The 125,894-nt window shown below is 44.2% G+C and overlaps 1 protein-coding gene and 2 long non-coding RNA genes across 6 annotated transcripts; 2 read left to right on the plus strand and 1 right to left on the minus strand.

Annotated features, from left to right (window-relative positions):
• The first annotated feature begins 8,856 nt into the window (after nucleotides 1-8,856).
• Nucleotides 8,857-16,252, plus strand: LOC128333978 (uncharacterized). The gene is made up of 3 exons (XR_008311144.1): nucleotides 8,857-8,979; nucleotides 13,620-13,686; nucleotides 15,974-16,252. It is a non-coding gene; the product is annotated as an uncharacterized LOC128333978 (long non-coding RNA).
• Nucleotides 16,253-27,354: 11,102 nt separating this feature from the next.
• On the minus strand, nucleotides 27,355-35,224 carry LOC128333983 (uncharacterized). Of its 2 annotated transcripts, none has more exons than XR_008311145.1 (3): nucleotides 35,082-35,224; nucleotides 32,112-32,235; nucleotides 27,355-27,989 (listed from the first exon to the last, which is right to left on the minus strand). It is a non-coding gene; the product is annotated as an uncharacterized LOC128333983 (long non-coding RNA). The 2 variants fall into 2 exon arrangements; XR_008311147.1 differs by having other exon boundaries at nucleotides 35,113-35,221.
• A 21,954-nt stretch (nucleotides 35,225-57,178) lies between these two features.
• Nucleotides 57,179-104,540, plus strand: DNAJC10 (DnaJ heat shock protein family (Hsp40) member C10). 3 transcript variants are annotated; one of them, XM_053270117.1, is made up of 23 exons: nucleotides 57,179-57,361; nucleotides 62,503-62,856; nucleotides 64,124-64,289; nucleotides 65,319-65,369; nucleotides 66,649-66,731; nucleotides 67,286-67,417; nucleotides 70,359-70,452; nucleotides 70,691-70,768; nucleotides 72,274-72,317; nucleotides 78,106-78,243; nucleotides 84,678-84,767; nucleotides 87,378-87,491; nucleotides 88,393-88,507; nucleotides 89,291-89,418; nucleotides 90,007-90,123; nucleotides 90,897-90,998; nucleotides 92,272-92,427; nucleotides 94,637-94,770; nucleotides 96,025-96,078; nucleotides 97,674-97,821; nucleotides 99,033-99,152; nucleotides 101,332-101,445; nucleotides 101,999-104,540. In XM_053270117.1, the coding sequence occupies exons 2-23, from the start codon at nucleotides 62,656-62,658 to the stop codon at nucleotides 102,008-102,010; spliced, it is 2,391 nt and encodes a 796-aa protein (XP_053126092.1). In that variant the 5' UTR covers nucleotides 57,179-57,361; nucleotides 62,503-62,655; the 3' UTR covers nucleotides 102,011-104,540. The 3 variants fall into 3 exon arrangements, with proteins under 3 accessions (XP_053126092.1, XP_053126084.1, XP_053126102.1); XM_053270109.1 differs by lacking the exon at nucleotides 57,179-57,361 and adding an exon at nucleotides 57,483-57,767; XM_053270127.1 differs by lacking the exon at nucleotides 57,179-57,361 and adding an exon at nucleotides 61,027-61,046.
• The last annotated feature ends 21,354 nt before the right edge of the window (nucleotides 104,541-125,894 follow it).

Raw genomic sequence — 125,894 nt, forward strand, 5'->3', positions numbered from 1 at the left:
ATGCAGAGTAAACTGTGTCACTGCTTGGAATATATTCTAGTCTTTCAGAAAGACAGTTAAAATGAGAGAAAGAGAGCAAGAAATTCCCAGTGGGCCTTAATATTAAAGATTTCACACTGATTCAGAGACAAACTCACCATTAATAGCCATATTATTAAGACATCACATTTAACACACTTATCACAAGAAGCAAAGTAAGAGCAAATGAATGCAATCCTAGCTCATAAGCGTCAGCTCAGTATTCACAAGCCCTGATTCTCTGTACATAGTGCCAATCTGAATATGTGTACAGTGTCTTATATTATTATTTTTATACCTGTAGCCCCTTTGGGGGGCTTCCTAAAGGCTGGGGGGGGTGAAAAGGTTCCCCCTTACCCTGCTGGCCTCTAGGGCCTCGCAGGTACCATTTGAGCATGTGCAGTGGCCATTTTTAAAAATAACTTTTTTTAAAAGGCCACTGAAAACAAAATGGCCACCGCGCATGCTCAAATGGCCTCTGCAAGGCCTGGCATGACCAAGGGCCTCACAGAGGCCATTTGAGCATGCACGGTGGCCATTTTGTTTTCGGCAGCCATTTTTAAAAAAATTTACAAAATGGCGCCCCACTTCAAGTGGCGCCCGGGGCACATGCCCTGCCTGCCCTACCCTAGATATGCCCCTGTCTGCAGGATGCTTTCTGGGGGAGGAAGAGGCCTGAAGCTACACTCCTATACCCACTTAACTGGGAGAATCCCCATTTAGTTCAATGGGACTCACTCAATCCCGGGAGGAAGCAAGTGGGCAACTTCCCCCCTTGCCCTCTTCCCCAATCACCATGAGCATGAGATCATTAGTGCTGTAGTAAAAATATGGAGTGTATATGGACATTGCTTAACAACTTCTTCATTCTTACTGGTGCTAATAATATATTCAGTCATTCAAAAACCTTCAATTTACATGAGAGTTAAGATGCTTTACGTTTTCACTCATGCTTTAGAAAGAACAAGCCGACCCCCGCACAGAGCATCTGCACATTTTTTGGGGCCGGCTACCTCTCTCTCCCCCGCCCCAGTCTCCGGCCGGGCCGCCGCCAGCCTCCGCGGCCGGACCGGGCCCCCCGCCGCCGGCCTCCATGGTCAGGCCAGGGCCCCCGCCGGCCTCCCCGGCTGGGCCAGGGCCCCCACCACCACCCTGGCCTCTATGGCCCGGCAAGGCCCGCCACTGCCTCTGTCCTCCACCACAGACGCGCCTCAGCCAATCAGGTGCGTCCCTCCGCTCCGCTGCCCAGCCAATTAGCTGGGTTGCCGGGATGCATCCCCACAGAGGCTGAGGCACATCTACGGGGATTAAATATATAGATGGAATGGTGGCAGTGTCGGGGGCTCCTCCAACCCCACTGCCAGCCTCCCAAATGACAACTCAGACCAGCTGTGGCCTGCTTTGGGCCTGTGCGCATGAATTAGAGTGACCTCCACATGTGCAGAGATGCTATTTGTGTCACCATGCAAACAGGGGCTCTCTTACCCCTGGACTTTGGGACCCTGGCCCAAGGCCTCCAAGATCTAGAAGTGCTCCAAAGGCCTGGGGGGGCCTCCTGCCACCCCCCCACACCTGCCACCACTGCCCCACCACGAGGCCGAACTGCCAATATTTTAAACAATTCTAGCCGCCAGGGGGTGAGGGTGATATGCTGAGCAGGCCTCCCTGGCACCTCGCAGTTCTCAGGGGCCACTGGGCTGGACGGTCTTACATAAGAACAGCCCTGCTGGATCAGGCCCAAGGCCCATCCAGTCCAGCATCCTGTTTCGCACATTGGCCCAACAGATGCCACTAGAAGCCTACGGGCAGGAGCTGAGGGCATGCCCATCTAGGAAGCCCATCTAGTCCAGCATCCTGTTTCACACAGTGGCCCACCAGATGCTGCTGGAAGCCTACAGGCAGGAGTTGAGGGCATGCCCTCTCTTCTGCTGTTACTCCCCTGAAACTGGTATTGAGGCATCCTGCCTTTGAGGCTGGAGGTGGCATATAGCCCTCCGACTAGTAGCCGTTGATAGACCTCTTCTCCATGAAGTTATCCAAACTCCTCTTAAAGCCATCCAGATTGTTGGCTGTCACCACATCTCATGGCAGAGAATTCCACAAGTTGATTATGCGTTGTGTGAAAAAGTACTTCCGTTCGTTGGTCCTAGATTTCCTGGCAATCAATTTCATGGGATGAGCCCTGGTTCTAGTGTTATGTGAGAGGGAGAAGAATTTCTCTCTATCCACTTTCTCCACACCATGCATGATTTTATAGACCTCTATCATGTCTCCCTGCTGTTGTCTTTTTTCTAAACTAAATAGCCCCAGGTGTTATAGCCTTGCCTCATGAGAAAGGTGCAATAGGCCCTTGATCATCTTGGTTGCCCTCTTCTGCACCCTTTCCAGTTCTACAATGTCCTTTTTTAGATGTGGTGATCAGAATTGTACACAGTACTCCAGGTGCGACCGCACCGTAGTTTTGTATAAGGGCATTATAATATTAGCAGTTTTATTTTCAGTCTGCTTCCTAATGATCCCTAGCATGAAATAGGCCTTTTTCATAGCTGTCACACATTGAGTCAACACTTTCAACGAGCTGTCCACTAAGACCCCCAAATCCCTCTCCTGGTCTGTCACCAACAGCTCAGTTCCCTTCAGTGTATACTTGAAGTTGGGATTTTTCATCCCAATGTGTTTCACCTTACACTTGCCAACACTGAAATGCATTTACCATTTTGTCACGCACTCACCCAGTTTGGAGAGATCCTTTTGGAGCTCCTCTCAATCAGTTTTGGATTTCATTACCCTAAATGGTTTGGTGTCATCTCAAAATTTGGCCACTTCGCTGCTTACCCCTACTTCTAGATCATTTATGAATAAATTTAAAAGCACCAATCCCAGTACAGATCCCTGGGGGACCCCACTTCTTACTCCCCTCCATTGTGAAAACTCTCCATTTATACCTACCCTCTGTTTCCTGTCTTTCAACCAGTTAGCAATCCACACAGGTACTTGTCCCCTTATCCAATGACTGCTAAGTTTCCACAGGAGACTTTGATGAGGAACTTTGTCGAAATTTTTTTGGTAGTCCAGGTATACTATGTCAACTGGATTACCTTTATCTACACACTTGTTGACACTCTCAAATAACTCCAAAAGGTTTGTGAGGCAAGATTTACCTTTGCAGAAGCAATGCTGGTTCTCTCCCAGCAGGGCCTGTTCTTCTATGTGCTTTACAATTTTATCCTGAAGATGCTTTCCATCAATTTGCCTGGAACAGACGTTAAGCTAACCGGCCTGTAATTCCCTGGATCACTCCTGAATCAATTTTTGAAAACTGGTGTTACACTGGCTATTTTCCAGTCCTCTGGTACAGAGCCTGATAGCAGGGATCAGTTATATATTTTAGCAAGGAGGTTGGCAATTTCACATTTAAGTTCTTTGAGGACTCTTGGATGGATGCTATCTGGCCCTGGCGAGTTGCTAATTTTCAGTTTTTTTCAGACAGTTTAAAACATCATCTCTTGTCATTTCTATCTGAATCAGTTCTTTAGCCTCCATCCCTAAAAAGCCTGGTTCAGGAAGAGGTATATGCTCAGTATCCTCTGCTGTGAAGACGGACGCAAAGAACTCATTTAGCTTCTCTGCAACCTCCATATCCTCCTTAATAATCCCTTTCACTCCCTCATTGTCTAATGGTCCAGCCACCTCCCTGGCAGATTTCCTGCTTCTGATGTATTTAAAGAAGTTTTTGTTATTCCCCTTGATGCTTTTAGCTAAATGTTCCTCAAACTCTCTTTTTGCCTCCCTTATTATCACTTTGCATTTCTTTTGCCAGAGTTTGTGTTCCTTTCTGTTCTCTTCATTTGGACAGGCCTTCCAATTTCAGAAGGAAGTCTTCTTCCCTTTTATGGCTTCCTTGACATTACCTGTTAGCCATGCTGGCATCCTCCTGGACTTAGTGGTACCTTTCCTTCTTTTGGGTATACAATCTAACTGGGCTTCTAGTATTGTGGTTTTGAGTAAACGCCATGCGTTCTGGAGCGAAGTGACTCTCCTGATTTTCCCTTTCAGCTTTCTTTTCACCATTCTCCTCATTTTGGAGAAGTTTCCTCTTCTGAAATTCAAAATGTCTGTGTTAAACTTCCTTGGTGATTCCCTCCGCGCATGTATGCTGAATTTGATCGCACTATGGTCACTGTTCCTTAAAGGGTCGATGACACTGACATCACACACCAGGTCCTGGGTGCTACTCAGGATTAAGTTCAAGGTCGCCTTCTCTCTGGTTGGTTCCAAGACCAGCTGTTCTAGGGCAGAGTCATTCAGCGTATCTAGAAATTTGACCTCTCTGTCATTACCTGACTGTGAATTTACCCAGGCTATGTGTAGGTAATTGAAGTCACCCATTATTACAGCCCTGCCTCTCCTTGACACCTCCCTGATTTCCTTCTGCAACTCCCAGTCACTGTCATTGTTTTGATCCGGAGGGCAATAGCACATCCCCAGTAGCACATTTCATTTCAGACCTTGTATTGTCACCCACAAAGTTTCTGTGGATGACTCCAATCCACTTAGGTTTTCTATCTTGTTAGATTCTATCCCTTTTTTAACATACAGTGCTACTCCACCTCCAAGGTGCCCCTCCCTGTCCTTTCTATAGAGTTTATATCCAGGAATAACAGTGTCCCACTGGCCAGCACTTTGAATTGGACCCAGAAGTGAACTGGCAGCCAATGTAATGACCACAACAAAGGTGAAACATGGTCATATTTTCTGCTGCCCAAAAGCAGCCGGGCCAGGGCATTTTGGGCCAGCTGAAGCTTCTGAGTCATCTTCAAAGGCAATCCAAGGTTTAGTGCATTGCAGTAGTCCAACTGAGAGGTGACGAGGGCATGAGTTACAGTTGCCAGGGCCTGTGGGTCGAGGTAAGGCCACAGTTGGTACACCAGATGAAGCTGGGCAAAGACTCTCCTGGCCACGGCTTCTACCTGCTGTTCCAACAAGAGCTGTGAGTCCAGGATGACCCCCAAATCGCAAGCCTGCTCTTTCAAGGGGAGCACGACCCCATCAAGGAAGACACTTGAAAACAGAACCTGGCCAGATCGAGAACTGAACAAGAGCAACTCTGTCTTGGAGGGATTAAGCCTGAGCTTGTTTTGGTCCATCCAAACCCTTACAGCCTCCAGACACTGGGTCAACACATTCATGGCATCCCCGGATCGACCCAGGGTGGCGATGTACAATTGTATATCATCAGCATACTGATGATACCTCACCCCAAATCGATGGATGACCTCACTCAGCGGCCTCATATAGATGTTAAAAAGCAAGGGAGCAAGGACTGAGCCCTGTGGCACTCCACAAGAGAGAGGCCATGGGCTAGAGCACTCACCTCCAATGCAAACTGTCTGAAACCGTCCACTAAGGTAGGAACGGAACCAGCACAAAACTGTGCCCCTGGTTCCCAGCCCCTGCAGATGATCCAGAAGGATACCATGGTCGATGGTATCAAAAGCCACTGAGAGATCTAATAGAACCAAGAGAGGCATGCTTCCCTTATCAAGGCTCCAATAGAGGTTATCCACCAGAGCAACCAATGCCGTTTCTATGCTGTGCCGTGGCCTAAACATCGATTGAAAAGGATCAAGGAAATCCACTCCATCTAGGATTCTCTGTAGTTGAACAGCAACAACTTTCTCCAAAACCTTCCCTAAAAAGGGAAGGTTGGAGATAGATCTAAAATTATCTAATATCTCTGGGTCCAGGGAAGAAGACTTCAGGAGAGGGCGGACCACTGCTTCTTTCAAAGCTAGGGGAACCTCTCCCTCCCTGAATGATAAATTCACTAGCTCCTGGACCCAGGACCTCACCCCACCCCACCACCCCGGCCGAACAAATCAACCAGGAGGGGCAAGGATCAAGAGAACAAGATGCCGAGCTCATACCACAGAGAACCCTAGTATGTATGTGTTTCTTTTTTCCTACCTGAATGATTTACCTTGAATGAACAGTACTTGAATGATGACCACTTGAGCTAATAGTAATATTATTACTGTGGTTTAATATGATTTGTCAACGAAGAATATTGTATGATCTTTTTTATTGTGCTCCTAACACAAAAAGTGGTTTGGAACAGACACGTGGGGATATAGTATGATTGATAGGAACTTCATAATCTCCGTGCATACAATGGAGTAAGAAAATACAACTATTTTATTTCAGGGGGGGGAAACAACCTGATGGACTTTATTTGCATATGTTAATATCATGGAATGCTTAAAGATTACCAGTCAGGATAGGTGCCAGACTGAACCATATACATATTTCCCCACAGTATTAATATATTAGATTTAAAATTGCTAAAAGGGTTGGAAAATGGAGGGTAAAGGGTTGAATGCTGCTGCCTCACAGGAGTCTGTTAAACTTCAACTAGCTCTGCTTAATCTATACAGTATTCTTCTTCTTATAGAAGGGATTTAGTTTCAATCTAAATCATCCTTGGATAAAAGTTTCTCTCTAACCCTCATATAAATAAAGAGTCAAGCTTCACACAATAATATTCTTCTGTGAGAAGCCAGTATCCAGGCTGGCTGAATGAATCCAGGTGGATGAAATGCAACTAGTCTAATAATGTTTAATTTTGACAGACTTGCATGAAGCTAACTCAACAGATCCAAGACTTGTTCACTCAATCATCAACATCAGGTTTGGCGGCATTGTACCCTGGTTTGCATGATTGTGTGAACTCACAAAAATTCCTCAAACCCAGGTTGCCAAAGCAGGGTATCCCAGCTTTTGTACCCTCTTAACCACTGCAGAAGAAGAGAAGAGCTCTCCTACTTTGCTTTTCTGGTTGCATGGACCCATTACATTGTATAGCAACCACTAGGGATGTGCACGGAACCGCGGTGGGGCGGTTCGACTGCAGCGGGGGTATACCTTTAAGAGCGGGTGGAGGGTGCACTTACCCCTCCCACTGCTTTCCCCCTGCCAGCATCAGGTTTTTTAACAGCACATTGGGGCAGCAGCGTACCTCCCTGCCACCCCGTTGCCCTCGTCTTCCAGATATGACTGGAAGTTGTTAATGTGCCTGCACCTGCGACAAATAGTAAGGACGCTACTCGACGAGTATGAGGGATACCCCCACCGCATTCAAACCGGCGGAACCACCAGTTCTTCTAACTGGTTTGGAAACCCATAAAGGGCCTCCGAACCGGTTCCATGCACATCCCTAGCAACCACCAGAATCCAACAGGTCCAGAAACAATAGAGAGCTGTGGCTACAGGTGCTGCCGTCTGCAAAAAGGCCCTCTGCAAAGTGGCACCTGGAAAATTGTGCCACTCTGAAAAGCACACTCTATGATCCTGTAGTGCAGCCGCTTCAGCAGGGCTGGGTCTGCCTCCTGCTCCTTCATGTCCAATCAGAGGGCAGCTGTTGATGTACTGAGGCTTTTCAGTCTACTGGCAGTGCAAAGCATGTTGGGAAGGCCCACTAAGCCTTTGGATAATTTTGCATACTTGCAGATCCCAATTTTAGCAATGGATGCCGGGCCTGGCTTAATTGTGTTTTCCTGGGTTTACTGACCCAATCAGAGGTTTTGCTTGCTTGCTGCTACTGGAGTAAGAGCTCTCTAACACGCCAAACCATCCCCAAATGGTCATGTGCAGTGTTTTCCAGTATATTTTCTATATACGAATGCACATCACAAGAAATAACACAACCAATGCAGATGTCCATCTTTGGCATCCATCAGATACCATCTTGGCAAGATCTAGGAGAGAAGCCAGCAACTTAATGGGGGATGCAGAATGACATTTTCTCTCACTCCTGGAACTGCCTTCTTCAGGCAGGAAGCTGGTATATAAGCAATAACAAATCTTTTCTAGCTTCTCATTTTGGCAATTTGAGCATTTATTAAATCAAATTACTTGTTTAAAAAGAAACAGAGGAGGCTCATCAGTGAAAGGGGGAGGAGCGGCTGTCCCCCCGTAACAAACAAGCTACCAGAGAAACTCAAACTTACCAGTACAGGCAGTCAGCAAACTTCTAGAGCATGGAGTTTCCTCCAGGTTCTCCTCTTAGGAACATAGGAAGCTGCCATATACCAAGACAGACCATTGGTCCATCTAGCTTAGTATTGCCTACAGACTGGCAGCGGCTTCTCCAGGGTTGTAGGCAGGAGTCTCTCTCAGCCCTATCTTGGAGATGCCAGGGAGGGAACTTGGAACCTTCTGCATGCAAGCATGCAGGCACTCTTCCCAGAGCTGCCATCCCCTAAAGGGAATTTCTTACAGTGTTCACATGTAGTCTCCCATTCCAATGCAACCCGGGTAGAACCTGCTTAGCAAAGGACACAATTCATGCTTGCTACCACAAGACCAGTTCTCCTCCTTGCCTATTGCATTCTGTTGGGATATGCAACAGCTGCAGCCTAAGTTACTGTGTATAGTTTGCATGTAATCTGCTATGAAGCCAGAAAGGGCACTGGAGCTTCCTCAGTACTAGGTGGGCTAGCTAGGAGTTTCTATTCTCCTTCCTGTTCCTGTTTGTTTGTTCCTGTGTGAGTCAGCAAGTTCTGTACTGAACTCTTAAGCATTTGTCTCACAAGTAAAGTTGTCCTAAACCTTGCACTGGTGTTTGTTCTGAAAACCAGACAGACAGCTCACATTCTGCAACACTTTCTTCCTTGGTCTTATTAGCTGGAACAGCCTGCTAATCAAGGGTGGGGGGGTATCAGCCAGTCTGTCTCCTAGAGGTCTGTGGCCTGGCCTGACCACTTCAGGTAGAAAATACAGCCCCTGAAGCCACCAGGAAGTGTATTTTCAACCCATTTTTTAGTTCCTGGTCCATGCCAGGCTGTGGGTTCCTAGGAGTCAGACTGGCTGGAACAACTTGATTAGCAGGCTGTTCCAGCCAATAAGACCACGGAAGGAAGCAACACACAAGTGCTTGGGAGGATTTGCTGCCTGCCTGTAGTGGTAAGTTTGAGTTTCTCTGGTAGCTTGTTTTGTTTGGTGGGGTGATGCAACTCCTGGCTTTATCCCCCTTGAGTTCTCTTTTCTGCCCCTCTTTTTCTGCTCTGTGTTTTCTGTCTTCTACCTTTTTGCCCCTACCTTCTCTTTCCTCCTTCTGGTCCCTGCCTTCTCCCCCCCACCACCACCCGGCTGCTTTTTAGGCCCTGCCTTCTCCCCGCCAGCCGTCTTTTGGCCCCACCTTCTCCCCCCGCAACCTTTTGGCCCCTGCCTCCCCCACTCCGCAATTCTGCCTTTTGGCCCCTGCCTTCTGCTTTCTCCCCCTTTTTGCCTTCTGCCTTTTGGCCCCTGCTTTCTCCCCCTTTCTGGTTTCTGCTGCCTCCCCACTTTCTGGTTTCTTCCTTTTGCCCTGCTTTCTGCCCCCCCCCCTTCTGATTCACTCTTTTAGCCCCTGCTTTCCTGCCTCCCTCCCTGTTTTCCTCCATCATTTCAGCGGGCTTTTCCCCCATGAGCATGGAGGAAAGCATGTTGGAGGGGGTAGCTTCTGCCTTGGTGAGTGGGCTGTCCTCCACCCCCCTAGCCCTAGTGCCCACCAGCCACCATTGAAAAGAAACCAAGATGCCTGTTGTATCTGTGCTGCAGTGTTGCATCTATATTGAGTGAAGAACCATTGTGTGTTCTGAAAGGCTGAAGAGAGAAGATACAGAGAGAGAAAAACAAGTGGATTGGGAAGTACTTGAATTCTTCAACATCAGCAGCTCTGAGAGCACATTAGAAAAATAATTCAGTTATTCTTCAGAACATGACAATGAATAATTACTGGGTGAGGTCAAGAGGAGATGGAGTAAGAGCCAACAATGCACTTGTTAATTATAATAAAGTAAATCAGCCACCAGGAAGCAAAGAAAGAAATGCAGTACACTAATGAATATTGGTGGTCTGGATCAGGTTGATGAGAGAAATTACTGTTGCACTGTGAAAACAATTTCTCTTAGAGATTTTAGTTTTGCTCTTGGCATCATAGAATGTCCCATAGTGTTCAACTTTTCATGAAAGTTTCCTGAAAATCTGACAGAGGAGCCTTCACACATGACAAACATCCTTCTCCATTATTCACAAACCCAGAAACTGATATGTAGTGCCACACTTGTTCACTTAAGAATCCCCATGCCAAACAAGGCAACATAACCAGGTCACTGACTTATCCTGGATGTAAATAGTACACCTTCCTGCCACAAATGAAAAAGGAGAAAGGTGGATATTCTTAAATATTACAGCACAAAAATCAGAAACAGAAGAATGGACAACCACAGGATCAGATTCTGTAGGAGTCACAGTAGAAAAGCTGTTATTAGTAGGCCTGTGCACAATCAGAAATACTAGGACAGATCCAATCCAGTAGATATCAGTATCAGATTTTTTTTTACCCTTTGGAATATCAGTATTGGTATCATATTTCCGATCAGAAATCCGATAACTATCGGTAAAAATCCCATATAAGTCTATGGAGTTTTTTTGAAATCAGGGGAAATTGCTTGGCAGAGAGCTTTGAAATTTGACACACATATAGTGGAGGATGGCAAGACTGTGTGTTTAATTTCATTTAAATCAGCCTATCAATTGATTTTTAATTATTTTTAAAGTAACCCAGAATTTGTGCTCACATTCAAGAATCATGGCAAAAAGTGACACAATGTCCGAGAATCACAGAGGAAGTTCTCGGGGGCTGGGAATGAAACAAGGTGTTATTGGTTCGAGGAGAGCTGCAACCATGTATGCCCTCACGGTCTTCCTTCTTTTTCCTAGATCATACCCCTTATATGATAGCAACCCAGTTCTCCATTGTCACCAATATGGGTCATCGATCCAACTTTAGAAAATCCAGGATTTACACAGCCATTTATTATGAGTGTTCAGAGTGTTTTCTTGTCAGAAGGAAAGCAGGTGGTCATGTTCCCTATCTGCTTTTGTTTAATCAGCTAGTTTGTTTGAGTACAGTTAGTACAGGCAAATTTTATACGGGTACCTTGCATGCATCCTCTGTTGTGGTGGCCCTGCTCGAACTCCATCTCCATATGGGGAAATCACTTTCACCTATCTCTTGCCTTGATCAAAGAGTACAAAAAGGACTCATTGACTTGTTACTAAACTAGACCATCTCCTTCAGCCTATTAATCTCTCCTTTGGCACCAAAAGCAAATTCAGCATACAGTGTTTATTTTAGGCTTGTATGTGCACTGACAGATTCTAAAGTTATTGTGTGCTGCTCATCATAAAGCTAGTGATGACTTGGACTTAATTTCTTTCACTTTTATGTTAAGAAAGAGAAAGAAGCAGACAATGAGACATCAAACTCAAAGGAAACTGTGGCCAGATAGCTAGATTGTGCTTTGTTTAAAGTTCAGAGGGAGTTCAGCAGGATCTGTGTTGCAACTGTTTTCTGGGGAACTGCCCAAATCCCATTTGTTTTGGGCAGTTGCTGCTATTGAATCCTATGCAATGGATAAAACATGATGGACAATATGTGTGCATCTGCATGAAACATAGTGGATTCTCCCACAACTACTCTTCACATTGAAACTGGTCATTTTATCTCATTGGCTGATAGCATTCAACTCCTTTTCATTCTGCTGGCTGCTTTCCAGTCACGCTGATGGCTGGTAAAAGCCTATTTGACATCTTTAGGAAGCATATTATGCACCTTCCCAGAAGATGTCACATGTAGTAGTGGGAAATACTCTACATACTCCTGAGTTCTATTAATATTGCATGGCATTAGAATTCTGAATCTTAATTAGATGGTGTCAGTCTATCAGTGCAAGCTGCGAATTTGTGGTGTAGACACACAGAAGGAAACAAAGAGGTCCTATATGCAAGCCTGTCTTCTGCCATATCTCTGCCCATGTGAATGCAACAACAGACAGGCTATAAGGATGGATGACAACATCCCCTGAAAGAGTGAATAAACAAGTTGTGACAATCCTGGACTAAGCACCCCGTCTAGAATTGCCCTCAGTTGGATTTCAGGACCAAATGGCACGTTATATAAAGAACATGCTTAGCAATTGCATGTGTGTTTCTTTCACCCTCTAGCTAGCAATTGTGCTGATCCAATCTGGGTTGAGACTGTATGGGGCAAAGGTTTAAAGCCTCCCTCCCATGTCATTGTCCTGATCCAGGTCCTCCCCACCCACCCATCACATGGTGGGAAATGAACACAAAATTGCCAAACACATGCTTTATGTAACTTGACGTTTGGTCCTCATATTCAACACATTCTTCCCTTTAGTTTCAGCAGAAGCTGAATTATAGATATATACTGTATGGCTATAAGTAACCTGGACAGGTAACCTGGACCATGAATGGCTTAGGTCCAGGTTACCAGAGAGAGCACCTCTCCCTACAAGATCCCCACTGCTCACTAAGATAATCAGGAGGGGTCCGTCTTCGGGTGCCACCAGTTCATTTGGTTGCAGCCCAGGATCGGGCCTTTGCAGTTGTCACCCCTGGGTTGTGGAATCCACTCCCCGTGGATATAAGAGGATTATTTTCTTTGGAGGCCTTCAGGAGAGCCTTAAAGACTCATGGTTTTAGCCTGGCTTTTAATGATATCTAAAATGATATCTTAATTTTAAACTAGCTTAACCTGTGCAGAGCATCTGCACACTAGTACTCGATAGCTCCCCTTCACCTCAGAGATCTCCCCATGCTCTCCTGAGCTGCACTCCTGCTCCTCCTCCTCCTCCTCCATCCCATTGCTTCCATCCCCCTCACCCCTCTTGGTCACTCCTCCATCCCTTTACTCCACCCCCCTCACCTCTCTTGGTCACGGCTGCAGCATTGCTGGCGCCTATTGGCCAAGATGCAACCTCCTATCCCCAGAGACCCTTCTGCTCGAGCCCCACTCCTGCTCCTCCCCACAGGAGCAGCAGCAGCAATGGTTGACCAGGCCCTTCCTCGCTGCCACCACCGCTCGTTCCCCTCAGGCCGCTGAAAGGCCCGGGCCCATCCCTTGCCTGCCTCCCTCTCTCCCTCCACCAATGGCCTTGGTAGCCTCAAACAGCAGCAGTGGTTGACTGGACCTTTTCTTTCTTCCCCCTCCCTTCATGTCCTCTCTCTCTCTCCCTCCCTGAGTTAACAGATCTTGTTCATCTTGTTTTCCCATCTAATTCGCACAGTGGCAGCCTCCTTCTTCTGACCAGTAACAGTTGTATTCAAACTGACCTTACCCATCACAGGCTCCTCCTCCTTATCTGCATATGGAATCCCCACTACCCAATCACCACAGTGCCACAGGCTCCTCCTCCCTATCTTCATATAGAATCCCCACTGGCCAATCACCATGGTGCTTCTGCTTTTACAGGCTCCTCCTCCCTATCTGCATATGGAATCCCCACTGCCCAATCAGGTGCTTCTGCTTGTGAACTCTCAGGAGAGCTGCCACACGCGGGATTAGCCATGGGTATGCCTTAAATATATAGGATTTTAATCTGGTTTAAATGTTTTTGTTTTTGTTGTTTTATTATGTGTTTTTTATTTTAATGTAGACTGCCCTGGGCCACTTTAGGAAGGGTTTTATATAAATTGAACAAATAAAAGTATGTCTAATACAAATGGCCTTCTCTCCCCTCTTACATTTCCAACAGAACCAAATTGGCAGAAAAATCTATTTTCCATGCACCAATTTGCTGGCTTTCAGAAAATGAGTCAAAGGTGAGGGAAAGGAGGTTTACAAGCACCCATCTCAATGCTTGGATATTTTATCATAACTCATTTTCAGGCAACTTTTCCTTTCACTATTTTGTCAACTTACTGATGCCTTTTTTTAAAAAAAAAATAGACAAAGAATTCACATTGACCAGACTGAACTGACTGGTATACATACAATTTCATATTTATTTATTTTTTAGAAGAATAAACCTTCCCAGATGGTTTCCTTAATGAGCTCCTCATCCCCTTTATAATTTCTAGACATACAACAGTTGTCATCAGTTATATTTTTTCCCTCTACACCGTCTGTAAGTTTGCGTCCCCATGATGTGTCATTGCTACACTTACGTGCCTAATGAGGTTCAGGCACAAAGATGGATACCTTTCCCACATAAATCATTAAGATTGATCTTTCTGTGTATCGCTCCTGTCGCTTTTTAAATGACAAATACCATAAACTGTAATTTTCAGTTCCAGTCAGTCTTCCTGTACTTCAACAGAATTACAGATCTGCTCATATAACATACAAGTGTGGCTGAATTGAAAAGGCAGTGGCCCTGTCATCAGTTATAGAACGACAATCCAGAGGGCTACTTAGGGCACACTCAGTGACACTTTTGATTTTTCGCCTGCCATATCCATAACTGACATTTGAAACTTCAGAATTTCAGAAATCTATTACGGTAGGTGCTACACTCTGAGCAGCACAAGCCCCAAGTGCCACTTGATATCCAGAGCTAGAAGGCAAAGATCATAAAGGATAGCAAAAGAGGGTAGCCTTTAGTATTGTTTTAGTGCAAGACTTAAGTTCTAGGCTTCAGACAAACAATACTGTAGTCGTGGGGAGCACACAGTGGGGAGCAAACATGTGGTTTGTTCACACAACCTCCATTAGGGTAGGAGGAGCACCCAGACAGGGTAGGAGAGCTGTGCATGCACATAAGAACATAAGAAAAGCCCTGCTGGATCAGGCCTAAGGCCCATCTAGTCCAGCATCCTGCCTCACACAGTGGCGCACCACCAGATGCTCCCGGACATCAGTCATGGATAGCAGCGATTGGTGCAGGGGTCACATGTACCAACATCAAGGTAGGAGACAAGGGGGCATGATGGGGTGTGATGCAGGAGCTGGTTGAGAGGGGCACACCCTGCCCAGATTCCATCTCCAGCATTTTACCAAGGGTGGATGTACAGTTGTCTGACCCAGCTCCCACCTCACACATGATCATACTCCTCACCTCCTCCCTTGATGTTTGTGTGCACACAACCATTGATGGGGAAAATGCATGGTTCTTCTACATTGGCCAGGTGCTCCTCCTACCCTAATGGTGGTCATGTGAACTAGCCTGGTATTTGTCCATGTGAAAGACAGTTGCTTATAAGGATATTTCATGGCTGGGGATCATCCAATGTTGGCATCGTCGAGCAACTGCTGAGGGCCCAGGGCATTCCAAAAGGCCCATTGCTAATGCCTGAAATGACCTCTGCACCCCTAGCCTTTCTACAGTATTAGAGTGACACTCTGAAAAAAGAGAGTTACTTTATTGTCACCTTCCCACTCCCATCCCATCCATCATGGTCAGCCCCACCACAAACCTTAGGAGAGGCTTTCTACAGAGCAGGTCCATGGAAAGCAGTTTGCTGAAGGCTCCCTGAAACCTGGAGCCAGCCCTGTTCATGTCACAAGATGGACCTGGTTTTGTTGTTTTTTAATCTGACTTTAAAGCAGTGTGGTAAACCAGGACATGAGCCCAAGGTGAAAGTTTTCAGCGGCTACTTCTACATTCAGTCCAGATTGCCAGGAATCATGTTAATGGGTGGCAAATAAGCAGCATGAATTGGCCCTGAACATTAGCATTTGCAACGATACTCATTTTAACCAGGCAAAAATCCCAAAGCCCTGTCACATGGCAGAGTCATATTTACAACTATAATTAAAGAAGCACTGCAAGAAAAATACTTCCTAACCCAAAAGAAAAACATCTGCAAACATCTGCGGTGTCTTTAAAGCAGTGTTTGAAAACAAGGAGGGGAAGGGTCCAGGCATATAGAAGCATGCCCAATTTGCATCCCATGTTGATGCATCATTTAATTTGAATAGGAGGTTACATAAAGAAGTGACTCGGGATTTGGAGGGGTTATACTATGCAAATGAATTTAGGCCAAGAGTACTTTTTTCCTACCAGACATTGTCCTTATGTACACCTCTTACCAAATCTCTCTCTCTCTCTCTCTCTCTCTCTCTCTCTCTCTCTCTCTCACACACACACACACACACACACACACACAGCTCCATCTGCAAGCAAGTCAACTGAAACCCCAGCCTTCTACATGCTTTCCTGGTGAGGATCAATAATGAAGGAATGTTGGTGCCAGGAATCAACGGCACACTTGGCCATGTGCCAGGAAGCGTAGGCTGTGCAGCTTCTGAGAAGTTTACAGGAAAACGTGACATCTTGAAGATGAAGAAAAGCAGTAAACAACAAGCCTTTCTAGCCTACAATTTTAAGACCTTGCTTGGAATCTGCTGCAAATAAAATTAGAATAAAATAAAGATGAAAACACTTTTCTTCAAAGTTTTTCTATGCTTTTTTATTTTTATTTTAAAAGAGGATATTTGGTGCTTTAAAAAAGATTAAGTTTTTTTTAAAAAAAAAAATCTTCTCTCCATCACTGTGTAGTCATTGCATAAGATCCAGGCTCTTTTCATCCTGACAGCTCTACAATTATGGTGACAAAAATAAGGAATAAAAATTGAAAAGCCAGTGAAAGTCTAACCATTTTATGGTACATATTTGATTGACAAATCTTTTTTTTTTTTAAGCAATGACAGGATAAACATCCTTCACAGTGTATATTCTTAATCTTTCTGCACTGACATCCAGCATACATCAGCAAGGTAGCATGTATATATTGTAGAATTCACATCCAACAAGATGCAGGGTAATTCAGCTAGCTACACAGGTACTTTATATTGATTTTGTCATACAGCTAAATACCTTGGTGCCGTATGTGACAAAAATCATGTCTTTATGCTGAAGGAAACTGGTACCCAAATGGTGATCCATTCTCGTCTTTGATCAAGCCATCTGAAATGCAGAGTTAGGTGGGTTTTTTTTAAAAAAAAACCCTCAAAATTTTGCTGTTCGTTAAAAAAAACTAAACGAAAAAAAGTTCGTTAGTTCATTAAAAAAAACTAAACGAAAAAATGTAGAATAATCTTTCAGAAATAGAGAGGTGAGGAAAAAGAACAGTGGGTCCTGTTCCTAGATCAGTTACAGTGCTACTGTTGGTCTTGGGAAAGAAATCATCTTGACAGAGGTCCAATTAATTAAAGCAATGCATTCTGCAGCTTTGGCATTAGCATCAAGCAGAGTGCGGCCATTAAATCACAGTGAGTGATTTAATTCTGCAGACAGGATTGTTATAGGAGATTAAATGGATGTTCCAACAGCAACCTTTCTTGCTGGAAGCACACTGTCTGAGACCACAAGTATGCTAAGGTTCCTAAGACCATTTTCTTCTTGGGTATTAGAATATGTATGTGTTAGTCTAATACAATATTTATATTCCATTTTTCCCTAATAAAAGTGTTGGTTGTACAATCTTTTGAGTTTTACAGAACCCTTCAGCAGCTTTAATCTTCGATCAACATGAGGAGGATTCAGTATACCTTAATATATGCAGTTGGTTTTATTTGGGTTTGGGGGGGTGGGGGTGTACACTGCCTTTAGCTTCGGAAATGTGGTAACATGGCATATATTCTTACACCAACAAAAGCTTATACAAAAATAAAAAGAGTGCCCATTCATTTCCAAGAGCAACATGCCCACATTTCTATTACCAAGTTCATCATTAACATTATTTTACCATTGTAATTAACTCCTATAACTGCTATAAGCAGGAACAGGAAATAAACACTCTGTGTGCTCTTTCAACCCAAACAGCAGATCTTTGTAACTTAGTGAGAAAATGATAAACACCAGAAAATATATGGAGGGTGGTTTGTTGCTGTCTAGGTTTAGCAAAGGTTCACACTCTTCTGTTTGCTTCGTTTTAAGACAAAATTGCATGAAAATGAAATTGCATCCAAAAAGCATCTTACTCTGTCAAGCTATAGCAGTCTGGCTCACAATGGTGCTGCCCTAATGCAAAAGAAAGTTCTCTGCATCCATGGAAGATGCCAAATGGCCCAAGAGTACTGGAATAGTAAGCAGTATTGGAATATTGTTAACCTGGTATTAAATTGATGGATATTTTATTACCTTAGGACTCCACGTTCATGGCAGTATACCAGTGAGTTCTAGTTTGCTGGTGAGCAACAGTGGAAGAGGCTATTGCCAGAGGTGGGGCATCTGGTTGGCCATTGTGAAAAACAGGATGTTGGGCTAGAGAGGCCTTTAACTGTGTTGTTATTTTCCAGACCTTACATTTTATATTCTTTTCGTGGCCAAGCAGCACTCTACATAAAGCGCAGGCGGGTGGATTTCAACCCTCAGCAGTCAGAAGAACATAAGAACAGCCCTGCTGGATCAGGCACAAGGCCCATCTAGTCCAGCATCCTGTTTCACACAGTGGTCCACCAGATGCCTCTGGGGAGCCCACAAGCAAGAGGTATGTGCATGCCCTCTCTCCTGCTGTTGCTCCCCTGCAATAGGCTTGTGCATTTCGATTCGGGTACAAAACATTTTGTGCCCGAAAATGGCAATTTCGGAGGTTTTCTAATCAAAACGAAATCAAAAATTAAAAAACAGATTTTTGTTTCCAAATCGAAATGACTCTATTTCAGACCCGAATGCTTTGTTTTTCGGGAAAGCATTGCAATTGAAATTGACTTCTCTGACTCTCTCCACTCCAGATGAGGCACTGAGTGATTAGCAGAATACAAAAAGCTGGCAGAGCTTCCCTGTTGAGCATGAATAGTTTAGTTAAGTATGTGTTGTATTCAGTGTGATTGAAATGCAAACTGACCTTGCAAAGGGATTTGGAAGACAGCATTTTGAGAAAGAAATACCTAAATATCTTTGGGAGCTCAATGCCATTCCAAAGCTCTTTCTAAAAGCCATGGTATAAATTGTGTGGAGAAGCTGGTTAGGAAAGTTCTGAAATTACACAGGTTTTTCTTTCCAAAGGCTTCGAAAGAATCTCTTGACTTGTTCAGGGGTCTTTTGAAAAGCTATTTTGTTTTTCTTCTGGTTTTTATGAGTTATAGCGGTGTCTACGTTTTGTTGCCCAAGTTGAGCAGTCTAATGTAATTTAGGCCACAATGTAATTTGGTGGGACATGATGTCTAAGCCAGTGGTTCACAACTTTTGCCATTGCAGGGACAGGTCATCCACATGGGACTACAGGAGACAAAAGGAGGGTGGGGTGGGGAATACCCGTCAGTCTATTGACATCCCCAGGAATCTTAGTTGCTTCTCTCTTTCTTGTAACCATGATCCATGGTTTTGCACTTTCTTGAATGCAGTGATGATAAATCTCAACAATTCTGAACAGTAGGCTGATTTGTTTGGGCTACTGCTGACTCCAGTTAAATGAACATTTGAAGCTGTTCCACATCCATAGTACCAAGGGAGTTGATTGGTCTATCTTGCTATCTCAAGTGACCTGTGGTCACTGTCCCATGGGGAGGGAGTGTTTTTATTGAAAGATTGCTTGAATCCACAAATGGGTTGTGCTGCTGTGCTAGTGCCACAGGGACAGGCTCACACCTGCTGCAAAATTCTCAAATAACTGCCAAAAAATTAAGTGTCGTTGTTCATTATTCTCTTCACTCTTTCAACTTGTTTATGGGCAAACGTCAGGGGCAAAACAGTGGGTTGGGTGGCAGTGCCCCAAGGGGTGGTGCACCCATATTCCAAATAGGGCAAAGGGCTGATTCCTTAGGAATTTTTGAGGTTTACGCATCTTTAAGATTTTTTCCCATAGGGAATAATTGAAGTTTCAGCAGCCCCATAACTTCACCTGGGGGGCACTTGGGTGGCCCGAAGCGAGTGGTGGTGTAGTGCACATAGGGTGCCAACCACCCCCATGGGTTGCTAACCCATGGGCTGCTGGGTTCTGTTGTTTCTGAGGTGTTCTAGTGTAAATTCTCTGGTAGCATATGAGATTTTCAATGACAAACCATGAATCCACTCTCATATGCTACCAGAGAATCTACACTCAAAACACCTCAGAAATAACAGAACCCAGTACCCCGTGGGTTAGCCACCCATGTGGGTGGTTGGCACCCTATGTGCTCTACACCACCACTTGCTCTGGGCCACCCCGGTGCCTCCCAAGTGCAGTTATGGGGTTGCTGAAATCTCCATCATTCCCTATGGGAAAGAACCTTAAATACACATAAACTCCATTAAATCCCTAAAAATCAGCCCTCTGCCCAATTCCTTTGAAATAATTCTGGCAGCTTCCTTGCCACCACTGGGCACTACCACCCACCCTACACTGCTCTGGACCACCCCCTTTCCCCCTGACATGAAGCTATACTTTTGCTGAAACCTCCATTATTCCCTATGGGAAAAATCTTAAACTTCAAAAATTCATCAAAAACCAGCCCTTTGCCCAATTCCTCTGACATTTGGGTGGTAGCTTCCACCCATTGGGTTCTACCAATCCCACCTACTAGTTTTGCCCCAGGGCCATTTTTTAAAATCCAAATTTTTTTTGATTCAGATTTTGCAATTTCGAACAAAGAACAAAATTGGGGTGTTTCAGATTGGCTGATTTCAAACAAAGAACAAAATGGGGGTGTTTCGGATTCGGGCCAAAAACCAAACAGAAAAAATACAAAATGCACAACCCTACTCTGCAACTGGAATTGAGAGGCATCGTGCCTTTGAGGCTGGAGGTGGCCCACAGCAACCAGACTAGTAGCCATTGATAGACCTGTCCACCATGAATCTGTCTAAACCCCTTTTAAAGCCATCCAAGCTGGTGGCCATCATCACATCCCATGGCAAAGAAGTCCATAGATTAATTATGTGCTGTGTGAAAACGTACTTCTTCTTGTCGGTCATATATTTTCCGATCTTCAGTTTCATGGGGTGACCCCTGATTCTAGTGTTGTGAGAGAGGGAGAAAAAATTCTCTCTGTCCACCCTCTCCACTCCATGCATAATTTTATGATGTCTCGATGATGTCTCCCTTTAGTCACCTCTTTTTCAAGGTAAAGAGCCCCAGATGCTGTAGCCTAGCCTCATAAGGAAGGTGCTCCAGACCCCTGATCACCTTGATTGCCCTCTTCTGCACCTTTTCCAGTTCTACAATACTCTTCTTAAGATATGGTGACCAAAGCTGTGTATGCAGTACTCCAGATGTGGCTGAGACATAGATTTATATATCTGTAAACCGCCCTGAGCCATTTTGGAAGGGTGGTATATCAATCAATCAATCAATCAATCAATCAAATAAATAAATAAATAAAAGATTTATATAAGGGCATTATAATATTAGCATTTTTATTTTCAATCCCCTTCCTAATGATTCCTAGCATGGAATTAGCCTTTTTCACAGCTGCTGTGCACTGAGTTGACACTTTCAACAAGCTGTCCACTATGACCCCAAGATTTCTCTCTGGGTCAGTCACCGACAGCTCAGATCCCATCAGTGTATATGTGAAGTTGGTGTTTTTTGCCCCAGTGTGCATCACTTTACACTTGCTTACATTGTACCAAGCTTCTCAGCTAGCACACTAATAATTAACATCTGAGAGGCAAAATTTCCATGTGAATTTAGAGTGAGACATTTAAGGCTGCAATTCTATGCAAACTTTCTTGAGAGTAAGTTCCATTGAATTCAGTGGGACTTACGTCTGAGTAAGCACACTTAGCTTATTCAGCTGCACACATCACGAGTCACAGACATTGTTCTACTTAGAAAAATACCTGTGGAATTAAGGATAAATATTGAACTTCAAGTACAAGTCTTGGCCAGGTTCTTCAAAAGCACATCAAGATATTAGTGAGAAGCCCAGAGCACATTCCTAAAACCTTCTCCTGATTTATTGTTCAGAGATGAATTCAAGGCAAAGGTTTTTCATACTTTGTGATGTCTAGAATTTATTGGCACATGCCTTCAATTAAACTAGGTCTTTTTCTTATTTACTTGATTGTTGTAAAATATTTGAAAAATAGATTTGGCAGTACCTCTCCTTATCCACAGTCTAAGAATAAAACTGAGTCACAGGTGATTCATTTATTTGTGCTGCTTCAGGTGGATAAATAAGAAGAGGAATCTTAAGTAGTTTCCCCCAAGTCTTTTTGGCATTCTCTGTAGCAGAACAGCATGTCTATATTAGCTCGGTATTGTTTGCAAAGAGTGGCCGAATTAGCACGTAATGCCAAACCAGTGTTGAATGGGGCAGAGGTTGGAATTTGTGAATTTCATGGCAAAAAGTGACATGTAGTTTACCTCAAACTCCAATTTGAACCTTTGGTTTGTAATGTAATTTCGCTGCTCCAACCTGAGGTTTCAAGGCATCAGTGTTACATCTGAAAGCAGATGTCACCATAACTGGGGTTTCATACTATTTCTGGAATCAAAATTATAGAGAGGGTGGCCCAGACCCACTCCGGAACTCACCCTCTCCATGCCTGCCATGCTTCTTTCTGGCCACCTTTCTGAGCACATGCCCCGCCCACATCTCCATGGAAACACCTTTCCCTCTCCTGGCGACTGCCACAAAGAAGCAGTCCAAACAGTCTCTCTGCCAGTCCAGTCATCCATTGGGACATATCCATGTTTGTTTTTGCCCGCTATGGCCATCCTACTTTCCTGGGATTGCTGATAATCAGGACTCCACTCACCCATGATTCCTCACAGCAGCCAATCTACATATGCCACAATGCCGGTCCAAACCTGGGAAATTTGAATGAGAATAAAGACCTATCCCCATTCCCAGTGTTTTGTTTCCCTAGTCTGTCCACCCAGTACTGCCTGGAAATATGGAGTGGCAAATACTCCTTGAGAGTATGAAAGGGTTGTCTGGAGAGGAAGGGGTCATGATGTACAAGTTCTATTATTTACCAGAGAGAATGAGGGCCCCACACATCCGGGGGGCTCTCGATTTGGATATCATGAGAGCGAAGTATGAAGGAGGCCCAAAGATCATCGAGCCTCTGGTCCTCCCCAGTAGACTGGACCTCTCATGAGAGGACTAATCCCTGGCCAGCAAGCAAAGGTGTTCCTGGATGGCTTTGCCCAGGTCTGCCATCACAGCAGCATCCTTGGTCACAGTGAGCCAGACCCCAGCATCATTTGCCCTCCCTCATATACATATTCCATCCTAGGAAGTCATCATGATCCCTTCCAGGAATAAGAGAGAAATAGTGCCCCTCCTCATCCCCCTATTGCCAGTAATTGCGCTTGTGTTGGACTGTTTTGGTGCAGGGCTGTTGAGAGGGCAATGGTGCAATTGCTGTCAGGAGAAGGGCTTTTATGACATTTAAAGGGATTTAATGCTCTTTCCCTGCCGAGAGCAGGAGGTCCATTCTGAAAAGGCACAATCATGCTTGGCATGCCCCCTTAAAGATTGTGGCCAGTGGCTGCCGCCCTGTAAACATTCTGACGCCTTGCCAACAGTCTGGCAATGCAAGCACAATGGAACTTGCTGGGATGTGGCTACAGCAGACCAAGAAAAAGGAGTGCTTCCCCTTTCCTGAAACCAGAGATTGCCGGGCTATGGTTAGAAGAATATCTGTGATGTGATTCACATTACAAAAATTAACCTCAGGTTCATCTACCTGTAGTTTGCCATTACATGTGTATGCAGCCATTGTGTAAATGGTTTGGAAGCCTCTGTGGTTTATGTTTTCTGATATATAGAGGCCACCATAGACATTAACATTGTGTACTTTAGACATTAACATTGTGTACTTCATTCAATATGGCACAGCTCTATGCATTTATCAAAAAGACTTGGCACCTGGAAATGTTGGTATTTGTATGTCTGTGATGTGGTGAATATGACAAACTGAGTCTTTCAAATATGTGTTGACAATATGTGAAATCTGTCTTGTTCAAATAAAGTGTTGACCTTTACAGATATTTCTTAACAGTTTGGAAAACCAAAAGGAAACATCATGACATTTTGACATTTTTCAGTCAATCTCAAAAACCAACTGCTTTGACCAATGAACAGATTATTTCATAATGATTATTTCATGGTTTACCAGTACTACTCTTGTGGGATGGGATAGATAGATAGATAGATAGATAGATAGATAGATAGATAGATAGATAGGATAAAATTTCTCTTAGGCATACCTGTCACTAATCCCATGTGTGGCAGCTCTGGCGAGAGTTTGCAAGCAAGCTGCCGGCAGAGGAAGAGGAAAGGAGCAGCGCCGGACGGGTGGGCAGGTGGGGAGAAGGTGGCAGGAAGGGGAGAAAACAGTGGTGGCAATGGGCAGGAGGGGAGAGAAAATGGTGTCAGGTGGGCGGGGGGAGAAAATGGCGGCAGGGGGTAAGAAAACGGTGGGTGGGAGAAGGTGGTGATGGGGGGAGGAGAAGGTGGCGGCAGGGGGAGAACCAGAGGCACAGATGTTCTGCGCCCAGCCTAGCTAGTGCTAAATAATCCTTGTGAGAAAGGAAAATAGAGACCCCTCGTATGTAACAAGTCTCAGTTGTACCCAGCCCTCTGATAATCCTAATCACTTCTGACATTTATCAATGCATCTCAATGATTTCTTTCAGCTAATTGCTGCTAAAAGGAGCACTTTTAAAAATGGTTGCTCTCTTCTATTTAGCAAGGGGAGCACGACTGTTCAACCCAGCATATCATCCCTCACAGGAACTATTACTGGTGTCTTCCTACTGTTTCTTTTTAGATTGTGAACTAACTGAGCAAAGAGGCATTGTTTTAAAGTGGTGATTCTCTTATATTTAGGAGGGGGAGAGAAACTGGCCCAATTCACTCCCAGCACAGTATCTCACCACTGACTGTTCTGGTTTCCACCTTGTGTTTCTTTCAGATTGTAAGCCCCTTTGGGACCATGTTATTTATTGAGCCCTTTATCATGTGCAGTGAGGAAGGGCTATCCATTTTGCAGGGGGGGAGCCTGAAAGCACTTACCTCTCTGCAGACGATCCTCACGACATCCTTGGGCAATGTGCCTGGGCGACGTCTCTGATCACCCGCTCAGACAAGCACTGGCCCCTGCTGGCAGCTAGGAGGGTCAGGGTGCCAGGACATGCTGCCCCGCATTGCTCCGCTCCCCTGGAGTTCCAATAATGCACTGTGCAAGTGTACAGTGCATTATGGAGAGCCCACCTACCCTCCCCAAGTCTGCCAGCCGCAGCTGCAAGCAGCCACAATTGACACACAATCACTCAAAAAGGGTTAGGATAGTGCTCACTCTCCTAATCCCATTTAGGATTAGAACTGCCCAGAGACACGAGTATGGGGCGGTATAAACGTGTAATAAATAAATAAATAAATAAATTAATTAATTAATTAATTTCGAGGAGATGCTTCATAGGCAGATTTGCTGCCGTAGTGCCGCCAGGATCGGTCGTGATCCCGGCCGTTCACACACAAACGTGCAAAACTGGGCTGGGCTCCCTTAGCCCGGTTTTGCACATGGGTGTGAATAGCCTCATGATTTAAACTGCTTTGAGAACTTTTGTTGATAAGCAGTATATAAATATTCATAGTAGTAGTAGTAGTAGTGTGAGATGCTTCAGGCTTTTGCTATGGAAACCTCTTTGAGAACTTTGTTGTTGAAAATTGTAATAATAATGGTGACAGTAAATAATAATAATAATAATAATAATAATAAATAATATAAATACTAAACAAAACAGGCCTCTGATACCAAACATCTAAAACATCCAGTAAAATCAACCATCTGCTGTACATGGACTATCTGAAGTGGTATGGAAAGTCCCAGTCAGAAATCGAATCACTGCTAAACACTGTCCGTATATTCAGTAGCGATATAGCAATGGAGTTTGGACTAGACAAGTGTGCTGCATTAATAATGAAAAGAGGAAAAATAACAAAAACAGAAGGAATAGAACTGCCCAATGGAAGCAAGATCAAGAACCTGGAAGAGAAAGAACCTTACAAATACTTGGGCATTCTCCAGGCTGATAACATCACACACACTGAAGTTAAAAGAAAAATTGGAAGTGAATACATCAGGAGAGTTAGAAAAATCCTCAAGTCCAAACTCAATGGCGGGAACACCATACAAGCCATAAACACCTGGCCTATACCTGTTATCAGATACACTGCAGGAATCATAGACTGGACCCAGGCAGAGCTAGAGATGCTAGATTGTAAGACCAGGAAAATCATGACCATCAATCATGCTCTGCACCCCTGCAGTGATGTTGATAGGCTCTACCTCCCTCGCAGCTCAGGTGGAAGAGGAGTGCTGCAAGTCCATCAAACAGTAGAGGAGGAGAAAAGAGGCCTTGAAGAATATATCAAGGACAGTGAAGAAGATGCACTTAAAATGGTCAAGAACGAGAAACTATTCAACACCAATGAAAGAAAGCAGGCCTACAAGAAAGAACAAGTCAAGAACCGAGCAGAAAAATGGAGAAATAAGCCCCTGCATGGTCAATATTTGCACAATATAAGTGGAAAATCAGACATCACCAAGACCTGGCAATGGCTTAAGAATGGCAACTTGAAGAAAGAAACAGAGAGTTTAATACTAGCTGCGCAAGAACAGGCACTAAGAACAAATGCAATAAGAGCAAAAGTAGAAAAATCCACCACAAACAGCAAGTGCCGCCTTTGTAAAGAAGCAGATGAAACAGTGGACCACCTGATCAGCTGTTGTAAAACGATTGTACAGACTGACTACAAACAAAGGCATGACAAGGTAGCAGGGATGATACACTGGAACATCTGCAAAAAATACAAGCTACCTGTAGCCAAACATTGGTGGGACCATAACATTGAAAAAGTTGAAGAAAATGAAGATGTAAAAATATTATGGGACTTCCGACTACAAACAGACAAACATCTGCCACACAATACACCAGATATAACTGTAGTCGAGAAGAAAGAAAAACAAGTCAAAATAATCGACATAGCAATACCAGGGGATAGCAGAATAGAAGAAAAAGAAATAGAAAAAATCACCAAATACAAAGATCTACAAATTGAAATTGAAAGGCTGTGGCAGAAAAGGACCAAAATAATCCCAGTGGTAATTGGCGCCCTGGGTGCAGTTCCAAAACAGCTTGAAGAGCACCTCAACACCATAGGGGCCACAGAAATCACCATCAGCCAATTACAAAAAGCAGCTTTACTGGCAAGAGCCTATATTCTGCAACGATATCTATAATAACCAACAGTATTGATGATAAAATTCAGCCATCCCAGGTCCTTGGGAAGGACTCGATGTCTGGATAAAACAAACCAGTCAATAACACCTGTCTGACTGTGTAAACAAGATAATAATAATAATAATATCAAAATGGCTCAGTTTCTGATTCAGCTTCTTTCACTTTACTCTAGTGCAGGGCTGCACAACATCAGCCCCTCAGCTGCTTTTTGATTAAAATTCCCTTCATCCCCAGCCATAATGGATTATGGGAGCTTTAATTCAACATCTGCAGGAGGGCCAAAATTGTGCAGCCATGCTCTTGCTCCAGAGAACAAATACTGTAATAGATAGATAGATAAATAGATAGATAGATAAGGTGGCTTATTTGTATTAGAAATTAAATAATTTGGAAGAGTGCCTTGTTTACAAGCAATCATGAAAAAACTAAAATGTCACTTTTAAGTTCCTTTCCGACGTGCCTTTGCTTCAGCAGCACAATACTAACCATGCTTGTTCAGAAGGAAGCCCTATTGAGTTCAATGGTAACCGGTTGACTTCCTAGTAAGTGAGTTTATTGCAATTAAACTTAACTTCAATATTGTCACTTCTCCAATACAACCAGTTTCCTTCTTTTCATTGCAGAGGGACCATCTTCAGAGTCGGAAAATAAACCAAGCAATTCTAACGAACAGGAACAATGTGAAGCAAAGTGGATTTCAGAGGGATGGGTACAACTGAGACTTGTTACATACGAGGGGTCTCTATTTTCCTTTCTCAATCTCCCCCCACCATTTTTTCCCATCTCATATGTCATAGAAGACATGGAGAGTGTAGAATACATTGGGCGTCCTGATGTTGATAATGACTCACATCCTTCTTCTTTCTTTCTTTTTCTTTTTCTTTTTGCACAAGATACTGAGTTCCTGCTATTTCTGGCAAAGTCCATTACAAATTCCTTTTCATGAAGAAAAATACCATCATTTGCCCTTCAGAAGCTGATGTGCGAGGCCAGCTAGCATGCTGCAGAAATTACCAAGAATACAACAATCAGGAACAGGGTGAGGGAAACTCATCCCCGATGAGACAGACATATTTTGTTTGGACACATCAAACAAGCACCAACTTTCTCCTCTTCAAGGTTTCGCTTATAAAAAGCTTGCTGACAATATATATTAATAAAGGTACAATCTGAAGACCCACCACTGTGTAGATGGTCTACTAAGTGAGATTAGCAAAGATTGCTGTGTGCTTGGACAGTTTCTTGGGACTAAAGCAAAGATTGCTGTGTGCTTGGACAGTTTCTTGGGACTAAAATGCCAATCTTCTACAGGTGGTTATTTTAAAAGAACAACAACAGCAGGACATGATGTAACTCCCCCGCTAACTGAGCAAAGAGGCACCTTTTAAAAGTGGCGATTCTCTTTATTTAGCGAGGGGAGAGCAACTGACTCTATCCATCCCTAGTACAACATCCCTCCAGTGGAGGCTGTTGGTGTTTATCTTATGCTTCTTTTTTAGATTATGAGCCGTTTGGGGACAGGGAGCCACTCCAGTCATTCATATCTATGTAAACTGCTTTGAGAACTTTTGTTGAAAAGCAGTATATAAATATTTCTCATATTTTTATTTGTTATCGTACCAGTCTGTGGAAAGGAACAAAATCTACTACTGTTATGAATATTTATATACTGCTTTTCAACACAAATTCTCAAAGCAGTTTACAAATACATATAAATAGATAAGATGGTTCCCTGTCCCAAAGAGGCTCACAATCTAAAAATAAACATTTGGTAACCAGCAACAGCCACCGTCCAGTGTTTTCCACTATCTGTTTTAAGGGAGATTGTTTTCCAAGAAAAAACAGCAGTCCTATTTCACACTATATAAAACATAACTTAATGTCAATAATGTCAGTAAAGCAGTGCTAGCCAGGGTCTACAATGTTCTGTGCCACAGTTAACGCTTTTAGATAAGGATGTACAATTCGATTCATGTGAGAACCAATTTGTGCTGAGTTGAGGGCAATTCGCTCATTCGACCACAAATCAAATCAAACCCCTTAAATGAAGGGGCTGATTCAAGGTTGACTCCAATCAGCCCTGATTCATGCAGCCATTCTTGTAGGCTTTCCCTCCTTGCTGATTGGCTTGAGATATCCTTGCTTCTTTGTTGGCTTGTTTAAATTCAAATCAAGTGTTGGCAAGGACAAATGTGCCCCCATTGGTTGCAGGGGGAGGGGAGGGAGGGGGAACACTTTTGGAGGGAATTTCAAAATGTATTCAAAGGGACTGAGAGGCAGAAAGAGAGCACCCTTATGCAAGAAGAGAATACATCAGGAGGACAGGAGCAGGGGCGGAGCCACTATTGGGCAAACAGATTCAAAGAACCCGGGCCACGCCCAATCAGGGGCCCCAGACACACACCCCACGTCTGAGGTCAGATGTAGGGGCATTATTTCCAGCTGAAATTGGCCCGCGCTGCACTGGCAGCGTGGCCAGAGCTACTCTCCCGGGAGCAGCAGTAGCAGGGAGGTGGCAGGGCCTGCTGCTGTTGCTTGTGGCAGGCGGCGGAGCGGCACCAGAACAGCAGCATCAGCCTGCAGGGTGGTGGTCTCCTCGGGAGAAGCAGGCTGGCATGGCTCGGAAGTCCGGGTGAGTGAGTGGCGGCGGAGGGATACCAGACACATAGAGGAGGGGGGAGCAGACTCTCCTGAGCTGCCTTTCCGTGCATACATATCTTAATATTGCACACTTAAATAAACCAAAATTGAGCCATTAAAACCACCGTGAGCAAACAACGCCGGGCCATAAGCTACAAGAGAGATAAGGTCAAGAGGCAGTGTAGGTGAGAGATCATGAAGTAAGCAGGGGCAGGTTAGGGCTTTTATTCCACAAGAGTCAGCTCTGGTAGACCATCGTCATGGGTTTGCCTCATTGCGGCACATTCTTCATCTAACCAGCACACAGAGCCCCAAAGGAAGTTCCATTTTTGTTTAGGGTGCCGGCGGAGGAAAGCCGCGTCCTGCTCCAGCAGCAGCAGCAACTCTCTTTTTGGCGCGCACTGCCCATGCCGTTGTGGCGGCGATGACTCCTTCCCTTCGCAGAGGGCCTGGATGTGCGCCGAGCAGCTGCGGCCTGTTTCTCAAGCCAGCGGCTCGGTCTCTCATCTGTGGCCCCCTCCCCAAATCACAGGGTGTGATAACTACCTCATTGCAAGTAGTAGTCCTCTGTTCTCTCAGCCCCTGACTGAAAAAAGGGCCTGGTAATGACCAATTCCGCACAGAGGCTCAGAGCCAAGGGATCTCCCCTCCTTGTTATGGCGGAGTAAGAGACAAGTCGGTCTGGTCTTTTCTTTTTGGCCACAAAAAGAAAAGTATGTGATTAAGGCAAAGTATGTGATTATTTGGGTCTGAAACCAGGCCCCGCATCTGGCGTCAGACGTGGGGGCATGGCTCCCCAGGCTGCGTCTAATGTCAGACACAGGGGGCACAGTCAGGGGCCATGGCGGCCGCACATGGGCTTCCACCAGCCTCGCTATGCTCCTGGACAGGAGGAAGGGAGGTTTGATTTTGTGGTTTTCTTTTCTCAGCACTGAGTATATTATTGCTGCTATAACTGTTTTGCTAGAACTCAGACTGACAAAGGGAGAACAAAAAGGAGGGAAATTCAAAATGTATTCAAAAGGGACTAGGAAGTAGAGCGAGCCCTTACATCAGGAGAGGGGGAAGAAATCAAGGGAGGTTTGATTTTGTGGTTTATATTCTTTTCTCAGCACTGAGTATATTGCTGTACTATTCAGGGGTGTATCTAGGGTGAGGCAGGCAGGGCACGTGCCCCGGGCACCACTTGAAGGGGGGTGCCATTTTATTTAAAAAAATTAAAAATGGCCACCAAAAACAAAATGGCCTCTGCACATGCTCAAATGGCCTCTGTGAGGCCCTAGGCCATGCCAGGCCTTGCAGAGGCCATTTGAGCATGTGTGGTGGCCATTTTGTTTTCAGCGGCCATTATATATATATATATATATATATATATATATATATGCTTGCCCTAGGCACTATTTTCCCTAGATACGCCTCTGGTGCTATTGCTTGCTGCTATGACTATCTGGTTTTGCCGGATCTCAGACTGATAAAGGCAGAACTTGGGTCATGCCTGCGTGCCTGCCTTGAGCTGCTGTTTGGTCCGTTTGTGTGATGGTGTTGTGGCAAGAAATATGGCAGCTTTCTGTGTGTTATTTCTTGGTGATTGCTGTGATGAGTTCCATGTCTGGCCTTGAGACTAACTTGTGCTTCACTCAGTGCTCTGCTCTGCAATTCACATTCTCTATTGCATTGTTCTTGTTGAGCTTATTTGTTCTCAGCAAGAACAACATTGTTCTTGCTGAGCTTATGGCTATGCATGCTGGCTGCTAAGGGTGCTGCTGTGCTGTGGCAACTGTTGCAAGAAAGGATGGAGTCGTGAGAGAGCAACATGTGGCAATGATTTTACTGCAGCACACGCACTGTGACTGGCAGTGGATTCTGGGCCAGTGATTCTTTGATGGCCATTTTTGGACTGCATTTGAAATGTGTGTTCAGGACAGATGCCATTTTACTGTGTGTGCTTCTGCAATGTTTTTCAAGGCGGAATTTCAAAATACATTGCAATTTGCAATGAGAAACTTGTGTGCATTCTGTGAGTGAAGCTTGTTCCGGCCATGGGAAACAATGTGGAAATGCAAAACACCCCATTGTTCCCCATTGGTATGTCCTAGGGACACTAAAGTGGGTTATGTGGCAAGGAATGATGGGTGCTACCTACTACTCAACCCACAAAGGAAATGGGCAAGCAACTGCTTTTAAACAATGTTTTAGCCTTTCCCCAAATCTTCCATAGGATCCTATGAGGGTTTGGGGGAAAGGTTAAAAAAATTCAAATCACCTGCTTGAAAATTTCTTTTGTGGGTTGATTGGTAGTTAGCACCCATCATGCCCCACCACCCAACCCACTTTGGTGTCCCCAGGACCTACCCATAGGGAACAATGGGGTGATTCATGTTTCCCATTGTTCCCTATGGGTTAATTAAGAATTTTTTATGAATTTCCAAATCTATTTGTTGAACCAGCCAGTAATGGTTCAATGAATCAATTTGAATTCTTACAATTTGATTTGAGGTCAAATCGAATCACAAAAATCAGTGCATGCACACCCCTTATTTTGGTATGATTTTTCAGAACATCTTGTATGCTGGAACATTTTCACACATCAGCTCCATCCAGATCTCTCTGTATAATGAATGAAAAAAGAAAAAGATTTTGGTGGAAATACTGGTTATCTGAATCACCACAAGAATCAAGTGGAAAAAATACTCATGAAATTGTTTTCATAACTGAAAACAACTCACATACAGTTATAGCTCTCTTTATCATTATAAATCCCAAATCTAAAGCAAGACCAGAGTTCTGGAAATGCTCAAGCTTGAAATGTACTATGAAATTGCATTTCATTGCACTTAAATTCAGGCTACACTTTCTGAGCATTAAAAACAGAACACTTTTTTAGGATAAAAAGCAGAATTGTTTTCCAAGGAAGTCAGAGACAATTCTTTTTAATTTAAAAAAATCAGTTTCATATTTTTGAGTTACATTTCCTGATTGATTCATTGCAGCCATATGCTGGAACTTGATTATATCCTGTGACACCTGGATATGTACAGTTTTACTTCATTTAAAACTGTTTTCAAACTTCTGAAATGGATTCAAAAGCCTTTTCAGAAAATCAGCAGGAACGAAAGGCTACAAGTGTTGAGCACACTCATTTGGAAAACACAGTGCACTTTGAGAATCACATGTGATGCTATTTGCGAAGGAGAGCTGTCTTGTGGTAACGAGTGTGAATTATTCCCTTTGCTAAGCAGGAGTAAATGATTGCATTTGGATGGGTGACTACATGTTAGGGATGTGCGAAACGTTTCGGATACAAAACGTTTTGTACCCAAAACAGCCTGTTTGGGGTGTTTTGTAGACAAAACAAAACACCCATTTTCCAGATCCAAAAGTTTTGTATACAAAACAAAATGTCCCTGCTTCGGCTACAAAACGTTTTGTTGTTTCGAACCTCCATTTTGTGGTGATCTCTGAGTCAGTCTCCATTTTGTGTTTGACATCTCTTTGAATTTCCCACCCTTCCAGCCTCCTGATCAGTGACCTAAATCATGGGCTGACCTGCTGACAATTCCCTCCTTGTTCCGCATTGGCTCTTTTGCTTCTAGCCACTCTTTACTGACCCCACATTGGCCAGGGGAAGGATTGCTAACCCATGGGGTGCTGGGTTCTGTTGATTCTGTGGTGTTCTGAGTGTAGATTTTCTGGTAGCATATGAAAGTGGATTCTTGTTTTTCACTGAAAATCTCATATGCTACCAGAGAATCTACAATGAACACCTCAGAAACAACAAAACCCAGTACCCCACAGGCTTGTGGGTATGGGGGTGGTTGGCACCCTATGTGCACTACACAACCCCTCGCTCTGGGCAACCCCAGTGCCCCCCAAGTGGAATTATGGGGCTGCTGAAACCTAAACCTCCATTATTCCCTATGGGAGAAATCTTAGACACGTAAACTTCATCAAATCACAAAAGATCAGCCCTTTGCTCAATTTTTTTGAAATAATTCTGGAAGTTTCCTTGCCCCCATTGGGCACTACCACCCACCACACTCTGCTCTGGGTCATCCCTTTCCCCTTGATTTGAAGCAATACATTTGCTGGAATCTCCATTATTCCCTATGGGAAAATTCTTAAAGATGTTAAACTTTAAAAATCCACAAAAAACCAGCCCTTTGCCTAATTCCTTTGAAATTTGGGTGGTAGCTTCCACCCATTGGACACCACCACCACCACCTACTCTTTTTGCCCTGGGACCCTTTTTAAAAATCCAAATCAATTCGGATTCAGATTCAAAAAATTTGGCTACAAAACAAAACAGGGCTGATTCGGATTCAGAGAATTTGGGTACAAAACAAAATGGGGATGTTTCGATTCGGATACAAATCGAAACAAGAAAATTCCAAAATGCACACCCCTAGTACATGTGAACACTGTAAGATATTCCCCTTAGGGGATGGGGCCATAGCTCATTGGTAGAGCATCTACCAGAGCTTCAATCCCTGGCATCTTCAAGTGAGGCTGGAAAATACACTGAGCAGCCCAGCAGACACTGAGGTTGGAGCTTGGTGTCACCGGTGCTCCTGGGATTCCAGGGCTTGATGTAGGAGGTTGCAGGGGTAAATCAGAGGTCCTGCTGAGCAGCACTAGGATCCCACTGTTTCTGGGTGACTACCAAGCCAAATATTTGAACTGTCCTTCCTAAAGAGTAGTTTTATAAAGACTGTATAAAAGTTGTCATATCACATTATCAAGGAGAATTCTTGTAATTGTCAATCAATAGGTATAAGGGCGATTCTCACAATCAACAAAAGTCGGGCTAGCAGAGGCTAGCCTGATTTTTGTTGACCGTAAGAACCACCGGGCTCGCAGCCGAGCCCGGTGGTTCTTGAGTGGGTAACCTGCTCGAGAACCCCTGCTAAAAAGCAGGTTTGAGGAGCGAGCGCTCCAGCAAACCTGCTTTTTAGGATCATGAGTAGCCGCGGCACGCCTTCACGCCACACCTATTCATGAGTAGACCTCCGGCCGGGAGGCGAAAAGCCACCTCCCGGCTCCAGGGGTCTCCCCAGTATGCCCTGCGCACTCGCACAGGGCATACTGGGGCTTGCGGGGGCCATGCGGCCCCCACTTCCCCCACCCCCCGCCGGCTCCGTCACAGAGCCGGCCATCATGTGGGTGGCCAATCCAGCCGCCCAGTGCTCCCTGCCCACTTGTGAGCGAGGAGAGAGGGCTTAGCCCGCTCTTTCTGCTCACTGCCCCAAACCGGGTCTCACTGATCGTGAGACCCGGTCCATAGTGTTGTTCTAAACACAGTTTGGGAACAAGGCAGGATATCGAATCAGGATCACAAACTGTGGTTAGAACAAACTGTGTTTTGCTGAGTTCAGACACAATGGCAAACTGCAATTTGTTTTAAACCTGGAACAGGAGAACATGAAGTTATTCAGACGAACAGAAAATAGGGTTACCTTCTGAAAGCAGATAGAACCCTATTTTTACCTCATAGCAAACAGACGGGTACATGCTGCAGACCTGGCAGGGAGTGTGAGAGACAGACGATTAACATTTTTAGGTTCGCCAGCCACAAGTAGCATTCTTGGTCCTCCAGCCCCACCCCTCGCAACAGCAGTTCCCTGAGTGGACGGGGCAAGCACGTGACCCAAGGAGACCACTCAGAGGGCTCCAATCTGCAGTCCTTCTTTGCTGCTCCCTGATTGGTAGCCTGATCAGTAACCTTCCCTGGCAACTGCAGCACTGTCAAAGGCACTGAACTCCATCCCCATGCCCAAAACTCCCTGCTCACAACAAGGCAGGCGAGAGAAGAGAGCAGCTGTAGCTGAAGCTGCCAGCAAAGGAATAGCCAACATGAACACACACAAACCCCAACACATACCCCAGATCCAGGAGGGACACAGCAGATGCCCCCTGGAGCAGTTGCCAGATGCCGGTGAGAGCAATTGGCCCCCACAACTAGCCCAGGCACTAAGCTGGTGGCAAGGGCGATGAGATGTGTCTCCTACCACCCATGTCCAGTTGCCCCCTTGATCACAGTGGACGGGTAGACAAGCAGGCAATGGGAAGTGTGCACCTGCCCTCCTTGCCACATGTGCCACCACCCCCTTCACTCTTGCTGTGGTAGCCCCCATCGCCCCATCCCACTGTACAACAGCATGGTTTTGGAAGGCAGAAGGGAGAACCTGCCCCGCCCCCTCACCCTTCCCGCAGCTGTGGCCTCTGTGGCCCCCCCCATCCCACTGTATAGTGTGTGTAGAGGTTAAGAACCCCCCTTGCCCCCCCACCACCGTAGCCAAGTGGAGACTATGCCTCCCCATCAATCTGCCACTGCCACTCCCTGGCAGCCTCCCAAATAACAGGGAAGTCAATCTGCAACCCATTTTGGTCCTCTGCGCGTGCACAGAGGCCACTCACGTTACCAGGCAAGTGGGTGTAGGAACTGCTCTGCCTGCCGCTGAGCCCCCTGTGGCCACCGCAAGCCCCCCGCCGCCACTGCCATTGCCACCATGAGGCCGAAACACTTTGCAAGTGTCCCAGTCACCATGTGCGCACCGCTCCCCCCCCCCCCCCCGGGGCAGTGACGGGCAGAGCAGGAGCGGCTGCTGGGCTGACCATCCGCCTCTGTGACCCTTGCGTGGACAGTCTGTCAATCCAGCGGTCATGGTCACTCTTGTTCCACCCCCCTGACACCACGGGAGCTGGCTCCAGCCCCCACCCCACCCCACCATCCTTCTTCTTACCATATAGTAGACAAGCATGCACCCTCCCCCCGCACAGGCACCAGGAAGGGGATAGCAGCAGCCCCATCACCTGTGCATTTTCTACCTGGAAAGGGCAAGGGTGCTGTTGCCCTTGCCTTGGCGGTCGGCGGGGGGTGGCGGTGTCGGGAAGCATCTTCTCTGAGGCAGCAGATGGAAGGAGGAACCGGCGGAGCCCAGAGTACTACACACTCAAGTTCCTCCTCACAACAACCCAGTGAAGTAGGTCAGGCTGAGAGAGAAGTGACTGGCCCAGAGTCACCCAGCAAGTCTCATGGCTGAATGGGGATTTGAACTTGGGTCTCCCCAGTCCTAGTCCAGCACCCTAACCACTACACCACACTGCAGGCAAGGGCAGGGACACTCCTGCTCTTGTCCAGTGACTTGCAGGGGACAGGAAGGAGCACAAAAATTCCCATTCAGCCATGAGACTTGCTGGGTGACTCTGGGCCAGTCACTTCACTCTCAGCCTGACCTACTTCACTGGGTTGTTGTGCTCCTTAGGGGAAGAGCGGGATATTCTATATTATTAATTCTTCAAGATGGGCCATGCGCCCTGCAGGGCAGCTGGAAAGCAGTTTGACAGTTGGATCAGGGGCGCTGTGTAGCAGCAGGGAGCTCAGAGGCTGGGGGCAGCTTGGGGAGCTGGACAGTTGGCTCTGGAGGTTGCGGGCGGCAGGCGGTTGGCTGAGCTGCGCCGTGAAGCGGCAGGGAGCTCGGAGGCTGTCAGGCGAGCGGGTGACAGTCCCTGGCAGTGGCAGGGGGAAGCAAGGACTGTGAGACAGAGATAGAAAGACGGAGGATAGAGAGCATGAGCGAGAGACTTGTGGGGGTGAGAGACTTGCGGGGGGGAGACTTGCGGGGAGCGAGCGGGGGGTGAGAGACTTGTGTGGGAGAGCGGGGGTGGTTAGAGAGTTGCGGGGGTGGCGAGAATGAGTGAGGGCATTGCAGGGGTGCCGAGAGCAGGCAAGAGAGTTGCGGGGGGTGGCGAGAGCGAGCGAGAACGTTGCAGGGGGTGGCGAGAGCGAGCGAGAGCATTGTGGGGGTGCGATGCCACAGGCTCAGTACAAGACCACACAGATGTTCTGTGCAGGGTCAGCTAGTAAAATGTAAAATGAATGAATAGTATGACATATGTGTCTGTGATAGAGCTGCTATAGGAAGGTGATAGGGCTGCTATAGGAAGAAGGATTTGAGCTCCCTGCCTGGCATCTCCAGGTCGGGCTGAGCGGGAATCCTGCCTGAGAGCCTCAGGAAGCCACTGCCAGTCTGTGTCGACAGTACTAAGCTGGATGGACTAATGATCTGACTAAGTCGAAAACAGCATCCTATGTTCATATTTTCCCTTGGGCTCATTTGCAAGGTGCCTGTCACTTTAAGAAAGTTAGAGCGAGTGCTGCTGAGAGCTGTGGCTGGCCAGGCTTTTCCCAAACATCGTGCTTGCTTTGCAGGGCACTCTGGTATCCAGGCTCTATGGTGTCCCCGGTGAATAGGAGGGGAGGGAGCCTCAAGCCGGGTCCCACAGCGTTCCCTGGCTCCACACGAGCACTGGGAGGGGGTAGGCAACCTCCTCTGCTTGCTGAACCTGGTTTTAGAGGAGGGGCTGGGAACTGGGTGACCCTCTTTTGACAGAGCCCTGTTTGAGAGCTTGCCGAGGTTTCACATCGTAGTACTGATGTGAATTCCCCGGCTCGTCTTGGGCCCGCTTTTAGCCAATCAAACAGACTCAAGGGAATCAATCAGAGGCGTTTATTGCTTCACGATAGGAACAGGTAATCAGCGGGCTTTACGCTCTCAAGCTGAATACAAATTGGTTATAGGTGCATCTTACATTTATACAAACAATCTGAATGATGCTGATACCCTAGACATGGCAACAAAATGGTGGACTAAGCATCTAGTACGCATGCGAATGATTCATTGTTCATCTGGTGATCACTCCTTATTTGGATACATCCTGTTTTCTTAATTTGTCAGCAAAAGAACAGTGAGAACCCTGTGAGAACCAAATTTCATAGATACATTTTAGTGGGGAGAGATAATGATGTTGATCATGTGAGGCTTTGAAGGCTCTGAGCTGAGCTGGGCTGGGGTTACTTTAAGTTAGAGTGAGGTATTCTAAGTAAAATGGAGTTACTTTGGTTTTCTGAAACACATCAGTACTAACCCTGCCTTCAGACCTCAAGCCCTGTTTTTGCTGGTCGTGAGAATAGCTTCCATGTCTTCCACTTGCACACAGAAGGGTAGGGAAGCATGCTAGCCTGAGGCTCGTGCTAATAATGTCAAAACATGGTTCGATCGTGGTTTAGAGTTATGTGACTCACTGGCCACATTCACGTGTAACGCAAAACTACAGTTAAGCGGAGCAGAGTTTGGAACTCAGTTACATCCAAATGCATGCAATCACAGTTTTGCGGCAAAAGTGATCTGCATTTTGCCTTACCAACTTCCAATTTGAACCTTCAGTTTGTAGTAAGTTTTGCCACCCCAACCTGAGGTTTGGTAGTGGTGGTGTTACATCTGAATGCAGATGGCACCATAAGTGTTGTTTCATTCGCTTTATGGAGCCACAGTCATAAAGACAGCAGCACAGACCCACCTAGCATCTTGCCAGTTCCATGCCTTTGGCACTTCTCACTAGCCGCCTCTCTGAGCACTCGCCCCGTCCCCCTGCCTCTGATCCAACAAAGCAGTTCCCCAGCAACCACACCCAGCCCAAGCTTGTCAGCCTGTCAAATGGCAAAGTCACACAGAAGCATTCCCTATTCTTACTCTGTCCCCTGATCTACCCTCCTGGCAAGCAGGAGAGAAAGGAAACGGGGCTGACAGGACAGGCACTATATGCTTTGTGCCCCCAAAATGATGCAACAATTATGTATGTTCACAAGCGCACCCTTTGAGATAGCAACATAGACAGGGCAACCCCATTAGAGCACTGGGGTGGAAACATATGGCAGGGCGGCGATACCCAGAGTTGGGTTTAATAGGCAGCTCCAAGCAGGGATTATTGAATGGCTAAGGTCTATGTTTTGTACCCCCTTCCCCTTGGGGGTACCTGTGTGGCCCCTAGGCTTACTCCTGAGAAGGGCCAGGAAAGCAAGATCAGCATTGTCCTAATGAAAGAAGTGTTTCTACATGAATGAGGATGATGGATGGCTGCCACATGGACAAGTACCTGACCAAAGCTCTCCCTGTCTTGGCAACTGCCACCAGGAAACTGTCACAGCATGCCCTCTGCCAGCCCATCCACCCATTTGAACATGTCCATCTTTGATTTTGCCTAGAATGGCGACTCCACTCTCCTGGAGTTGCTGGAAATCAGGGATCCCCTCCCACACGATACCCCATGGCAGCAGATCTGCATATGGCACAAAACCCGGGAAATTTGAAAGAGAGTAAAGATCTCTCCCTGCACCCGGTGTTTCCCCAGTCAGCACACGTGGCAATGTTCTGACACTTGCAGCATCAAAATTTCCTTTGGGTGCATCAAAGGCTTCCATGGAGAGGAGAGGGTACTGTAGCTGTGCAAGAGTTCTATCAATAAACAGATGGTTTGCTCAACTCATGAGGTGCAGTCTGATGGATGTCTGAAGGTTTAGAAGAGCCTAAGGTCCTCCCCAATAGACTGGCCCTCTCATGAGAATGCAAGTCCACTGGTGGCAAGCCACCAGGGGGACAAGAGTGTGGTTTGGTCTGCATGGACTGCTTTGCCAGGGTGAGCCATAGCTAGAGCACCCACAGTGAGCCAGACAACAGGATCCTTTGCCATCCCTCATATACATATTCCTTCCTAGGAAGTCATCATGTTTCCTTCTCTTTCCTGAGTAACAGGCAAATAGGGGCCCCGAGGACCCACCCCCCAAATTGTGCTTGTGCAAGACAGTTTTGTTTCAGTGCTCTTAGGAGGGCAGCAGTGCAGTTGCTGTCAGAAGAAGAGCAGGCATGGCATTTAAAGGGATTTAAATGCCCATTCCCTGCCAAGAGCAGGCGAACCTTTCCCGAAAAGGCTCAATCACACTCTGCATGCCTCCTTTAAGATCATGGCCAATGGCTGCTGCTCTAGTGACATGCTGACGCCTGGCCCACAGTCTAGCGATGCGAGTGCTATGGAGCTTTCTGGGATGTGGCCTCGGTGGACCAGAGGAGGGAGGGGCTCCCCTAGCCTGAAGTTGGAGGTTTCCAGTTGGACAAATGTCTGTGATCATGGTTAGCGAAATTAACCGTGGGTCTGACAATCTCCATTTCCATGTTACATGCGGATGCAGCCACTGGCTGGCTGTAGAGCTGCTGCAGGTTGTGGGCTAGAGAATGAAGGGAAGCCAGAATTGGGCCACTGCTTTTTGTCCATCACATATGCCATCCTGAGCTCCTTGGAAGAAGTGTGGGATGCAAACATAACTAAAAAAGAAAGAATGGGGCTACGTGTTTAATGTCATGTGTAGTTTGACTCACAGTCTCTTCTAATGAAACCAAAAAGTCTTTTGTTTAGTATACTGTTTGTTTATTTCTTAAGGCGGAAATATGAGTGTCTTTGCTGTCAGTGCTAGAGAGGCCTCAAATTATTAAAGCAGTCAGTCAGTTTACTGTAAAATGAACCTTGCAAAGCAGGGAATAAATCAGTTAGTGCGAATAAATGGAGTACAGAAATGAAAAGGTCTTAAGATCGTTATCATTTAATTATATTGTGGTTTTGGCACCACATTGCCAAATCAGAGCCAACCCCTGATTTTATTTCTATTTAATTTATTCCTGTTGCTGAGACCATCATATCGAATACTTCTTAATTGCAGACTTGTGCTCATGTGGCCACATTATCCCAATGACTACCATTAAATTGGGATTTTTCAATCATCACATATTTCATACCCACAAATATTTGGGATTATGTGTTGCTATATCCTTCAGAAAGCATTCCGGTTCACTGTTATCGTTTTGTTACCATTATGGTAGTCTCCTTATAAACCAGAATAAAAGCACCCAATAAAAGAGCTCACAACAAACCAAAGTCTTCTATTCAAAAATTAACTTGCAGCCATTATTAGAATCTCTAAATTTAGCCAATTGCCTTGAATGGGAGAAGAGGCCATTTCCTTCTATAAATTCATGATCTAACTGGAGATAATAAGGTCACAACTCACTTTTAGAGATCATTTTCTGTGCCATAAGCCTTTCTTTACAAACTTCTGTAAACCGAATGTTCCCATAACATCAGTCCTCAGCAGTTTTACCAACACATCATATCATTCATTTTAGGGCAAATTCAAAAATTCATTGTAAAATTCATGTGATCTTGCCCTCCCATAAGTGCCTCAGGGGTGCATGGAACCACAGCTGAGGAGCACTCAAGCACAGGTGCTCTTTGTACCTCCAACTTGGAGACAGTATGTGTGACCAATGCTACAGTGTCCATGATCCAGCGGTACCTTGTGGGGCTGTTGCAACAGCACAGTTTGCAGAGGTAGTGTATGCTGCTGCCTCCAGCGACAGGGGCTGGTTCACACAGAAATTACTGCTGCATGAACATGGCCTGGCTTCCAACCTACATGTGGCTCCCCAACAACCCCCAACATTATATTCTGTTACAGGCTTTATGAATTTTACAGAATTATTACCAAAAGTGATATCCGACTCTATCATCTTATCCACACAATCAGAGAATATCACTTGCACTGCATTCCTGTAGCCCCAACATACGAAGGAAGGGAGGAAGGGAGGTTGGTTCAGTTATGTTGTGTGTTTCCCTTCAATTATATATTGATCATATAATCACACATTGTGCTGTTAATGTTAATCTGCACAAAAAGAATGCCTTCTCGGAATAATTTGTGACTCTTGAAACCATTTCCTGTCCCCACACTGTGCAGCACAGATCACTCACTTGAATCACTTGAAGTCACTTACTAAACAGCATAGCATAGTGGTTAGAGTGTTGGACTAGGATTGGGAAGACCCGAGTTTGAATCCCCATTCAACCATGAAACTCACTGGGTGATTTTGGGCCAGTCATGTCTTTCTCAGCCTAACCTACCTCACAGGGTTGTTGTGAGGATAAAAATAACCATGAGCTCCTCAGAGGAAGAGTGGGATATAAATGTAATATATAAATAATAAATATTCCATGTCCTAACATCCACCTCTAGTAATATACTTTCCTTGCACCTTGTATCATCATGTTGGTTAATTAAATGATGTGGATGTGTCTCATCATTAATTACTACATTACATCAAGGTTTCTCAAACTTGGGCCCCCGGGTGTTGTTGGACTACAACTCCCATCACCCCACCCAACAATGGCCTTCAGGTTTTTCAAATCTGTCAAAATTTTCAAAATGGCTGAAGACCATTTTGGCTGGAAATTATGGAAGTTATAGTCCAGCAACATTTGAGGACCTTCATTTGAGAACCCCTGCAATTCATAATAATTACATGTGAACCAGTATTTAGGCAGAAGTAGGAGGGGGAGGAGCTGCAAATACAGAAACAGTCACACAGCCTTCCTACTGCATTTCCAGTTTTTTGGATCAAGGTTAGGTCATTGCATAAAAACCATTCCCTGCCCTGTTATCTAAGCTCCACAGCTAGTTTATTGTTGCAATTACCCCATTTGGCTGAGCCGTGAAAAATTCCAGGGGAACACTACTCGAGAGAGAGAGAGTGTGTGTGTGTGCGTGCACGCGCGCGTGTGCATACACACACACACACACAGAAATATACATATTTATTCATATATATATATATATACACACACACACACACACCCCGTGTGTGTGTGTGTGTGTGTGTGTGTGTGTGTGTGTGTGTGTACACATACACACACACAGACAAAGGTAGAGCACAGCGGAGGCAAACAGTAGCTGGCATTTACAGTGAAATCCAATGCTAGCGTTTCTGACCTGCCAGGGCTGTTGCACACATGAAGGGCAGTCCTGGTGATGGTGCAGAGGCACGCAGTTGCTTAACAACCTCAAACATCATGCAGGCTTCCCACAGCACTACTTCCCTCGTTTCACATGTGCAGCTGCCCTGGTGGATCAGAAATGCTGGTGCTGGATTGTGTAGCATGCCGGACACTATGCACTCCTACAGTGTGCCACTGAGTCAGTTTTGACTTCTGGCGCCCACAGAGCCCTGTGGTTTTCTTTGGTAGAATACAGGAGGGGTTTACCATTGCCTCCTCCCGTGCAGTATGAGATGATGCCTTTCAGCATCTTCCTATATCGCTGCTGCCCGATACATACCAGCAGGGATTCAAACCGGCAACCTTCTGCTTGTTAGTCAAGCATTTCCCTGCTGCTCCGACACTTAAGCTGGCCTGTGTACTCCTTCCAGGTAGCAAATCTTCCACCTCACCTCAGATCCCTAGAGAGGGGCTCCCTGCACCTCATGAGGTGCCTTCAGCTCTCTGCCCTCTTTCTGCAAAACCAACTATGCCTTTGCACACAGTTCTGACTTTAGCTGTGGAGGTGGGATGTGCACCCTTCCCCAAGCTCTAATGGGAAAACACTCACAGCAATTGCCATCCATCTTCCAACCACTAGCTCCCATTGAAAAAACACCAAGCAAGCAAGCAAGCAACCAAGCTGGGCCATCAAGAAGTGATGCCTGCCTGATAAAGGAAGGCTGGCCAGAAGTCAAAACGCGATGATCTCCTAGACCTCTGACAATGTAGACAGGTTCATTAAAGACTAGTTTGAGAGCATCAAATATGTACTGCCCATACCTTCTTCTATGGGATAACCACAATGATTTCATAACAGAACTGAAACATTTGTCTATAAGAATTAAGACTTGACAGATTATATATGTAGCATTTTGAAGTTTTGCTGTTTGGGCTTTGAATGGCATATGAGAAAAAAGTGATCTCTGTCAACATATGGTGCTATTATTACATTTTTCTTCTTTGACAGAAGACATTAATATATTAATTTGTTACCTAGGAACAAGCTCAGCTAAGATTTTGAGAAGTGAGCCTGAATTAAAGACATTAAGTTTCAGGTCTTACCTTTTACAAGTTTTTTTTTATAATTCAAGTACAAACATTTGGCTTCAAGATAATGAACAAAATGTTGGTCATTCTGAAATCTCTTTCTGAAAATGGATTCGTTTTAGATTTCATGTGGTTGTAAAAGCAACAGTTCTGGGAAAAGACGCCCTACACAGTGCCCATTCAGATGCCCCTCCAGGCTAAGACAGCTCCCCAGGAGAAAGCTGGGTAAGAAAGCTCTCTCAGCATGAAAAAAACTAGTTATTATCTGTGTCACCCTGCCAAGGAAAATTACTATATGTCAGATAAAAGAAGAGACTTCAGGAACCTTTGAGCACCAGGGCAAAAATTTTCTGTATTTAGATTATCCCCAAATTATATTTCACCAAACTCTCCTTTAACAACAGCCAGTGAAGAAAACAGCACATTGCATTACTACCTCCACAATATTCCTCACTGAACAATGACAGTCATACATGCACAGGACACTTCTTCCTCTGCTGATTCCTGCCCAGCCCTCCTAGACAAAATATAGAGGATTGAGATGCTAGTGACTTCTGAGGTCTTCATGGCTTACTTCCTCTTATGATTAGGGGGATTTCCCAAAGTAAAAAGTAATTACTTTTTCCTCCAAGATACTATCTATATTGTCTGTTTTAATCCATGCCCAACCAGAGGAGCATGGCTCAGGGATGACATCAAACAAAAGATGCAGATGTTCTCAGATGTAGTTATTCTCTTTGTTTGGAAGAACTAGAAGAAATTTCCCTGTACAGAACTGGAGGCAAAACCTCACCAATTTCACCAGTGCAGATTGCTTTCATGAAGGAAATGTGGCTAACAAGTAGAGTCAGGGAAGCTATAAAAGGGAAGAAGACTTCCTTTAGGAAATGGAAGTCCTGCCCAAATGAAGAGAACAGGAAGAAACAAACTCTGGCAAAAGAAATGCAAGGAGTCAATAAAGGATGCAAAAAGAAAGTTTGAGGAGCATATAGCTAGAAATGTCAAGGGGAATAACAAAAAGCTTCTTTAAATATATCAGCAGCAAAAAACCTGCCAGGGAGGAGGTCGGACCCTTAGGTTATGAGGGTTTGAAAGGGATTATTAAGGAGGATAAGGAGATTGCAGAGAAGCTGAATGAGTCTGTCTTCATGGCAGAGAACACTAACCAGATACTCTCTCCAGAACTGAGCTTCTCAGGCTCAGTTGGGGGTCATCAATTTGGGGTGACGAGAGTGGATCTTCTAAACTGTCTTGAGAAACTAAAAATTAACAGATCGCCAGGGCCAGATGGCATCCACCCAAGAGTTCTGAAGGAACTCAAATGTGAAATTGCAGATCTCCTAGCAAAAGTATGTAACTTGTCCCTACAGTCAGGCTTTGTACCAGCAGACTGGAAAGTATCTAACGTAACTCCAATTTTCAAAAAGAGATCCAGGAAGGATCCGGGAAATTATAGGCTGGTTAGCTTAACTTCTATACTGGGTAAATTGATGGAAAGCATACTTAAAGACAAAATTGTTAAACACATAGAAGAACGGGCCTTGCTGAAGGAGAACCAGCATGGCTTCTGCAAGGGCAAGTCTTGCCTCAATAACCTTTTGGAATACTTTTGGGCTTTGGAATATGCTCCCCACTGAAATAAGAGCATCTCCTTCTCTGTTTTCAGGAAGACTCTCAAGACACACCTGTTCTTGCAATTTTTTGTTTTAATAATTGTTTCATGCTATTGTTTTTATTGTGTTCCATGGATTTTAATCTGTGACTTGTTATATATTATTAAATTCTGTACACTGCCTAGAGATGTATATATTAGGTGGTATAAAAATAGGATAGATAGTTAGACCAACCAACCTTTTGGAGTTCTTAGAGTGTGTCAGCAGGCATATGGATAAAGGTGATCCTGTTGACATAGTATACTTGGACTTCAAAAAAGCTTTTGACAAAGTTCCCCACCCAAGGATCTTTAGTAAACTTAGCAGTCATGGAACAGGGGGACAGGTTCATGGGTGGACTGGTAACTGGGTGGTAACAGGACAGGAAATAGAGGGTGAGAATAAATTCTAGATATAAATGATCTAGAAGTTGGGGTAAGCAGCAAAGTGGCCAAATTTGCATATGACACTAAACTACTTAGGGTAGTGAAATCCAAAATAGATTGTGAGGAGCTCCAAAAGGATCTCTCCAAACTGGGTGAGTGGGTGACAGAATGGCAAATGCAGTTCAATGTAAGCTAGTGTAAAGTGATGCATATTGGGGCAAAAAACCCCAACTTCACATATACGCTGATGGACTCTGAGTGACTGATGTATCAGTGTCTGACCAGGAGAGAGCTCTTGCGGTTGTGGTGGAGAAGCTCATTGAAAGTGCGCAGCAGCTGTGAAAAAGACAAAATCCATGCTAGGGATCATTAGGAAGGGAATTGGAAATAAGAATACTGTATTATAGTGATCTTATACAAATCTGTGGTGTGGCCACATTTGGAATATTGCATACAGTTCTGGTCACCGTATCTTAAGAAGGATATTATAGAACTGGAAACATTGCAGAAGAGGGCAACCAAGATGATCAGAGGCCTGGAGCACCTTCCTTATGAGGCAAGGCTATAGCATCTGTGGCTTTTTAGTTTGGAAAATAGGAGACTACGGGGGGACATGATTGAGGTATATAAAATTATGCATGGAGTAGAGAGAGTGGACAGAGATACATTTTTCTCCCTCTCTCACAACACTAGAATCAGAGGTCATCCCATGAAACTGAACGTCACGGAAATTTAGGATTGACAAAAGGAAGTATTTTTTTCACACATCACATAATTAATCTATGGCATTCTCTGGCATGGGATGTGGTGATGGCCACTAACTTGGATGGCTTTGGATGGGATCCAGTGTAGGCTTCTTCAGAAGAGGTCTAATGATTGCCACCTTAAGGGAGGAAGGCATCCTGCCCTCTCGCAGAGAAGCATTTATAATATCTACCAGGCCTTCTACAACAGCCCCACTGCCAGATAGTATAAGCCATGTCAGACAAGGGTCAAGAGAATGGGTGGTAGGCTGTACCATTCCAAGCAGCTATGATCTGGCTTATATGAAGTCAGATCATAGGTCCATCTAGTTTAGTATTATCTATCTATCTATCTATCTATTCTATCAAATTTGTATGCTGCCCCAAACTTCCATCTCTGGGTGGCTCACAACATAAAAAGTTAAAGCACAGAAATAAAAGCCTTACAATAGTTTAAAACCACAATTAAATTAAAAAGCTTGGGTGAAAAGGTAGGGTTTTTTTAAAAAAAAAATTAGAAGTTGTCAGAGATGGGGAGGCTCTTATCTTGAGAGGGAGTACATTCCAGAGTCTCGGGGCAGCAACAGAGAAGGCCCACCCCGGCATAGCCACAAAACAAACTGGTGGCAGCTGCAGACGGACCTCTCCAGATGTTCTTAATGGGCTATGGGGCTCATAGTGAAGATGACATTCTCTTAAATACCTGGACCTAAGCCATTTAGGGCTTTATAACCATCACCTTGTATTTTGCCCAGAAACCAATCAGTAGCCAGTGTAGTTCTTTCAATACAGGGGTAATATGGTCTCTCCAAGATGACCCAGAGACCAAACCGGCGGCTGCATTCTGTACCAACTGCAGTTTCCAGACTACGTACAAAAGCAGCCCCAGATAGGGTGCATTGCAGTAGTCAAGTCTTGAGGTTACCAGCGTATGTACAACTGTTTTGAGGTCATTTATCTCAAGAAACAGATGCAGCTGGCGTATCAGCCAAAGCTGATAGAATGTACCTCTGGTTGCCGCCTCAACCTGGAGCACCAGAGAGAGGTTGGGATCCAGAAGTGTTGGGGTTTGTGATTATTTAGCAAAGCACCAAGGGAGCTACCACTCCAGTTAAAGAGTGTAGAGTTTAGTTGTTGCAGCTATTTAAGAAACACATGGAGCTCATGTAGAGTCTAAACTAAATTGATACATTGGTGAAGTACATTTGAGATAGGAAAGACCTATCTATCAGCTACATAATGAATAGGGAGGGAGGGAGATAAATGTTTCCACCTTCTCTCTAGGAAGAAAGGAAGAGGACTGACTCACTACAGGAAGAGCCTTAGGAGTAAGAGTAGGAGTCACAGAGTAGAGGCAAGCAGTGACAGGTAAGGAGACCCTAACTATTTCTACTCCCAATGCCCCTATTGGTCATTAGGATTGTTGGTGCAAAAGTTCAATGCACTGGAACTCCATCTCCAACAAGAAGCACCCCCAAACTGCATACCTGTTCCTTCTGGGAAATGTGACCCCATTCAGAACAGGCAGATCAAAATCATCTCCCGAGTTCCGACCATGCACAATAAGTACCTCCATCTTATCTGGATTCAGCCTCAGTTTGTTATCCCTCATCCAGCCAATTACTGTCTCCAGACAGGCATTTGAGGTGGTAATGCCTTCTCCTGATGATGCTGACATGAAGAAATAGATTTGAGTGTCATCAGTATACTGATAACACCCTGCACCAAATCCCCTGATGATCTCTCCCAGCGGTTTCACATAGATGTTAAACAACATTGGAGACAATATGGAGCCCCGCTGAACACCATATGGAACACCGCTGAACACCATATGGAAGTTCAGATTTTGAAGAACAGTCTCCAAGGGATACCATCTAGAACCTGCCTGAGAGGCAGGAGCGGAACCACTGCAAAGCAGTGCCTGATACCCCCAACTAGGGATGTGCACAGAACTAGTTCCAAGCACTCCCAAGAGGGCAGGCGGTTCCTTTAAAGAGACTGAGAAGGCGCTGCCTACCTGCCAGCCCCTGCCAGTGCTCTCTCCAAAAGCGGGCACGCAAGATAGCAGTGTTCCTCTCTGTGCCCCATTCTGTGTTGTCATGCAAATGGCTGATGCACGTGCACACATTCAGACGCCAGTCCAAGGAACTGGTTTGGTGCTCCAGAAAAGGAGTGCCAGACCAGTTCTGTGCACATCCCTACCCCCAACCCCAGAAGGATACTATGGTCAATAGTATCAAAAGCTGCCGAGAGATCCAAAAGGACCAACAGAGCCGCACTTCCTCTGTCAATTCCCAATTGGAGATCATCCATCAGGCTGACCAAGGCAGTCCCCACCCCATAGCCCACCCAAGAGCCAGTTTGAAATGGGTCTAGATAATCAGTCTAGCTAATCAACATACTGATAAAACCCTGCATCTAGTGTCATTAGCAACATCTCTGTAAATTCTTAGGCAGAAGTCTTGCTATCTGAGTTCCTTTTTAACTGGGAATGCCAAGGATTGAACTTGGGACCTTCTGCCCTGAACCATGTCCCCTCCCCGAAGCCTTTGTAAATAAATGCAGCAAGATTAAGAACACTGTCCATTTATTTTCTTGCTAAGGTTTAAAGAAATCTCAGTTGCTTTCACTACTTCATGTTTGCTGGTGCCTTGATGCAAAGATACTAAAGACATTTCCCCATGCCTTCAAGCTGAATTTTTTTTTTTAGAAACACCTGCCTATGCTATTTGTACAGTCTCAAAGGCTGCATCCATTCACCATTTATTCTCTTTGCATTTCTCTTTCTTTGCCTGAACAAAACTGCTCACGTAGCTGGCTTTCCCTCACTAAAAGTATCAGTTCAAGTCGAAGCTATAACATGTAATCTCTGTAATGTCAAATGAAAATCATCAGTTACACTGTGCAGAATGTTAATAGCGAGCTTGTCAGCACAATCCAAAGAAATGCACAATATACGTTCAGGAGAAACAACACTAAAGAAAAATGGTGCATCTATATAAGAAAGAGTAAACAATGTTTTAAGAACTAAGACAACAGCTCTCAGTCCATAAGAAACTGAAAAGCAATTGTGCTGTGTAATTATACAAAAAAGTATATGTTGAGTATTTAGCATAACCACAGTAGATGCAACTGGTATACCAGTTAAAGTTAACATAGCAACCTTTGTTCAAATTTTTTGATACAAAAGAAACTGTGGAGCACATTAGGAAAGTATTTTTTCAAAACGTCTACAGGCAATTTGGAAATAACGTTCACAATTCGGAAAGAACAAATTTTATAAGAACAGTAATTGAAGCCCATGCAAATCTCCTATAGGGGAAAGAGACAAAACATATGGGGCAATTCCTGCCTCCCTATTATGTGATAAAAACAAAATGTGATCCCACCCTTCTCCATGGAACTAAAAAAATCATGAAATTCTCTAGAGGATGTTTAGAATTGGCCAGGCTCAAAGAAGCTTGCCTTCAGTGAAAAACAGGTACTTCCAGCCACTGTCTGGCCATTAAAGATATTTCTTGATATTACTTAATAAACAACCTTCTTTTCTAGACCTGATGGAGATTATGTCAGTGAGATTACTCTCTAATAGAGCTGTTATGACAGAGTCCTAACATAAGGAGGTTTTTCATACATTTTGCAATACAATATGGACGTCCAGAGACTAAACACTGAGGACAGCTTGCAGATAAACTCCTTCTGTGATTGTTCCTTCTTGGATTACTACACAAAGCATGGAAACAATTGCTTCACCATGAGTGAAGATGGAATTTTAAAGCATGTCAAAACAGCGGGTTTTTCTCCTCATCTGCATTTGTCTAACTAAAACTTATGTAACTGTGTACACACAGTTAGAACACCCACAGAAAGACTCCAGCAAGCTCCATTCCCAAGCTGAAACACTCCATAATACCTACCTCCCACTGGGAGAACACAGCATTTGTCTCCAAGCATTTGGTAAAGGACATGAGCTCTGTTCAGGTGTTACATACACCATGTACACTACAACTCCCACATGCACCAGCAAGCTCCTATACGCCCTGGGCTGACACAGCCAGTGTTCCTGTTCACATGAAGGATCTCTCCCTGGACACCATGTTTATCATTGAAGAATACAGAGGGGCACAAGGCATGAGGGTGGGGTTTGCTAGCAGGTGGGCATTGTGACCATTAGCCTTTTGGATTGAGCCCCCACCCCACAAATAGCTACCTACCATTTTTGTGTCTTTTGTAGATACCAGATTTTTCTTTAGATGAGGATCTACTATTACCTGTAGATGGGACTTAATATTTCATTGGCAGGGGGAGAGGGGGGAGTATATGCACCGGGGAATATTATCCAATTTGGCTTCCATTGATCTGTACCTAGTGCATCACTTAGTAACCTCCAGCTCTGGCAATATAAAAGCTATCAATTTTTTCTTTACTTCTGCTCTCTGCCGTACAAGGGACCACTTGGTATTTTATTTATTTATTTATTTACTTTTACACTTGTATCTCACACAGATCCCATTAACTGCTATACTTCCCCTTCCCCCATCCCTCAAATATGGAGGAATAGCCATTTATGTTTCAGTAACCCAGAGGGCAACCCGAAACCTAGAAAAAGCTAAATGTGGCATACTTAATATAGGCTCATCTAATCAAGTTTGTATAAACCTCCTGCACTCCATCTTAAACCTGCTATTGAACTGCAGACCTTGGGATCTGCACATGTTCTTCACCCCCCATATCCCATAGTTTTGCTTGACATCCAGCCTGAAGAAGAGTTCTGGAGAACTTGAAAGTTTTTGCAACATTGCAGTTTATAAATTTATATCTCATCTTTCAAAAAGAAAGAAAGAAAGAAAGAAAGAAAGAAAGAAAGAAAGAAAGAAAGAAAAGGTGGAAAGTGCCCAGAGTGGTTCACAATGATAAAATACCACACAAAGATTTAAAAATCTAAAATATATATATACAATATTTAAAACAAATTATAAAAATAAATAAATATAATGAAAATATATAATTATAAAATGCAATATACAATATTTGAAATACTAAAGAAGATGGAGAAAGACAATATAGATTTTAAAACCATTGAAGAGACCACTAACAAGGAGAAAAGCAGGTATTCAAGATCAAGAGTATGCTTTAAAATATCAGTCTTTATCTGACAATGGAAGGCCGGCAAGGAGGGGCACGTCTCCCTCCTTCAGCAAGTCATTCCACAATTGTGGCACAGATACTGAAAAGGTCCTCTCCCACATCTCAGCCAAATGGAGCTCAGAAGTTGGTGCAGAGACAGCCCACCATGGGAATTATCAGTAGGTGAACAGGTTTGCATGGGAGAAGGCAGTCCTTCAGGTATCCCAAACCCAAGTCTTGAACAATTTTAAAGGTCAAAATCAGCACTTATATTGGGCCCAGAATATAAACCGGAAGCCAAAGTAGCTGTGGCAGTAGGGGAGTCTGATGTCCAGCTCCAGTCAACAGTCTGGCCTAGTATTTTGAACCAGCTGCAGTTTCCAAACATTTTCAAAGTAGGCTTGGGCCCGAAACATTTCAGAGGTCATTGAAGAGGCCTCTGAAATGTTTTGGCAGCCGAGGCCATTTCAGAGTTTTGGCGGCGGGGGTGGTATTCCCTTAAGGGTGGGGGAGGGTGCACTCACCCTTCCTGCTGCATTTCCCCTGCCAACGCCCCGTTGTTTTAAAGCCCCTCAGGGTGGCAGCCTTCCTCCCTGCCGCCCCGTTGCCCTCATCGGCCGGAAGTACTGGCGCACATGCACCCATTGCAGGGGCGCACATAAACGCAACGGGAGCATGCACGCCTGGTACTTCTGGCAACTTCCAGCTGATGAGGGCAACGGGGAGGCAGGGAGGAACGCTTCCGCCCTGAGGGGCTTTAAAACAACAGAGTGGAGCCATTTCAGGCCAAGCCTATTTCAAAGGGAGTCCCACAAAGAGCACACTGCAGTAATTCAAGCATAATGAAACTAATATATGTGCCACAAGTCTGCCTTTTCTAGTAATGGATGCAGTCAGCACATCAACTAAATGTGCTTCTGGTCAATACTGCCACCTGAACATCTAGTCTCAGGGCAGGGCCCAGAAGGGGGATGCTGAAATGTTGGTCCTAATAAATGTATAGTGCTACCTTACTTTGACTTGTGGTAGCAAGCATAACTTGTCCCCTTAAGCTAAGCAGGATCCACCCTGGTTGCATACGAAAGGGAGACTAGAAGTGCGAGTACTGTAAGATATTCCCCTTAGCGGATGGAGCCGCTCTGGGAAGAGCATCTAGGCTCCAAGTTCCTTCCCTGGCATTTCCAAGATAGGGCTGAGAGAGATTCCTGCTTGCAACCTTGGAGAAGCAGCTGCCAGTCTGTGTAGACAATACTGAGCTAGATGGACCTATGGTCTGACTCAGTATATGGCAGCTTCCTATGTTCCTATGACTTCTTTACCAATGAATCAACATGGCTACCTACAATTATTGAGCACAAACTGTTGCTTCTTCATTAGTTGCAATGTGTTGAGTAGGGGTGTTGTGATGGCTAGTATCTCCTCTCAGATGTATGTGGAGCTGCTAGCTTTCCTGGCTCACACTTTTTACCCATATTATACAAGGCCAAACACACAAACCCCAAATCCCCAACCCTTGGCTAGTACCAGTCTGCCTGCCTCCCAGCCAGTTCTGGCTGAGCTGCTATGCCACAGAATGTTCACAAATATTCCTAGTTGGGTGGGGGATAATAGCCAGCGAGATAATATAGTGGACACGAACAGCCAATTTGGCTAGGGAAATCTCACGAATGGCAGGAAATGTGTGCTATTGGCTTGAGGGAGGCATAATAGCAATATTGCTGGTAGGGTGGGAAGCTGAGCCAGGAGTTAGGGAAGCAGCAAAGACAGAATATTTAAAGGAAGGGGACAGAGTAAGGAGAAGATAGAGCAGCAAGAGTCTGATAAATGAACGGGAGTGGAAGACAGAGCAAAACAACAACAACAACAAGAAGCCAGATAATTAAGGAAAGAAGGAAACGGGGGGCGAGGGTGTCTTGTAGGAATAAAAATGGGAATAAAAATGATAATCCTGAACTCAATGATACCCGAGCAAATATGCTTCAGAATGTGCTCCATGAGACAGCATGTGGAGGACAGGGAAATGCAGCAGTACTGCGGTTTAGAAGCTGAGTTGAAGGAAGGCCAAGAGTCAGGATGGCTGAAGGAAGCAAGTGAAGGGAGCTTGCAGGAACAATAAATGGAGGAGATGGATAGATCCCTGTGGGGGAAAACAGTAGTAAAAAGGGGAGGCAAACTGAAAAAAGGCTGAGGGGAAACATTATACAGGGTGTGTGGAGGCCCTGGACTTTGGCCCCAAAGTCCAGGGGTAAGAGTGCCTCAGTTACAGGGCAGAGAGACAGAAGGGCTGTTATTGAGAAGAGAGTGGACAAATAGGAATGAAAGAAGGGAGGAATTTCACACATTGATTTGATCCAAGCTATCAAATCTGCAGCTGCAGAACTATTGCCACAACCTAGCTAGTTGGGCATGCCCCTGAACATGCTTCATACCTTGAGATCCCTGGTTCCAGACAATTTTAGCCCATGTGCAATGTGTTCACAGTTATCTTAGCAAGAGCATTTCAAATTCGAAAACAGGCATTAGAATGGGAGGAGTTGTAGCTCTGTGGCTGATCACCTGTTTTGTATATACATGTTCCACCCTGGCATCTCATACTCCTGTCTGAAACCTTGGAGATGCTCAGCCAATCAGTGAAAACAGCGCTCAGCTAGGTGGACCAATACTCCGACTCAGAAGAAGGCAGCTTCATATAATCAGGGGCTCCCATGATTCTCTAAAACATTTTCTGTATCTAATTTTTGCAGGAGTGACATACCCATATTGTAGCTCTTGCGCCACTGTGCTCTTCAGTTCCAGTTAGACTTACAATTTGGCATTTGCAGCATAATGGTAATTGAATTAATCTCCTTTGCATATAAACCTGTACTAAGCAGTCTACAAATACAAAAACATGTAAAATCCACTTAAATAAGAATCTGATGGGAGTATCTTTTCTTCTATGTCTCAAGCATATCCAATGCATTTGTTGAAACTACACACATTCATTAGATACTTAATTTTAAAAAATCTTTATTGGAAAATGTGAGCAGAGCTCCCTCTGGTGTTCAACCACTGATACTTTGTAACATAAAAGACTGCACTTTTCACTCTCTTTCTAAAGGGTACCTAAGCAAAACTACAAATTATATAAAACATACGCACCCTTTAAGGGTGTTATTTTTGTAAATTATTCTTTTTCATTATTATTTAAAATACTTATACCCCGCCCTTGCAGTACGCCTGTTCAGTGCTGGGGCTTCAGGTAGGGTGGGGGTGTTAACCCTGCCCCCCTGCACTGCAGTCCTGGCTAAAATTGCTTGCTTCCAACCAAGGCTGCTAGTTACAAATAAGAATTAATGAATGATAAACTACACTTTTAACATAGTATGTCATTTAGCCCTTGGAGTCACTTCTCACTATTTCATTATTTGACAATCTCATTGTCATTTCATTACTGACAATCTCATTATTGGCAGTAGACACAGGCTGTCTTCACAAGTTCTGCTGCTGTTCAGAACCAGAAAATGCACATTTTCCATATGCAATCTTGGACTCACTTTTTGCATGAATGATGGACCTAAATTGGTGGAACTGATTGAATCGAAAATCAAAAATGTGGTGGTGGCAGTAACAATTCCTTTGCCTGCAGGTAAGCAGTGCTGATTTATAACCATGCTTACTCACAAGCCACACCCATTGTCCTAACAAGATGTCAAACCTAGACCTTCTTTACACATTTCACAAGTACTGGGACAGATATATGGTGTTTTCTCCAGAGGCAGCAAAAGTAGTTACTATCTGCTTCATTGGATCAAGAAGAGCAAAAACAGTTGGGTAGCTTTTCGAGAGAGATGCCTGTCCACAAATGCTGTATGTCAGGATCGTCGACCTAGGCCAATATATTAATTTTGGTCCAATATTAAAAGTAAGGTGTGCCTGACCCAAAAGAATCTTCCAGAAACTGCTATTCCTCAGCATTTCTCACCATGAGCATTATTTGTTGTTCATACTGATGTGCCTCCAGGGTCTCATTTGAAGGCATGAGGCAACAAACTTGTGGAAGCGACTCGGGTCTAGCCTGGATCTGGATGGGAGACTTCCTGAAAACACCATGTACACTCCCTTAAGTTCCAAAATGGAAGAAAGGTGGGATAAAAACATAATTAAAAATACAAGGTAAATTAAAATGGTGCGTTGTGTGCCTATGCAGCTCTTGTGGGTAAGCACAGAGTGCTGCAAGTCCAGATTGCACACCCAGAGTACTAACTGCCTTTCTGAGCTAAGCATAGGAAGATATCATCGCTGGGTTTTGCAAAACCTACAAGCTAGCATCCCCCCTGCCTGTTTGTCATATGATTCTCCACAGCGAGGAAAACAATGAACTATGTACTATTACTTGTTCCAGTATAAAGGACATGCAGTGCTAAATGATGCTTAATATAATGTGCAGTTTGCCCAGAGAAGGGCAGTGGATATGCTTGGAGTTACTGCTGTCTGAGGTGTGAAAAGGAAAGTAGCAGCTGTAGTGCTCTGAGAGAAAGTGGTTTACACTAGTGCTGTAGGAGAAACACCAGAAAGGTCGCAGGAGGAAATGAAGGTTGGAGCTTCTCTCCTTGCAAGAACCCTGCCCGAAAAGCTCACAGCCTTGAGACTCTGCGGCGAGGACTCCAAACTGGCAATCTGGCAATGTTGTCAGCTTTTCCTTCTTTGGGTGTAATGAGCACCTGTGTGGAATGGATATTAGAGGGGCTGGGGGGATCAGGTCGAGAAACCTCCATCTCTACCACCTGTCTCACTTGACAAGCTTCAGCTAGTAAATTTGTTGTTTTTAAAGCCACGACGAGCCTTCTAAGTGCGAGACACTCTTCCCGAAATGCGTATGATATACCCGCTAGACTCGAAAAACAAGCAGAAGGGGGACGCACACTTCAGAGATGCCTGCCAACTTTCATCAGCATCGCAGTAATGCCGCCAACCACCCAATCTTTCAGTGCTACTCCACTCATACCTATGACGACTAGGCCAGGCCGGCGCTGCATGGTTCCCCCCACGAAGGCTGACTTTGCAAGCAAGGCAAGATGTGGGCCGTCTTGACTTCCAAGTAAGCCTGCAAAGCAGCCCACCCACTTGCGCTTTAGGAGCCTTGGCCGGGCTTAGAGGCGAGTGAGATGCTATGGTAACGAAGCAAGCTACAGGGGGGGTGGGGGCTGGCCCCAAGCCGCGTTGCCTCCACCCCGGGCGGCCTGCTGAGATCTCCCCGGGGCGACTGGGCTGCAGCAGCGGCAGCCACGTCAGCCTTCGCCGCTTTCCCCAAGCTCGCGGCCCCGCCCGCCGCCTCCGGTTCGGAGCCGGATCCTCGCCGTCTCTCTTTCCTCCCGGCTGCTGCCACCACCCCATGCTGCTCCGCGCGCGCCTGCCCAGTCCCGGCGGCTGCTCCTCCTTCTCCTCCTCGGCTCCAGTGACATCGGCGGGCGGGCGGGAGGGACTCCAGAGGCAGCGCGGACCCGGTAAGACTCTGGCTGCTGCCTTAGCTCCCGCGGCCTAGGAAGGAAGAGGAAGGGTCGCCCACCCCCCCCCATGCAGGCAGGCAGGCCTTTCCCGCCTGCTTCCGTCCGTCGGCCACATCCTGCTTGTGGCTGCTCGTCACTCTCCGCTGCTTTGTCTGCCCCATAACTTCAGGGACCGCACCTGTCCCTCCGGTCCCAGTTGAGCCGCTCCTTCCTGCGGCACACGCTGACTTCTCTTCCACGCACACATCCTTGACTTACCCTCAATCTCTTATTTGTTAATCCCTTATTAATATCGACAGTGCCACCCCCCTCAACTAACGTTCGTCCCTCCCTCGCCTAGGCCTGTGGGCTGCTACCCTCATTTCTCAAGGGTGCCGTTTGCTTTCCTTTGAAGCCCACGACAAAACTGATTTCCTCTAGCAGAAGAGCAATTCCACTGATCGCTCTAGCTGCCTTCTTTTTTCAGCATAGAAAATGCCTGTCGTTTTTGTGCAGCTTGCATCAAATCAAACAGGATTCTATAGTCCAAACAGCTCTGCAGCCACGGTCCACCAAACCACCCTCAACATCCATGCTAGCTGTAGTTGTTTACTTCAGGGTTTCTTAACCTTGGGCCCCCAGATGTTGTTGGACTACAACTCCCATCATCCTCAGCCACAAAGACCATGTCTGGGGATGATGGGAGTTGTAGTCCAACAACATCTGGGGGCCCAAGGTTAAGAACTCTTGATTTACTTTATTATGCTTTTATCCCATTTTTCTTCCCTGAAACTCATGATGGCTCTGGTGGGGTTTTCCAGTAGTCTCCCATCCAGGCAGTGGCCAGACCCAGACCTGCTTAGGTCTAGCAAGAATGCTGCCTTGTGTACCTTCAGACTGATTGTGCTCTTGTCCCAGGCACACTTAATGTTCTGCTTTTCTACCTCTCTGGTAAATTCTTGTTCCACCATACTTCAGTGTGCTTTAGAGCAAGCCTCTTTCCCTCATTCCCCCGCTTTCACCACAATTCTTTTATCTTGCCCCCAAAGACCAGTTGTGTGCAATCCTGAATGTTCATTTCCTGCAACCACACTTCATCAGGCTCTTGTGGAGCTACCTCAGTTGTTTCTGGTAGGGCACTTGTGGCCTCTAACAGCTATACAACCACAGGAGTCAACAGACAAGACTTTCCCGTACTTTACTGTTATCTCCATGCTGAGATTAATTTCAGCTTTTGAATGTATCAGTTGCCCTGCTATTAAAGGCACAATAACACTTTTCAGTGTTGGCATAGAGAGCAAACAGAGAGATGGCTGATGTTTTGCATTTTTAAAATAATGTGTGTTTTCCTGCCGTTTGGAAAATGCATGATCTTATGTTTTCCTGCTATGTATGTGTCTTTCAATATGGCTCAAACATGTAGTAGCAGTACATAGTAGTACATAGTTTCTTGCTATGTATGTGTCTTTCAATATGGGCTGGCTCAAACATGTAGTAGCCTTCATCACCCTATTCAGACATTCTGTATTATGTGTGCTTTGTACGTGTCTGTTCACATGCACATGATTTTTGTGTGCTTGAATGTACATGTGTTCATTTAAAAAGTGAGCCTGTGTACAGATATCTCAAATACAAGTACTAATAGGAAGCGTATGGCTTTATGTGTGTTGAACACGATATGTGAATATGTAAAGTGTGACGTCGAGTCAATTTTGACTCCTGGCGCCCACAAAGCCCTGTGGGTTTTTTTGGTATAATACAGGATGGGTTTACCATTGCCTCCTCCCACGCAGTATGAGATGATGCCTTTCAGCATCTTCCTATATCTCTGCTGCCCGATATAGTACAAGCAGGGATTTGATCCAGCCACCTTCTGCTTGCTAATCAAGCATTTCCCCGCTGTGCCAATTAGATAACTCTATGTACATATGTGAATATGTACATACATTCTATATGGATTGTGTGTGCATGGAACATAATGTGTGGATAGGGCTCATGGGATCACTTTATGAGAGTTTGGGGCCACCAGGTTCACAGCCTGGATTGCATGGAGGCATTATTTATACAATCTAGCACCACCAAATGTATCTGAGGCTGCCCAGTTCTCTGGATAGTGGCAGCACTTTTTCAGTTGGAAACTATGAATTCTCTGCAGAAGCACACCCTCTGCATTTTTGACAGGTGTACACTCTCCCCTTCCAGAGCAAACTCTGGGTAAACATGTTCTTCTTGTTTGAAACAGAAGCCTGATTTGCCCAGCACTGATTGGCTGGCATGTATGCCAGTTCTAAAAATTGTTCCACTTCTATTCAGAACAGTTTAATGCATGAAAAGATAAAATACTGAATAAACAAATAGATATCTGTGCTGGATGCCTGAAAACAAAGAAGTAAAATCAGTGGACAAACCACCTGGAGCACTGGGGAAATTGTACCAGACTAGGAGGCTACATATGTACCTTTACATGAGCAGAGGGAAGTGAAGCATGCCCCACAGCATACACATCCATTTGTAGGTGTGGATGTAGTCTAAGACAGCATTCTAGCATTCTAGACATCTAGCATTCTAAGACAGCATTCTAGTTGGAATCAGAATGGCTGTGGCAGCCTTGGCCATTTTTTGGACTACAGCTCCCATCATCCCTGGGCACAATGGCCAAAGGCTTGGAATTATGGGGATTTATTTATTTATTTATTCAGTTTTTATACCCTTCCAAAACTGTAGTTCAAAAACGAAGGGTTACCCAATGAGCTGTGAATACACTACCTGTGGAGATTCTGGACCGATTGTGAATCCAGCAACATCCCTGAGCTCTCCTGGAGGGGATCATGAGGATGCTACTTGTATCAACTAGGGATGTGCACGAACCTGTTTGGAGGCCCTTTTATGGGCCCCTGAACAGGTTCGAACACTGCTGGGTTTGAAGGTTCGACGCTGGGGGTGTGTGTGTCTGTCTTTAAGGGTGGGGGAGGTTGCACTTCCCCTCCCTGCCACATTCCCCCCCCCCCCGTCGCATTTCCCCCGCTGGCGCTCAGTTTTCTAAAAGTCAGTAGGAGCGGCAGTGTACTTCCCTGCCGCCCTGTTGCCCCCTTTACCGGAAGTAACCAGAAGTACTTGATGTGCTTGCGCATGTCACGCTCATGCATGCACACATCAGGTGCGTGCTCACCTAATGCACGCACATGTGTCGAGTACTTCCAGTTAGTACCAAAACACAAGGCTGCTATTCTGCCATATAAGTGCGAGTGGATTATTTCCTCAGGGTCTGAGCATGGAAATCTTCAGGTGGTAGACACAGTAAGTGCTGTTAGAATTAATGTCCTTATGTTCTCATGCTGTCCCTTCCTACACAACCTCCATGTTTGTGTTTAGTATCCCGATTATATCAGTGCTCACCTTAGCACCTTAGTTGGCCTGTGCTAAATATAATGTGCCTCATCTAACTCCTTTATTTCCTAAGGTCCTTGTTCTCTGTTCCTTTTAAAATAAGGTAGCTATAAGGTAGCTTTCATTATCATGCCAACTTTAATTCTACTTGGCTTCTTGCCAGTGCTTATTGTCTTACATATCGTTGTTTCCCATGAGTGTTAAATATTTTGCTGATTTCTGCCCTACCAACCACTGCTCCCTGATCTTTCTCCTTTGCCATTTTGACAGGAAAGGGCGGTATGTCTTCTCTGTGATCAATTCTGTGTAGCTTATAAACAACATAATCCATTCATATCACCATTGCCTTTCCACAAGTAAAAGTATTAAGTTTTCAAAGGATGGGGGTGGTGGACAGAAAAATCACAAGTAGTCATGTTGGTCCCTTAGAGGAAACAAATTAAAAGTTAAAGTATACTAGTCATTAGGATCAATTAAGACCTCATGAAGTAATGATTAGCTTTTGAATTCTGCAGCACTCTTCTTCAGGCTGGGCTGCTAAGCAAATTAGCAAATCAACAAGAAAGGGGAAGAGAAAGTTGGGAATGACAGACACCAAAGGTCTGCAGTTTTATAAGAGTCTTCAAGCGGATTGCAGAAGGCTTCATGCAGACTGGATCAGATTAACCTCAGCTAGGTGCAAGACAGTTCAGGTTGCACTGTGGGCGACCTGAGACAGGGAAGCAAAAATGGCTTCAAGCCATTTGAAGGTAGCCCACAGTGCAATTGGTTTGGATCTGACTATCTCCAGCACCAGAAGGGGAAAAATCCATTGTTTCCTTGTGCAGCAGAGAAAAGAAAAGAAAAATGTGATCTTTTTTATATTAACAAATTAATTTTGTGTGGTGCACTAGGTTAAAAAAATAGATGTCAAATTGGGTAGTATTGCCTAGTGGTTGGAGGATGTCCCTCCCCAACCCCCCCATCATATTTCATCTCTGGACTGAAATATAACAATAATTCATCTTCCAAAATGAGATTATTTCTTTGTAGGTGAGATTTCACAGAAGCAACCTATATTTCATAGAAAGTAACAGCAGAAGACTGATTTTTTAATAGTAATGGGTCTAGTGACTGAGCTCATGGTAATGGTCTAGGATAAAAGGCAAGAGGAAATTTTAATAATGAATAAAGTTAGAAAGAAAAGACTCATTTGCAGAGAAAAGGAATAATTACTGACATTGAATTCATGCAGGGAAATAAAAATATGATTATTTGCAAAGTGAATTTTATTGTGTATTCTGAGTAGTGGCTGATACTTTGCATTTTGTACGTTATGTTTACTGTATTGCATAAAAATCTGAAAACCTTTTTTTCCCCCTTACAGATGTTGACTCTTTGAGAAATGTCAATGAATATTTGTGGATTATGTCTGCACATATTCTACAGAAAGCCTCTTCAAAAATCTATACAGATCTTTTGATTACAGCATCGTGAAACCTTTGCTGCTCTGAACTTTGCTGGACCTCTAGCTCTCAAAATGGAGAGCTCATTACCCAAAGGAAAATACATGAGAAACTTTAAAATAATATTGAGTTTAGTTTTAATATGTCTTATAGCCTTGGTTTGCCCTGATCAAGATTTCTATAGTTTACTTGGAATATCCAGAGAAGCAACTAGTAGAGAAATAAGACAAGCTTTCAAAAAATTGGCCTTAAAGTTGCACCCTGATAAGAATCAGGTAGGTAGCCTTGTGAAAGAAATGGTTTCAAATTAAGAATAAAGATAGCTTTTGAAAGTGTTTTAGAAGCTGCATTTTTTAAATCTCTGAAACAATACACCATCATATAGTGATTTTTTAAAAGTGAAAAAGTGGTGGTTCTTTACAAAAGTATAGTTTAAACATTTTTTTCATATGTGTGAATTCTTAAAATGAGTGCCACTCTGTTTTAATTGCCACTTCTTTCTCCTCCTGCATGTGTGTGTATGTGAGCGGTGGGGCAGGGAAAGCATATTTATAAACAGTGGGTGGCATCCAGACCTTTCAAAAAGCTTCCACGGATAGAGCACTGCTCTGTTAAAGGCCTGGATGGCACCCAGCGTCTTCAAATCACATAATGGTAGACCAGCAAGTGTAATGTAGCCAGCAACCCATATGTTGCAGCCTGCCGGTTGCTTGGCAATCCATTTGTTTTTGTACTACCAGGCAGGTAGCAACAACAGGTGGTTTACACTCTCACCAAAAGTCACCAAAATGTAGTATGGCGGGTGGCTTGCATTTGGTTTGGTGGGGAACAGGTTGTGCAGGTCTGCTCTGAACAGTGGCATTCTTAACTTACATTATGCTCCAGTACTGGGATTTGGCTTGAAGCTGCATATCTGATAGGCTTGTGCCTGAAACGTTTCGGAGGCCATTATGAAGGCCTCCGAAATGTTTCAGCGCTGGGGGCAGTTTTGGTGCCGAAACACCGATGGGGATAGCACTTTAAGTGCGGGGGAGGGTGTACTCGCCCCTCCCGCCGCATTTCCCCCGCCGGCGCGCTGTTGTTTGTAAGCCCCTCGGGGTGGCAGCGTTCCTCCCTGCTGCCCCGTTTCCCCCGTCGGCTGGAAGTGGGCGGAAGTCACGGGCGCACGTGCGCATGATTTCCGGCCACTTCCGGCCGATGGGGGAAACGGGGTGGCAGGGAGGAACGCTGCCGCCCCGAGGGGCTTACAAACAACAGCGCGCCGGCAGGGGGAATGCGGCGGGAGGGGTGAGTACACCCTCTCCCGCCCTTAAAGTGCTACCCCCGTCGGCACCGAAGATTTTCGTGCACATCCCTAATATCTGATGATGGTTTCTGCACATCAACATCATTTGTGGTTATGAAATCAGCCCAGTTCTAGGAAGGTATCTGACAACTCCTCATAAAACCAATCCCTATGGTTTTTAATCGCGATGAAGTCTCAAATTTATATAAATAGTTAAATAAAAAGTAATCAGATGAACTCTGCCATTCCTCTTGTAGAACAATCCAGATGCACATGAAAATTTCTTGAAAATAAACAGAGCATATGAAGTATTGAAAGATGAAGATCTGCGAAAGAAGTATGATAAATATGGTGAAAAAGGACTGGAGGATCACCAGCAAGGAGGGCGATATGAAAGCTGGCACTACTATCGCTATGATTTTGGTAAGATGCACGCTTGTGAATGGAACAGAGCTGTCATGTACTGTTCTCTGCACAGTGAACTCATGTAATAGCTTCAAGGGAACACAGTGGGCACAAACTAGATAGAGCAAAAGGGACATAAGAGCAATTTTCTCTGTGTTGACTTGTGACCAGTGAATAGCAGTAAAGAGAGTGTACTTGGCTTTCTTAATTACTCTGCAATTCTTAGGAACAGGACACTCTTCTGTTAAATGAAATTCTGTTTGCTGTCAGGATTGCGGTTCTGGTTCTAGTTCTTATTCCCTAAACAGTTCCTTCTCATTAATTGATTTTTGTTGATATCTTTTTTTAACACAACTTTTTCAAACTTTCCAGATTGGGAAACCAAAACTGGCCTTCTCAATTGAACTTGCTTTCTTTTTCATGTTTTAAGCCATGGATGGCCAATTGGCATCCTATAAACAGTACTCAGGCTGCAAGAATATTTTGTCTAGCTCATGAACATCCTTGCTTAGGACGGTGTTCACATCTATGGGATCTGTGGATCCAGCAGGAATATGAATACAACAAATATTTATATACCGCTTTTTAACAGAAGTTCCCAAAGATAGATATAAACAAATAAAATGGCTCCCTGTCCCCAAAGGGCTCACAATCTAAAAAAGAAACCCGAGAGACATGAGCAACAGCCACTGGAGGGATGCTGTGCTGGGAATGAATAAGGTCAGTTACTCTCCCCTGCTAAATAAAGAGGAGAATCACTTTCAAAAGGTGCCTCTTTGCTCAGGTTCTTTCTTTTTGCCACATAACCATTGAATGTTAACTTGAAGCTACCAAACTCCCATTACTCACATAATTGTGAACCACTCCAAGACTTTGGTTTGGGGTGGTATAAAAATCCATTAAATAAATAAATAAAATAAACATTAGATATTAAGTTTTTGCCTTGCTCAGCACTATGAAATGATAGCTGATGCTTTGATTATGATATCACACAATTTTATTTTATTTTTTAATTTTCAAATGCTGATGTGGATGTTTCTCTTCTAGGTATTTATGATGACGATCCTGAAATCATAACTCTAGACAAAGGAGAATTTGGTAAGATACTGAAGTAACATGGTTTCCTGAAAATTTATTTTCATTTATTAAAAGTGCAGTGTGTTGTACTATGTAATTTTTTTTCAGGGATTAGATTATGTGCATTGTAAAACATCAACTGAAGTAAATACATAGTTGATACTCTTATTGGTCTGAGTCATTCCCTATAAAAACTGTAGAACAATAATCTTCTCAGCCATGATGGGAAGCTAACAACACCTTCAAGAAGAAAAGTATTACTTCCCTTTCTCATGCTGCTTCTCTTAATTTTCATCTTGAAATTTTAAGTCTTCAATGTACCCTACCTGGTCACAAAAATCTCCTACTGAAATGAGTTATCCAAACAGCACCCACTTATTTTTATTTACTGGTTGTTCTACTTCTCTCAAGATATCATTTGAGTAGGCTTTTTCTGTAGAGATCCCTCTCCTGGACAGAAGAAAAAGGTTTTCACTGTGTGAGTTCTAGGCCCAGAGTACAATTCTGCATTGGTGTATTTAGAGGAAATCAAGCTCTGCTCTCTTAGTTATCCTTGTAGGGAAGGAACTCCCAGGTACCAAGTTCTGGTATGTGTTTGCAGCTTCTTTTTTATGTTTGAGTATTTACAGAATGTAATGTGCTTACTTAGCAAGATAACAATAGGCCTGTGCATATAATAAGGATTCCCCCATTGCTTGTAGTTGAATGGTTTACAGGCATGATACTGCTGCAGTTTTATAGCCATCATATGCAGCATCTGAACTCGTGTAAATAATAACACTCAACTTGTAGGAAAGAAAACTAGTCACAAAACATATTTCTTCTTGCAATTCTTGCATCCCTGTTTTAAGGCAAGTGAGTATTGGTATCTGCATACTGCAGATGAGGTAGAGAGGCTGAAGACGAGAGAGTGGCATGCTTAAGACCATCTAGTGAGCTCAGTGCCACAGGGAGCGCCTTTCTGCAGTGCATCCTGTTGTGGGGATTTAGAGTTGCTGACCCTGTTATGGCACTTTGGCTATTCTTTCTCTTGTACCACTACTACTAGATCATTGGTCTAATAGTGATTGGAATATGGCTTGCCCTCTGAAAATGTGATTTTAAAGGCAATCTGCACTCCAATTTAAAGCACCAGTCCTCCTCAAGATGCATTCATGTTGCCTTTTTCTCACTCAAAACAGAGATATTATATTGGGCCTTAATAGCTGATTAGTGTGCTCCCCTTTCCTCCAATTATATTTGACAGGATATTGATGAATAGCAAAATCGCAGCATAAGTTTGATCTTTTTCTTTAAACAGATGCAGCTGTGACTTCAGGAGAATTGTGGTTTATAAACTTCTACTCCCCTCGATGTTCACATTGTCATGACTTGGCACCAACGGTAGGTCTGGGTCAGTGCATGCGTTTTACCTTTGAATTTACATCACGGCTCCCTCTGCTATAGATAGAATCCTGTGGGGACTGGTTATGGGAGAAAGCAAAGACTTCTCGCTTGCATAGGAGAGGATGGCTGCATGAAGGTGGTGCCATCTTCTCACTGGGGACCAATCCAGGGCTATGTCACTGTTATATCATTCTGTGCATAGCCCTAGCTTCCTGCTTTGGCAGTGTTGCTACAGCTATCATCCAGCTTGTCATCCTCCATCCCTTTTGCTTGGGCTTTTCAAGAAGCTGGACCATAGATTTTGCTTGCATGTTGAGAACACAGGGTTGGGGTGATAATGGGATCTCACACAGTACTGGGAGTACTGGGCCAAGTCAATATTCAGCCTATTTCTCATGAATATAAGGTGGGATTTTTGATTATACTAGTGAAATTGTACAAAATTTACCTTCTGGAGAAGTATTTAAGAATCCTCAATCCAACAAATAATCAAATTTGGGTAGAAAGCTAACTCAAATTCTTTCTTTTTATTTCCATCTTTCAATTTTAAGTGGAGAGAATTTGCTAAAGAAATGGATGGATTAATACGCATTGGAGCTGTAAATTGCGGTGATAACAGAATGCTTTGCAGAATCAAAGGAATTAATAGCTACCCAAGTCTGTATGTTTTTAGAACTGGAATGGTAAGTAAGCGAACAGTCCTTATCTAGCTTCCTCTTGTTCATGTATTGGAGTCCTAGTAGTTAGTAGGGGTATGCACAAAACTGGCTGGCCCTGTTCAAAGCCCCCCAGTTCAATTCGTGGGGCGGGGGGCTTTGCACATTTATTTATTTTTACTCACCCCCTCCAGGGGGGTGCTTCTCCAAGGCCAGGGGGGGCGGTCTCCAGAGGTTTGGCCCCATTATGTGCCAAATTGCCCGGTTCAGGCAGTCTTCAGCCCGTTCCGGGCCTCACCCCCTTCGTGGCGGCCTCCAACATATTGGTTTGATATCGGACCGTCAAACCGAACAGGTTTGATGTCAAACCTGTTCGACATCAAACCTGTTTGCACATCCTTAGTAGCTAGTGGCTTAAGTCCAGAGGGTCTTGTGTGACTAGAAGGTATTTCTCACCATCCCCCCATATCTGCTGATGCTCTCCTCTGCTGTTGCTCCCCAAAACAATGTTCTACACCATTCTGGAGGGGCCTTGATCCTCAGGCACTGTTTTTCAGGGGCACAAGAGACTCTAGCTTCTCTGGATTCAGCCCAGTGTGTGCAAATAAATGTTAATACAATACTGGGATTCTGGTGCAGCAATGGTGGACAGGAGTTTAATTTTTGAATTCTTATTGTGCTTCTGCTGGGTAGATGTGGCATGGAGGAGAGATACACTTTAAAAATGATGCATTTAGTCTTATGTTTAGATTCTCAGATTTCTGCAGTTTAATATGAAGATTGCTGGGACCTAAACTGAAAGTTTCATAATGGTGAGGAGCAGTAGGGGTGTAGTTATAATTGAGCAGATTGATTCAAAGAACCCGGGGGGCCCCAGCTGAACCCCTCCCTATCTTCTTCATTACCTTCCTCACTCCGAGGGGCTGCCGAGGAGAAGGATGAACACAGGCCCCCTCTCCCCTAGCTGGAGCAGGAAGGATTGCAGCAAGAGCTGACCCTCTGTCGGCCACTGCCCTATTTGGATCTCAGCTGCACATTTGATGGGTACACTGGTTGGAGAAGACAGGGCCAAAGAAGAATAATTTCTCGTTACTGTTCCAGAAGAGCAGACCATGTCTCAGCAGCCCCACCAAATATATCTGTTTAGTCTGCTGTCTTAGGACACACTTTTCGGAAGCACATGGGAGAGTTTCTTAAAAGGAACCCCAATAAGGGCATGTTGAGGAGAACATGTTCAGTATACCAACTGTAGACAAAATCTGACATTCACTTCCAGGCTCAACTCAAGGTGCTTGTTTGGACTTTTTTAAATTCATAAAATCTCTGGGGCCAGGTTGTTTGAAGGATTGCCTGTTCCTTGGCATCAGCAATGGAGACCTTCCTCTCTAGCTCCACTAGAGAAATTTGTTCTCAGTGGCACCCTCCTACTCTACCCTTGGAATTCCCTCCCTAAGGAGATTCAGCTGGCTCTCTCCCTGGCTGTTTTCAGATGCCAAGTTAAAACACTGTTTATTCTTCAAGGCTTTTAGCTCTGTGGCCTGAATTTCTTAACATTTATTATTCTGCTGCTATGCTGCTGTTTTATATTTTGTAATTTGTTCTGATTCGGGGACGGAGGGTATGTTGTTTTGTTCTGATAATTGTAAGCTGTTTTGGTCTTTTAAAGAGAAAATTTGGGTTAAAATCTAAAAAATAATAAATTAAAAGAGAACAACTATAAGATTATCTGTTGTATCTTGCATATTACTTAAGTAAGATGCATGGGGATAATAATCATAAGTGCTGGAAGTGTGTACAAAAAAAGCAGAGTACAAAAAAATGTGTACAAAAAGTGTGTGTAAAAGCAAGTGTTTTTTTGTTTGTTTGTTTTTGGTTTTTTTTACAGCATTGTTCCAGATGAAGAATGTCTGGAAGAAAATTGTATATACTGTAGGGCTGATTTAGGATATACTGAGCCGGGTCTCACAATCAGTGAGACCCGGTTTAGAAGGGTGTGCGGGGATCCCCACACATGAACAGGGAGGGATCCTGGGTGGCCGAATCAGCCGCCCACACGATTGCCGGCTCCGTGACAGAGCCGGCGGGGGGGCTGGGGGGAGCAGAGGCCGATCGGCCCCTGCAAGCTCCAACATGCCCTGCGTGAGCGAACAGGGCATGCTGGCAAGACCCCTGGAGCCGGGAGGCAGCTTTTCGCCTCCCCTCCGGGGGTCTCCTCGTGAGTACCCGTGGTGCAGAGCTGCACCACGGCTACTCACAATTTAAAAAACTGGGTTTGCGGAGCGCTCGCTCCGCAAACCTGGTTTTAGGGACGGGCTACTTAGGCGGGTTAACTGCCTCCCACAATCAGGCAAAATCGGGCTAGGCTCTTCTAGCCAGATTTTGCCTGATCATGAGAATAGCCCTACTTTTCTTCTGTGGCCACTAATAATTCTGCTCTGGTATCTGGATAGAAGTGTTTTTAAGAACTCTCAGATTACTTGGAATTTGCTAATAACAGTAAACATTTTGATAATAAGGTATTGACAAGACACAACTTTTCCAACTCTAAGAAAATAGTTAAACAAAAATAGAGAACTTAAGAGAGATGTTTAATCTAAGAGAGTATATATTCCTGAGGGACAATCAGAAACACAGAACAGCAGATATGGGTTCCTCTCCTTCATTTTTGAAAGATAAGTTAAGGCTTATAAGAATTTTCCACTGTTATGTATTAGAGGTTGTTTAAGTCACGGACTCATAATTTAAAGGAATATTTGTATGTTAGATATGTAGAAAGTAGTTTTATATGTCTGTGTTTATGAAGTGGTATCTAATATGTTTTATTGTTTGGAATAAAAAAATTAAACCCTTGGATCAGTCATCTGGATAAGAAGATAGATAAATAGATTATATAAAACAATTTGATAAGTGTTTGGCTACAACATGTAACATCACAGTATAGTTTTAAAATATGTTCCCCCCTTTTTAGAATCCAGTGAAATATTATGGAGACAGATCAAAGGAGAGTTTAATGAATTTTGCCATGCAGTTTGTCACAAGCACAGTGACAGAATTATGGGCAGGTAAACTTTGATATTAATTTTTTCTTTGTTTCAACATATTTCAAACTCTGGAATCAAACAGAGGGTGAGAGATAAACTAGTCTAATAATCTCTTCTAACCTAATTAAAAGTGCAGAAGCAGTAAAATTACTGCCATACCCATGTTACAAGCAGGCTTACATCAAGTTAAGTTTTGGAATAAATGAAATCTGCAAATTGGGATCTCTAAATATGGACTTTGTGTACTTTTATTTTTTAGGAAATTTTGTTAATTCTGTTGAAACTGCATTTGCCTCTGGTGTTGGCTGGCTAATTACTTTTTGCAGAGAACATGGAGGTAAATATATACATATGTACTCTTTTGAGCTATTAGAGTTAAGGAGAGAACTTAGTTACTTTGACTCTGAAGTAACGAAGTGGAGAAGCTAACAGTGAATGATCAACAGGAAGTTTTACACACAGGGCTTTTAAAGCCCTTTAACTCGCATCTCAATGGAGGTGGGGGTGCATTCACATATCGGCCAGATTTACCCCAAAGTCCCTGCGAGTTATCAGGGAGCAGTTCACACACAATTCGGGTTTTTCACTGCGCATTAAGAGTGCAGCCCAATTTCTATCCAGGGTTAAAAAAAACATCCACTACTTACTTTGGTTTTTTGGGACAACTTCAAGTTTTCAGTAAAGCCTCCCAGTAAACTTGCGGTAAAGCTTGCTGTGTCCCAGAGAAGCATTAATTCATTTCTGTTCTGTTATTAGAAATTTTCTCACAGATTAGAACTGTCATCTTTTGTTAGCTTAATACACTAAAAGACAAAACATGAATGAATGCCAAGAGACTATAGATAGTTGCATGGTTTCCCCCCACCACCACCACAGGAATGGCTATTTTTGAAAAGAGCCATCTCAAAAATTTAGAATTTTGATTAACTGCTAGCAACTATGCCCTGCTTCCTATTGTCATAAACACTGCTGGAGGAAGCCAGCTGGTGGCCCATGTTCCTCCCGCCAGCGAGCCCCCCACCATCCGGCATGGCCCCATTTGGGAGCATATTCTGGCCAGCGCCACATTCACGGCGCAGTCAAGAACACGCTCCCAGCCACACTGCGAATGCAGTGCTGGCTAGCACTTGCTCTCAAATGGGGCCACGCAGCCCCGTTTGGGAGCAAAGCCATCCCCCCTGCATCTGACGTCATACGCAGGGGATGTGGCTGGAGCGCCAGGCGCTGCCCCTGTTTGGCAGCAACCCGGGTTCTTTGAACCCGTCTGCTCAATGGTGGCTCCGCCCCTGGTGATAAACATGGTTAACAAATACACACACTATGCATAGGGATATAGATGGTATAGACACTCATACTGTTCTGTGTATTTGCTATCCACAAGCACAGATACTTTCCAGGCAGCCATTAGTAATCTATATCCCGCCCTGCCGCTACAACTAAGGTGAATATTGTTGAAGATATGGACCCCTCTGCCACACCCTTGTGCTATTTTTCAACTTACAGTCCTGGCTGCCGCTTCAAGACAATTGCTCTAAAGGAGAAGTAGGATTTAAATCCAGCCTGTGTGTGGTGTGGCCATGAGATAAACATCATGTTCTCCTTTTCAAGGGGGAGAGATACAAATATATTCTCTCCAGACTTTTCAGGAATTAGTGTGTCTTTGACAAGATGTGTGCCAAATTTAATCTCTTGTGTTGTGGGAGTACCTGAACAGCCTTTGGGCCAAAACTCAAATTATAATGGGTGTTATAATGATGCCCATAAATGGAAACTTAATGGTTTAATGGAAACTTAATTTAAAAAAAAATTGTTTCTCACTAATTTATTATTGCAATCCTCTAGATTGCTTGACTTCTCGAGCACGCCTTAAATTGGCCGGCATGCTGGTAAGTAGTATTTTATTTGATGGATTTTAAAGTGGCAGACATGATTTAACCAAGAGAAGCCCTTAAGTCCCATTGATTGCAGTGGGAGAGAACTAAACACCTGCTTAACTCTTCCGCTGAAACTAGTGGTATTACATATTGCTCCTTTTGTAGGCTCATGAGTTTGTATCTATATGGTGATCATCATAAATAACAATAAATCCGCTTCAAAGAAATCTGCACAGCAAATCTGTAAAAGATTTATTTATTTATTTTTATATACTGCTTTTCATTAAAATAATCTCAAAGTGGTTTACAATATAATTAAAACAATGCATAATTAAAATACAAAAGTAGAGATAATATATGAAAATATGTCTATTTAAAAAATTAATAACCCATTAAAACAATAATACATAAAACACAAAGCAGCAGTAGTAAAAACAATACAGGTGAAACTCGGAAAATTAGAATATCGTGCAAAAGTCCGTTAATTTCAGTAATGCAAATTAAAAGGTGAAACTGATATATGAGACAGACGCATTACATACAAAGCGAGATAAGTCAAGCCTTAATTTGTTATAATTGTGATGATCATGGTGTACAGCTCATGAAAACCCCAAATCCACAATCTCAGAAAATTAGAATATTACATGGAACCAAGAAGACAAGGATTGAAGAATAGAACAATATCGGACCTCTGAAAAGTATACAGTGTACTGTGCTTGATTGGTCAGCAAACTCGCCTGACCTGACCCCATAGAGAATCTATGGGGCATTGCCAAGAGAAGGATGAGAGACATGAGACCAAACAATGCAGAATTGCTGAAGGCCGCTAATGAAGCATCCTGGTCTTCCATAATACCTCATCAGTGCCACAGGCTGATAGCATCCATGCCACGCCGCATTGAGGCAGTAATTGCTGCAAAAGGGGCCCAAACCAAGTACTGAATACATATGCATGCTTATACTTTTCAGAGGTCTGATATTGTTCTATTCTTCAATCCTTGTCTTCTTGGTTCCATGTAATATTCCATGTAATATTCTAATTTTCTGAGATTGTGGATTTGGGGTTTTCATGAGCTGTTCGCCATGATCATCACAATTATAACAAATTAAGGCTTGACTTATCTCGCTTTGCATGTAATGCGTCTGTCTCATATATCAGTTTCACCTTTTAATTTGCATTACTGAAATTAATGGACTTTTGCACGATATTCTAATTTTCCGAGTTTCACCTGTACTTTCGTTTAAAAGCCTGGGTTGGCCATAGTATGCCAGAGATGGTAATTCTTTACTTGAAAATGTTTATTAATTCTAACACACCAAAAAGTACATGTTCCCAAGCATACTTAGCAAGCTAAATATTGCTAAGTGTACAGAAATAACCCAGTTCAATCAGATCCTCCCATCCTGAAAATCACAAAATAGCTCAATGGCTTTAATCATTGTGAGTGCTTATTTTTAGTTTCCTTAAAGTGGTCTTAACTTGTCAAGTCTTCAACATCATTTGTTAGGCAATGTGCCAGGCCTCTTGATATTAATAGCCTTGCAGGTCAGGAGGGCCTCAAACCTACTACTGCTTCTTTTCAGTTTTTTGACTAGTAGCAAATGTAGATATTTCATAGTCCTCCATCATCAACAGCCCCTGCCTGGTCATCATGTCTTCCTCACATCTGGAAGTCTAGTATTTTCTCATTGCTTTAGTTAACAGTAAAGTAGTTACCATTGCCACAGTCAATCAATAAATCATGTTTATTTACGGTCATAGACCAAAATTTAAAACATACATAATAATACACATGATATAGTAATAATATATACATAATATAATCAGGAACATGGACTCATCCTAATCAGCAGTTTCCCGTTTGCATAATCTGGTTTACCATCTGTCGTCTAGCATTCTTAGCTGCCTCACAGAACTTAGCAACTTTAAATGTTACTTCCTCCTTCTGATCTGAGAGCAGATAGTTGACGTAAAATACATCTGTATGTCCTGGGAAATCAGTCAGTAATGAGGAAATATAACAAGTTCAAAAGTCCCTATAAAAGACACAGCGGAGTAAAATATGAAAGATAGACTCCTGTTCTCCAGAGCCACAAGGGCATAGTCTCTGCTCTTTTGGTATCCCTCTGAATTTACCTTCTAGTTCAGCTGAAAGTAGCACATTAAATCTGGCCAGTGTGAACATCCTGCAATACTTAGTAGTGGTGATCTTATCCAGGTAATTCACAGGTTTGGTATTATACATTTGTAGACCTAGGAAAACTTCTTTAGAGATTAAAGATCGATCAGTCTGCATTTCCATGTCATAGATCCGCTGCTTTAATATCAGTCTTGCGCAAAAAAAAACCCATTTCTAATAAACCATCCAGACTAAAGCCATATAAACTTATTTGGCGAGATATTGACTGCTTCCAACTAGAATTGAATTTATCAATAAAAATTAGGTGAGTAAGGCCTGTAGAAAAGAAAGACAATCTTAACCAGAAGCTGAGAATGGAAAACCACATCCGGGCTTCCATCTTAGGCATACCAGTTTCAACCCTCAATATTATATTGGGAACACATCTAGGGATCTGTAAAATAGATCTCAAGAACTTTGTCTGAACTACCTCTAGAGGTGTGCAGTTAGCATACGGACCCAACTGCGACCCATAGAGCAACTGAGAGCAGGCTTTAGCTGTAAATAGCTTAAGGGCAGCTGGTACAAATTGAGCCCCATCTTGATGGAAATATGATTGGATGGCCAATGCCGATTTACGTGCATTTTGGGTAACATATTGCAGATGTGCTTGGCGTTTTGTAGAGGCCTGGAAAACAACCCCTAGATATTTAAAGGTCTTAACCTGTTCTAGTTTGTGTCCAGCCAGAGACCAGTTCAAGGTCTTCGGGTGTTTAGCAAAGGCCAGAATTTTGGTCTTGCTATAATTGATTTCCAGAGCGTATTCATGGCAAAAATCAGCCAGAGAGCAAAGCGCTCTACGGAGACCAACAGGAGTCCGAGATAAAATCACTGCATCATCTGCATAAAGCAGAATGTTAACCTGTCTATTGGCCAATTTAGGTGGATGGAAAGATGGATTAGTGATAATGTCCACAATGTGGTTAATATAATAATTGAAAAGAGCTGGAGCAAGTATACAGCCTTGCCTCACTCCTCGAAAGGTAGGGATTTCCTTAGTGAGGATTCCAGCTGAGCTGCATCAGACCTTCAGACGTGAATTCTTATGGAGTTTATAAATTAGAAGTAGCAAACGTCGATCAATAGAGGAATTAAACAACCTTTCCCATAATTTATCTCTGGATATGGAATCAAATGCCAATTTAAAATCCACAAAGGCAGCAAAAAGAGTGGAACGGGATAGATTAGAATATTTCTCCGCTAGATGTTGTAAGACTAAAGCGTGCTCAATAGTAGAATGATTGGCCCTAAAGCCTGCCTGCTCATCAGCCAGCACCTGCTCTTTGTCCATCCAGTCCTGGAGTTTATTAAGTAGGTGAAATGCATACATTTTGCCAATAACATTAAGAAGGCTGATAGGGCGATAGTTAGATGGTAAATGTCTTTGGCCTCTCTTGTATATAGGAATTACAATTGCCAATCCCCATTCACTAGGGGGCGAGGTCGTCTGGTCAATAGCTGTAAACAAAGAAGCTAATACCAGCAGCCACCTATCCATGTTATTCTTGATGGCCTCAACCGGCAAATTATCTGAACCGGGGGCCTTACCAGTTTTAAACTGATTCACTATTGAAGCAATCTCTGTACATGTTACTGGAGTCCACTCAGGTAATACGTTAGGGTCCACACTATTGCCACAAGAAACCGTCCAGAGACACAAGTTTTGGGTGGTATAGAAATATGTTAAATAAAATAAAACAAAAGAATGACATCCTGACTAAATTACTTGATGGAAGCCTCATTGAAATTAATACGACAAGTTAATCTGACTAACTTGTCTTATTAATGTCAATGGGAATTCCATCAGGTATTTCATTATTTATGTCAAATTTTTATACCCCACCCCTCCAGAACACTACTGCTTGGTAGTACAATAATACAATAACAAATAATAAAATTAATAAAAGTTTTAAAATGAGGCTTAAACCACATTTAAAAGTTAAAAGTTTCAAATTAAAATTCAGAATTAGAAGCTAAAAACTACCAGATATAAAACATTTGAAGCCTCTCTTAAATGATGTGTCTTTAGTAGGTTTTTTTTTTTTTTTTAAACAGAGGGAGGGAGCATGGCGAAGCCTTTCTGGGAGGGTATTCCAAAGTCAAGGGGCCACAACCCAAAAGGCTTTGTCTCAAGTCCCTGCCAGCTGGATCTCCATTAGTGGAAGGGCTCTGAGGAGGCCTGAGATTCTGGATGGAAGGCTCTAGCAAGTTCATATGAGCGAATGCAATCCAACAGGTACCCTGGCCCCAAGCTGTGTAGGTTTTTAAAGGTCAAGACCAGCACCTTGAATCTAGCCCGAAAGCACATTGGTAACCAGTGAAACTGCCGCAGGATGGGTGTAACCCTCGTGAGGTGACTTGTGCCAATGAGCCTCCTTGCAGCAGCATTCTGGACCAGCTGTGGCTTCTGAACTGTTTTTAAAGGCAGCCTCACATAGAGTACATTGCAGTAGTCCAATTTGGATGTCACCAAAGCATGAGTGACTGAGGTCAGGTCTGACTTGTATTTAGTCAGGATGTTAGCCACCGGTCTTGTTCGTTTTTTGTTTTTGTTTTAAATTGCACATCACTGTATGCAATAGTGGGACTTGAATGTGGTTAGCTTTGGATGGATCCTGTCAGTTATTTTTAAATCCTTTCTGGAGAGGGATTGCCTTTATAAAAACTAGTATATGAGGCCCTAACACTGACCTGGACAAAGTCATTTTGCATAGATTACACTTATAGGAAAGCTTAAGAAAGTAAATACATGTAATAGAATGTTTTAATAAGGTGCTTGCAAAAAGGATGTAAAAGGATAGTTCGTAGGACTTCAGCTTCAAATATTATTCATTTTATTGAATAATGACCATATATGGTAAATTTGAATCGTAGTACATTTGAATTTGAGAAATATCTTCTGCTTTTCTTAGGCATTATGTGGTTTTGGAATTATTGATCTGAGTCTTAAAACCTGTTCAGTAATAACAGTTAAAATAACAGTTAAAACAGATAAATATATTCAGCAAAAAACCCCAAAATTAAACCATTCCCCCAGCGTGTTCTGATGTTAAAAAAAGTAGTGCATTCAGCTAATTTAAGTGGCAGGATTGTTCAGGCAATATTTGGTATCTGTAGGTAATTGGGAAGTATGACTTTATTTTGCACAAATCAACAAACAAATTCTTCAAAATATATAATAGATGTAAAGCATAAAATGAAGTATAGAATCTGTAGATGACAATATCCATGCAGGAGAATGCCATGCATTCTCACAAGGTGAAGACCTTTTTATTCGCTCAGGCTTTTTAAATTTTAAAAATTTGATCTGATTTTTAAAAAATGTATTTTAAATTGTTTTGTATTGTATTTTGTATTTTCTTCCCCTCCTCCACTCTTGGTCTGTTATGATTTAATGTGTTGTGTGTTTTTATCTTATGTTTTAATGTTGTGTTTTAAGCTCTCCAGAGAACGATTTGTTATGGGGCAGCTAACAAAGTTCATTATTTCTATGCATTAAACAGCATTAAGCATTGCCCAGAATATATATGTATGTGTCTGTTCTGTGCATTTGCAAAAGGTATCCTACCTCAGCCTGATTTCTGTGTCTCACTACTTGTTGTTGTTGTTGTTTTATACAGGAAGGCCTAGCTAATGTAGGCTGGATGGACTGTGCCACCCAGGGTGAGCTTTGTGATAATTTGGATATCTCGTCTAGCTCAACAGCATACTTCCCACCTGGATCCACCTTAACTAATAAAGAGAGAGGAGGTGTTTTGGTATGAGTTGCTTTACAGTTGGTTTGTGTATACATACATGGTAGAGGTGGTGGTGGTGGTGAAGGAAGAGGTGCCTTATGCACATTTTTTGCTCTTCAGAATAGATTCTGTTTGTGCATGCTTAATTGGTATTTTAATTCCTCATATGACACTCAAAGATATTAAGTGGATTATAAAATACAGCATGTCATATCTGTACAGCTGGAGCTCGTATATAGGATTGTACTCCTCTGTATTATCATATTACCTGAAAGATTGTGATGGTCCTGAAAAAAACAGAATGCACCCCACCCATGTGTATTATAGATGGCTGCTAATACTGGATGAAATGCATCACTGTCTGTCATAGACAGCACTGGCTAAAATGACTATAACTATTCACCAGTTGGCCTAAATCAGTTTCTGCCTAGTGTTTCTTGTGTAAGAGTGTGTGCTACGACCTTAATTGATACAAGAAAGTTATGGCATAAACACACATTGTTATTCTTACATTGAAGAAAAATGAACCTAAAAAAGAAAGAGCTTGATTAAGCACGTATAAGGACTTTTTAAAAGAGCAACATTAAGCACTTTTAAGGCTCATTGATCTCCATTGGAAAGAATAAAGCACTTGCTGGAATGTGCTTGATCAAAACCGATAAGAATTGAGCACTATTAACTGTTTGAATTGTGCTCAAAGTTAATGAACATTAAGCTCCTTCTAGTTCAGTCTTCTGAATTGCTACTTGCTGCCCCTCCTTACTTTGTACAGGGGTGCTTATTGTATGATGTACTGATAAACATGCTTTGTTCAGTACAGTATCATAACTATAATGATTTGCTGCATTCTGACATGCCTCATTATTATTGGACTATAGAGAAAATAGCATATTCTCGGCTGGTGTAGGAGGTCACCCAACATGGGATTACATCCCTCCACATGCTCCAGAAGGCAGGAAGTAGAAATACTTGAAGATCCTTAACCCATTGCATGTGGGCGGATCCCTTCAGTTCTACTTCCTGCCTTAGCTCCAGAGGACTCATTTGCTATAGCTTGCTTCATGATTCTGTTGTTCTTCTCTTGTATTATCTTTTTGACTCTATTCTGAAAATTTGTCATCTCAACTTTCTCCTCCTGTGTAGTTTTTCCTCCTACTGCTTTCTAAAAAAAAAAAAAAAGTTTTTTCTGCTTTTTACTCTCTGTGTTTTGTGGCTCTCTGTTTTTCTGCACTGTCTCCCCTTTTTTCCTCTTACTCTGAGGAGACCCTCCGATCGATGGCCTCCAAGAAGGGCGTGGGCCTGCTCGCGCGAAAGGAGCAATCGGCCCGCCAACGGCTTTTCCTGCCGAAACAGCGGGATGGCGCAAAGGGTGGAGACAAAATGGCGGCCGCTAGGGGGAGCCTCACTGGCACCGTTGAGCCACAGCGGCCACCCCCCCATACCAATGGCCGGGATTTGGATGCCCGTAAACGATCCGGGCACGAAAATCGTCCACAGGCCTCTCCCCTTCTCAAGAAAAAGAAGAAGAGGCGCGCCAAAAGAGAGCGATCGCCGGGTGCATCTGAGCACCGCGCAGCCTCGCCGACACACGTGACCATGGTGCCGGAGGAGGCGGCGGCCTTCCTTTCGTCGCCCCTCCTCTCGCCGGCGGCCGAACAACCTGCCGCGGAGGCCGCGGGCGGGCCGCAGCAAGAGCGACAGCTGTCCCCGACCCTTGGATGTGTAGAGGCCGGGGCGGAGGGGCCATCGATCCTCGGAGGAATGGAGGAGCGCGCCGGGTTGGATGGCAGTCGCAGAGGCAGTTCAGCCAGGCCGGCATTGGTGAGAGCGGGGTCCACGCGGGGGAGTGGGGAAGAGGAGCTCCGGTCCCCTATCAGTAACCTTCCTAGCACTTCGCAGTCAGTGGGGGATCCCGCCGCGGGCAGCTCTTGGGGCGCGCTAAGCCCTGCATTACTGAAGGGCTGGGTTGAGGAGGCAGTGCTGCGATCCGTTGATGCAGCTCTCAGGGGGCGCTCCACGACCAGAGCGCACAGGAGATTGGGGGACAGTGCTTCGTCTTCCGACTCGCATGAGGAGTCTCCCCTGCATAAGCGGCTCAGGTACACAATGCGGGTCACACCCTACGCAGGGTCCAGGGGACTGCACTCTTCTGCAGAATCGGGGGAGGAGTCACTGGACGTCTACCAGCCCAGGGGATCCCAAGCAGGTTCGGGGCTTGGAGATAAGGACGTGGAATCGTCCTCTTGTGAAGAAGGAGAGATCCCTGAGGATCAGGAGATGGGAGCAAACAGCCAGAGGCTCTCTCTGATGGAGGATGCGCAGCCTGTTATCAACCAATCTTTGCTGGCAACATGACAACATGTCCACCAAGGCTCACATAAACAGGCAAGGGGGGATGAGACCCAAGTCCCTTCACCTGCAGGCCATGGAGCTTCTATCTTGGGCGGAGCAACATCTCCTTCCATTCTTGCCCATCACATCAGCGGCACATCCAACATCCAGGCGGATTGGCTGAGCCGGCAGGAGATCCAACCAGCAGAGTGGGGCCTTCACCCTTCAGTATTCCACTGGGTGACTCGGAGGCTGGGCGCACCACAGATAGACCTCTTCGCATCTCCACAGAACACCAAGCTGCGCAGGTTTTACTCGCGATTTCCAACCAGGGGAGCGGAGGCGACGGATGCTCTTTCGGTGCAGTGGCCTCCGTTTCTTCTGTATGCTTTTCCTCCGGTGCCATTGCTATCTCATTGTCTAAGGAAGTTGCGGGGGTCGAGAGCATCGTTGATCCTGATCGCGCCCTATTGGCCCAGGAGGCCGTGGTTTTCTGAGATCATCGACCTCTCGGTAGAAAAGCCTCTCAGACTACCATTGCGTCCAGATTTGCTGCAGCAGGGGCCCATCTTCCACCTGGACCTGGAGTGGTTGCAGTTGACCGCTTGGAAGCTGAGAGGTCGTTCTTAAAGAAGGAACGGTTGTCGGAGGGCATTATTCAGACCATCCTCACCTCCAGGAAAGCACCTACTAACAAGGTCTACCAGTCAACGTGTTGTTCTTTCCTGTGTTGGGCTTCTAGGCGTTCCTTGCAGATAGGTGATTGCCAGCTACGGGAGTTGTTGGATTTTCTTCAAGACGGTCTTTCATTGGGGTTAAAGCCTAACACCCTTAGAAGACAGGCGGCGTGTTTGGTCTAGATGCTGTTCCCGCAGAACAGGTCATTCCAGGAGAAGCATCCTCTACTGAGGAAGTTCCTCAGGGGAGTGGACCAACTGTCCCCTCCAGTGTGCCATCGCTTTCCTTCATGGGATTTGCATGTGGTCTTAAGGGATCTGCAGTTTCCTCCTTTCGAACCTCTCCGGTCCATACCACTACAGCTGCTATCTTGGAAGGTGGCGTTCCTGGTTGTGATAACGTCTGCTAGGAGGGTGTCGAAGTTGCAGGCCCTGTCAGTAAAGAGCAACTTGTGCATTTTTTCCAGGGATTCAGTGAGGCTTATCCCGGACCCTTCGTTTGCACCTAAGGTGAATTCAGCCTTTCATAGGGCTGCGGATATTTACCTCCCTTCGCTTTGTCCTGATCCAAAACATCAGTTAGAAAAGGAGTGGCACCGTTTGGACGTGCGTCATGCATTGCGGATATATCTGGATAGGACGGAACCCTTCCGCAAGTCTGATGCGCTGTTTGTGGCCTTTAAGGAGTCCAAGCGGGGGTCCAAAGTGTCGGCTGCGATCATCGCCAGATGGGTCAAGGCTTGTATTTCAGAATCGTACAAGGCTCAAAATCTTCCAAGTCAGATTACGGCTCATTCAACGAGATCGGCTGCTACATTGGCTGCCTTGTCGTCAGCGGTGTCACTTGAGGAGATTTGTAAGGTGGCAACTTGGTCTTCTCCATTCACTTTCTCCAGGCATTACAAATTGGATGAGCACAATGCAGCCAGAGCCACTTTCGGTTGGAGAGTCCTACAGAAGATCCTTCCAGGTCAGTAGATCCAATCTGTCTGTGTTTTTTCCCTCCTGTGGTTGGTGCTGTGGTATCTCCCACGTTGGGTGACCTCCCACACCAGCTGAGAAAGGTACATTGGTACTCACCGTGAAGGTGTCTTCTGGCTGGTGTAGAAGAGGTCACCCAAGGCCCACCCGGGTTGTTTTCTGGATCTCTGTTGTGTGTTGGAGGGACTTTTCGGGTTCCCCCCATTTCTTGCGTTTTTTCTTGCATTCTGCTGCCTAGGTGTTGCACTAGTTGTGGGCAATGTATTATTCATGTTATTGATGGTCTTCTGAAGCTTGAGCTGTTTTAGATACTGAAGGGATCCACCCACGTGCAATGGGTTAAGGATCTTCAAGTATTTCTACTTCCTGCCTTCTGGAGCATGTGGAGGGATGTAATCACACGTTGGGTGACCTCTTCTACACCAGCCAGAAGACACCTTCACGGTGAGTACCAATGTACCTTTTAGGGATTGGGCAGGTTTGAATTGGTTCCACTAAGCAATAATGAATGCTACTTGGATTCAGTGGTGCACCCAGGGACTGGGTGCCCTGGGTGCCTAGACCGCCCCTGCCAAGAGGCCCCCCCCCCAGCTGCCATGAACCCTCGTTCACACCGCCGTGAGCCCTCCTCCTGATATTCTAGCTGCCCATGTGTGTGGCCAGTGGGTGTGGGGTGAGGCAAGCAGGCCTCCCCTCACACCTGTGGCAGCAGCTGCTGAGCCTGACTGTCCAACTCAGTGGCCTCTGAGAACTATGAGGAGTTCCCGTGCATCTGCGCAGTTAAAATACAGTGTCGCAAGCCAGTGACGTCATGGACTTGTGACTCTGTACTCTAACTGTGCAGGCACACTGGAGGACAGTCAGGCTCAACAGCCGTTTCTGCTCCGATCATTGCTGCCACCACGGGTGGGGGGGAGGCCTGCTCTCCTCTCCTCCCACCCCCTGGCCGCGCATATGGGTGGCTAGAGTATCAGGGAGGAGGTCTTGCGGCGGCAGCAGGGAGGAGAGCTCGTGACAGCGGCAGAGGGCTCCCCCCACCCTGGGCCTTGGAGGCCACAGACCATGGCCCCAAGGTCCGGGTGTTAGAGCACTTCTGCTTGGACTTATTATAGACACTGGGTTGGGTCCTAACTTTTCATGCACTCACTGGCCAGGAGTTCCTTTCATGAGTGGTGGGTGAGTTTTGCTCTTGGAAGGGGTTTTCCCGTTGTTGGAAGGATCTCCTGAACACTGAGCACTACAGTGCAAAAGGTTTGAATCTAACTCCCTGGACACAATCTCTGAGACTGTACATTTCAAGGACAGCCTTGCTATGCAAGATTGAATCTCACAGTGGTCCTAGTTCAGTGCACTAGACCCATGACAGTAGAGGCAATCTTGTACCTCGTTTATTTTAGACTGCTGTCCACAGGCTTCCCCAGATTAAAAAAGCGGCTTAAAGTCCATTTAGAATTTTGAGTTAACTCAAAGTGAATGTTAAAGATGAATATGTTTATGCTAGGGGTCAGCAGCTGGCACTTCAGAGCGCATCTAAGCCCTGATGACATCATGGTGCCTGTTCCCCTATGTATCAAGCCACCTTTCTCTTTCACCCATTCTGATTCTTGAAGACCCAAGCAAGGAGCCGGTTCAGATTATACATCCAAGCCCACATGTGAATAGTGTACTGCGTGTGTACAAGCTTATCCCACTCTCCCTCCAGTGTGTATTTCCCCTTCTCCTAATCAGCTGAAGGAGTATCTACATACTGCCCTACTGAAATTGTTAGTGAGGGGACAGCTTGGATGAACATCCCCCTGGCCTGCAAAATTAGGGGAAGAGGAATGGCACGCTGGAAGGGATGTGACCAGGACTTGCTCAGATGTAAACATCTGAACCAATCAAAGGAAGAAGAGCATATGAGAAGAGCACATGAGAGAGAAATCTTTCATCATTTGCACACTCTTCTTTCTCCCAGGACCATTTTGAGCAGCTTTAAGGTATGAGGAATTGGCAGAAATACAGCACATTAGCTACAACCCTCCTCTTCCTTTTCTAACTTGCACACTCCTCCATCGCTTAAGCCTTTCAAGATAGTGCAGAGATTCCTTCCTGAAAGGCTTTTACTGTTCGGCTTAACAAATCCCAGGCGCCAGGGTACCACATCACCTAGGAATTTAATTGTGGTGCATAGACTAGGATATTCAACAGCCAGCATCATTTAATAAAACCTTTATTTGCCCCAGACAGCCCTGTCCCTCTACTGTTTGTATGTTACTTGTAAAGGGGATAAAGGGAAGCACATTTGCCCTCTCCCTTCTCAATGTCTATTATGAAGTTCGATAATGTTGCCAAGTGTCTTTGTCTGACTCCCTGTTTTTGGGTTGGCTCCTAGATCCCAAGAAAACCTAAGGGGTGTGTGTGTGTGTGTGTTTACTCTAACTATAAAATGGCATAAAACTCAAACAGTCATCTCCCCCACCCCAGTTCCTTAACTCCTTAGATGCAAAAGAGATATATTTGGAAGTCATGCAGCACCTTCCAGACTTTGAAATGATCTCTGCATCTACATTAAAGGTAAAGAGAATTATTATTTTGACTCTCCCAGTGGACCCCTTCAGCTGGGATTTCCTTCTTTCTATCTTACTAAACTCTTTGATTTTCTTAATAGAGCTTTATAAAACTCATGACTAGAGCTGATGTTGGACCAGTTTTAACTTGTTAGTCAAATATTTCATTTAGAGATGTAGGGACCCATTTGTCCCTAGGCAGTGGTGGGTTTGTTTGCTTACACCTCTCATTAAAGAGTGCTGAAGAAACAAGACTCTTGTGCTCAAGTCAGGAATCCCAGATTCTGTGGTCTGAATAAAAAACAAATTGGATGGATTTCCTTAATGTCCCTTCTGTTTGTATACTTTATTGTGGCTGTACTCTCCACACTTAGTGGGGTCTGCTGCACTGCCTGTCTTGGGATGATCAGATTGCACACACAGGGAAGAGGTACACAAGAAGCAGTAGGCATCTGCTGCAAAGATTGGACCCGATTGTGACATCAGCCTTCAAGTTTGTAGAAAAGTTAATATTGTTATGAATGAAAGCCAATTAGTAGTCTGCTATAGGTCAGAGGTTTGAACTGTTTCTCCATGTCAACATCATCAGGAGAAGGCATATCCTCAATGAATACCTGCCTGGAGGCGGTAATGGGCTGGATGAGGGATAACAAACTGAGACTGAATCCAGACAAGACGGAAGTACTTGTTGTGCGGGGTCGTTACTCAGGAAACGATATTGACCTCCCTGTTTTAGATGGGGTCAGACTTCCTCAGAAGGATCAGGTACGCAGTTTGGGAGTGCTTCTGGATTCACGCCTCTCTCTGGTTTCTCAGGTTGAGGCAGTGACCAGAAGTGCTTTTTATCAGCTCCGGCTGATACGCCTGCTGCGTCCGTTTCTTGAGATTCATGACCTCAGAACACTAGTACATTTGCTGGTAACCTCCAGAATTGATTACTGCAATGCACTCTATGTGGGGCTGCCTTTGTACGTAGTCCGGAAACTACAATAATACAGAACGTGGCAGCCAGGTTGGTCTCCAGGTCATCTCGAAGAGACCATATTACTCCTATATTACAGGAGTTACACTGACTGCCAATAGGTTTCCAGGCAAAATACAAAGTGCTGGTTATAACCTATAGAGCCCTAAACAGCTTAGGCCCACGGTATTTAAGAAAGCGTCTTCTTCTGCATGATCCCCATCGTCCACTACGTTCGTCAGGGGAGGCCTGTCTGTGGCTATCTTCAAGTCGTTTGGTGGCCACTCAGGGATCGGCCTTCTCAGTTGTCGCTCCAAGACTTTGGAATGCATTTCCCGCTGATATAAGACTCTCCCCATCTCTAGTGGTTTTTAAAAGATCCTTGAAGACTCATTTTTTTAACCAGGCCTTTAAGCTTTTGTAATTTTAGATTTTGTAAATTGTTCTCGTTTTAGGCAGCTTTAATTGATTTTAATGTTTTATTTATTTGTATTGTTTTATGATTGTGAACCGCCCCAAGACTTTGGTTTGGGGCGGTATAAAAATCTGTTAAATAAATAAACTGTGAATGTACTGTCAGATTCTGTGATTCTTTGTTTTAAAGAAACAGTGCTTCATTGTGAGCACCTTTTGAAATGCTCTGGAGAGTTCACTTTCTTATTTTCCTAAATTATGTCGTCTGGCACCCAGACTAGAACTGTGCTGGTGCTGCAATGCTGGCATCCAGACTTAAAGTTGTCATCTTGCAAAGAGGAGGGACAATTTCCACTGATCTCTCCTTCCCTCTGAAGTCCACTGTGTATCCCAAAAATATGTTGCCGAGAGCTGCATGATCTCAGGAACATATTTTTGAGAGGCACTCCAGGCTTCAGAAGGAAAAGGAGAGCACCGAAAATTCCCCATAGCACCAGTGCAACATTAGCAGCACCAGAACTGCTAAGTTAGTCTGGATGTCAGCTGCTGTTAGTTTGATGTTTTTATTGTTCTTAGTGAGGGGCAGGGTATGCCATAATAATGTACACTCAAACTCTCTCCAATGTGAAGGCTGCAATGCTCAGTCACTGGAATCATTTTTATTCCAGAAACCTTATGGGTCAGTACAAAATATAAATTTAATGTGCAAATTTTGTCCTGTTTTGTGGTATCTTGTAGCTTATTTGGTGCTAACTTTAAATTATATAAATATGCATTATATCATCTTCATTAGGAATACTGCTGTATATATCAGGTATTTTATATGAAGACTGCAATCCTGTGCACCCTTAACTGGGAGTAAGCAGGGAATTACTTCTGAGTAAACATGAATGGGTTTTCATGGATAAATTGGGAAATTATGGATTTCTGTGCCTGCTTGTACATGGCATATAATATATTATCTAATATATGTATAGATACCACTATAAACTCAGCATGACTATCTTCTGAATCATAATAGGGGACTGTGGCACTCTAGCAAAATATCTGGGTTATTTATGTTATCCAAATATTGTCAAGTTCAGCAACCTGTAAGAAGAAAAGAATCATTCTTTTGTTTTCCACTTTGATTCTGGGGTGAAGATGATTCTATAAAGATTCTAAGAAGTCTGATAAGATGTTTTTCTTATGGGAGTGAATAAATCCAGGCGTTGTCCCTACCGGTTGTTCTCTGTTTGTTAGGACCGCCTGGCTCATCATCGATGGCTAATATTCTTTCAGTTTGGCGAGAGTGGCAAGTCAGATGGCCATGATTTTAAAAAGCTAGGCTTTCTACTTAAAGCAGAACATATTCAGGTAAGAGCAAGGCAGCTGTGAAAATGCACAGACAGCTTGTAAAGGCATTATTAAATGCAGTGATGATTTGAAGGGACAGCAACCTCTCCCAAGCCCCCACCCCACCCCTTCTGTAACTTCAAAGAGTTTCTTTTATCTACTGTGATTTATTTAGAGTCTTGTCATATTCAGTTACTTACCTTCAGCCAGCTTCTCACACTTCCACTTCTGGCTGAATCTATGCTGCTACCTGTCTCGAACATGTGCCCCACTTGCTTGAATAGGAAGCTGGAGGAAGCCGTACCTCAGCCATCTCCTCTCATGCAGCTATCCAGCATCTGTTTATCTTTCCTCTTCAGGGATGAAGCAGATGCAGGAACAAAGTCAGCATCTCTAAGAATGCAACCTGTCTCCCTTGTGTACCTGGGGGCAGATCTGGAGGCGTACACCCTAGTTTTAAATTTACTAATTGCTTCCTGTGGGCTTCACTGCCAAAGTCTTAGCCCTGTATCAGCTGTTATGAGCTCTCCCAGCCGCTCCCAGTACACTTTCGTTTTCAAAGCATTTGATAGATCTTTTTCCCCTGCAAAACTGCATCCTTTGCAATTTTGCATCAAACTGCATCCTTTGCAATTTTGCATCAAACTGCATCAAACATGCTATTCAACTTTGTTTACATTTTCTTCAGATAGCAAATACTGGTGCATATACAGAACATAACTTAGACAGACGAAAGCACTTTCATCTGCCTAAGTTATGTTCTGTATGTGCACCAGTATTTGCTCTCTGAAGAAAATGTAAACAAAGTTGAATAGCATGTTTGAACTCCATAATTATTTCATATAAAATGAACATTTGTGGTATTTAATTAATAATTATACTAGAAGTTCAAGGAACAAACATATATTTTTTTCTTTCACAGATTGGCAAGTTTGACTGCCTTACTGCACCAAATGTCTGTAACAGTTTGTATGTTTATCAACCATGTCTGGCTGTCTTTAAAGGAAGGGGAATGGAAGACTATGAAATTCATCATGGTAAGAAACTTTTGAATAGAAGAGTTGTTTGTATACTCTGGTGATACCTGTGAGTGTCACTCCCTTAGGAGCAAAATAGTTACACATAGCTATATGCAATGAAGACCACCCCCCCGCCCACTGCCCAACATACACGCACACACTTTTTAAATCAAGTTCATGTAACCAACATTTTGCATTTTGAGCAAAGGAATGGTACGGGCTCAACTCTTTCCCTGTCAGTAATTATTTCCACTCAAAACCCCACACAGCTGATTTTATCTCCACAGCTTGGAAAGCAGTTTGTGGAGTGTGGGGGTTGAGTGAGAAAAGACTTATTTCTTTTTATTTATTTATTTTAAAAGGCAAGATAAGGCTTTGTTACATGTATTTGAATGTAATGTGTGCTCTTTTGATTTAGAAGACACACATTTTCATGTCAGATCACTTTGCTGTGTCCTGTGCAATATTGCTGGGCTTTTCTGTCACCTTTCTTTCTGAGCAATGTCCTCTCCATCCACCCATAAAGAGTACTGTTGTGTTTTTTGTGGGTTTTTTTTAACTTTTAAGTGAAAACCTGTATGCCCTAGAATTTAGGGAGGGTCCTCTAATGAAATTGCTTTACAGTACGTTTGGGGTGGAGAGAAGGAAAGCTGCCTATGGGATCTATTGCTGGAGGAGATTGTGATGATCCTTTCTGTAGATTTATTAGCTAGATTTATTACCGGCCTTCTGTCTTATTTTGCTGGACAAAGAATATCTACATCAATCCACTTCAAGTTGTCTTTTTTTCCCCCTTTAAAGGAAAGAAGATTCTGTATGACATTGTGGCTTTTGCCAAGGAGAGCGTAAATTCCCATGTCATCACTCTTGGTCCTCAAAATTTTCCAGGCAAAGAGAAGGAACCATGGCTTGTTGACTTCTTTGCACCTGTAACTATCACTATACACATACATATATATTTTTTGGTGTCAAAATACATTGGTACATATTTTATTGATGTGTAATATCAAAGTGTTTTTGAATATATTATAGAATGGCATATAGGAATTTTTGAATTCTGTTATACTGTCAAAAGGAATGCGGTGGGACACTGAGTGCAGTGCCCTGTCCCAAGATCAGCCTCGCCCCCCACCTCCCCAGTGTAATACATTCCAGAGAGTTGCTGGTTCCATCTCCTTTGGAAACCCCCCAAGGAAGGGGTCTACAACCTCTAGACGTTGCTTGGATTGTACTAATATTCAGGGAAGTCTTCTTGCTATTTAACGTAAATGTATCTCCCTGTCATCTAATTGTGTGAACAGTGGTCCATTTCCATACAATTTGAGTCAAAAAATAATCTTATATTCTATTCAGAGAAATCACTTACAATTCACTAGACTTCTAATGAATGATTTGCTGATTTAATTACTTAAATCTCATGATTTTTGTGCTTGTCTGTGATCGTAATAAAGGAATTGAATTGAATCTCATGATTTAATGAGAGATTTATGGCTGTTTTGTTTTGTTTGTTTTTTCAGTGGTGTCCTCCCTGTCGAGCTTTACTGCCAGAACTGAGGAAGGCGTCAAAGCAATTGTATGGTCAGCTGAAATTTGGTACATTAGACTGTACAGTTCATGAAGGGATTTGCAACATGGTAAACTACAGTTATTAGTGTTTTTTCCTCATACATATTTTCTGTGTTCTAGTTTAACATTTTCTTGAAAAATGATCTTACAATATTGTTTTGACATTAAGAAAAATGACTAGAACCCTATGAAAACCCCAACAGATGTGCTTGCTTAAACACTGCTGAATTACGTGTTTTGCTTAAGTCCTTCTCTATTACCTCTTAAATATGGTTCTGCATGCCTCTAAGTTTGTGCAGACTTAAAGCTCTATGAACTTTGGGTCTTGTGAATGAAAGATAATAAAATGCATAGTAACTGAACACATTTGAACTGACTGAAGACTGATGAGCTAATGCATTTATAAAATGACTTACTGTGCGAAAGGAGCTGGATTTTTAGGCAGCAGATTCTGCACACAAACATACTGCAAATCTTTATTTGGTTGGTGGTGTGTGTGTTTGTTTTTAAAACCTGACGATTTCTGTTGTACCCAAAAAAGCACAAGGCAACTGACAGTAATTCCTGCCATAATTTCTGCATTACAGAAAAAGATATCCTGGAGAATTGTTGAATACTAAAACTGCTCTTCTCAGTGTTGCGCTAAAATCTATGTCAGGCCTTCCCTGTATCACACACTCCCCACCCCCGTTAATCAGTTATTGAAATAATGTAGCCTTCCTTTACTTTGCAAAACACTTGAGTTTTCAGAACAGAATCATAGCAGCAAAAGCCCTGAATGAAATGACAAGATGAAAAGATGTTTATTTCTGAAAGTTTTGTGTGTTTTTCTATTTCATAGCATAACATTAGAGCTTACCCAACAACTGTGGTATTCAACCAGTCGAACACTCATGAATATGAAGGTCATCACTCTGCTGAGCAGATTTTGGAGTTTATTGAGGTAATAGCACCAGGTGTTATGTAATTTTGTGAAACTATGAAGTTCTACTGTTTAGGGAAGCTTAATGAGAAGCTGTTATCCTATCCTTGAGATAGGGAGGGTTCCTAACTCAGTAGCAGAGGATATGGCTTGCATGCAACAGGTTCCAGACTCTCCGGTAAGCCTGAGAAAAAAATCTCTGAAACTCTGGAGAGTTGCTGCCAATCAATGTAAACAAAACTGGCCCAGATAGAACAGTGGTTTGCCTCAGTATAAAGCAGCTTCCTAGATTCGGTCTGATTTTCTTAAACTAAAAAAATCTTAAGATAAACTGTAATCCTAAATGTGTGTCTGCAAGTTTCCTTAAAACAAATGCAATGGCTCACGCGTTCCACAGCCTAACATGGATGCTGCCTATCCCCCTGTGTTCTTGCAGGCTCCTAACGAAGAACCAGCGGTCATGCAAATACTTAGTCACACGCATGCACGCTAGAAATGCTGCTGCTTGGATCAGAAACATGCCACTTGACTGATCCAAATAGTGCTACCAGAGTGCAGACATGCTTTTAAAAAGCATTTCACACTCTTGCATGTAGAGGCAAGACTGCCGGTATTTCATTAGGATCCCACAGCAGCTCCAGTGGGTTGGCTTTGCCCTGCATTAGGGTGCGGAGCATGTGGGCCAGTCTGTTTAGCGCTGGCATGCTAGTAGCTTTTTTCTCACCTTTTATACAGCGGTGTTGCCCCAATCACTCACCAGATTACCATTGGCAACCTGTGTGTACATCTAGGCATGAGGCAGCAGCGGGACTTCTCTCTCTCTCTCTCCCTCTCTCTCTCTCTCTTCCCCTTCTTGCTTCTGTGAACAGTGGTGGATTCAGCAGCATTTGAAGTGAGTTCCCAGCAGCTAGCTGCTCTTGGGCAGAAAATGTCCCTGGGTTACTTCCTGCCGCCTCCTAGACTAAAAAAGATGGGCAGCTACCCGTCCCTGTGAACACAGTCCCTGCTTGAAATGCTGCTGGGTTTGCTGCTGCCTGCAGAAGTGCAGCAAAGAAAGCAAAAGAGGGAGAGGAGCCCCACCACTGCCACTAAATTCCCCCTTCCCACCTGAAGCAGGCTAGTAAGAATATTTTGTGGGTGGATTATTTCTACGGGCTGAATAACAAGGCTGTTCTACATTACTATAAGCAAAGCAAACAACTTCATTTCACTTGATCCATCCTTTTGTTGCTGAGCAGGTTTATTATACATTGGGTAGCAGAGTAACTCCAATCTTCTCCATTCTGCTCCTTAGGATCTCATGAATCCTTCAGTAGTTTCTCTAACACCAGAGACCTTCAGTGAGCTGGTGAAAAAAAGAAAGAGCAATGAAGTCTGGATGGTGGATTTCTATGCTCCGTGGTGTGGTCCTTGCCAAGCTTTGATGCCAGAATGGAAGAGGATGGCCAGGGTAAAACCAAATGCCACAGTCAAGCTTCTTTACAATGTCCAGAAAGTTCCTCACATTTCCCATAGAACTTGGGGATGCATGGAGCATGCCCCTTTCTTTCAGCAGAGTGTTCTGTGTTTCCATAGTATCAGATATCCCTGAAAATATCCAGAGTGTCTTGGTTGTCCATGACAACCCCCCACAGCTCCTCTAATAATGCCTGTGTCTGTTCCTCTCCGAAAAGGCTCAGTTGGTTTTCTGTTTCTCTCCCCTTGCCAGCACCAGGGAATGTGCATCTAGCCAACAGTCTTGAAGGACTCAGCTCTGATGCACTGCATAGTCCCCATGTAAAGGCCACAGTGAGCTCCAGTGAAACTGGCAGGCTTTCTCCCCACTTCTGCAGTGAGTTTGGGGAAGTTCCTTAATTGTAGAGTTAAACTGGCAGCCATTTTGAAACCACTTGCCAGTGTAATCTTTACAGGAAAGAGACATTTTGGAATCTCTGAAGCGGGTAGGATGGTTAGCCTTACTGTTCTCTGCAGCTTTGGTGTGCAATGTTGTGCAACCAGTTACATCTCTCTCCCTCTCAGCTATATACACAACACCTTACTCCAAACTGTGAATGGATTTCTTTTCCAAAGGAAATTAAATCAGGTAGAGCTGGACACAAGGAGGGTCTGCTATGCATGTCCACAGCAGGAGAATTACAGTATCAATGTCAAAATGCTGACCTATTAAACCATGGTGTCCCTAATAGAATTCCTGTAATAGGTAATTTAAGAGTAGTTTGTAACTGTAACTTACTGACTTAGAGTAAATTGTAACTGTTTTAGTTGTCTTTTTAAAAACTAGAATGGTTTTTATTGTGTGTTTTTTAAAATAAAAAAAACCTAGGAGAAAATAGATGACATGGCAGTCTTGTTCTTCTGAATTTGTTCTAAAAATGTAGAAATTGCTAGGTTTTTAGTGTCACTACAATGTTCTATTGAAATTTTTTAACTATCTCTGTCTTGCATGGTTAGTCACATTATATGAACTTAACAGGGACTGTACCAAAATGGGCTGTTAACATTATCCAGGATGCAGCTGGGCTGGGGGAAGGAGGTGGGAACGCTACCATGCACATTTTAAAAAAGAACACCATCTGAAGTATCATTGGTGACATGTCCTGTAGCCAATGTACACACTTGTACTATCTAACTAGTAGAGCTGAGTGAAAGGGAACAGATTCATGGAAACAGGGCCACACAAGTTCCAATATGCTTTTTAATTTCCCTTCCATTTAAATATTATGGATGTGCTCGAAACGCAATTGTGATTCAGCAAAATGTGATTCGGCGTCCAAATCAAAGCCCGATCCCTTTAAAACTGAAGGCTTCCTCAGTCCCTTTAACACAGAAGAGAGCAGGCCCATATAGGCTCCTCCTCCACTCGCCACGACTTTTGTTATTGTGGCATTCCCCCCAGCGATGACAACATGCTGGCAGGGTGTATCTCAGCATGCGCTCAGCCCATATGTATGCCGGTGTCTTGCAAGGGCAGCTGAGAGATGCCCTGCCGGCACGCAATCATAGCTGGAGGGGGAGTGCCGTGATAACAGAAGTGGCGGCAAGTGGAGGAGGAGCAGGTACGGACCTACTCTCCTCTCTTCCGTGCCTAAAGGGGCTATGGAAGCCCTCAGTTTTAGTGTTGTGATTTGGACACCAAATCACATTTTGGCACTTCCCTGTTAAACAGCGCTTTAAGAAAGAGAAGCTGGCATAAGAATTGCTTAAAGAGAATAGATGCACCAGGGAGCAAACTCCCATGTTTACTAACTGTTGACCTGATTACTAACTGTGTAGAACAAGGGTAGGGATCCTTGGCCCTCCAGCTGTTTTTGAACTACAACTCCCACCATCCCCAGCCATGTTGTTGTGGTTGAGTTGAGTTGAGTTGTAGTTCAAAAACAGCTAGAGGGCCAAGGTTCCCCACACCTAGTGTAGAATTTTGGACATTGTTGTGACAAGATCTTAAGACCTTGGTTTACACAGACACACCCCAGTCCAGTGATCTATATGGGATGTTGATGTTCAGATGTATGTACAAAAGTCCTTGGTTTGCAAAGCATATCTAAGCAAATATTGGGATGACAGGATATTTCGGCTGGTAGATCAGAGAGCTCTTTTAAACATATGGACTTGGTTTGCAGTCATTTTTGCAGCTCATCTTGAATATTCCTCTATTTCAGTTGCTGAATGGACTGATCTCAGTCGGCAGTGTGGACTGTCAAAAATATTTCTCTCTTTGTCACCAAGAAAATATTCAAGGCTATCCTGAAATAAGACTCTTCCCTCAAAAATCAGTTTCATCTCATCAGTACTAGTGAGTAATGCATTCTTAGCTTTTAAAAATATTGAGCTGAAATTTTTCATTATGGAAACCTTGGTGAGACACTTTCAAATAGTCCAGTCAGTGAGGATAATAGCAGCGTACACCTAGCTATTCAGTAAATCAGGCTAAACCCTCTGCACTAAACTGGATTTGTGATGACTGAAGCGCTCTCTTGAAATTTGTTCAAGATACAAACATATTGCATAACTTCTTTTCATTATTACTATTGTGGATCTGGCCATCAGAGTAGACTTGCATTAGCAAAATTACTTCCAGCAAAATTCTGTGAATGTCTACTCTAAAGTCAGTCACAATGTGGACAATGGGACTTACTCCCAGATAAGTGTGTATAGCATTGTTGCATTAAGCACACTCCTGGAGTACTTTGTCGTCTATTTTGGACGAACTCCTCTCCCTTGCTCTCCAGGTTACAAGTGGACAGACACTGTGCTACCTCTGGGAGTTCTGTAGATGACTAACCCCAATGTACTTGCTGATTTAATGACAATAATGTTGTATGTGTTTGCTGATATTTTCTTCTGGAAAAAGGAGTTTTCCACCATCGTTTCAAGATGGTGTTCTTATTTTGGATGGTTTTAAAAGGGGCTTAGACACATTCATGGAGGACAGGTCTATCAATGGCTACTATTCTGGTGGCTATAGGCCACCTCCAGCCTCAGAGGCAAGATGCCTCTCAATATAAGCTTCAGGGGAGCAACAGCAGGAGAGAGGGCATGCCCTCATGTCTTGCCTGTGGCTTCCCAGCGGCATCTGTTGGGCCACTGTGTGAAACAGGATGCTGGACTAGATAAGCCTTGGGCCTGATCTAGCAGGGCTGTTCTTATGTTCTTATGTTATAAGTTATCACCCACTTGGGTGCGTGGGTGGATAGGTGGGAATTTTTTAAAGTTATTTTGGTTTTATTACAGTGTGCCATTTTAATTTCCTTATGGAGAACTGCATATACAGAATCTCATGCCAGAATTCAAAGTCCATGTGGATTTCCCTAGAAAGATCTGTCAACAGATACTGGCCAGAATGTAGTAACCAGCTGAAGATCACAACTTTCTTGGGGAGAATCCACAGTAATGTTAATCCAGTCTAAGGAAAATGTAGAGCATTTCTGTGTCATTTAAAACATGCATCTCTTTCAGTATACCACCCAGAGATGTAATTTTTGGGCAGTATAAAAATATGTTAAATAAATAAATATACCCTAATCTTTGCTTGTGTATCTTCTTATAGTAGCTACAATGGCTGGCACCGAGATGCCTATTCACTGAGAAGATGGGGGCTAGGGTAAGTTCTTGCATCAATATTTGTTCACAATTTAGTCAAACAGTGCTGTTTCTAGAAAATAGTAGAGAGTTTACATATTACACATATTACAGTGCAGATATAACATTTGAAAAGCAAGTTGGTTTTAAATACATCTGCACATGGTAGAAATTCTGACCAGTTGCAGGGTCCCCTGGCTCATATATGGGTCTTTCACATCAGTATGTACTTGTCTCCCTGATGTGTTAATATTTTTATTGTGAAGATATGTATTGCATACAAAGATGTATCCATAAATGTTGATGATGATGATGATGATGAGTAGTAGTAGTAGTATTTCTTGTTTACACAGTTAGACAGGTGGTGTTGACTGGTTTGTTTTATCCAGACATCGAATCCTTTCCAAGGACCTGGGATGGCTGAATTTTATTATCAATTATTGTTGTTATTATAGATATCATCACAAAATATAGGCTGTTCCCAGTAAAGTTGCTTTTTGTAATTGGCTGATGGTGATTTCTGTGGCCCCTATGGTGTTGAGGTGCTCTTCAAGGTGTGTTGGAATTGCACTTAGGGTGCCAATTACCACTGGGATTATTTTGGTCTTCTTCTGCCACAGCCTTTCAATTTCAATTTGTAGATCTTTGTATTTTGTTGTTTTTTCTATTTCTTTTTCTTCTATTCTGCTATATTATAATAATTATATTATTATTATTATTTAATTATTAATTTGATTTCTATACCGCCCTTCCAAAAATGGCTCAGGGTAGTTTACACAGAGAAATAATAAATAAATAAGATGGCTCCCTGTCCCCAAAGGGCTCACAATCTAAAATAAACATAAGATAGACACCAGCAACAATCTCAGGAGGTCCTGTGCTTGGGGGTGGATAGGGCCAGTTACTCTCCCCCTGCTAAATAAATAGAATCACCACGTTAAAAGGTGCCTCTTTGCCAAGTTAGCAGGGGTTTATGGCTTGGGGTTTATAAAAATTGTTTAGTTCCTGATGATGCAAAAAAACCCTCTTGCATTTTCTAAAATGCAGATAAAAATATAGTGCTGTTGAAATTTCTAGATATTATTTGTTATTATTTATTTATTGAAGAATAAGTGGCTCAGGGCGGTTTACAGAGAGAAATAATATATAAATAAGAGGGATCCCTGTCCCCAGAGGGCTCACAATCTAAAAAGAAACATAAGATAGACACCAGCAACAGTCACTGGATGTACTGTGCTGGGGGTGGATAGGGCCAGTTACTCTCCCCCCTGTTAAATAAAGAGAATCACAATGTTAAAAAGGTGCCTTTTTGCCCAGTTAGCAGGGGTTATATCTATCGAAATTTATTCATTCATTCATTCATTCATTCATTCCCTTCAGAATTTGGAGGGATGAGAGGAGTTTGTATATTATAAATGGACCTTAACCATCAAAATGGTATAATTTAGGAATACTCTGAGTTGCTTTAAGAGATAACTGAATGCTTTTAAACCTCATGTTCCTGACATAGGCAACTGTGTGTTATTTATGAATCATTCATTTTTGGACGTTTTTTCAGTAACAAAATTCTAATGTTGGTCTCTCTCTTCCCTCCCCCCCCGCCTTAAAAAAAAAAAGATATTTGCCCCGAGTATCTCTAGATCTGACACCTCAGAGTTTTAGTGACCAAGTTCTGAATGGGAAAGAACATTGGGTCATTGATTTTTATGCTCCATGGTGTGGCCCTTGCCAGAATTTTGCTCCAGAATTTGAGATTCTGGCTAAGGTAAGTTCATTATCTTACTTGTTTTTTAATTAGACAGATATCAGGCTTGCAGATGAGTCGAAAAATTAATCCATACCAAAAGTGTACTAGCCTTTTCATCCACATGTCTATCATCCACTTTTTCATCCACATTTCTATCTAGTTCTGTCAGGCTCAGTCAAGAGTTCCAAAGCCCAGTTAGCCAATTAGCACACAGTGCCATGGATATCGCCCAGGAATCAAAATATTGTGTGGTGATTTTGAGATGTATCTATTGCTCTTGAGTTGGACTGAATGAATGACAGTGCTCCATTGTCTCCCAAAAGAGTCTATGAGCAGCTCTCACTGGCAAATAAAGAGGGAATGAACTGGGAACGGACAAAGCATGACAGGAAGAGGGGTGTCTGCTTGGATTCTAGAGGAGTTGGGCAAGGCAAATTGGAGGCATGTGAGCCAGTGAGTTCTGAAGGGAAGCAGTGGGAACTGCACAGGGACCTTGTTCCTTCACAGGAGTTGTATGGTGGGAAGTTCAAAGAATCCCTTCAAGCCAACTGCCAATCTGGAAGAACAGTGTGATTTCTGCCCTGCCCCCCCCCCCCCCGCCAGAGTTGGCACTTGACTGGAGAAACCAGAACCTTGTATGGCTAATCTTCATGCAAAGACTGAACAATGTCATTTGTTGTTGTTGTTATTATTATTACATTTATATCCCGCTCTTACTTCAAGGAGCCCAGAGCAGTGTACTACATACTTGAGTTTCTCTTTCACAACAACCCTGTGAAGTAGGTTAGGTTGAGAGAGAAGTGACTGGCCCAGAGTCACCCAGCAAGTATCAGGGCTGAATGGGGATTTGAACTTGGGTCTCCCCGGTCCTAGTCCAGCACTCTAAGCACTACACCACGCTGGCCCTCTAGTTCCCACTTATTGGGAACTAGGTGTGGGGAGAACTCATTTTTAAGACCTTTAGCAGCTTGGGAAGTTGGGAGGGATCTGCTTTTCTTCCCCTCTTTCCACCCCAGCTGTTTCAAAGACTTTGAAGGATAACAGTATGGCATCTGGGTTCTAGAAGGCTGTTTATCCAGGAGCGGGAGGCTTAACTCACCTACTCCAATTTAAAGTACCCTATTTAATAAAGTCAGTTGCCAAGCAGGGAAGTAGACACACACTGTTTTTGAACAATTGTTTTTAATGTGTGTCTCTCGCCCCCCCTCCCTTCCCTCTTTCTTTTAAAGACTGTTAAAGGGAAAGTGAAAGCTGGGAAAGTTGACTGCCAAGCTTATGCTCATACTTGTCAATCTGCTGGAATCAAAGCTTATCCAACAGTCAAATTTTATCCTTATCAAGGAACAAAGGTAACCAAACAAACTTCACATTGTCAACTAATGGGCAGGCAATGTTGACAGACGCTCAACAGAAAGACCTTTTATTGCGTGAAAAATAGAAAAACTAAAAGCTGGTAAGCATAAAAACATAAGACGTTTCATTGTAACACACCATCCTCCGTTAAATAAACAAATGAGCACAGATGAAAACCTCCTCCACGTGACAACACTCTGTTCCATGACTGGCAAAGAGATAATGAGTGGGGAGCGGGGAGAGAGAAAAGGGGAATTACCTGATTCTTCTCAGAGGCTAAACAACTTTATGGCATCAGCCATAAAGTCCACATCCTTGATTTTCCTTCTATGTAGGTTCCTCTCAATCCCAATATAGATAGAGTTAGAGAGAACCTGCATAGAAGGAAAATCAAGAAAGCATTATTTATAGAGAAATTGAGACCTCACATTATTGCTCAGGAGGCAGCTGATGCTGTAAAGTTTATTAGCCTCTGAGAAGAATCAGGTGATTCCCCTTTTCTCCTTCTCCCCACCGCCCCCCAACTCATTATTTCTCCGCCAGTCATGGAACAGAGTGTTGTCTGTGGAGGTTTTCATCTGTGCTCATTTGTTTGTTTAACTGAGGATGGTGTGTTATACCGAAACGTCTTATGTTGCTATGTTTACCAGCTTTTAGTTTTCTGTTTTTTTGTGCAATAAAAGGTCTTTTTGTTGTGAGTTTGAGTTAATATGTGCATTGTGTTGCCGACATACCAAATTATATGAATGTTGACAGAGATTGTTATGAATGCTGTTATTTGCAATTGGATTTTTAAATTTTTAGTGTAAGTAATGCAGATTAATGCCACTGTACACCTTTTCCAAGAAATATTTCCTAAGCTTTGTATTTTTTACAAAGAAAATTCTTTGTAAAGAAAACTCTTTGTAAAAGAGTATTTATTTTTTACAAAGAAAAAGAATGTATTCTCATGGGAACTCCCTCCAGTGGCTGCAGAAGACCCTTGGTTCTTGTATCATGGAAGAGAACCTGGAAGGATTTATTTCTGCCCACCAGCCATTGTGCATCTTGGGACTATGTGAAAGTGCTCTTGATTTGGATGTTGCCCTCTATTCAACCAAAGAGTAGCCATTCACCACCTTCATGGGCATAATCTGCACTTTATGGAATAGCCTCCCCAGTGAGGCTCACCTGGTGTCATCACTTTTTTCTTTTAGACACCAGGTAGAGAGCTTTCTGTTCACCCAGACCTTTTTAAATAGGTTTTTTCTTTTAAGTTTTAAAAATGCTTTTGTATTTATTTTGTATTGTTGCTCTTATAATTGTATGTTTCATTGTGAGCTGTCCAGAGAAAAAATTGTGATGGGGCAGCTAACAAACCGTTATTTTATTTAGTTTTAGTTCAGTTTTTAGTTTAATTTTATTTATTTTAACCAAGTGGGAGCTATTTCTCCATGATAGCGGAGAAGCCATGAGCACATGGACTTATGATCGTAGCTGCATGTGCTGCACCAAACATCAGTATATAATCTTAACAGACAGAGTATTTTGTTAGTTATATAGCACCATTCATGTACATGGAACATGGGAAGCTGCCTTATACCGAATCCGACCACTAGTCCATCTAGCTCAGTATTGTCTATAGCAGTGGTTCCCAAACTGGGAGCCTCCAGAGGTTGGTGAACTACAACTCCCATCAGCTCCAGCTACAACTTATTGTGGCTGGGGATGATGGGAGCTGTAGTTCACCAACCTCTGGAGGCTCCCAGTTTGGGAACCACTGGTCTATACTGACTGGCAGCTGCTCTCCAAGGTTCCAGACAGGAGTCTTCCCCAGCCTGCCTGGGGATGCCAGAGATTGAACCTAGAACTTTCTGCGTGCAAGGCAGATGCTTGACCTCTGACCTGTGGCCGCATCTCCAGGACCGTACAGTAGCTTCTTTGCATTGCAAAGTAGGAGAGGGCAGGCTCCTGCCCCACCGGAGGGCAGAACAGACTAATAGATTTAACTTGGTACTGCAATAAAAGGTTTAAAGTACTTTTCTTTGTATCTGATCACTGTGTTAAACTACAAATGAGACCTTGTAACTGCCCAGTCATATTTATTGTATCTTGAAGGAGGCCATTCCCTTTCTCTTTGCCACATAAATGTGTGTTTCGGCTAGAGGTGATGACTCTTTCACATTTTCTTTCAAGAAAGATGCTTTTGGGGAGCCCATAGAGAGCCAAGATGCAAAAGCCATAGCTGAACTCCTGATGGAGAAGGTTGGAGATATTCAAAGTACGAGAAAAAAGGCTTCCAGAAACAAGGTGGGCAATTTGCTCTTAAGCACACATGTAGAACATTTTTTATCCTTTGCTGTTTGTATCTTTAATGTTACATGTGCATCAACTTGTGGCCCCAAAGCAGGCATTCTTGCCTTGGCATCCCTCCTCCTGCACTTGTGTCTGTCCAGTCTGAATCGTTCTAGTCCCTTTTAAAATCTGGTGCAGCTGTGAGGGGGAGTCTTTTGACTTAGTTGCCACACATTCTAAGTTCTCATACTAGTCTTCAAGGACATTAGGAGACAATCTGTACCCTCCACAGCGATGGGTAGAAAAGTACAGCATCAGTCACAGCATCTTGAAAGGGAGACTGCAGTACCAAACAACTCGTGCGTGGCACGGGTTTTTATTTTATTTGACTATTTTGCTGTAAAATGTAAAGAACAATTTGGGGTAATACAACTTCCTCTCCTTTTAAGTGTGGCACAAATGGCATCCTTCATGGCTGGGGGGGGGGAAATGCACCTGGTGTTCCTGTGCCCATCTGTTTTGAGAGCATTGACTGCATTAACTCTCTCCCTCTCTTTCCAACAACCAGGATGAGCTCTGAGTGATGGCGTGAATTCGAGCTAACCGAAGCTGGGACAAGGAAGAGATCGCATCATGTTTCCAGCAGGAAAAAGAGAAGAGGACTAATGAGGATTCGTGGTTGCATCACTTGCTCCACGAATGCTGCAGAACTTGCTCTGAAACATCCAAAGTGTTCATTTGTAATGGGGAAGATTGACTCTGGCAGCTGTTGTGATAGCGCTAACTGCATACCAAGGAGGCTTGCATTTTCTGATGAGGGACTTGAGACTTGGCCAGTAGTGGGGGAACTGCAGGGTTTTTCCTTCAACCCTTCCCATCTGTTTCTCTACCAAACAAGCTCTTCCCTTGCTCGAGGTGGGAAAGCACTAATTCCACTTGTTAAATGGAGGTGAGAAGAGCACTCCACAGTATGGAAAGGCTAAACTGGATTCCTTCCTGTGAGGAGGGGAAGAATAGTCTAAACAACTTTTTAACCTCGGTATTGTAGTTAGTGAGCATTGTTTTCTTTGTACCACAATTCACTGGTAAGATATAAATTTGGAGAACTTCAATTTCCCTAGCATTCAGACCCCTCTACATTATGCAATCCTACTTCTGGACTGATTTCTAAGCTACTTTGGAAAGCAGTCAAAGGGCCCACATGCATGATCATGTCAGTGTACAGTGGTCAAGGGAAAAGCCCTGTCTCTCCTGACTCTCAGCTTCTTCAGCCATGGTGAAGCGCATAATTGAGCACATAAGCTGCCATACACCAGTTCTGCACACCATTCTGCAAAAGCTCAAAAAGCAATGAAGGACATCCTGACCAACGAAGCACATATGTAACAAAGCTATTCTAGTGCAAGAAAATTGCATCTTTGCGCTAAAAAACAGGGATTTGCAGAATTGCACTCTTGCACAAAAGTTCCCTTTAAAAAAGACAAGGTGTTCCATTAGTGCAAGCATCCTTACGGTAGTGTAACACTAGTCTGGAATGCAAGCTTCAGACCTAGAGGAACTCACCTGTGCAATGTCTTTGTGCTAGCACAATGTCCTTGCTCAAGGGCACCATTAGGATGTTGGCCAAGAGTTTAGTTTTTAGCAAAGATGTAACATGTTGAATCCAGCAGGTGGCAGCACATACACAGGGCTGTCTGGTTACTGGCTTAATCAGCAGTGAACTATAAGCAAGGCTTTTCTCTTACCCACTGTGCAGTAAAGAATAGGCCCAAATACACATTTTCTTGGAAAGTAAATCCCACTTATTGCAGTGGGACTGCATTCTAAATACGCACAATTAGAAACAAGGCTTCTCACATCAAAGCAACAAACAAATGAAAAGTACCAAGGGCAGCTCCAAGGACAGAGGGACAAAGGGGCCAGCACCCCTTCAGAAAAGCGGTTTTCCCCAGCTGCCCCTTCCCCCATTTCTGTTTCATTAATCCAATGTGGGACACTGCTCGCCCGCCCGTCCTGCCCCACCTCCCCCTTTTTTTTTTTCTGGTACCAGCACTGAAAAATACCCTAACACTGTATGACTGAGTTGCATTTTTCATGATTTTCCACAGACTTAAAAGTACAAAATATTCCGCTTGCATCCCAGCAAATTTGTTCTTGAATGGTGGAGACCAAAGTTGAGACACTTTGGTGGAGACCAAAGTTTGTGCTTTGAGACACTTATTTCATCTGTTTTGATATTGATACAGCCTCCACCTGCTTTTTTAAAAACAAAAAGCACAACATGGTAAAATGTAAGTCTGTCTTTTACAGCATTTCAAGTGCCTTCTGCATTTTCACTTCCTGGTAGGAATTGCAAAAATTTTGCATTTTTGCAAAAATTTGTATTACTGGAAGTTGGTGGATTTTTCATTCTATTCACAGTCTGCGGCACAGGGTCCTCCTTAATATGTACAAATGCGGTGTGGCTTTTTTCTGATGTAGAATCAACACTTGTCAAACTTTGAAATCATTTTCTTACATTTTAGTATCCATACTGTTCAAAACATTAGTTTGTAAAATCTTGCCATAGAAATGTCAAGTGTGCAGTCTTCTTCTCTCTAAAACTGGAAGACATGCTGGGTACATACCATACCGTTTGTTTGGAATCGGTTTTGGCTTTTCTCTCTACAGTCACTTAATGGTTATGGGACTACATGGGTGTTTATTTCACACATGCAAAAATCAGATATTTTTTTAAAGTGTCACTTCCATAATCCTCAGTTATTTTATTACTGCATGCACTTGTGTGTGCTTAACATCTAAACTATGAATCTGTTTTTAATATTAAATTACCAGCCATTTTTCCTCCAGGGGTGTGATCACAGATATTTATGTCTATATTCTACTCTTGATTATCCCATTGGAATTATCATTAGTAATATGGGGAATTGGGCATCTTCAGGTTCCCCTTATTAGCAAATACAAAAACACAAATATGTTTAGGCTGCAGTATTCTTTGGTGCCAGCCAGGGGACCTGTAAGAGGTGTGTATGCTGCATCCATTTGTATTTCAGTCCACTTAGCTCTTGAGCTTTTACAATATGGTAATAAATTGTTCCATTTTAGATTCAGGACCTGTAAGTTTAGATTGCTTAGCCTTCACTCTAGAAAAGGGGAAATTGCCAGGGTTGTTTGTTTGTTTAAAGTGGTGGATAGTGTCTCAGTTGGTGTTTCACTCAGTATTTTATTTACATTTGTGAAGACCTACTCAAGATTAAGGTTCTTTATCTTGAACAGCTTTCCCCCTGAAATCGTAATTCATGTGTACCATAGCTTTCCCCCATTTTCCCCCTCTCAGAATGGGAGGGGACCTGCAATGTAGATAGTGTTCTTTAAAGCTCATTATATAAATTATTGTAGGAGAGAGAGAAATTTAGTATCTGATGGAACATTTTCTCTGCCTTTACCACTTACATGGGGAAAACCAACTCATGATTTGTGTGAGGTGCTGTACTCTCAAAAAGTTTTGGTGTGCCAACATAGAAGGCAAAAAGCACAGCTGAACACAGATATAAAGTTGCCCTTAAACCTGTTTAATTCTGTGGGCATGTCTGCATCTAACTCTGTGATGGATTGTCACCATAGAATTTGGGCTAGGAAGCTCTGGATGTAGAATGATCTTATTCTGTTAAGATGCATATACACATGCATATCTTTTAGTACAATCAGAGATACAGTGTGTTGCTTCTCATCATTTAAGACCATTACTAAATCAGCAACTGAAAAAGTAGCCTTGTAAGCGGACAACTGCTGTTCTTATCATGTTTAGAGGTTTGCGATAAATGTTCTAAACCAGCAGATGTAATGGCTGGGATCCAGTGAGGGCAACTGGGTAGGAAAGAACTGGTACTTTCAGTAGGTACTGAAAGGAGCCACTTGTAGGCATCTACCTGATGAGAGACAGCTGTTGAAGCATTAAAAAAATGAATGCATGATTTGCCAGAAATATTCTGGTGAGGGGAGGAGGAAGATTTAAAAATATATACTTGTGTTCAGTTTGATCCTTTTTACTAGACATTACAGCATTTCAGTCAGTTATCTTAAGAGTTCAAGGCAAAGATCATCTGCAGTGCAGTACAGGACAGAAGACAATCCTCTCCAACAGGCATTCCAGCCAAATGAATACAAACCTGCCTTCTGTGCAAGAACAAATGCTCTGGAAAGCCAAGATCCTGGAGCAGACATTCTGGACCTCTGAAGCATTTCCAGCAAAAACAGATACAGGGTGCCAGTTATTACACTTGCTCGACATGCTTGGCCTTACATATAAGGATACTTACTGTGTGCAGGTGATTTTGTATTGGCTGTTAAGTGTCCAGAACTGTCCCACCAAATAGCATGTTCATGTTGTTTCACCAGTAACAATTTATAGATTGGTCAAATTTGGATTAATGCCCCATTCGTCATCCACGGTCAGTGGCTGACATGCCTCACAAGGGTACATCAGCCCTGTTATGTTGTGTGCATACAAGTTGCACAAACTATGCAGATGTTACACAAGAGGAAGCACACTGGAAATAATAGGGTTATTCTTGTGTAACACGATTTGTGCAATCTGGCAGTAAGGCAGATGATTGGCTATAGATCAGCAAGGGCCTTCACTCCCAATTTGACCGTTTTAATAAAAAGGCTTTTAAACAAAAAAAAAAGTTGCTGAAGCAAACAAACCTTGAGAAAAATCAGAAATGGATTTTTGTGTAGAAGAGCTGTAATTCCTGGACTGAGCATGTGCTCAGAGACACCCTGTGCATATCATTCGAAGCATACATCTGCCTCGCGTAGCCACTGGTTCACATACCTTGCAGCATTCCGAGGGTGTTTTGCACACCACGGACATTGGTGCGTCTTCCAAATTTTAGGGTTAAATTGAATTCCAAAAGGGGGGGTGGGTTGTGAAATGGCACTGCCATAATTTCTGGTGGTTGTACAATTGCCTGTATGCCCTAGCACAACCGGCATGCTGCCCAGCACTCCCTGTGGCAGCCAATCAGCTCCACCACTCACCTGGCCACTGGTGGGAGATGGGCTCCGTGGAAGCCAGGTGAGTAGCTGAACCGATCCACCACCGGAGGGAGTGCTGGGTGGGCAGTGCACTACTGCATGAAGTAGTTTGCAGCTGGAGTGGAGGTAAGTACCTATTAATTTGTGCTTAACAGTGCCTCTTGCTGCCCACCCCCCCGGCAGCGCCTGAGCACAACTTGCATTTGGAACATGCAGCAGTGTCCGTGTGCACAAAATGCCCACAGAATGCTGTGCTGTCTGTGAGCCACCATTTTGTACCTGACACCAGATGGTGGACATCGAGGCTGTAGTACAGTGATTCTCAAACTTGGGTCCTCAGGTGTTATTGGACGTCAACTCCCATAATCCCCAACCAAAGGCCACTGAGGCTGGGGATTATGGGAGTTGAAGTCCAATAACACCTGAGGACCCAAGTTTGAGAATCACTGCTCTAGTAAAAGGACTGAAGCAGATCCCACAAGCCTGCAGCCTGCCCACTGCCGCTCTGATACACGTTGTCGGCCACCAGGCCTATGAACTGACAAGTGCTGTAATCTGTGCCAGTTTCCAACCGTTGCAAAGCAATCTCAACATCTGGTGTTTTGATTAGATGTGGAATGTCTGTTTGGGGTTTTTTGTTTGTTCTTAACAAAATATACTCACAGCTGAGTAGCTACTTGACATTATCCCAAACGACAATAATTTGTAAAATAGCAGTATAGTAGTCATTCCGCTTCCAACTCAAGCCACAATAAGGTTTTTAATGTATGATTTCCAAATATTCTGGGCACATGGCACAGGCACATACTAAAAGTATATTGATTAATCAAATAAGGGGAAAAAAGCCCTCAGATTTCCTGGAGTATACATGGATTTCCTCCTCATCCCCCACTTCCCAAGTCACATCATCGAAACTATGCTTCCCAAGCTTAAGTGTATGGCCTTACGCTATTTGGAACTTACAGGCATTAATAACTCAGAAGAATATTTCACATGGCATTTTCCCCACAAGTATGGGGGCGGCGGCGGGGGATACATTCACCAGTCTTTATTAAGATCACACACATTACCCCTCCATTTTGCCAGGTCCCTATAAGCATACCCTCCAACCAGGGGCAGCCTTTTCATGAGGCAAAGTAAGGCAGTTACCTCAGGCAGCAGGTCATTGGGACATCAGCAAGGCAACAAGACATCCCCCTGCTGTGGCCACTGGAGCAGCTCTTCAGGCCTGGACTGACCCTTGCAATGCAAATTTAGCCTCTCCTCACACTCCTAACAAAGCTTGCAAGGATGACTTTGAAAGGGCACTGGCCCCCACTAGAGGTATGGGGCAAGGCACTTTGTACTTTGCCCTGGGCCAGGCACCACAGTAATGTGAGCTGCTCTTGTCTCCAGCATTTCACTACTTAAACAGGGACACACGAGTCAGTGGGCCCTGTCAGATGCAATGCAGAGCCACTGAAACTTCTAGCAAAGCTTCTGAGAACAAGTGGAGAGTTCCCTCCCCAGATGACAGACAGACAGCAACATCGTTTGTTTTGCTGCTGGGTGGTTTCTTTAGCCCCTCCCTCCATCATTCACCCAATCGGAGACTGTTGCATGGCTGCTCTGTGTCATGCCTCTTGCAACAAGTTGAAAATAAAGTCTGGGAGCTAGTCCAGATGCAATGCAATGCAATGGCAAATTCAGCCACATTTAAAACAAACAAGTCAACCACCACAGACCTTGGTTTCAAAGCTCAGTTTGCTTGGCCAGATTGAACCGCGGTTGAATTAGGGAGGTGCATTCGGATGAAAAAACCGAATGCTTTAATTCAACTGAGCTTCTGCATTGTGTCAGAACTGGACCAGTGCGCAGAGATCATGGCCAAGCAATCTGGCCTGCATGGCATAAAATATTGACATCAAGTGTGCTGCAAATGGAAATCAGGTAATAAAACAGATGCAGAGAACATTATTCCAGATCACCAAAGCAGATGACTCAAGCCCATTCCCTCCAACATGTTGCAGCTGAAAAAAGGTATATATGTGTGACAACCAATTATCACAGGCCGGCACAACATAAGGCCTGGGGGGGCAGATTCGGCCCACGGGGACTATTTTACTGGCCCTCGGGGTATCCAGCATGGTGTAGTGGTTAGAGTGCCGGACTAGGACCGGGGAGACCCGAGTTCAAATCCCAATTCAGCCATGAAACTAGCTGGGTGACTCTGGGCCAGTCACTTCTCTCTCAGCCTAACCTACTTCACAGGGTTGTTGTGAGGAGGAAACTAAGTATGTAGTACACCGCTCTGGGCTCCTTGGAGGAAGAGCAGGATATAAAATGTAAAAACAAAAAAACAGGAGCTGGAAATTGCTTTATAGCGCCAGCCTGGGCATGTTTTCTCATAAATATGTTCCACAGTGTGCCCAGTGAGTCTTACTCCCATGTAAGCTTGCCTAGGATTGCAGCCTGAAAGCAACAACAATTTAGGGAGAGGAGAGGAGTTGGCATTTATTTTGGGCTGGCTTGCACTCCAGGGGCGCCACTGACTGAGCAGGAACAGGACCTATTTTCTGGCCACTATTTCTTGGTTAAAACCATGGGTCCATTGACAGGGGGAATAGAGCCACAAGTAACTAATAAATGTTTTTAGTTTTAATGTAATAATGTGCTAAAAATGACCTCAGCCCCTGCACGCCTAGTTGTGGATGGTTCTGGCCCACTAGGGCATTTGAGTTGTGTAGCCCTGAATTATCATATCAAGGATTGCTACCCAAGCCCCCCCCCCCACTATTGCACATGGCTGAATGCCACCCGCTAAATGTTGTGCACTGCATAGCGCCTTTGTGTTGTGCATCTGTTTACATACAGGTCTGGAAATGCTTAACTAACAAGCAGAAGGTTGCCGGTTCAAATCCCCGCTGGTATAATAATGGGCAGTAGTGATATAGGGAGATGCTGAAAGGCATCATCTCATACTGCATGGGAGGAGGCAATGGCAAACCCCTCCTGTGGGCGGCAGGACTCTGTGGGCAGCAGGAGTTGAAAGTGACTTGATGGCACACTTTACCTTACATGCTAGAGAGGCGATGCATCCATCCACCCAGCCACTTGGAGGTTTAATTTTCAGAGAGTCTGGAGAGGGAGCCAAAACATGAAGAAGGACAGCTCTAGCAATCCATACAAAAAGAAAATTGAACAAGGCATCCTGAAGTGGGAGGGAGGGAGAGAAGGGTGGAGGAGGAAAGTTATCAGGGACAGATTCCAGAAACTAGCAACTGCCCGTGATAAATCAATACAAAACTCAATTTTTTTTGAGGGGGGTACCTTATTAGCTTTTGTGTGAACTAGAAAAGGATTCCACGATGCAAGGAAGTCTTCTGAATTCACAAGACCCATTGCTTCTTTGATCTGATGTAAGAACCTCTCTGTCGCAAGGACTCCCACAATCTGTAGGACCATTAATTCACTATTGGAATTTCAACAAATTCCCACCCTTCCTTTCCCTTCCCTTCCCTTCCCTTCCCTTCCCTTCCTTTCCCTTCCCTTCCCTCTTTATTTTTGCTGCAGTACATAACAGTACATAAAACTGGTGAGAATATTTTTCACAGATACATTTAAAAGGTAGGATAAACGGTGGTATCTATGGATGCAACTATCAGGCATTTTCTAAATAATACCTTCTTCACTGATGTCACATCCTATGGCTTTACGACAGCGCAAGTCATTTACAGATGCCAAAAACATTTGCAGATATGTATAGCTAGAAGTTTAACAGCACTAAAATAATCACTTCTCAACCTTTTGGCTAAGATCTAGTGTAGTGTGGTGTAGCACTCAAATAGTCCTCCACTTTTTGCAGTGTGGAGCAGTAAGTCGACAGGAAATATGTGAGCAGAAGAGATTACATAATAGTAAAAATTTCCTGAAGGCTTATTAAAATACAAAATTTGGCATTTACTGTGACACAGCATCGAGGGGATGCTTACAATTTAGATGGATTATTATTTTGTGCAGGCCTTTAGCAGAGATTAAAACTATTAAAATGTATTCCAAGCACAATATCCAGTACTGAATACTACTGAACCTAATCAGTATGTACCATTATAATGTAAATTGATCTCTTAAATGCTGTTACAGTCAGTAAATTGTACTCATGCCATGTTAGATAAATTTCCCCCAAATTAACATGATTTCTGTGTGTTTTTAAGTTACCTTTGGGAGGCCTAGTAATTGGTCTCAGCTGGTAGCTTTACCCTGAACTCAGCAGCTGCTTTGCTGGCTCAACCTTGGACAAGAAGACCTTAATTAGTAGAAAGATTTTAGGCGTAGTTTCAGCTCGTGACCAATTTCTCCTCACTCTTCTCTGCATTTCTTCTTGAACGTTTTTGGAATTAAAGACTGCAATTACAATTGTGTCTTACAGAAAGAGGAAGAGGTTTGATACTAAAGTGAAATGCCTTTTTGTAATCTCTACAAGATACTTCAAAAGGTACTGTATTTCCAACAACTCAGAGCAATGGGATTTACATAGTAACATAGGGACATAGGAAGCTGCCATATACTGAGTCAGACCATTGGTCTATCTAGCTCAGTATTGTCTTCACAGACTGGCAGCGGCTTCTCCAAGGTTGCAGGCAGTAATCTCTCTCAGCCCTATCTTGGAGATGCCAGGGAGGGAACTTAGAACCTAGATGCTCTTCCCAGATCTTCTCCATCCCCTGAGAGGAATATCTTGTTGGAAATTCTCTGTGGTGAGAGAATCCCTTTCTCATTATAGCAGAGTGCATAGAGGCACAACACACAGCGGATTTAGTTAGGCATTCATATGTGCTGAGAGTAAATTAACTTGGAGCCAATTCATAGTTTCAAATCAATATAAAAGGCATTTATTAAGGAACTCCATTCTAGATAGGAAAGTGAGGATTTAGGAGCTCTAATCTATCTATCTAACTAGATGCAGATGGATTCTGCATCCTCTCTGCACATTTGGTGCAGGGAGAGGAACTTGCCATGTTGCAAGGTAGGCGGGCAGGTAGCGAGAGAGAGAGAAGGAGGAAGGAAGTTTGAATCCCCGAGATTAGCAATCTACATTTCAAAGGGATAGCATCAGAGCAGTGGAGAAGGGATGACAAATATCTTGACCCTCTAGCCCTCTGACTTACTAGTCTGTCCTCCACTGTCTGAGACAAGAGACAGCGCAAAGTCCTTTAACTTTCCACCATATCTTACGGTGCTCACACATCAGGTCTCCATTCAAATGCAACCAGGGCAGACCTTGCTTAGCTAAGGGGACAAGTCATGCTTGCTACCACAAGACCAGCTCTCCTCTAGAAGGGTGATGTCCATTATTTTATTTATTTTTATTTTATTATCAGTGATAAAGAACACCAGCTAACATACTGCACAATGTTCCATCTGCCTCGTAAATAAACATTCACACAGTTGCGCATGAGTTCTCTTCCAGAGGAGAGCTGGTCTTGTGGTAGCAAGCATGACTTGCAAGATGCAAGAACTGGGCAAACCGAGGTGCATGGAGGACAGCCATGGTTTCCAGTGGCCTGCCACATTGCAACTGGGTGAGTGCTTAAGAGTGCGCTTCTGCAACAACTTAAAAGGTGACGGAAATGGCAGATGAGACATTCGGCAGCATGTCAGACAAAACTGATTACAGCTGACAGAGTGTAGTGCCGTGGTTCAAGGCTCACGCTTGGATTGGGGAGACTTTGGTTTGAATCCTTCGGCTTCGTGGAGGCAGAGGGTGGTAGACCTGTGAGGAATATATTTATGTCATGCTTTCTGATTGCTCAAAGCCTTTCAGAGAGATTATCATAACCACCAATCATTACACAGGAGAAAATTAGGGATCGCAGCAGAGTCCCCACATGTTGTAGGGGATGGGGCCAGAGCTCAGAGGCAGAGCATGTACTTTGCATGCAGAAGGCCCCAGGTTCACTCCCTGGCATCTCCAAGTAGGCCTGGAAGAGAGTCCTGCCTTGGAAATCCACTGCCAGCCAGGCAGGGTAGACATTACTGAGCTCAATGGACCAAGATGTTACTAGGCATGAGCTAGTTTCCTATGTTCCTTCCTTATAACATTGTATAATGACCATGCAATGGTATAGGTATAGGAGTGGCCACGATATTTGGGTGCCTGAGGTGGGGGCGCCAAATGCCTGATTCAAAGGCATGAGAGCCCCTGCCCACCACGGCCATGCTCTCCTTGGAAAAGAAGGAGAGGAACCGAGTGGGGAATGAGGTAGAGGAGGTGAGCACGGAAGGCTAACCCCCCACTGGCTGTTGGTGGTGCCTAGCTTATGTTTCATTTGACACCATGAGACCTTTGGGGACAGGGACCATCTTACTTACTTATTATTTCAATTTTCTGTGTCAACTGTTTTGAGCACTTTTGTGGAGGAGGAGTGGTCACAGCAGCAGTAGGGTAGGGCACTTCCTCCAGTGCTCTAGCCCAGCACTCTCCTCTCCTGCCTCTCCCCACCCCCACTACCTGCCAGCCCTTTCCTCTTTTAAAATGAGAGCAGGCTGACGGCAGTGAAGATAGGCAGGCGCTTTCATGCCACTAGGCCTGGAGCTCTCGTCTCCCAGACAACAGGCTGTACTGAGGGTTTTCTGCAAGGCTTTACTGAGTGTTCGAAGTTGCCCAAAAAAACTGATGCAAAAAGTGGATTTTCTTTAACCCTGGATATAAATCGGGCTACACTCTAGGGCAGGGGTTTTCAACGTTGGGTCTCCAGATGTTATTGGACTTCAACTCCCATAATCCCCTGCCCCAGTGGCCTTTGGTTGGGGATTATGGGAGTTGAAGTCCAATAACATCTGTGGACCCGACATTGAGAATCCCTGCTCTAAGACACGATGAAAAACCCAAATTGTGTGTGACGTGCACCCTGATAGCTCTCAGGGACTTGGGGGTACATTTGGCCCATATGTGGATGCACCCCCTCCGTTCCGGAGGAGATGCAAACTAAAAGCCGAGTGTGAAAAACTCCCTGGCGGCCGTGGAAGGCAAAGGGAGGGAAGGCTGTCACATCTCCCAGGCAGTGGTGATGGAGGCAAACGTGGAGGTGGCAAATGGGAGCTCCCATGCCATATGGAGGTGGCAGTGTTGGTCGCAGAGGCAGAGGGAGCTGCCACGTCACACAGAGGAAAGAGTCCCAGTGGCGGCAGCGGAGGGAGCTCTTATGCTGTGTAGCAGCAGGAGAGTGGGGTAGGTAGGCATTTTCAAACCACCACCCCCTGCCCCTGACAATCCACCGCCTGAGGCAAACACCTCGGGCCACCTCATGATGAAGCCGGCCACGCATGAGTAGAGATCAAGAGACCATTTGCCACTCTGCAGTGCTGCAGTAGGAGACAGTGCTGGCGAGGAGCCTGCTCATCCTTCCAGCATCAATGATAGCCAGGGCTTAGGAACCACTCTCAGCGCTTACAAAAAGCCATTCCAAACCAGCGGCATCGTTTTGACCGTGCCTACAGGGATGAAACATGGTGGACTGCTTTATTTGGGGTCAAACAGGTAGGGGCCAGAATAGGCCTGCACACATTCCATAAAGTTGTCCAATCCCTCAGCAAGCAACATAAGTATTGATCTGGGAAGATAGGAAACACCAGGGGGAATGCAGTGCGTCTTCCCATGACTAAAATGGGTCCCAGCTGAGGTGCTATTTGCATTCTGTTGCAACTTCACAAACACACAAGGAGGCCATTCACACAATCAAAAACTGTGTTGTACCCGGGTTTGGGAGCTGTCTGTGCTCCCAATTTTTGGTTGTGTAGAAGCAAGGTAGGAAGAAAACCTGGGAAGCTTTTCCTCATACCTTGCTACCAACACAACCAACAATTGGGAGAACACACGGCTCCCAAACCTGGGTAGAACACAGTTTTTTTAATTGTGTGAATGCTGTTATTGTGTAAGAGCCTGTGCTGTGCTGTGCTGTGCTGTGCTGTTTGGCTCAGTCACCATCTTGTCTTGTTGGTAGTCTTCCCCATTCTCCATTTGCAGGCTTGTAAAAGCCTGTTCAAATCAACAATAGGAATAGTGTTTTCAGAAAGACTTCTCTCAAAATGACTGAGACGAACTCCAAACATATTTAAAATCCAGATGTAGTGGCTTTATGAGAATGGTATGTAGAACAACTTCCAAGCTTTGAGTAATCCTCATTATTAGAATTCATTTTCCCCTCCTAATCATGGGGCTTTAAAAGCACATTGAAGGCATTTGGGACTAATTGGCTACTTTACGATGGACAGAAACTGACTGTACCAGCCGTTTCCAAAGATATATATCCTTGACTTACAAAAACTAGGAAGCAGCAGGAAAATGTCCAATCTTGTTGCGGTCAGGTTTTGTTTTGTGGTGTGTGTTTTTTTGTTTTTGCTTGGTGGAACAAAGAAGGCTCCTGTCTTCAATAAAAGTACCCACATTTGGTGTGACATAAATAACTCTCTGTAAAATGAACCAAGCATTTTGTGCTCAACTGGAAAGGTGTTAGACTTGAATACATAGCAGGACAACACTGATTTTGCTACATACTGAAGGTAACTGTTATGTCTTAATAAAATATAAGCCAGTGTCATACTGTGCTCAGAATCCATTTGCCACTTTGCTAAATTTAAAATGCCTTTTATGAAACTGGTTACAACTGAATTAAGAAGCAGAGGTAGCACCGACAGGAACCAAATCCTTCTTCCAGTGCCCAGCATAATTCTTCTTGATGCAGTTTCATTAGGTTGCTGGAAAACGGCACTTGGATTTTTTCACTTTAAACTTCAGTGTGGATGCTTACTGAGAAATGTGTTAGGGGCTTAGACATCATTAGCATTCTTTAGACTGTGCCTCCTCCTTAGTATACTTGTAACAGGACATGATGATAGAAGAAGTAATATTATTATGATGGACTGGATGGGCCTTGGGCCTGATCCAGCAGGGTTGCTCTTATGTTCTCATGTACAGTAAAACTTATTGTGTCCCAGTGGTGGCGCTGGTGGGGTGAGGGCGGCGCTGGTGGGATGGAGAGAAGTCCCTTTAAAAGGTTATTACTGGCACTACCGCCGGCACCTGCAAGCCGCTGCAAGCCGCTGCAAGCAGCAGCGCCCTGCACAGCATCCTGAACAGCTACTGCCACCGCTTCGGCACTCACCTGGCCTCTGTGCCATTTCTGGTAAGCAGAAATATTACCACCAGCACCTTGAATGTGCTGGCAGTACCACCAGTAATCACTTTTTAAAGGTACCTCTCGCCACCCCACCAGTGCCGCCCTTACTGGCCACCACTGGGGCACCATGTGTTTTACAAGGTTCACAGGTTTACTGTTTTACGGTTCACAAGTTAAGAACATAACAACCCCTCTGGATCAGGCCCAAGGCCCATCCAGTCCATCATCCTGTTTCACAAAGTGGCCCACCAGATGCCTCAAAAAAGCCCACAGGTGAAGGGCATGCCCTCTCTCTCTGTTGTTCCCCGCAACTGGTATTTAGAGGCATCTGGCCTCTGAGGATGGAGATGGCCTATAGCCACCAGACTAGTAGCCACTGGTACACTTGTCCATCATGAATTTGTCTAACCCCCTTTTTAAAGCCATCCAATCTAGTGGCCATCGCCACATCCCCTGGCAGAGAATTCCGTTGATTAATTATGTGCTGTGTGAAAAAGTACTTCCTTTTGTCAGTCCTAAATTTCCCAGCCTTCTGTTTCATGGGATGACCCCTGGTTCTAGTGTTGTGAGGGATGGTGTTACCAGAACTGCCCTGGAGTGCTGGCTAGACACTCCAACTATGCCTTTGACTTAGCGTGCGGAATTAGATAGGCTACAGTTGGTGCATTTCTGGGGAAATTGCCTTGGCCTTTTCTGGCATGGCCTTTATCCCCTGCTAACTGAGCAGACACCTTTTAAAGTGGTGATTCTCTTATATTTAGCAGGGGGAGAACAACTGGCTCTATCCAACCCCAATTGTCTTTAAATTAAAGACAAATTGCACCACTTATCTTGTGTGACTCCCAAGGAGTGCTTTACCATTATTTCTGGTGGAAGGGAAGATTCCTTCCTTAATTTGTTCACCTTTTTAAGTTTAGTCTGCTCATCAGTTAGTGCCTTCTCTTTTGTGAAAGAGAGGGCTACGGTGGCCCATTCAGTCTTAGCTATTCTGACCTGGGGCGTGTGACCCCACGCTTTACTCATGCTGAGTGACCAGCTGTGAGTCTTGCTAAACCTCAGCAGTTGAAAACTTCATGAACCCATGAACTGAAACATCCAAAATGGAGACTGTGATCCCACAGTCCCATGCACACAGAGGGGTGCTTTCTGTGCTATCCCAAAACACAGCTTGTCTGGTAACAATGAAGCAAAAATTCTCTCTGTCCGCTCTCTCTCTCCACACCATGCATAATTTTATACATTTCTATCATATCTCTCCATAGTTGCCTCTTTTCCAAACTAAAGAGTCCCAGACTCTGTAGACTTGCCTCATAAGTACTGGCCCTATCCACCCCCAGCACAGTACTTCCAGTGACTGTTGCTGGTGTGTGTCCTATGTTTCTTTTTAGAATGTGAGCCCTTTGGGGACAGGGAGCCATCTTATTAGTTTTATTTCTCTTTGTAAACCGCCCTGAGCCATTGTTGGAAGGGCGGTATAGAAATTGAATTAATAATAATAATAATAATAATAATAATAATAATAATAATAATAATAAATAAGTAAGGTGCTCCAGGCTGCTGATCATCTTGGTTCCTCCCTTCTGCACCTTTCCAGTTCTACAGTGTCATCCTTAAGTTACAGTTTCTGGGACAAATTCAAAATGTTGGTTTTTAACCTTTAAAGCCCTAAATGGCCAAGGACCAGGTTACCTGATAGAGTGCCTTGCCCCATATTTCCTGACTTGGACCTTATGTTCTTCATTGGATCCAAGTGGCACTTGGATGCCTTTATCCAAGTGCCCATGCCAAATAAAGTGAGGTGAGTGGCTACTAGGAAGAGGGACTTTTTGGTGCTGCATTCCATCTATGGAATAGCCTCCCCAGAGAGGCTTGCCTGGCGTCGTCACTTTGCTCTTTTAGACGCCAGCTGAAGACTTTTCTGCTCACTCAGGCTTTTAAAAAATGATTTTAAAAAAATGGTTTGTATTGTATTTTGTACTTTTGTGCATTGTAATAAAAGAGTTGTTTTGTTTTATGTGTTTTTATTGGATATTTTTTACTATTGTGTTGTTGTGAGCTGCCCAAAGAACAATTTGTTATGGAGCAGCTAACAGATAGTTTATATCTTCAGATCATCATCATCATCATCATCATCATCATCATCTTTACTGAAGATGCAGTGGCTCTAAAGAAATCAACTACCTTCCAAGCAGCCACAGTGATGACATTTCAGATTGCCACCTTTACCTCCTTGGTCTCACCCTACAATGCAACAGGAGAGGAAAAGATCACGATGTTATGTCCTTTTCCTGGGGTATTACTGGGGGTGGGGGGAATTGTGCCTTTTCTGACCTTTTCTGCCTTTTCATTGTGCCTTTTCTGGCACAATGCAGAATAAGACCAGGGAAGGAAAGGCAGCCATTTGAAATGTTGCTACTGTGGCTGCTTGGGAGGCAGCCATCTTCTTCAGAGAAGCCACATCTTCCATAAGGGCAAGGCCCTACAAGCACCCTCCAGTCCTGGTCAATACCATACTGATATTAGGCACTATGGTATGGAATAGATTCCCAATATTCCTGGTGAGGCCTCCCCCTATAAGGAGCATGTCTGCCCTTGTGGTTCTCAGGAGGTTGAGTCAATGGCCCATGTTATCTTGAATGGGCAGTTTTATTGAACTTTGCGGGAGAGAGATATAAGTCCTTTTTTAACAGCATACCCCAGTTGTTCTGAGCAGTTCTATCTGGAATTACTTTTGACAGACCGTTGGGATGTAGTATCTTATAACATGGCGAAGTCTTGTGTTCTGGCTAACAAGACTAGGATAAGAAATGCTGAGAAGCGAGATATGGGGTTGGATTGAATTAAATTTAGATTATTATAATGAATGGAGCCCTCTGTTTTATGTAATGGATGAACTCGGGCATTATGGTTCTGTTTTATGTTTTGACAGTTTATTACTTACTAGCCAACCCGCACAGAGCATCTGAGGGCCTGCAGTTCCCCCCCCTCCAGCTCCACTCTCTTTTGCCCCCCTCCCACACACTCCTGCCCCACTCTCTCTTGCCCCTCTCCCTCCCTTCTGCCCCACTGTCTCCGGCCCCTTCCCTCTCCCTCCAGCCCCACTCTCTCTTGCCCCCCTCCCCTCCCTCTGGCCCCCCTCTCTCTTCCCCCCTCCCTCTGGCCCCACTCTTTCTTGCCCCCTCCCCTACCTCTGGCCCCACTCTCTCTTGCCCCTTCCCCCTCCCTCCAGCCCCACACTCTCTTGCCTCTCCCCTCCCTCCGGCCCCACTTTCTCTTGCCCCCTCCCCCTCCCTTCTGCCCCACTGTCTCCTGCCCCTCCCCCTCCCTCCGGCCCCACTCTCTCTTGCCCCCTCCCTCTGGCCCCACTCTTTCTTGCCCCCTTCCCCTCCCTCTGGCCCCACTCCCCTCCCTCCAGCCCCCTCTCCCACTCTCTCTTGCCCCCCTCCCTCTCCCGCCACAGTCAGGTCCTTCTTACCAGGGTGCAGCGGCGGACTGAAAAGTTTCACTCCCATCCCGGCTTCCAATGCCTCTGGCAGCCAGGCCCGGCCGGGCCGCCGCCTCTTCCATATCTGGGACAGCCAGGCCAGGCCAGGCTGTCCCGCCGCCTCCTGCTTGGTCAGGCCGCCGCCGCTGCCTCTCATACCTGGGATGGCCTGGCCAGGCCAGACCACCCCGCCACCTCCCACCAGGTCAGGGGGCCGCCACCGCTGCCTCTTCCATACCTGGGACGGCCTGGCCTCCCGAGCAGCCCCCGAGCAGCCAACCGAGGCCACCTCCTCTGGCCGTTTTGCAGCCCACCCCCACCGCCGCCATTTTTTCTTTCCCCTCAACTCTCGCTGGGCCCAGGAACTCTCGCAATGTGTCGCGAAAGTTCCGCCGCCAAATCCAGGAGGACTCGCACCAGCTAAGAGAATTAAATATATAGATTTGACCAAGTTCACTTTTATGTAAAGTGTTTGTACTTTGTGTTTTGCTGGTCGAATGACCGTAACAATAAAGATTTGATTTGATATTCCTGGTGCATTTCTGGGGAAATTGCCTTGGCCTTTTCTGGCATGGCCTTTATCCCCTGCTAACTGAGCAGACACCTTTTAAAGCGGTGATTCTCTTATATTTAGCAGGGGGAGAACAACTGGCTCTATCCAACCCCAGAACAGTTCATGTATTATTTATTTTTCTATGTAAACCACTTTGAGAACTTTGGTTGAAGAGCGGTTATATAAATATTCATCATCGCTGATACTGGAGGCATTTTTAATCTGAATAGTTTCTTCTGGTGTCAACTGCTCTGTAGGACTTGCATCACATAGCCCAATTACTGGGCTGATATGCTGCACCGCCCTGAGAAGTATGATCATCAAAACTGTATGAAAACATAGCACACATTAAACAGATAACATAGCTGAGCACTGCTGTTTCTAGTGGAAGTAAAGATGAAAAGATCAATGAGTTTCCTACAAGCTTGAACCTCCAAGCGGCTCAGTAGGGGGTAGGATGGATTTGCTGGCCATCCTTGTGAAATATTATCAGCTGTTGGATTCATTTTGAATAATCTATGGAAACCAGTAGGACATACGTAGCAGCAGTTACAAATGTCAATCAAGCTTTGGGAGCAGACAGTAATAGTCTAAACTAAAAGCAAGATGCAAAATGCAGTTCCTAAGAACATCGTACCAAAAGGTTTGTGCTCTCCTCGTTTCCCTTTTAAAAGCCCTCCTTCTGGGGATCGTTTTTTGTTAGCAAGGCTCCAAATGGCTGGGGGAACAAAATGCCAACAGCAGGCTCCTGTGAGATCAACATATGGCTCTTGGTGGTGGCTGCCCTGGTCCCTCCATATGTCACCTATAGCAGGGATCCTCAGATTTTATTGGACTTCAGCTCCCATAATCCCCTGCCCCAGTGGCCTTTGGTTGGGGAGTATGGGAGTTGAAGTCCAATAACATCTGGGGGCCCAGCGTTGAGGATCCCTCACCTATAGTATAGCGTCTGTAGTGAGGAAGAGTGCATGAGAAATGGGGTAAAGAGAACCAATGGGAGGTGGCGGTAGGGGTTGCTAAACCATTCCCTGCCCACTCTTTTTACTCCCACAATCCACCTCCAGCCTTGTTGATACTACGAAATGAACCCAGCTGGGCGGAAAGCACCTGGGAGGAGAGACTGCTGAGGAGAAAACTGTGTAGGGTGGGGCAGGTGTTAGGCACTCCTGTGGCCCTTTAAATTCCACTCCTACTCCCTGCTTGAGGTGTGGTTGGGGCAGACCACATCAGGATGTGGTGAAAAAAGCCATCAATTGACTGTTCTCTCTAAATGTGGCAATAACGTGGAGCTTAAGCTCCAAGACTGAACTTACCTCTTACACTGAAACATATGTAACCAGATCCTACACTAGTCAGATGTCCATGGGATGCCCTTCCATTAAAAAAACCAACAATGTTGTGAATATTCAGGGCACCTTTTGATGCTAAACATTTCACAAACACACATTGGTGAGTTATTTGTCAATGAGTTTGACTGCAGAGAATTTTTTTAAAAATCATAAATTAAAAAGTTAGAAACCCACAAACTATGCCACTTCTGGCTAGGTGGGAGCAGACCTCCCCTCGCCCCCTGCCTCCTTGCACACCAGGGAGAAAACTTGTAGCCCAGCTTTTTGCCTTTTTATGCTTGTTTTCCTTTTGCAGGGACTTTTAATTTTTTTATTTTATAAGACTATTGAGATACCACTTTCCAAGAAAAAAAGATCTCAAGGCAGTTTTACATAGCCAAAGGATTGAAAAGATGGACCCCTGTCCAATAAGGGCTCAAAATGTTAAAAGAAACAGGAGCTAGACACCAGCAACGGTCACTGCAGAGATGCTGTTCTGGACCGAATAGGGACAATTGTGTGTAGTCCCCCCCCACCCCGGCTAAATATAGAGCCACCACTTGCCCAGTTTGCAGGCATTACTAACATAAGGGAGCATTCAAAAATCTAAACCCACCCCCCTTGCAGTCTAAAGTGGTGTAGTCCATTCTACCACCTCAGCATTCTAATTCTGCTGCATGTGTGGACGGGGCCTAAGGCTGGTATTGGAGTGAATGCCATTCAAGCATGCACTGGAAGTGGCTACTTCTCTCATGCTGCTCTGGAGGTCTGAAAGCTTCAGGGCAGTCCCTTCAGAGCTGGCAACCCTAATAATGAGGGCACGCTTTTGGACAACCACCATAACGTACCTAGCCCTCATGCCAGTTTCCCCACTGAGATATACAGCCATAGGAAATTCTCCTTTATGCTAAAGCAGCGTCCTGCTAATTATCCACAGAGACCAGAGTTGCATATTTGCTCCCTGAAATAATAGCAACCAGATGTGAGAAAGGTATGGTTTTAATCAGTCATCCTATATATCCCATTGCACCCAATCACACACATGACTCAGTGTGTTTGCTGGACAACAAAATATCACTATTTCCACAAGCTATATATGGTCCAAGTTGGCTGTCACTTGCATTTTTTAGCTTATTCAGCCCATCTGTATTTGTTTGTGATTGAGTAATATGATCTGGATTTAAAACAAAACAAAACTAGATTGAAGTGTTATTTGGTGGGATACAGGGAGGACCCATAAATGAGGAATGCAATATTATACCTGCATTTGAAGTGGGGCGCGGGATGTCTGAAATGAATAAAAAGCAGTAAATAGAGCAATAGCAGTTTCTGAAAACTCCTCAGTGAGCTTCCTAAAATCAAGTATAAATTGGCACAAGCGATGCCAAGTGTAGACAACAGAGATAGATGGTTCATGAGGCAGATCTCATTCTTAGGGCATTTTGAGCCATTCGTTTGCCACTTGCAATCACCTGGGGAACTGTAGTTTTCCTTCCACAGAGCAGTAGCATGTTTGGGGAACACAGAAGGGTTTAATCCCTCCTGTTTCTGAGAGGGTCTCAGGGGCACTCCTTCCATGTGGCAAGGTGAGGCGGTTGCCAGGCAGCGGATTACTGGGGCACCAATAGGGCAGGAAGTTGTCCTTCACTGTTGCCATTGGAGGAGCTCTCTGTGACCCATCTGAGCCTTGCAAGCACTCGTTGCAAAGCTTGCAAGAAGGGAGAGGAGAGGAGAGAGGAGAAGAGAGACTACTGGCATCCTTCTCTCCTCCCTGCCCCTGCCCCATTTTCAAAGCTTACCAGGGTTGGTATTGAAAAGGGGCTAGCCCACACCAGGAGCATGGGGGCAAGGCAGCATTTTGTGCCTTGCCTTAGCTACTGCATTGTGTTGGGCTGCCCCTAGATGGTCCATTTTGTCTGAGTATGCACCTGTCCAAAAGGACAGTAGTGTTAACAGTGCACAAGTGTTGTCGTTATGCTGCAGTGGCATCCTTTTTAAAAATGACCTTCTGTACTAATACATGTGACAAATGGACTGTGGGGGAAACACAGGTGGACAGTGGATAAAGGACAATGTCTGTGAACTTCCTCCCCATAAACAGTGAGTGAACAGCATGACAATCTCAGCATTGTAAACACCCTAAAGGAAGCCCAGCCGAGTTTTGCCTGCGTGTCTGTATTGCTGGGATAAGGCCCTATCCTGGTGGCACCTCAGCAGCAAACCCATCTCTGGAGCCACCCTTCTAAATGAGGTCAGGAGAGAAAGCACTCTCCTACACGTTTCTCGATCGTCTGCCAGCCCCAGCACAAGCAGCTGGGGCTAGCAGACTGCAGGGCTCCTAGTCAGCTTCAGGGAGGGGGGGATCCCCATAATACATTGTATACTTGTGTCGTACACTGTGGGAGTTAAGAACATAAGAACAGCCCTGCTGGATCAGGCCCAAGGCCCATCTAGTCCAGCATCCTGTTTCACACAGTGGCCCACCAGATGCCGCTGGAAGCCACAGACAGGAGTTGAGGGCATGCCCTCTCTCCTGCCATTACTCCCCTGCAACTGGTACTCAGAGACATCCTGCCTTTGAGGCTGGAGGTGGCCCACAGCCCTCCGACTAGTAGCCATTGATAGACCTCTCCTCCAGGAAGTCATCCAAACCCCTCTTAAAACCATCCAGGTTGTTGGCTGTCACCACATCCTGTGGCAGAGAGTTCCACAAGTGGATCACGCGTTGTGTGAAAAAGTACTTCCGTTTGTTGGTCCAAGACCTCCTGGCAATCAATTTCATGGAGTGACCCCTGGTTCTAGTGTTGTGTGAGAGGGAAAAGAATCTCTCTCTCTCCACTTTCTCCACACCATGCATGATTTTATAGACCTCTATCATGTCTCCCTGCAATCGTCTTTTTTCTAAACTAAAAAGCCCCAGGTGTTGTAGTCTTGCCTCATAAGAAAGGTGCTCTAGGCCCCTGATCATCTTGAGTGCCCTCTTCTGTACCTTCTCCAGTTCAACAATGTCCTTTTTAAGATGTGGTGACCAGAATTGTACGCAGTACTCCAAGTATGGTCGCACCATAGTTTTGTATAAGGGCATTATAATGTTAGCCGTTTTATTTTCAATCCCCTTTCTTATGATCCCTAGCATGGAATTGGCCTTTTTCACAGCTGCCGCACATTGAGTCGACACTTTCAATGAGCTGTCCACAATGACCCCAAGGTCCCTCTCCTGGTCCGTCACCGACAGCTCGGATCCCATCAGCATATACTTGAAGTCGGGGTTTTTTGTCCCAATGTGCATCACTTTACACTTGCTAACATTGAACTGCATTTGCCATTTTGTCGCCCACTCCCCCAGTTTGGAGAGATCCTTTTGGAGCTGCTCACAATCCGTTTTGGATTTCACTACCCGGAAGAGTTTGGTATCATCTGCAAATTTGGCCACATCGCTACTTACCCCTGCTTCTAGATCATTTATGAATAAATTAAAAAGTACCGGTCCCAGTACAGATCCCTGGGGGACCCCACTTCTTACTTCCCTCCATTGTGAAAACTCTCCATTTATACCTACCCTCTGTTTCCTGTCTTTCAACCAGTTAGCAATCCACACATGTACTTGTCCCTTTATCCCATGACAGCTAAGTTTCCTCAGGAGTCTTTGATGAGGAACTTTGTCAAAAGTTTTTTGGAAGTCCAGGTAGACTATGTCAACTGGATCACCTTGATCCACACACTCGTTGACACTCTCAAAGAAGTCCAAAAGGTTGGTGAGGCAAGATTTACATTTGCGGAAGCCATGCTGGCTCACTCCCAGCACGGCCTGTTCTTCTAGGTGCTTTACAATTTTATCCTTGAGGATGCTTTCCATCAATTTGCCTGGAACGGATGTTAGGCTAACTGGCCTGTAATTTCCTGGATCGCCCCTGGATCCCTTTTTGAAAATCGGTGTTACATTTGCTACTCTCCAGTCCTCTGGTACAGAGCCCGATTTCAGGGATAAGTTAAATATTTTAGCAAGGAGGTCGGCAATTTCACATTTGAGTTCTTTGAGGACTCTTGGATGGATGCCATCCAGCCCTGGTGATTTGTTAGCTTTCAGGTTTTCCAGACAGTTTAGAACATCATCCCTTGTCACTTCTATCTGACTCAGCTCTCTAGCCTCCATCCCAAAAAAGCCTGGTTCAGGAACAGGTATATGCTCAGTATCCTCTGCCGTGAAGACAGAGACAGACGCAAAGAACTCATTCAGCTTCTCTGCAACCTCCATATCCTCCTTAATAATCCCTTTCACTCATTGTCTAATGGTCCAACTGCCTCCCTGGCAGGTTTCCTGCTTCTGATGTACTTAAAGAAGTTTTTGTTATTTCCCTTGATACTTTTGGCTAAATGTTCCTCAAAACTCTCTTTTTGCCTCCCTTATTGTCACCTTGCATTTCTTTTGCCAGAGTTTGTGTTCCTTTCTGTTCTTCTCATTTGGGCAGGCCTTCCAATTTCAGAAGGAAGTCTTCTTCCCTTTTATGGCTTCCTTGACATTACCTATTAGCCATGCTGGCATCCTCCTGGACTTAGTGGTACCTCTCCTCCTTTTGGGTATACAATCTAACTGGGCTTCTAGTATTGTGGTTTTGAGTAAACTCCATGCACTCTGGAGTGACTCTCCTGATTTCCCCCCTCAGCTTTCTTTTCACCATATCCTCATTTTGGATAAGTTTCCTCTTCTGAAATTCAAAATGTCTGTGTTAGACATCCTTGGTGATTCTCTCCCCGCATGTATGCTTAATTTGATGGCACTGTGGTCACTGTTCCCTAAAGGGTCGATGACACTGACATCATGCACCAGGTCCTGGGTGTCACTCAGAATTAGATCCAAGGTCGCCTTCTCTCTGGTTGGTTCCATGCCCAACTGTTCTAGG

The sequence above is a fragment of the Hemicordylus capensis genome, chromosome 1, assembly GCF_027244095.1.
Source record: "Hemicordylus capensis ecotype Gifberg chromosome 1, rHemCap1.1.pri, whole genome shotgun sequence".
Lineage (NCBI taxonomy): Eukaryota > Metazoa > Chordata > Lepidosauria > Squamata > Cordylidae > Hemicordylus > Hemicordylus capensis.

What these genes read in the sequence shown, in the direction of transcription:
- DNAJC10 (XM_053270117.1), top strand. Translation starts at nt 62,656, where the DNA reads ATGGAGAGCTCATTACCCAAAGGAAAATACATGAGAAACTTTAAAATA. An exon ending in AGACTATGAAATTCATCATG is followed by an intron (nt 88,508 to 89,290) that starts GTAAGAAACTTT and finishes CCCCCTTTAAAG; the next exon opens with GAAAGAAGATTCTGTATGAC. An exon ending in GTTTCATCTCATCAGTACTA is followed by an intron (nt 94,771 to 96,024) that starts GTGAGTAATGCA and finishes ATCTTCTTATAG; the next exon opens with TAGCTACAATGGCTGGCACC.